Source organism: Sturnira hondurensis, unplaced genomic scaffold, assembly GCF_014824575.4.
Source record: "Sturnira hondurensis isolate 20B ecotype Veracruz unplaced genomic scaffold, ASM1482457v3 Scaffold0015021, whole genome shotgun sequence".
In the NCBI taxonomy this organism is placed as follows: Eukaryota; Metazoa; Chordata; class Mammalia; order Chiroptera; family Phyllostomidae; genus Sturnira; species Sturnira hondurensis.
In genome coordinates this window covers 464-144642 of record NW_028087652.1, presented here as the reverse complement: position 1 = coordinate 144642, position 144179 = coordinate 464, and the positions used below count along the sequence as shown (strand labels likewise).

Sequence of the window (144179 nt, the reverse complement as noted above, 5' to 3'; positions counted from 1 at the left end):
TAAACAGCTCTTGGTTGAAAGCAAAAATAAAACCTGAAAGTAGCATATCTAAAACAAATAACAATATGCCCTGGCTGGTGTGGCTCAGTGGATTGAGCGAGAGCCTGCGAACCACATGATCACGGTTCGATTCCCAGTCACGGCACATGCCCGGGTTGCAGGCCAGTTCCCAGCAGGGGACTCATGAGAGGCAACCATACATTGATTTCTCGCCTTCTCTCCTTCCCTTCCTCTCTGAAGATAAAATAAAATAAAATGTTAAAAAAATAAAATAAAACAAATAACAATAATGTAAATACATCAGAATCTATGGGATGCATTTAGAGCCATGATCAGAGGAAATGTCATAGCATTAAACACTGTTAGCAGTAAAAAGGAAAGATTGAAAACAGATTTATTAAATACCAAGTCAGCCATGGCTGGTGTGGCTGAGTTGAGAACCAAAGAGTTGCTGGTTCAATTACTGGTCAGGGAACATGCTTGAGTTGTAGGTCAGGTTCCCAGTTGAGGGCAACTGATCTATGTATCTCACACACATTGGTGTTTTCTTCTCTTTCTCCCTCCCTTCCTCTCTGAAAAATTAAATAAAATCTCCCTGGCTGGTGTGGCTCAGTGGATTGAATCCAGGCTGCAAACCAAAGGGTTGCCAGTTCAATTCCCAGTCAGGGCACATGCTTGGGTTGTGGGCCAGGTCCCCCATAAGGGGTGCATGAGAGGCAACCACACGTTGATGTTTCTCCTCCTCTCCTTCTCCTTCCCTTCCCCTCTCTCTAAAAATAAATAAATACAATCTTTCAAAAAATTAAATAAAACCTTTAAAAAAAATACCAAGTTCAAAAAACTGAAAAATTTCACAGCAATGTGAATACACCTATCCCTAAACTATACACTCAAAAATGGTTAACATGGCCTGGGCTGGTGTGGCTCAGTGAATTGAGTGCCTGCCTATGAACTAAAGGCTTGCCAGTATGAATCCCAGTCAAGGAATATGCCTAGATTGTGGGACAGGTCCCCAGTAAAAGGCATGGGAGAAACAAACACATTGATTTTTCTCTCCCTCTCTTTCTCCTTCTCCTTCTCTTCCCCTTTGTCTAAAAGTAAACACATAAAAACTTTTTTAAAAATAGTTAAGATGGTGAGTTTTGTGTTGTTTTTTAAATATATTTTATTGATTATGCCATTACAGTTGTCCCATTTCCCCACTCCATTCCCCTCCACCCTGCACACCCCCTCCACCCTATTCCCCCTTTTCCCCCCTTTAGTTCATGTCCATGTGTCACAAGTTCTTTAGATTCTACATTTCCCATACTATTCTTGCCCTCCCCATATCTATTTTCTACCTACCATCTATGCTACTTATTCTCTATACCTTCTCCCCCCTTCTCCTCCTCCCACTCCCCTGTTGCTAACCCTCCACGTGATCTCCATTTCTATGGTTCCGTTCCTGATCTAGCTATCCTCTTAATTTGCTTTTGTTTTAGGTGTGGTTGTTAATAACTGTGAGTTTGCTGTCCTTTCACTGTTCCTATTTTTTATCTTCTTTTTCTTAGATAAGTCCCTTTAACATTTCATATAATAAGGGGTTGGTGATGATGAACTCCTTGAACTTGACCTTATCTGAGAAGCATTTTATCTGCCCTTCTATTCTAGTATGAAAGCTTTGCTGGATAGAGCAATCTTGGATGTAGGTCTTTGGACTTCATGACTTGGAATATTTCTTTCCAGCCCCTTCTTGCCTGTAAGGTCTCTTTTGAGAAATCAGCTGACAGTCTGGTGGAAACTCCTTTGTAGGTGACTGTCCCTTTATCTCTTGCTGCTTCTAGAATTCTCTCCTTCATTTTAATTTTGGCTAATGTAATTATGATGTGCTGTAGTGTGTTCTTCCTTGGGTCCAACTTCTTTGGAACTCCCTGAGCTTCCTGGACTTCCTGGAAGTCTATTTCTTTTGCCAGCTTGGGGAAGTTCTCCTTTATTATTTGTTCAAATAAGTTTTTCACATGTTGCTCTTCCTCTTCCCCTTCTGGTACCCCTATAATTTGGATGTTGGAACGTTTAAAGATGTCCTGGAGGTTCCTAAGCCTCTCCTCAATTTTTTGAATTATTGCTTCTTCATTCTTCTCTGTTTGGTCATTTCTTTCTTCCCTCTGGTCCACTCCATTGATTTTAGTCCCAGATTTGTTTCCATCACTATTGGTTCCCTGTGCAATTTGCTTCATTTCACTTAGCATAGCCTTCATGTTTTCATCTAATTTGAAGCTAAAATCAACCAGTTCAGTGAGCATCCTGATCACCAGTGTTTTGAACTGTGCATCTGATAGGTTGGCTATCTCTTGGTGGCTTAGAAGTGTTGGCTCTGGGGCTTTGAACTGTTCTTCTTCTTGAGCTATAAGGTTTTGGTTTCTTTCTCACCTGTTACATGTGAGGGGCTAAAGCTTAGGTGTTCACCGGGGCTGGTCAGCCCAGTTGCTGGGTTGTGACTGGTGGCAGGGTAAGAGAGGGAACCATGCATTTTTTCTGCTCTGTCTCAGATTTCAGTCTCCTCTGCCGCATCTCACAAGGAAATTGGGCCCTTCTGGTGTTGGTTATGGATGGGTGGGCTTGTGTTTGTTCTAGGACCCTGTGGATCTCCCCAGTGAACTCTCCTGTGGGGCTAAGAGCCTCTCCCAGCACCTCAGCCCCCAAAAGTTTTTCCAATCAGTGCTTTTAGGCTTTATTTCCCATCGCTGGGGCCCTGGGTTGTGCAGTCTGTCTCACTGACCATTTTTAAACCTGCCTGGTTTCTCTGCTCACAAATGTGTGTCCACTGTCAGCCAGCGCCCTTGTGCGCCTTACTGGGTTTCTGTCCATGCCCACCCAGGTCGCCAATCACCACCTCCTCCTGCCGGGACCCCTCTCCACTGCCACGAACTGTGCCCCTCTTAAAGGTCTGGATGAATGGATAGTTGTTGTTGGACTTTGGTACAGTTTACTTTTCTGTCTGCTTGGTTGCATTTTTGTTTCTAAATCTTTGTTGTCCTTAAATTTGGTTGTGTGAGGAGGCACAGTATTTCCACCGATGCCTCCATCTTGGCCAGTCATGTTTTTTATTACAATTTTTTTAAAAAGATTCAAAAAGATCTGAGTTGAAGGACTCCACAAAAAAAGTTAAGACAATGATAAAAACTGCAGACCTCTATGCAAATAAATTTCAAAATCTACATAATAGGGATAACTCCCTAGGAAAGTAAGAATCAGCAAAAATAACTCCATTACAGATAGAAAAATTAAAGGGACTAATTTTCATGGAAGAAATAGAGTCAGTTATTAAGAAACTACCCACAAAACATTACCAACCCCAGGATATTTCACAGGGGATTCTACCACACTTCAAAGACCACATAGTCTCAATGTTTTATAAATGCCCCAGTGCACTGAATGGAAAAAATGTCCTAATTATATTTTTACTTAGTAAGTACTGTATAACATTGATAACTAAACCTGATATAGTACAAAAATAGAAACCATAGACCAATATCTCTGTTGGATATTCATACAAAAGTCTAAATAAAACATTACCAGCATCCAATCACATTAAAAAATAACATTATAACCAAGTAGGATTTATTCCAAGAACACAAGATTGTTTCACTATGAATAATATATATTGCTAATAATAATAGTAAAATTCTTAACCTATTAATATGGTATATGATATTACTATATATGATTATAATAATAAATCCTGAAAAGCTTTAAATAAAATACAATACTGGATTTTAAAAAACACTGAATAAAGTAGGAATCAATGTTTATAATATTATAACAAATTATATATACTTGAGTCCTAAAACCAGAATCTTAATTGGAAATCACTAGAAATGTTTCCACTAAGATGAACAACAGGCAACAGTGTCTTCTATCTACTTCCACTACCATTAAACTTAATACAATAGGGTTTAGTCAATGAAATTATGCAAGAGAAATATATCAGCATCACAAAAATTGGACAAGAAGTAAAACTATATTTACAAATGATATGAGAGTATACCTTTAAAATCTTAGAGCAGAGGTCAGCAAACTATGAAGCACAGATCAAATTTAGCCCACTACCTATTTTTGCATTTTAAAGTGGTTGTATTACCAGACAGGGACCAGCCAGAAGCAGGTCTGCCTCAGGCCAGCCTTGTACTGTGTGGGTTCTTGACTTCATGTAGGAAAGATTTCACAATATGAGTTCATATGATTTTGAGAGTGCATTTATTAAGGCTGGGGACAGTGAAACAAAGGAACAATTTCAAACAGGAGAGAGCTTAGGTGGGTGTCTTGCAGCTTTTCAAGGCCAGGGAGCTTCACACAGGTTTTGGGCAGACAGAAGAAAATTTGTGGAGTGGTGGGAATGCCTGGCATGCCTTTATTCAAGGGTGGGGCGATTCATGCGTGCCACAAGCTGCATGTCACACTGGCAGGGAGTCCCACTTCCCTTATATACTAAATGCACACAAAGCTGGCAGGGTGCCAAGATATTGTATAACAAAGTGTGACTCTGCACATGCAGGCCCATTTTCAAGGTTATGGGATTCTCCTATCAGGCCCACTCTCAAGATTTTAGGAATACTGCTTCCCTTGGTTGCCTGGACATCCAGGTGAGGAAGCCTGACTGACTCTATTTTCCCTACGATGGGGCTGCTTTTAGCTCACTGGTAAGTCAGAGAAAAGGGAGACTTAGAAACAGGATCTGAGAGAAGCCCTTGTTGAGCTGCCACTGCCCACTGCTCCCCTGGCTGCAAGTCTCCCGGGGATCCTTAGAGTTTAGGAGGAAGTAAAAAGTTCATGACCAGGAAGGGGAATAGGTGAGTTCTAGAGCCACCCATACTGAGTCTTTTTCCCGAGAGCTTTTAATCTTTTTTCTGTGGGTGAGAATCTTAGGGAAGGGTTTCAGCTGAATATTAATCAGCTTTCCAGGTGCTGATGGATCAACGTGAGCACATAGAGGGGTTTGGTCTGCTTGGCTTTTAATGGAGTTTTTTTGTTACTCATTCCCTTGACTCCATCTGTCCTTGGGTTTAGCTGGCACAAATGGCATTAACTGGGTCTCTGTTCTCTATTTTCCCAGACCAGGGTGATTTAAGCTATGCATTCTCTGGTTAAGGAAGAGAGGTATGAACCATATGCTTTCAAGTGTCTTTCATTAGGGGAAATAAGGTCTTAAGATTCACCAGCCGGCTGTAAGTTTCTCAAACTGCTTGGCCTTGTTTAATTTTCTTGTCTCAATTTCCTCATTCCACGTGCCCAGGAAATTTCCTAGATTCCTACTATCCTGTCATGATTGGAAAAAAGTAAAAGAAAATAATAATTTGTGAAACCTTCCTAGAGAGAAGATGGTGGCCAAATAGATGGAAGCTGAGTCCACTTACTCTTGCCCCCAACTCAGATACCTGGCTGACCTTATGAAAACTAAACCAAACATTCAACAGAATCCTACTTGATATGAAGTTTAGAAGCCAAGCAGTACAGAAGACACTTCATAATGTGTGATAAGGAGAGTTTATAGGTTGAAAGGGAAATACCCAAAGCATTGCACCTGCAGCCATGGAGAGCCTGGTTAGAGGTCACAGTTTTGTGGCTCCCTCCCCTTGCAGGGCAGAGAGCCCCCAGACCCAGGCTGGGAGTGACTTGGATACACAAAGTTGGGGATATCCAGGCTACACACACACACACACACACAGTGAGCAGCACACCCATAGCTACAGTGTCAAATGCCAACAAAGAGAGTGCTGGGGACGGGGGAATTCTATCTGCACCTGAATTGGGCAGATGAGGCAGGCTGTAGCCAGCCATGACTGTGAAAGATTTTTGGCTGTTTGGAGATGTGGTGTGTACAGAAAGCCAGACAATGACTCAGTGCTTCAGTGAGAGTGCCCAGAGAGACTTATTAAAAGGGGAGCTGAGGCCTGCTGAGCAGGTACTATGTGCACAGATGCCCTTCCAGCAAGGGGAAAGGATTGAGGGCACAGGTTGCTCCCACTGAATGCAACTGGGCTGAGAGATCAGAAATGTGCACAGCAAGGAGATTTCTCAACCCCAGCACAGTGTAGTTGGCAGGCTGGAGGCTGCACAGAGTGAAGAATTTGGGATGGTGTCTGCTGTGATTGTAGTGGGCTGGAAAATGGATGGGTAGGAGTTGAGCACCTAAGATTATTTATAGCCAGACAGAGCCTCCTCCCCAGATGAAATACAGCCCCTAGGAAGAGAAAGACATACCCAGCCAAACTACCTAGTGCAGGATCACAAAACAGGCAGGTCAAGCTTAAGAACCCCCTGGCAGGTTCATATCCACAAGAGAAAAAGAAATGCCTAAACGGCCCATTTTGAACATCTCTCAGGGAGACAAAATACACTGGTTCCTAAGGCCCTATTCCACTGAGGCAAACAAAGCAGGGAGATCAAAAATCAGTACAGTAAGGGGGAATCAGGGCCCTGCCCAGCCTCAGCTCACACACAGAGTTGCCATCAGCACCAAGCAAAAAAGAAGTGACCCTCTTACAGAGATGGGCCCCTCCCTTCAAACAGACAGTTAGTTAATCAGAAACTATACATTATTAGAAATAAGCTGGGATAGACCAAGATAGGTGGTGCAGGGCAGGGGAAGACACACACAATTTTCCCAGAAGACTGAACAGTGCTTCCCAGGGGTGATCAGGGGTCTCGCCCTCCTGATTACAACAGAAGCCCACTCTAGAGGCAGGTGAAGGTGATACAGGTGGTGCTGCCAGAATTTGGACGACCCATCCTTGAGCTGATAAAATGCCAGGGGAAGATCCAAAAAGAGAAGACAGAAGGCAACCAAACTCTGCTGAGGTGACTCTAACCTCATTTTTCTTCAGAATTTGCATTTTCTTTCTTTCGCATGGCCTTTTAATATTTCTTCTTTTGCTTCAATTGTAATATAACTAATTCACTAGTTTATGTATTTCATTTTTCAAGATTTTATTTATTTTTAGAGACGAGAAGGGAAGGAGAACAAGAGGGACAGAAACATCAATACGTGGTTATCTCTCATGCACACCCTACTGGGGACCTGGCCCACAACCCAGGCATGTGCCCTGAATGGGAATTAAACCTTTTGTTCACAGGCTGGCACTCAATCCACTGAGCCTCACCAGCCAGAACTATCTTTTATTCTTTATATTTTGATTTTTATATTATTTTTATGTTATTTTTACTTCAAATCTCACATTGCACCCTTCCCCTATCTTATTTTTTTGCCTTCTTCCTGTCCTTTCTTATTTTTTACTGTAACTTTATATTCCTCATGTGATGTTTTGTCCCCATTTCTTACTCTTACTATTTTTCTTCCATCTATCCTCCCCAAATAATTCTTCCTTCCTCTAGTCACCTCACTTTCTTTTTCCCCTTCATATGATATTTTTATTTTCATACAACCTTTACAAATTCTGGCTTATTTGGCATGGGTATTATGGTTATTGCTGTTCTTCTTCAACAGAATTTCTATTTTTTCACTTTTTTTCCCAAATCTCATATATTACTCTCCCCCTGTCTTACTCCATTTTGCCTTCCTTCTGCATTTTCTTATTTGAGTATGGAATTTTATTGTTTCCTAACTGGAAGAAAATGAAGAAACAAGGATTCAAAAAAATGGGGAGAGGCTTAGGAACCTGTGAGACAACTTTAAATGTTCCAACATTTGAATCATAGGGGTGCCAGAAGGAGAAGAGGAAGGGCAAGAAATTTAATACTTATTTGAAAAATAATGAAGGAGAACTTCCCCAATCTGGCAAACAAAATAGACATACAAGTCCAGGAAGCTTAGAGAATTCCAGACAAGTTGAGTACAAAGAGGACCACACCAAGACACATCATCATTAAGTTACCCAAGATTAAAGATAAGAAGAGAATCTTAAAAGGAGCAAGAGAAAAGAGAAGAGTTACCTACAAAGAAGTTCCTATGAGTCCATCAGCTGATTTCTCAAAAGAAACCTAGCAAGCAAGAAGGGGCTGGAGAGAAGTACTCAAAGTCATGAAAGGCAAGAACCTACATCCAAGATTAGTCTACCCCCCCCCCAAAGCTATCATTTAGAGTGGAAGGACAGATAAAGTGCTTCCCAGCTAAGGTTAAGTTAAAGGAGTTCATCGTCACCAAGCCACTATTCTATGAAATGTTAAAAGGACTTATCTAAGAAAAAAATCAAAACTATGAGGAGTAAAATGACAACAAACTCACAACTATGAAGAACTTTTTAAAAATGGGGAAAAAATGAACCTAAAAAAAACCACAAACAAAAACAAACTAAGCAAACAACTAGAACAGGAACAGAATCACAGAATTGGAGGTCATATGGAGGTTATCAGTGGGGAGGGGGATGTGGGAGAATGGGGGAAACAGTACAGGAATAAGAAGCATAGTTCATAGGCACAAAATAGACAGAAAAACAGAATAATATAGGAAATGCAAAAGCCAAAGAACTTATAAGTATATGAACTAAAAGGGGGGATGTTGGAGGGAATGGGAGTTCTGGGAAGAGGGGAACAAAGGTGAGAAAAAATGAGACAACTATAATAGCATAATCCATAAAATATACTTAAAAAGTAAAATTTAAAAAAGGAACTCATAACAACTCACCTCCAGAAAGATGAACAATTCAATTTAAAAATGGGCAAAGGATCTGGACAGGTATTTCTTCAAGTAGGACATACAGAGGGCCCACAGTCATATGAAGGGAAGCTCAGCATCACTAGCCATCAGAGAGATGCAAATTAAAACCACAGTGAGATACCACTTCACACCAGTCAGAATGGTCATCATAACCAAATCAAAAAACAACAATGGCTGGTGAGATTGTGGAGAAAGGGAACCCTAGTAAACTGTTGGTGGGAATGCATACTGATGCAGACACTGAGGAAAACAGAATTTCCTCAGAAAACTTAAAATGGAACTGCCTTTTGACCTGGCCATTCCTTTGCTGGAACTATACTATACACTAAGAATCCTGGTACAACCATTATGGAAAACAGTATGGAATTTTCTCAGAAAACTAAAATTGGACCTGCTTTTGACCCAGCAATTCCACTGCTGGGATTATATCCTAAGAACCCCAAAACACCAATCCCAAAGAACATATGCACCACAATGTTCATAGCAGCACAATTTATAATAGCCAAAAGTTGGAAGCAACCTAGGTGCCCGTCAGTAAATGAATGGATCAAAAAACTATAGTACATATACACAATGGAATTCTATGCAGCAGAAAGAAAGAAGGAGCTCCTACCTTTTGCAACAGCATGGATGGAACTGGAAAGCATTATGCTGAGTGAAATCAGCCAGGTGTTGAAGGACAAATACCATATGATCTCACCTTTAACTGGAAATGAAACAACAAAACAAACAAGCAAGCCAAATATAACCAAAGACACTGAAATAGAGAACAGGGGGACAGTGACCAGAGGGAAGAGGGGAGGGAATTTCAGGGGAAATAGGGAAGGGATTTGGAGGAACAAATATAAAGGACACATGGACAACAACTAAGAAGGGTGCAAATGGGAGGGAGGGGGGAGCACGGGGGGGTGGGATGGGATGGGAGTAATAGACAGAAACTGTACTTGAAAAATAATTAAATAAATTTTTAAAAAAAGAATCCTGAAACACCAATTCAAAAGAACCTATGCACTTTAATGTTCATAGCAGCACAATTTACAATAGCCAAGTGCTAGAAGCAACCTAAGTGCTCATCAGTAAATGAGTGGATAAAAAATGGTGGTACGTTTACACAATAGAATACTATGCAGAAAAAAAAAAGAAGGAGCTCCTACCCTTTGTGACAGTTTGGATGGATCTGAAGAGCACTATGCTAAGTGAAATAAGCCAGGCAGTGAAAGACAAATACCCTATGATCTCACCTGTAAGTGGAACCTAATCAATAAAACAAAGAAGCAAGCAAAAATATAACCAGAGACATTGAAATAAAGAACAAAGTGACAGTAACTAGAGGGGAGGTGGGAGGGGATATCGGGGGGCTTAGAGGGAAGGATTGTCAAGGAGCATGTATAAAGGACACATGGACAAAGCCAGAGCAGGGTAGGATTGAGGGTAGGATGAGATGGTAGAGATGGCTGTGGTTGGGGGTAGTGGTGAGGGGAGCTGGAGACAACTGTACTTGAACAACAATAAAAAAAGCTACAGCAATCTAGACCATGTGGTACTGGACTAGACATACAGAGCAATAAAATTAAAATTGCAAGCCTAAAAATAAACCTATAGTCTATGATCAGTTGATTTTCAACAAGGGTACCAAAATCATTCAATGAGAAAAGAATAATCTCCCCAACCAATGGTTCTTGGAGAACCAGAAATCCACATGCAAAAGAATAAAGTTGTAGCCCTACAGCATATACAAAAAATTAACTCAAGATTTATTCACAAAGATATATGAACTCATATATTTATTGCAGCATTATTCCCAGTGGCCAAGACATGGAAACAACCAAAGTATCTTTCAATAGATGATTGGATAAAGAAGACATGGTACATATAGACAATAGAATACACTTAGCTATAAGAAAAATGAAATACTGTCATTTGCTATAACATGAATGGATCTTGAGATTATCATGCTAAGTGAAGTAAGTCAGATGGAAAAAGTAAAGAATCATATCATTTCACTCATATGTGTCATATAAAACTGAAAGCAACAAATGAACTAACAAGAAAAACAAGCAAACAAAAACTCATAGACACAGACAATAGTATGGTTGTTACCAGAAGGAAGGGAGGTAGAGGGAGGTAGTAAAGGGCAAAAGGGGTCAAATATATGGTAACACAAGATTTAACTTTTGGTGGTGGGCACACAATGCAGGTATATGTACCATACACCTGCATATAAATATAAAGGTAATGTACCATAGAATTGTAGACTTGAAACTTATATAATTTTATTAACAACTGTCACCCCAATAAACTTAATTAAAATATATCATAGACCTAAATGTATAAACTAAACATAAAAAATCATAGGCAAAAGTATAGGCATAAACCTTCATGATCTTGGATTCGGCAAAGTATTTTAGACTTGACACCAGTAGCACAAGCAACAAAAGCAAAAATAGATACTTTCTACTTTTTCAAAATTTTAAACTTTGTACTTCAAAGGACACCCTCAAGAAAGTGATAAAAACACACAGAATGGGAGAAAATATTTACAAATCATATATCTAATAAGGGACATCTACCTAAAATATATAAAGAATTCTTACGACTCTATAATATAAAGACAAATAATACAGTTCAAATGGACAAAATCTGACTCTACATTTCTCCAAGGAAGATATATAAATGGCCAATAAGAATTTAAAAATGTTCACATTGTCCTTAGTCACAGGGATATTCAAATGAAAATGATAATGAGATACCAGTCCACATCCCCTAAGATTTCTAGAATCAAGAAGTCAGAAAATAGAGTGTTGGAGAAGACATGGAGAAATCAAAACCTTTATGCACTGGTGGTAGGAATGTAAATTGCGCAGTCACTGTGAAAAGCAGTCTGGCATTTCCTCAAAGGATTCAGCATAGAGTTATCATAGGACCCGGGAATTACATTCCTGGGTTTAAACCCAAAAGAATTCAAAGCTTATGTTCAAACAAAACCTTGTATGCAAATATTTATAACAGCATTATTCAGAATAACCAAAAATTAGAAACAACCCAAATGCCCACCATTCTAATGACTGGATAAATAAAATGTTGTCTATTCATAGAATAGCATATTACCCAGCTATGAAAAAGGAATAAAGTGACTGATTCATGCTACAACATGAACAAATCTCGAAAACAACACAATAAGTGAAAGAAGCCAGACACAAAAGTCCGTACATCATATGATTCCATTTTTATATCAGGTGTCCAAAATAGGGAAATGTACAGAGTCAGAAAGTAGATTAATGGTTGACTAGAAAGATAATGGGACACAGGGATGTTGGCTAAAAGGTAGGAGTTTCTTTTTAAGTTGATTAAAATATTTTAAGTTTGTGGTGATGGTTGCACAACACTAACTATACTAAAAATTATTGTACACTTTAAGTGAGCAAATTAGATGACATATGAATTATATATCAATAAAACCATTTTAAAAAACAAAAGTGAGTAAAGCAATGTTACCAATGATGAAAGATCACATAGAAAAAATAAAAAGGATTTGAAGAGGCAATTCCCAGAAGAGGAAATACAAATGGCCAATGCACAAGACATGGTGTTGACCTCAGTAGTCAGGGAAATGTAAAACACAGCAGAGACACCTTTTTATTTAACTACAAGAGACTGGCAAGAATTATGACAGAATATAGCATATGATGATTGAAATAATGTAAAAAGTAGTCTTTTCACAAATTGCTGACTAGAATTTAAATTAATCAATATTTTTGTAAGTTGCATATAATGCCTACATCCACTACATTTAAAATACTCATACTATTTGAGTTCCTAAGCCCTCTTGTAAGACTCCATCTTAAGGAAATAATGTATGACTATACTTAAGAGAATGTTTATTACAATATTGTCATGACAAAAGAAAGATTAGTCAGAAACGGAGAGATGTCTATGATTCTTTGTTAATTGCAAAAAGCGACTGCCAGGGTATCCGTCCCATTTGATCCCATTCTTGTAGAATCAAAGGTGACGAATGTATATATGTATACATGTATGTTTTATTATATGTACATGTATATATATATACATTTTTTTTCAGGAAATCCATGTGGAAGAATATATAACAAGTTGTGAAATATCTTGGGGAGGGTGGGGCACAGATAATTATGGGCTTTGCTTTTTGTGTACATTTTTGCATTGTTTCCCTAGTTTTAACAAGAGATATTACTTTTGCAATTTGACAGATACACATTTATAATTAAGAAGAAGGGGTGGGTGGAAAAATTAGAGAAGGGAATAATGGTTTTCAGTTGTTTCTGTATGCGCTCCTTTTACAGACAATGCGGCAGCTCCAGGAGACGCATCTACGCAGGGGATTACAGTAACCTGGTTGTCGGTGATGAGTCAGAGTGCGTGGTGCTGATGCTGCTGCCATTTCATCACCTCTGTGAGCACAGCATCCATCCCTCCGCTCTCCCTGCGCCTGGGCCTACCTCGCCTCGAGCTTCCTCAAGCGATGTGCTCGCAACACATCTAGATTCGGACCGAGCCGTACTCTGTGAGGCCTTGGCGGGACGACCCCTCTCGCCTCACAGGGCCAAGGATAAGACCTGCGGAGCCTGGGCCATGGAGGCCATCTGGCTGTACCAGTTTCGGCTCATTGTCATCGGGGATTCCACGGTGGGCAAGTCGTGTCTGATCCGCCGCTTCACTGAGGGCCGCTTTGCCCAGGTTTCAGACCCCACCGTGGGGGTGGATTTTTTCTCGCGTCTGGTGGAGATTGAGCCAGGAAAACGCATCAAGCTCCAGATCTGGGATACCGCAGGTCAAGAGAGGTTCAGGTGAGAGCGCAGTCCTGGCCTGGAGTGGTGGGAGGGTCTTCGGAGCTTATACAGCCCCTGGGGAAAGAGGACTTCCTGGTCCTGGTCATGGCCAGCTTGTAGAGGTACCGAAGGTCTGGGGGTTTCTGCTTAAGCCCACCTTCCTCTAGCTGGGAGTTCCGTGCAGGGAAAGAAGCGCCTTGGCAGGAAAGGCCAGTCAGTAACACAGATTGCTTGCACCGCAACTCCACCATCCTGCCCCATGGTGGCTAACAAGCTGGTAGGAATTGATCACTGTAATTCATCAATCTCAGTCCCTACGCTACATACTTTTTAAAATGTGACCAGGTCATCCCAACATATATAGACATATATGATGTAAAGATAGACATAAGTGAAGATATAGGTGTATTATGTTTATGTATATATATATATATATATATTTCATATATATGTGAAATAGATACTGATGATTGATTCCCTCTTGCAATCAGCACACATTCAGTGAACATCCACTCCATTCCACACAGGTGGGCTTGTTTCGGAAGAAATGTACACAAGGAGATTATCATGTAAACAAAACAGCTACAGGCCCTTCCCTCTTAAAAACTTCTGTGCTAGCAGAGTGGAGTGGGTGGGGAATAGATCATCAGCAATTACACAACAGAGAGTCTTCTTTATATTTGTATGCCCACTCCCTACTATAAATCTTAGCACATAATGTGTAATCAATGAACAGGTTTAATTTTCTTGCCAATCCTTAGTTTTTCCTTTGTAATATGTATCATTTGTAAATATATGTGTAATATATACAGAGGGAGGAAAGACTACCTGGAGAATATGAGGCCTGATGAGTATGACCGAAAAAAAGCCCAGGGAGAGGAAGCAGCCTATGTACAAAGACAGAAGTGACAGAGAGCAATGAACAAAGAAAACTTTGAGAGAGCTACTTGAACTAAACTCACATTGAGCATCAGGAACTAAATAGGCCTCAATAGCCCATGTTTATGATCATTTATTCATCTATTGAACATTAGCTGAGCATAGAAGATACTGGTTAGGCAGTTGAAGAGGAATAGGGAGAAAAGATAACTATAAACTTGTCTCCAAATCCCCACTTCCACAAACACTACTGGCAAATATCCTTGTACAGGTTCACTTTGAACTGGTGAATGCATTTCTCATAAGTGGTGAAGAAAGATTTCTTTTTTATATTTATTGCAATATCTGTGTGAATAGCCTTTTCATATCCACTGCTTATTATTATTGCGTGATATCGATTTGTTAGTTGTTTTAGATTAGTAATATTACCCTTTTTCTAGCATGCACGGTATAAAATATTTTCCCAGTTTGTCATTTTTCTGAACTTTGTTCAAGAAATTTTTTATCCTCCCCTGAGGACATGCTCATTGATATGTTTTTTAGAGAGAGGGGAAGGGAGGGAGGGAGAGAGGGACAGAAATATCCACGTGAGAAACATTGGTTGCCTTTCGAAAGCATCACAACCAGAGACAGAACTCACAACACAGGCATGTGCCCTGACCAGGAATCGAACCTGCGGACCTTGGGTTTTCAGAATGATGCCCAACCAACTGAGCTATACCAGCCAGAGCAAAAAAAGTTTTTGATGTACTGAAGGTTTTAATTTTTATACAGCTTTATGTTGTGCTTAAAAGGGGTTCTGTTACTTTCTAAATACTCACTTGGCTACTTTCTAATACAGATGTAATAATGTATGTTAGAGTTTTGAAAGGGATCTACAGCATTCTTATTGGTGTCTTGAACCAAGCTGTTCACAAATCCAAACTTTTGATCATGTATCCATGAATCTTCAAACATAAGGGAATTAGAACTATTTTCATTCCCTAGGACTGGCTGGTTTGGCTGGTTCTAGAGACTTGAACCAATTTGCTCTTCCCATCATCTAGTCTGGACTTTAACACTCTGGAAAATGTTTATTCTGTTATTATTAAGCCATTTGCCTTAAGCCTTAACTATTCAGTCTCTGTTTTTATCTTCTTCATCCAAGAAGACAGAAAACCTAAAAATACGCATAGATAAAAAAGCCCAATAGTCTAATGCAACTGGTTGTAGAAGCAAATAATTCTAAGCACTAAAATAATCGAAGCAAAGTACTATAATATGTATCGATAATGAGATTCCTCAAATCAAGAAATTAAAAAGCTGAAGTTTGGCCCTGGCTGGTGTGGCTCAGTAGATTGAGCACTGGCCTGCAAACCAAAAGGTCACCAGTTCCATTCCCTACCAGGGCACATGCCTGGGTTGTGGGCCAAGCCATGCAAAAGGAACCAATTTCTCTCGCACATTGATGTTTCCTTCTCTCTCTTTCTCCCTCCCTTCCCCCTCTCTAAAAATATAAAATCTTTAAAAAGATGAGGTTTCTTCTGTTTGAGAAGTACAGCAAATTTATATATTTCTTAAAATATTGTAATTAGAAATATTCTAATCATAATGCTTTGAATAAATCATGTCATTTTAAAGGGAAGCTTTGGTGATTTAGGTAGTCTTGCCCAGCTGATGGCTCCTTATTCGGCCTCTCTGAAATGTGTCAGGAAAAATGGCTGATAGGCACTTTGCTCAAGGCCTTTGCAGACCATCTCTCTTTTTTCTATTCCCAATGGCCTGAAAAATAAAAATAAAATTGCGTTTCTCCACAAAATTGTGTTTCTCCTCACAAAAGAATTGAGGACCCCTGTTAGGTTAAAATAATAATGGAATAATAGAAAGAGAAACATACATTATAATTGAGGAATGGAGTGTATTGCAATATACCTATATACTTATAAACATTTTCTGTCAACGGCCATAAATTAATTTTTTAAAGATTTTATTTATTTATTTATTTTTAGACAGAAGGGAAAGGGGGGAGAAAGAGAGGGAGAGAAACATCAGTGTGTAGTTGCCCCTCACATGCCCTGCACCGGGGAACTTTGCCCACAACCCAGGTATGTACCCCGATTGTGAATTGAACTGACAACCCTCTAGTGTGCAGGCCAGCGCACAATCCACTGAGCCATACCAGTCAGGACAAATTTATCTTTTTTTTTAAGATTTTATTTATTTATCTTTAGAGAGGAAGGGAAGGAGAAAAGGAGAGAAATATCGATGTATGGTTGCCTCTCATGAGTCCTCTGCTGGGAACTGGCCTACAACCCAGGCACATGCCCTGACTGGGAATCGAACTGCGATCGTGTGGTTCGCAGGCCCATGCTCAATCCACTGAGCTACACCAGCCAGGGCAGGACAAATTTATCTTTTTAAAAATTGTTTCAGTCCTGGCTGGTGTGGCTCAGTGGATTGAGCGCCAGCTGGCACACCAAGGTTTGTCAGTTCAATTTCAGGTGGGGCATGTGGCTAGGTTGCGGACCACTTGCCTGGGTTACGGGCCATGTCCCCAGTAGGGGTTGCATGAGAGACAACCACACATTGATGTTTCTCTCCCTTTCTCTCTCCTTTCCCCCTCTCTAAAAAATAAATACCCTTTTAAAAAATTGTGTTTCAACTGCTAGAATTTATAATGAGCCCTCCGAGTAACAGTACACTTTGGCATTCATTATTTCATTTTGCCTCAGGATAACCTATGACTTGGGTATCTTATTTTACAGAACTGGAAGTCTCCTTCAGTTATTCAGGTGTTGGGGTGAGAGAGTTAGCTGTGGTTCTACCTGAATTGAGGGGAAATACCTTTAAGTCCATGAGCATTCATTTCTAGAAGATGTCATTTAAAAATTTTGTGCAGTTGAAAATTCACCTCTCATTATTATGGGGTGACATTTGTATTCCATTGTTTAAAAAAAAAGAAAATCATTTTTACTAAAGAACTGTGTCAGTAACTATAAACAATAGAACACACTGAGTTCATTGAAGTACTTACAGGATTTTGGACATGACCTTTATTCTTTGCTTCTTTCGTTTTAGATCCATCACTCGAGCCTACTACAGGAACTCAGTAGGTGGTCTTCTCTTATTTGACATTACCAACCGCAGGTCCTTCCAGAATGTCCATGAGTGGTTAGAAGAGACCAAAGTACATGTTCAGCCCTACCAAATTGTATTTGTTCTGGTGGGTCACAAGTGTGACCTGGATACACAGAGGCAAGTGACTCGCCATGAGGCAGAGAAACTGGCTGCTGCGTACGGCATGAAGTACATTGAAACGTCAGCCCGAGATGCCATTAATGTGGAGAAAGCCTTCACAGACCTGACGAAAGACATATATGAGCTGGTTAAAAGGGGGGATATTACAATCCAGGAGGGCTGGGAAGGGGTGAAGAGTGGATTTGTACCAAATGTGGTTCACTCTTCAGAAGAGGTTGTCAAATCAGAGAGGAGATGTTTGTGCTAGTCAGGCCTTTTTATTTCCAAAACATGCTCTCCCATCTGAACTTAAAAGTGATTGAAATGAATAGAATCCTTGTGTCACTGAAGAGAACCCAACCTTAATTTTGGATACCAAGTGAACCTCCTTCCCAAGGGGCACTCTGACAGGTTGTGGGCAGATGGACGAGGGAGCCTGGGTGCTGTGACTGAGGGACTGCATTGCTGGCATGGGCCAAGCACTGTTTTGTGGCCCATGCTGGGCAGTGGCTGCTCCATGTGCCCTTTGTAAACCGCATGTCAAGAGCCTGAGGTTTGGGGAGCCGGGCCCTAGAAAAATATACCCACAAACAAGACAACTATTTCTTTGTATTTCAGCTCATTCATTGGTCGTGAAAATAAAGACATATGTAAGGGGGGAAAGAGTATATCATTAGAAACAATTAGCAAAACGAAAAAACTGAGATTATCTTAATTCGTGAGATTATCCTGACCAAGTGTGTGTGCTAGATTTGGTTAAAGTGTACCAATTAGCTTCTAAACAGCTCATCTGTAAAAGGAGGGGTGTGGACCAGCTATTTGCTAAGACCCTTTTTAAGGCCTGGTGTTCTAGTAAAAATTGTGTGACTATGAAAAGGGAGGCTATTTGCACGCTGCTATTATCACATTGGGGAAAATCTACACCCTTAATGATAGAATAACCAGCTGTGTGAAAGAAATTGTCCCAGGCAAAATACCTTGTAAGTAGAAGAGAGAAACACTAACTCAAATGCCACACCCTCTTTTCCCTCTGACTATGCCTGGGGTTTCACTGCGTTGGCAACTGCAATCTAGAAGTAAACAATGTGCCTGCTTCTTCAGGTCATGGCAACACAGCGATTGCCTCTGAAAACAGAGGCACTCACTCACCAATCCTGTACTGAGTACCTTCTCAACGGGAGGCGCTATAACTCTTACAAACACCTTACAGTCACTTGAATTACTTATTTAATCCGCATTAACAGAGCTGTGAGGTTTTCTTCTCCATTTTACAAAAGTAAACTAAGGCAGGAGATTCACTTGGCCAAGGTGAAGGTCTCTTGACTCCTAGTTCTTGTTTCACTGCATTGTATTGCTGTCAGATGAAGGAACTGTTATTAATTTGTTCACTTTGAAAGAGATATGACTGTAAATAAATGTTCTCTACATGTTAGGATGTTTCCTTATTGATCACAACTGAACTATAATGCTGAGGGAACCTAGGGATCAATCAAAGGTAAAGCCCATTCAGGTGTTATTGACAAGAAAAGGCTTTAAACAAGTGAATAATTGCACAACTGAAAACACCTTAGAACTGTGTATGCTAGAAGTGTTCTTATCGCTGAAACACAGTGGACATATTATTGAAAGGAACCAAATACAGCAATGGGAAGTGGGATGGGGATAAAATACTCACCTCACAATGACCTTGGCCACTGGTTTGCCACATACCTATACTAGGTTCCTGTCTGCCCTAGAAAGTAAGTTCTTAATTCTCAGGTGAACAGACAGATAACTGCATCAGAAAATTGGAACGGTTGGCTTGAGGTTCCACTACCTTCTTGAACAGAGGTGATGCTTTAAATTATTTTTTGAATTGTAGCCAGTTCAGCGAGGCAAAAGCCATACTTTTCACAGTACAAAAATTCTGATTAGAGTCAGATTTCTCATATTCATTGTGATAGGAAAGCCTAAGAATGGTAAATTGCTTTGAGATATAGTGTTAAACTTCAGTATGAATGTGATTGAATTTGAAAATGTTGAAATTTACTTCAGTCAGAATAAAGAAGCCAAATTGTGAATATATGGAAATAAACATTCTTCAACCAACCTGCAACATCAGCTACAAATGAACCAATCATGATCTCTACTTACGTTTAACATGATCAGGCAGAGTAATTAAGTTGACAGTTTTGTGATTGTAGATGACAAATAAAAATTGCTTTTTGGCCTTTTGGCTAAGATCAAGTGTAGATGAAAAATAAAAGATGGTAATTTGGGTTAATACAAAGTTTATCAACTACTATATGTAATTATGTTTAAAAGATTCTGAAAGCAAGATTATCCAGTGGATAGATGAGAGTTGACTGGATTCTATCAGTTCAAAAAAAAGATAAAAACAAAACTTCTCTACAGTTTTTTGAAATACACTATATGTATACTTTTCCCATTCCTTGCATTTTTAGGCAGGTTTTAAAATACTCAGCATAGATCCAGCAAAGGTGGCTGAGCTTAATTGCTTAAACAAGTTCTAGAAACTTTAAAAATCATTTTAGTAGAACTCAGTGCTGTTGTCACTGCAATAAGTGGGTTTTAGAAAATAAGTGTGAAAAAATCAGGTGTTAATACAATACTAAGGATAAAGCTTTAGAAGCTATTTTACTACATAAGTAAAGAAAAGATTAACTTGTAACAAAGACTACAACTGCATGTTGGAATAGATTGTCTCATATTCCAAAATAAAATGTACTGTATACTTTTCCTCACTTTGTTGTGCACTGTAATGAAATGTGAAAAAAAATGTTTTCTTTAGCTGTATGTGAATGAAAACATGCTTGTATTTAGTAAAATGGTTGATTATGTGACTGTGAGATTCCAAGTGTGTGTCATAGCTGTTTCCAGAATGTCACTACAGTGTAGCAACCACTACTCCAATATCAATTAGATATGACATATACTATGCACCACACTGTTTATTAGTATCTGAAAGCCAGAAAAAGAATATGATTTTGGAAAATTGAGTATCATGTTGAAAGTCACAAAGAAGTCACTACTGCCTGGGACTTTCATGCCACTTTTGTAAAAGCTGTTCTGTCAAGTCAAGGATTTTAATTCTAACACAATGTAGCTGATACAACTATTGTCTTCCCTGGAAAGTCTTCTTTTCTCCAGGCCAAATTGCCTCAGCTTTTTAAAGTCCTACTATGGTAAGCTTTTTGCCTCAGTATCATTTGCAGTGTGGGGCCCAGATTGGAACATAATAGTTCAGAACATTGCTTAGGGTTTATAGTACATATTTAGAGGAAGGCAAAAGAAGAAAAGATATTTGATTCTGAATTTGAGAATAAGTAGATTGAGTTCTGCACAGCTTTATCATGTTCATAGTCATGAGTGAATGAGGGAGGAACAAAGGAAAAACCAATGATGCAACAGCATTTAATATAGTTTATGACTCCATTCTCCTTAAAACATTCCCCAGGGCTTGATCATTTTTTCTTCAGTTACATTAATTCCCTTGGTGACTTCATTCAGTCACATGCCTGTATATACCATCATTAAGCCAATGAGTTCTAAATTTGTATCTCCAACTAGTCTCTTTGGACTCCAGACCTTTATAACCAACTGCTCTATCTAACATTTCTATCTGAATGCCTATCAGGTATTAGAAATTCAACATGTCCCAAACCAAGTTTCTAATCTTCCTCCCCAAACTTGTTCTTCCCATAGCCTTCCCCTTCTCAGAAAATGGCAATTTTGTCCTTCCATGCACTCTTGCCAAAAACCTTGGAGTCAACCTAGTCTCCTCTCTTTCACAGTTCACACTTTATCTATCTGGAAGTTAAGTTTATTCTACCTTAAAAGTACAACCAGCATCTTATAACTTTTCACCATTTTCACTGCTAACGCTAGTCCTGCCGCTATCATTTGTTGCCTGCGTCTTTGTGATAGTTGGTCTCCCTGCTTCCGCTCTAGTACCCCTCAATCCATTCTCCACACAATAGCCAGAGGAAGCCTGATAAAACATTAGCTATAAGTGTTCGATCTAGGCAGGCCTAGGAAAAATGAAAATCACCAGGCAAGAAAATGGCACCATAGGAAGCTGCCTGCAGACCCTACCCAGGAAAAACAGATGAAGATTTGGTCTGGGGTCAGCTATCTGGCATAACAGCCTGCACCCAGCAATCAGCTCCAACCAATCAAACTCTGATACCCTTTGCAGATTTTTGTATTTAAAAACCCTGACCTAAGAACAACTGAGTGAATCCCAACCTCCCTTAGTTTGCTCCACTTTCCACAAGTCCCAACCTCCCTCGGTTGGCTCCACTTTCCCTCTTTTTTTAAAGATTTTATTTATTTATTTATCTTTAGAGGGGAAGGAGAAAGGGAGAGAAACATCAATGTATGGTTGCCTTTCGTGCGTCCCCTGCTGGGAGTTGGCCTGCAGGGAACTGGCCTGCAACCCAGGCATGTGCCCTGACTGGGAATTGAACCGCGATCCTCTGGTTCGCAGGCCTGTGCCCAATCCACTGAGCTATGCCAGCCAGGGTGATCCACTTTCCCTCTTATTTCCCATTAATAAACCCTGCTCTCCTTAGCTCTCTACATCCATCCGGTTTCTTGAGCGACTCCGACCTAACAATAAGGAACCATCTACTCATAATTGTCCAGTAAAATTATCCATTTTACTTAGCTTAAAACCCAAAGTCCTCACAATAGCGTCTATAAGAACCCTTAGAAATGAATTCCATTCCCATCCCATAACATCTGTAACCTTGTTTCTTATTGCTATTCCCTTGATCATTCTACTCAAGCTACATGGGTTTCTATCTTGTTCTTCAAACACATCAAGCACATTCATATCTTATGGCCTTTGTACTTGCTCTTCACTCTATCTGGAATTTTCCCTCATCTCCATCAAGTTTTGGAGCCAACAGCTTCCAACATGTGCTAGCAGTTTCCTGATTCTGGAAAAGATGTGGCTCCAGAAGTCCTTCCTGACAGTCCAACATAAAATCTAACTGTTTAGTCTTCCCTGGGGAACAAAGTGTAGGGTAAACAAAAAAGGTAAAGGAAACATGTAGGAAGGAATGGAAAAACCTGGAAAGTATTTTCACAGGAAGTGAACAAAAGTATCACAATGCAGCTGTGAGTTCAGAAAGATAAGGATTAAAAGATATTCATAGGGTTTGAGGGAGCATGCACTCATGAGTGACCTTTGCCAGCATAGTATTGGTAGAATGAATTCTGCCTATTCCAAGCCTCTCAGGAGTCAGTGTAGTTTGTTCTGCTGGAGGCCCAATTCTTTTCTCACTCCCCATCCTCTCTTCTTCTAAACAATCTTACATACTCTCATAACTTCAGTTAACTGCCTTTGCATTTATGACTCCCAAATGAAGGGCTCCAGCCCAGTCTTCTGAGCATGATACCAACACAGCCAACTGTCCTACTAAACACATCCACAAATTCCTCGAACTCAACATGTCCAATATGAAATCAACATCTATCAAAATGTGCTCCTTCCCCAGCATTTCTTATCTCTGTAAGTGACAAGTTATCCTAAATTCCTCACTTCCTCTCACCTCCCATATCAAATCCATTATCAAGCACAGTCAGCTTTATCTTCAAAACATATACAAGTCTGCCATTTTTCATCTCCATTGCCATCACCTTTATCCAAGCTACTATCAACTCTCCTGAACTAGTTCAATATCTTCCTAACTGTTCTTCCACTTCTACTCTTATTTGCATGATACATTCTCAACATAACAGCCAGAACAATCTTTTCAAAACAGAAATAAGATTAGGCCATTCCCCTGCATAAAACCCACCAATGGTTTCTGGTTGCATTTAGAACAAATCCAAATAAATCTTACATTTCTTAACATGACTACAAGGCCTTGCATAATCTGACCTCTGCCCACTTCTCCAACTGTAAACTCCATAAAAGGAAGAATCTTATTCATCTTGTTCACCAGTATTTCTGCAACTTATAGCATAGCTATATCCTTGAATAATCAATAAATATTTCAATGGATGATTATTTTCTTGCCCTACTTTAATCCAATGACCTTGGCTATTAACAGTATTTCACTTCAGTAAAATACACACATGGCCCTATGCTGAAGCATTACCAAATTTTATACGGCCTCTAAAATTCCTTTCTGATTATAAGCTCTGTTTGTCCCCTCTATCCCAAGAACCCTGTTTCAAACTTCCCTAAGACCTTCAGGCAATCAACTACTACTACTACCTGTTGCCAGTCTATCAATGTATCCCTTGAATATGTTCCCTTCCTCTATCTTCTGGCTCTTGTGGTTTAACTGCATTCAAATCATCAGTTCCTAAGGAAAATGACTTTTTAAATTCCAGCCAAGATGGAGTCATTGGCAGATAGAATTCACTTCCTCACACAACCAAAACAAGGGTAACAACCAATTTAAAAACAAAAAACAACCAGAACTGCCAGAATATCAAACTGTATGGAAGGCCAACAACTAAGGAGTTAAAGAAACATTCATCCGAACTTATAGGAGGGGCAGAGACAGGAAGCCAGGGTGGTGAGGACATGCAAGGTGGAGGTTGGTGGACTGGGTGGTCCCACATTCTCATGCACATAAACTGGGAGGAACAACTGGGGAGCAAGAAACACCATGCAACCTAGGGTTCCAGCATGGGAAATGAAGGCCTCAAACCTCTGGATATAAAAACCTGTGTAGGTTGCAGAGGTGGGAGTAACTGCCAGTCTCACCGGAGAGTCCACTGGAGGGGCCCACAGGATCTGAGAATGTACACAAGCCCACCCACCTGGTAATCAGCACCAGAAGGGCCCAATTTACTTATGCGTAGTGGGGGAAGTGATCAAATGTGGGGCAAAAGCCAAGCAAGTGGCATTGTTCCCTCTCTGACTCCTCCCCCACAGACAGTGCCACAACACTGTCTGAAGTGGGTTGCCCCACCCTGGCAAACACCTAAGGATCCAGCCCTTACAATGTAACAGGTGCACCAAGACAAAGAAATATGATGCAAACGAAAGAACAGATCAAAACCCCAGGAAGAAAAAAAGTGACAGGGACATAGCCAATGTATCTGATGCAGAATTCAAAACACTGGTAATCAGGATACTCACAGAAGTGATTGAGTTCAGTCACAAAATAAAGGAAGAAGGGAAAGCTATGCAAAATGAAATAAAAAAATACACAGGGAACCAATCAGCAGTGAAGGGAAGAAAAACAGAGACTCAAATCAATGATTTGGAACAAAAGAAAGAAACATCCAATCAGAAAAGAATGAAGAAACATGAAGAATTCAAAAAAATGAGGAGAGGCTTAGGAACCTCCAGGACATCTTTAACATTCCAATATCCGAATTACAGGGGTACCAGAAGGGAAAGAGGAAGAGCAACAATTGGAAAAGTTATTTGAACAAATAATAAAGAAGAACTTCCCCAATCTGGCAAAGGAAATAGACTTCCAAGAAGTCCAGGAAGCTCAGAGAGTCCCAAAGAAGTTGGACCCAAGGGAGCACACATCAAGGCACATCATAATTGCATTACCCAAGATTAAACATAAGGAGAGAATCTTAAAAGCAGCAAGAGACAAGGAGACAGTTACCTACAAAGGAGTGCCTATAAGACTGGCAGCTGATCTCGCTAAAGAAACCTTACAGGCAAGAAAGGGCTGGAAAGAAGTATTCCAAGTCATGAAAGGCAAGAACCTACATTCAAGATGACTCTATCCAGCAAAGCTATCATTTAGAATGGAAGGGCAGATAAAGTGCTTCCCAGACAAAGTCAAGTTCAAGGAGTTCATCATCACCAAGCCCTTATTTTATGAAATGTTAAAGGGACTTATCTAAGAAAAAGAAGATCAAATATATGAATGGTAAAATGACAACAAACTCACAATTCTCTACAAATGAACGTTAAGAGAAAACAACTAAGCAAACAACTAGAACAGGAGCAGAATCACAGAAAAGGAGATCACATGGAGGGGTACTAGAGGGGGAAGGGGAGAATGGGGAAAAAACTGCAGGGAATAAGAAGCATAATTGGTAGGTAGAAAATAGACAGTGGGAGGTTGAGAACAGTATGGGAAATGGAGAAGCCAAAGAACTTATATGTACAATCCATGGACATGAACTAAGGTGGTGGGGGCAGGGGATGTTGAAGGAAATGGTGGTAGAGGTGGGGAAGGGATAAAGGGGAGGAAAAAATTGGGACAATTGTAATAGTATAGTAATAAAATATACTTTAAAAAAAGTAGCCCTGGCTCATGTGGCTCAGGGGATTGAGTACTGGCCTGCAAACTAAAAGAGTTGCCGGTTTGATTCCCTGTCAGGGCATATGCCTGGGTTGTGGGCCAGGCAGCTCATTGAGGGTGTAAAAGAGGCAACCAATCAAAGTATCTCTCAAATGTGGATGTTTTTCTCCCTCTCTTCCTCCCTCCCTTTCTGTCTCTCTGGAAATAAATAAATAAATAAATAACATTTTTTAAAAGTACTATAAAGTGAAATAAAAATAAATGACTGTTGAAGTTTGGTCTGTTTCCTTCTAGATTTTTGTTTTTCACTTTTCAAAGGGTTATTTAACATAGTAGTTAAGAGTATGAATTTTGAAGTAAGACAAACATCGTTTTAAACTCTGACTGTACCAGTCAATGTATGTGTGATTCAATCTCTTTGAGTCTCAGTTTATACATATACAGTATTAAAGTGGATAAAAGAATTTAACTCATAGGTTTGTTGGGAGGATGAAATGAGATAATCCATTTAAAGTGCTTAGCACAGGCCCTGGCATGTGCTAAACATCATATAGTAAACATACTCAGAAAATGTTTGGGTATTATGTTTGTACCTAAATGAGTCTTTTTTCATAAATGGGATCATATAACACTTACTGTGTTATTACTTTTTTCACTATGTTTTCTGTAAATATATAAGGTCAGGAACTGTCTATTTTTGCTCATTATTGTATCTGCAGTGAGTCAGTGCGTGGTACATGTTTGTTGAATAAGATCAGAAAGAGAATTAGTTAATGTACTGAAGAGGACAAAGGAGACACATAAGAAAACTGGGTCCTTGATGATGCCATCTAGCACTTAACTACCCTAGAGTCACTCTATAGTAAAACTTATTACATAAGACAACAAATCCTCTTTTACTTTATGCCATTTTTAACACTTGTAGCTAAAGCCTCCTAAGTGATACAATAAAATTTTACTATATAGACAGTAAAATTTTGATTAAGCTATTTAATCAATTCTCATTGGTGGACATTAGGTTTTGTACAATTTTTTTTCTGTTATAAAGCAATTCTGGCCCTGGCTGGTATGGCTCAGTGGATTGAGTGCCAGCCTGCAAACTGAAAGGTCACCAGTTCCACTCCTGGTCAGGGCACATGCCTGGGTTGCAGGCCAGGTCCCCAGTGGGGGGACATACAAGAGGCAACCACACATTGATGTTTCTCTCCCTCTCTTTCTCCCTCCCTCCCTTCCCATTTCTCTAAAAATAAAGAAATCTCAAAAAAAATTCTGTAATGCATATATAGCTTTGTGCATTTGACCGATTGTGACTTGGAGTCAAAATCATGAAAGTAGAACTTATGATTTAAAGAATATACACATTTAAAAATTTGATATAATTAATCAGATTGCTCTCTAGAAAGGTTTTACTGAATGCCCATGAACAGTGTATAATAATGTCTATATGGAGTATTACTGTCAATATTTTAACTCTGCAAAGCTGAGTGGTAAATAATTTATACAGAATCATGGATACAGAGAGGGTTTTGATGGTTGCCAGATGGGAGGGGGATGTGGGGGAATGGCTGAAGAGGTGAGGGCATTAAGAAGTACAAACAGATAGTTACAGGATAGCCATGGGGATGTAAAGTATAGTATAGTAAATGGAGCAGCCAAAGAGCTTACACACATAACCCATGGACATGAACAGTGGTGGGGGGATGGCCTGGGGGAGTGGAGTATGCTGGGTGGAGAGGCAAAGGGGGAAAATTGGGACAACTGTAATAGCACAATCAATAAAATATAATTAAAAACTAAAATATTCTTTTAAAGTTTGCATATCTTTGGTCATTGATTTTTTTTGGTGCTTGCAGTTCCAAATATTCTTTTTTAAAAAATTGTATTTATTTACTTTTAGAGAGAGAGGGGAAGGGAGGAAGAAAGGGAGAGAAACATCAATGTGTGGTTGCCTTTCCCATGGCCCCCACTGGGGGACTTGGCCTGCAACCCAGGCATGTGCCCTGACTGGGAATTGAACCAGCGACCCTTTGGTTTGCAGCCCACACTCAATCTACTGAGCTACACCAGCAAGGGCAAATATTCTTTATAAAAAGGTAATTTTTTCTTATTAATTAGTAAGATCTCCTTATAAATGGGTATTCTCTATTCATCACATATATTACAAAATCTTTTCATGTTTTTCTGACTTTTAAGTTTATTTACAATGTTTGGTAATATAGAAGTCTTTAATACTTAATAATAAATAATTTCTTATTAATTTATATGAATATTTATTTAATAATTAATATGTTGTCTACGAGAAACTGAAAATGGTTGTCTCAGAGTTGAGGAACTGGGTGGCTGGGGGACAATGTATGAAGAAGACTATTTCCATTGGATAACATTTTGTACCTTTTGATTTTTGCACGATGTACCTTATTATTTTACTTAGATGACCTATTGTCTTAAGGTTCTTTTGTGTGGCAATAGTGTTAGTTTGAGGTAGGCCCTCTCTATCCCAATACTAAAAACAAACTTTCCTATAATGAATTTAGGGTTCCCTTAGGAACTGACATGTGTAAGGTATGGAGGTAGGAGTAACAACCATTTTTCCCAAATAGCTAACTATTTACCCCACACTATCTGTAGAACAACACCCCACTCTTTCTATAATGGTTGGAAATTTTACCTTTTTCAAATATTAAGTTGTCATATATACATGAGTCTGGTTTGAGATTCACATTTTATGCTTCATTAATCTGTTTAAACCTGCCCTAATACCATGTTTGTTAGTTATAGTAATCCCACAGTACGTTTTATTTTTCCCTTCAAAATTTTCTTTGATATTCTCATGCAGTATATTAACACATAAGAATGAATGTGTCAATTTCTTTATCCATCCATCTGTTGAAAAAGCCAGATCCAGAAAGTAAACTAGATGCATGATTTCATATGATTTTATATGTGAACTCTATAAAACTTAAATACATAGAAGCAGAGAGTTAAAAGGTAGTTACTATGGGCAGGGAGGTGGGGGAAATGGGGAGATGTTGGTCATTTAGGCAGAATAAGTAGGTTCTGGAGACCTAATGTACAGAATAATTACTATAGTTATTAACAATGTGTTGAGCCCTGTAAAGTTGCTAAGACACTAGATTTCAGGTGATCTCACCACACACACAAAAGAATGGTAACTCTGAGGAGATCGATATGTTAATTAGCTTGACTGTAGCCATTCTTTACACATACAGGGTGGGGGAAAAGAAGGTTTACAGTTGTGAGTACATGAAACACAGAGTTTATTCTTGTACTGCAAACTATTATTTTCCATAAGAACTGTAAATCTATTTTTGCCCTACCCTGTACATGTGTGTGTGTACACAATCATGTTGTACAAATTAAATGTATACAATTTTTATTTAAAAAATAAAATAAGAATGAATGTATCATATTTCCCCTCAGGTAGAATTAGGATTTTGATTTGATTAATTTGCTGATGCTGATGGAATATGTCATTCCATTAATTTAATTTTTCATTTATGTCCATCAGTAAATTCTTATAGTTCACTTATAAGTTTTAGCTATTTTCTGTGTTTTCCTAGATATGTTATATTTATATACCATAAATATGATATTTATATTTTATCTGAATGTTTTCCTCATTACATGTTCTAATTGGCCATTGCTGACACATAGGAAATCTGTGAATTTGTGTAGTTACATCTTGTAACCAGACACCTTAATTAGCTCTATTATGTCAAAAAGTTTTTCAGTTGATCTCTTCTCTTTTCTAGGGAGACATAATGTACAAATAATGATAATTTTCTGTCTTGCTGTTTAATTTTCATACTTCATTTCTTTTTGTCTTTTTACACTAGCTAACCTGTAGTAAAAAATGATGAACAACAGTGATGGTGTTGCTTTTGTCTCATTATATGCTTCTAGTATTTTAACTGTGAATTAGTCTTATTAAGTCATAGAACTTTTCACTGCATTACTATTTTACTAAGTGTTTTTAGAAAGAGTAATGGTTTTTCAAATGTCCTTCTGGTACCCATTGAGATAATCAAATGGTTTCATTCCCTTAACCTATTGATGTCATTAATTTTATCAGTAAATCTGTGTTCAACCATAATTATTTATATTCTCAGAATAAACTCTACTTGTTATACTGTATTTTTAAAACACTGCTTGACTTAATTTACTCATTTTATGAGGATCTTTGCCTCTACATTTATGTTTGAGATTTGCTCATAACAGTTTTCCCAAAAATGTATTCCACGGAGATTAAGAGTAATTAGGGTGGGGAGTAGAGAGAATTGACAAATAAATTTGGAAAACTGCAGACTAAACCACGAAAAACATTCTGGAGGATTACACTATCGTATGTTGGGGCTCTCCAATAAGAGGCAATTTTATACAGCGTCTTAACTTATATGACAAAATAATTCTTGTTTTCTGGAGCATTTAAAATAACTACTGTTCAGTGAAAAACACATTGGAAAATGTTGATCTTTTATGCTTTCTGTCAGGTAGTGGCATCATGGTTATTCTGATCTCAAGAAATCATAAAACAATTGGGAATCTCTTTGTCTTCTTTTTCTATACCTTAGAATGGTTTAAATAATATGGGATAGAATTCACTCATAAAAATTTGGGGGTCCTTTTTTTTCTTTTTTTTCCAAAAGAGGATGATCTTTAACAACCTTTTCAATTTATTTCATGGTTATGGTTAGATTGAGTTTTAAACCATAAAATGAAGTGTTTTGCTCTTCCCTGAAACAGTATATTTCCCACCTATGATGTAGGTTTCCATCATCCTGAAATCCAAAGTGAAATGATCATGGAGCAGAGACACCCTGATATGCAGAGGACATGAGGTCAAAGGAATCAGGAGTGACTAGCACAGCATCATGTAGCCTATCTAAATATATACATCTTCATGAGTAAACTTTAGTAATTTATATTTTTCTTGAAAGTTACATTACAGAACAGACTGGGGGATGAGGCTGAATGATATAAAAAAAAACCCTTTTCTCCAGGGGTTCCTCCCCCATACTAAGTTCGCTTTGGCCACAGCCAGAGGAAAGATGTCTCTCAATACCAGACATCAGTGAGAAGGAAAGGAATTGTTATTTATTTAAAAGTTATACAGCCCACTTCGGGCCAAGATGGAGGCATAGGTAGACACACTGTGCCTCACCCAACCAAAACAAGGACAACAACAATTTAGAAACAAAACCAACCAATACTGACAGAACTGTATGGGAGTCCAACAACCAAGGAGTTAAAGCAGACAGAGGCATCCAGGCCGGTAGGATTGGTGGAGTCAGTGTGGCTGGGCAGAGAGGGGTCACGGCAAAGCAGTGGCTGGCAGACCCAGTGAAGTGGCACACAAGGCAGCTGGCAGACCAGGTGGTCCCACATTCACAGGCAGATAAACCAGGGGTAACTGGGGAGCAAGATAGACAGTGCAACCCAGGGTCTCAGAGCAGGGAAATAGACTCAAAACACCAATTGAAAACACCTATGGGGGTTGAGGTGCCATCAGGAGAAACTCCCAGCCTCAGGGGAGAGTTCGTTGGAGAGACCCACAGGATCCTAGAACATACAAAAGGCCACCCACCCAGGAAGCAGCACCAGAGGGCACAATTTGCTTGGGGGGAGCAGGGGGACTGACTGAGATCCAACAGAGAACAAAGCAAGCGCCATTGTTCCCTCTCAGACACCTGCCCCACATACAGTATCATAACCCAGCGATGTGAGTTGCTTCGCCTGGGTGAACACCTAAGGCTCCACCCCTCACTACGTAACAGGCACATAAAGACAAAAAAAGTGGCCCAAACGAAAGAACAGATCAAAGCTCCAGAAAAAATACAACTAAGGGATGAAGAGATAGCCCACCTACCAGATGCATAGTTCAAAATACTGGTGATCAGGATAATCACAGAATTGGATGAGTACGGTCGCAAATTAGATGAAAAAATAAAAGCTATGCTACGTAAAATAAAGGAAAATGTACAGGGAACCAACAGTGATGGGAAGGAAACCGGGACTCAAATCAAGGGAGTAGACCAGAAGGAAGAAAGAAACATCCAATCAGAAAAGAATGAAGAAGCAAGAAATCAAAAAAATGAGGAGGCTTAGGAACCTCCAGGACATCTTTAAGGTTCCAACATCCAAATTATAGGGGTACCGGAAGGGGAAGAGGAAGAGCAACAATTGGAAAACTTACCTCAACAATAATCAAAGAGAACTTCCCCAGTCTGGCAAAGGAAATAGACTTCCAGGAAATCCAGGAAGCTCAAAGAATTCCAAAGAAGTTGGACCCAAGGAGGAACACACCAAGGCACATCATAATTACATTAGCCAAGACTAAAATGAAGGAAAGAATCCTAGAAGCAGCAAGAGATAAGGGGATAGTCACCTACAAAGGACTTCCCATCAGACTGTCAGCTGATTTCTCAAAAGAGACCTTGCAGGCAAGAAGAGGCTTTGGAATACAAAGAAGTATTCCAAGTCATGAAAGGCAAGGACCTACATCCAAGATTGCTCAATCCAGCAAAGCTTTCATTTAGAATGGAAGGGCAGATAAAGTGCTTCCCAGACAAAGTCAAGTTCAAGAAGTTCATCACCACCAAGCCCTTATTTTATGAAATGTTAAAGGGACTTATCTAAGAAAAAGAAGATAAAAAAACATGTATAGTAAAATGGCAGCAAACTCACAATTACTAACAACCACGCCTAAAACAAAAACAGAAACAAACTAAGCAAACAACTAGAACAGGAACAGAACCACAGAAATGGAGATCACATGGAGGGTTAGCAACAGGGGAGTGAGAGGAGGAGAGAGGGGGAAAAGGTACAGAGAATAAGTAGCATAGACAGTAGGTAGAAAATAGACAGGGGGAGGATAAGAATAGTATGGGAAATACTATTTCTACTAAAAAGAAAATAGTATTTTCTATTTCTATTAGTATTTCTATTTCTAATAGTATTTTCTATTTCTACTAAAAAGAAAATACTATTTTCTTTTTAGTAGAAGCTAAAGAACTTATGACACATGGACATGAACTAAGGGGGGAATGTGGGTGGGAGAGGATATGTAGGGTGGAGGGGAATGAAGGGGGGAAATGGGACAACTGTAATAGAATCAATAAAATATATTTAAAAATAATAAAAGTTATACAGACTAAAGTCCTTTAGAATACACACAAATGCACACAGTCCTTCCTTCTCCCTCTGCCCAGTCTGGGGTACTGTATCTCAGGAAAGGAGTAGAAGTCCATAATTCAGGTTCCCAGCACCATCCATGGGGCAAAAGAGAGCATTTCCAAAGCTGCGTGGTCCTGACTCTCACCCCAGCCACGTGGTCCCTGAAAAAACACCAAATGGCTGTGGCGCCAGGGTTTAAATCCCAGCGCCATCTTTCTCTACAGCCTCATTTCCAGCTCCTCCCACAACTGGCCACAGCTGCCAGCATTCTGGGTAGGTGTGGCCCTGTGGTGTGGAGCTAATCATCTCCAAGCTCTTTTGGACCCCATTACAAATCCCTATTTGGGGTACCCCTCTGGGCTACACCCTGTTACAGTTATCCATTACATCTAGATTTTCAAATGCATTGGTATATAGCTATACTTAGCATAATTTTGAATCTCTATATTGGTGGACAGAAATCTCTCATTTGTGATGTTATTTTTTCCTTTTATTAAGAGTCGTCAGGGATCTGTTTTTATTAGTATTTTCGAAGAACTGGTTGTTGGTTTTATCGATTTTACTTTTTTTGCACCCTAATTTATTAATCTTTATGTCATCAGCTACAGAAATTTAACTCTGTCTTTTTTCATGTGCATGATGTTCCCCTGGTTTTTCATATGCCAAGTAATTAATTGTACTCTGAACATTATGAATATTATATGACCCTGGGTCTTGCTAAAAGTCTGCTGAGAATGTTAGTTTTAGCCGACAATTTATGGGGCTAAAACCCAATAGATGGGTTTATGTCACGTGTTCTAACTTGGCCTCTGTGGGTGGTTGTTTCAATCAATGCCAGTTTAGTTTTCAAACCTTTTGCATGAGATTTTTCCTTACTTCATACACCATCCAGTGGCCAGTCAGAAAATTAGTCAGTGGTCTAGAAAATAAGTCACTTGGTCTAGAAAATTAGTCAGTGGTCTAGAAAATTAGTCACTTCTGGAAATCTTTAGTATGTTAATTAGGAACACAGGAAACCCAGGACTTGGTAGTCAACATGTGGGGGAAGGGTCGATTTCCAGAGCGCCTCCCTCCCTGTGTCTTGCCCCAGTACTTGCCAGTTCTCTTGGGCTTCCCTCTTCTGTTCTCCAGTCAGAAATCCCAGCTCAGCTGAAACACTACTGAAAGAAGGGGCCACTAAAAAATCAGTAGGTGTTAACTGCTCTACAACAGGTATAAATCAGAACTCCTCCTGGCAAACCATAACATACAGTTAGAGCTAACTGCTCAGGGTTAAATAAAACAAGAAAGGACAAGAATATGCACTTGTGTATGTGTGTGGGGAGGGGATGAGTAGTAATCGCAAAAGTATATATGGTGGCCATATGAAGCTCATTTATGAAGTTACATTTGAGTGGCCACCTGAAAGAGTTGAGGAGTGAGAAGGTAGCTATCTGTAGACTCCTGGGAAGCACTTTCCAAACCAAAAAACAATTGACAAGTGGAAAAGTCCTGAGGTAGGAGTAAAACAAGTTCATTCTGCGAATAGCAGACAGGTGTGCTAGAGCAGAACGCACAAGGGGAAGAATGATAAAGGGTAAATAAAAAGATTGGGAACCATCTCATGTGAATGAATTTATTTGTTTTAAAGATTTTAGTTATTTTTAGAGAGGGGGAAAGGAGGAGAAGAAACACTAACGTGTGGTTACCTCATGCCCCCGCTGAGGGACCTGGGGACCTGGCCTGCAACCCAGGCATGTGTCCTCACTGGGAATTGAACCGGCAACCCTTTGGTTCACAGGCTGGTCCTCAATCCACTGAGCCACACCAGCCAGGGCTTATGTGAATGAATTTAAAGAAGGAATGGGGGATCCATATTGGGTAGGACTTTATGGATCACTTTAATGACCGTGGCTTGCTCTGAGTGAGATGGAAGGCACTAGAAAGTTTTGAGCAATAGAGATACCTGACCTGACTTACATTGTACCAGAATCCCTCTCCTCCGGCTTTCTTACAGAATGGACTGAAGAGGGGCAAGAGTGGAAGCACAGAGCACAGTCAGGAGCTGTTGCAGTGATCCAGGTGAGAGATGTTGATGACTGGGACTAGGGTGGTAGCTCAGTGCACAGCAACTATTATGAGTTGAATTGAATTCCCCAAGAAAATATGTTGATGTCTTAACCTTTAGTACCTGTGAATGTGACCTTATTTGGAAAGGGTATTTGCAAATGTAATTAGTTGAGGTCATACTAAAGTAGGTGTGTTGCCACCCTTCAAGGCCAGCCAGGTACATGGTATCTGTGCAGATGGAAAAATATTCACAGAGCTGTTGGCATGTCTGGCATGCCTTTATTCATGGGTGGGCAAGCCATGTATGTTGCAGGCTGCACGTCTATCTCCATGTCTCATGTCATGGCCCTTGCTCCCCAGCGCAGCACCCATTGTGGCACCTGTCCCCTTGCATGTCTCTCAGCATCATCACCCCCAGCAGGAAATCCTACCTGTTTAAGTACTAGAGGGAAACAAAGCCAGCAAGATGCCAGCATAATTCTGCACATGCAAGGCCACCTCATGTTATGGGAACAGTTTATCGGACCCAGTCTGAAGGCTATGAGAACACTAATTATCAGGCCACTCCGAGGCTATGGGAACACTGCCCCCCTTAGTCACCTGGGTGAGGAAACCAGACTGCCTCCACTTACCCCACAGTAGGGTAGACCTCTAATCCAAGTGACTGTGGTGTCCTTATAAAATGGGGCATTTGGACACAGGCATGCACACAGGGAGAATCCCATATGAAGTTTAGCATGATGCTGCCACAGGCCAAAGAATTAAGAGAAGCTGGAAGAGGCCCAGAACAGATCCTTCCCTAGCCCTTTCAGGGAGCAGTGTGGCAGTGCCAACAACTTGATTTCAGACTTCACCTCCAGAACTGTACCACAGCACATTTCTATTGTTTAAGCCACTCAGTTGATAGTACTTTGTTACAGCAACTGGCAAAATAATACACTAAAAATAGCAAGGCCTCAGGAGAAAAAAACAGTTTGGGGCATATCACTGATACAGTTGTGGGTACCTGGGAGATAACGTACACTGTCCAGGCCAGAACTCAAATGACTGAAGTACCCTAGGGATGTTAAAAATGCTCCCACACATGGCCCAAAAATGTTTATGATACTCCCCATGTTTCAGTTAGGGCAGGGCTGGAGGCTGAGATGAGGAGGATGAGGCAGGTAGTTGGGACACCCAGGGAGACAGGTGCAGAAAAAGGGCAACCTGCTAACAGAAAGTGCCATTAGCTGGGGGCAGCACTCAGGAAGAGTCCCATGAGTTTCTTTTCTGTCTTTTAAACTTTTTTAAAAAGGTGTTTTAATTTTTACTTATTTTCCCAGAGATGGAGAAAGAGAGGGAAACAAGTGAGAGGGACAGACATTGATGGGTTGCTCTTGCACCTGCCCCCCAACTGGGAATCAAACCAGTAACCTTTCGCTTTGTGGAACGATGTCCAACCGAGCCACACTGTAGGGCTTTTTTCTTTTTTTCCTTTTTTTTAGTTTACTTAAAATACAGCCCAATGTGCTCCTGCTGACAGCAAAGCAGTTGACCTGAGGGCATTATAGTTATGATTCTCCTCCTGCTATTTGGATTCCTCTTGCCTAGGAAAAAAAGCCTAACACCACTGGGTTATAAATACAGGCTTACAATGCACAGGTGTGGCATGGAGGATGTGCTGATTCCTTGATTACTATTTACTATGAATGAGTAATTTTCTCTAGAGTTACTAGTTATCTGAATTTCTCCCAGAACCAGTTTGGGTTCCATATACTTTCAGAAGTTCTTATTGTATCCAACTTTTACCTGTGGAGTGCCAAGGAAGGGGGTATGATAGGGAGCAGGGAGGAAGGGAAGGGGTTCCCTGCTTAGTTCCCAGCTTGCCTGCCCTGCCTCCACCCAGCCCCAGGGCCAAATTCCCTTGTTCCGCCAGCCTTTTGTTTTTCCATGGCCATCTTTATTGTACTGGAACTTGACTACTCCTTCCCTAGTATAAAATTTATTTTCTCCAGTATCTTCTTTCCTGGTCATCTGACTTGCACAGACTCTAGCCAGAAAGCCAAGGCCAGTCCTAGACCTTGGTCACCTCTGAGGTAGGCAAAGACCAAGTGGAGAAGGGCAACCACAGCCCACTTTTTAGCCAAACACTGGTGTGTTTCAGTGTGACACCAAATATTCAACAGATAATGAAAAGCACGGTCACTTTGCTCTGGTATTACAACCAACTGTTACAGTAGAGTTGAAATTAAGTATCTAGGGTCAATTAAAATTAAACTCTTAAACTGCCTCTGGACCACCTGAGAAGTTACTGCCCAATCCAGGCCAGACATGGGCTGAAGTAACTGAGGATGTGAATATTAAGAAATTGTTATGTGCTGATCTTTCCCCCCCTTTTTTAGAGAGGGGAAGGGAGGGAGAAAGAGAGGAAGAGGAACATCAATGTGCAAAAGATATAGTGATTGGTGGCCTCTTGCACGCCCTCCACCCCAGGTACGTGCCCTGATTGGGACTAGAACCAGAGACCTTTCAGTTTGAAGGCTGGCACCCAGTCTACTGAGCCACGCCAGCCAGGGCATGCTTTTTAATATTTGTATTTTTTTGCTCTCTAGAATCCACAGGTTTGATCTAGAGAAAATAAGCTGATTCAGTCTAAGATGGGTTTACTTGAGGAGCTAAAAAAATTGAAAAGAAATTTCCAATTTGGTCATAGACTACCTCCAAATAAAGTATTCCCAAAAGGCAAATAGAGTTGTCACACAATTAACTAAACATAAAAATATTTGAAAACCATGGTCAAGAGGCATGATCCTTTATAAACAAAACTGCTCAAATATACTGGGCACACCAGGTCCATGCTTTTTGTTCAATGTGCCTGTAACCAAATCTGACATCAGACAAGAGAGAGGGACCCAAATAAAAGTTCTTTAAGGCACAATTTTCACTTGAGTTTTCAGGTGCACATAGAACCCCAGGAACGGCTTTTTGATAAATAACAAGAAAAGCAGCTCTGTGCACATAACACATTAACCAATTTCTCCAGCCTCAAACTGGTTTCTTCTCACAACTGCTCATTTAAGCAGTACTCCTTGGGGCCAGAAAAGTATTAATATGTAGAAAATATGGTTCATTAGTAGGCCCATCTCTTTTATGATACTGGTTGTAATTATAAAATACCCAAATAAAAAGTGTAAAAAATGAGAAATTTTATCAATTTTGGCCACATGTCTAAAAAGTCACTGTGCAATTATGTCACAAATACTTTCACTAAGTTTATGGCATCTCCAAGCCATTGTATAATTATGACTTTGGAGACTACTTGGACTTCCCAGCTGATGCCTTACTTTCATATTACATGGACAAAAATGTTTCCATCCAGCCCTTTAAAATACATGAACTATTGCTATATTTTTTCTTGCAAACTATTGTAAAAACTGTAGCAAGTTTTCTTTTGCAGAACTACTGCTATATTTTTTTTTTGCATAAATGGGGGCTTTATATAAGCCCCCATTACCTAGGGGCTTATATAAAAGGAACTGGAAAACTAAGTAAACCATTATCCCAAACTGGGCCATGATTACACAAGATTCAACGAACTATAAGAGGTGTACCAAAACCCCTCTCCTTTCAAGATGACAAACTGACCTTGAATTAGCTTTCTAGCTCATTTCCCCTAGAAACGTGATGAATGTGGACCATCAGCAGTGTGACCAGGAGAGCTTGATGCTGGTAAAATGCCCTGAGTGGTACACCTTGTGTCCAAGCTGGTAGGGCAGTGAGTGCTCATACCTGCTAGGAGTCACAGCTCTGGCTTACCAGGTGCAATGTACCTGTTGTTCCTGGGACCTGTCCCTAGTCAGGATATGGGGATGCTATGCACAGGAGACTGTTATGAGGTGATTCCTTAGGGCTTCTATGCCAGGGGGTTCCTGCACCCATCTGTGTAGTCTGTGGAGACCGTTGGGAGAATTCCCACATAGGAACTATGCCTAAAGCTGCCCCGTCATGGTGTCTTGCCTTCTCATGTCCTCCAAGGTAAACTGGCGTCACACATGGCCTATCCAGATCTTAGGAGTTTAAATGTGTATGTAGTTGAACCCAGCGCCAACTGTGATGGGAGTTGCGCATGTACTCAGCAGTGTCTTCAGAGACGACACAATACCACATTAGTATGGAATAGGCATAGGCATGGCTATCAAAAGGGTATGGCATTAGAACCAACCAAGATAAACCTTTAAGCAATGGTTTAAGACCCTTAAAGGTATCACTCTGAAGTTGAGGGCAGAGAACGGCAAACCTATAGAATATTCATTCACTAAAGGATTGAAGTTAATATTTTTACCAAACGTAAGTTATCAATAAAGGAGTGATGCATCATGGTACAGAGGGAGGGAAATTCATTCAGGAGCTGGATCTGGGTCTCTTGCTGGTTATGTAGCCTTGTATGGTCCTTCCCTCTGTAGCCACTGGTGTCCACACAGTAGAGGAGGGTAGGGGTAGTAGGGATTATGAATTGTGCTTTCCATCAGCCCCTGCTGTTGCTTCTGACAAAACTACTCTGTTAACCCCCCAAAATAAAATGCTATCTATAATTGTTAACTTCCTAAGTACATTTTTGGTAATCTAGTCTCAGGGGGGGAAAGCCTAAATATTAACATCTTATGTAAAAATAAATTGAATTAGTTGTCACTAACAATAGAGAAAAAATTTTAAGACCACCCAATGTCTAACTGTGAATTACAGTTTACTATAGGCTCATCAGTTTGAATATTATGCAAGTAGTAAAATTACAGCACTATGCAATAAGCAAATTCCATCTTAAGTGAGTAAAGGATAAAAATTATACAGAAAAATATTTCAATTATGTTTTTATAAAAACTAATGCATAGAAAAAGAAATGAAAGAATATTACGAGGAACTACAAGTGAAACAAAACCTTTTCCTCATTTTCTAAATTTTCTCAAATGAACATCTGTTTTGTAATGGAAAAAAGTTAAATTTGTTGTATTTCCAACACATTTGTTACCCAGTATGGAGTTTTATAGTCAATCTTTTGCCCATTATCGCTGATAGGTCTATTATGCAAATATTAAAATTAAACTTGAAAACATCATGTCAAATTGGGTTAGTTGTATTACTCTGAAAATGTAAAATGTTATAAGACAATTTGGCTAAGGCAGAATTTAAATCTTTTTTTACTTAGGAGACCCTAATGCCATTCCTGAAACATACTAGGTGTTTATATGTTTGTTGAATAATTAACTGAATTTTGGCTTTTTTATTCATATTTCTAAAGAGTGGTGTCTCTTTATACTGCCTGGAATACCTAAAAATTCTTATCTCAAATTTCACAGACTTAAAGAAAATAAAGATCTTGCCATGCTGGTGTGGCTCAGTGGATTGAGCACCAAAGGGTCACTAGTTTGATTCCCACTCAGGGCACATGCCTGGGTTGTGGGCCAGGTACCCAGTAGGGGGCATGCGAGAGGTAACCACACACTGATGTTTCTCTCCCTCCCTTCCACTCTGTCAATAAATAAACAAATAAATCTTTAAAAAAAGAGCCCTGGCTGGTGTGGCTCAGTGGATTGAGCACGAGCCTGTGAAGCACGGGGTCGCAGGTTTGATTCCCAGTCAGGGCACATGCCTGGGTTGCAGGCCAGTTCCCCAGTAGGGGACACATGAGAGGCAACCACACGTTGATATTTCTCTCCCACTCTTAAAAAGAAAAGAAAAGAAAGATCTGAGCAAATCATTCTTGTACTAATATTACCAAAGAAATTTTGTACCTATATACTTACCATAGTAAAGTTTGAGGAAAAGCAGCACTCACGATATTTCAAAATGTTTACAAACCTCAAATTCTAAAACATGGGAATTTAAAATTATGAAAGAAAAACTAACTCAAGAACTTTGGTGTCTTTCAGATTTAACTTCTCAAATGTTTCCTTATCTGCATTCCTTCCAATGGGATTTTAGGTTTTTTCTTACAAACATAAGAAGTTCTTGGGACATGCAACTTATATGGACAAGTAAATAAACTTCACAAATATGTGAAAACAGCCATGTTAATTTTGGAAAAAGTAACATGGAAAAAGTGCCATGCCAGTTTTAACCTCACTTTTAATATCATGAAATACAAGCACAAAATACATACAAGTATGCTTTTTATTACACAGAGATGGAATACATCTATTTTAACCAGAATCTCTATCACCCACTACTAGCCACTGTACCAATAGCTTTCCATGGGGATTTTCTACAACTCCTAATAAGGTTTTATCATGGATAAAAAAACCTCGCAAGTCTTTTCAACCGTTGCAGATTTTCATTTACCTCAATATTCCTGTTCAGCTGCTTTGGAGAACTACCAGGACATACAAAATCACCTTACCCACTCAAGAGTTTTGAGTGGGTAATTTTGTTATTTCACATTGGCTGAAAACTTCTTGATGTTGGCATTGCAAAGACACTGTGCACTTATAGAAAAGAAAAAATGTCTCAATAGCCCTCTTAAGGTTTAGGAAGGCAAATGACCATTTCCTGAAAAGCACAGAATATTATAATAAATAGTTATTGGCTAAGCAGTATTTCATGAAAGTCCACTTACATAGGACAAATAATGGCAACAGAGGACCATAAAGCCCCACATGTACTAAAAGAAAGGCAGGTTGGCAAATATTCAAACTGACTTTTTCCTATCTCTAAATTGGTTTAACCATATCAAGGGAGAGTAACATCAGCTAATAAAGAAAAAGTAAACTGTGCTAAAGTGTACAGAATTCAGCCTCCACAGCATACATTAGTTTTTAGTCATTTCAACTAAGACTTTTCCCATAACAAAAAAATTATGAAAGTTGCATTTACTTTGTTGGAAATGCAAAACAAATAAAAATACTGCTAATTTCATAAAATATCTGAAACTAATTTTGTTTTTATAAATAAATAATATGGTGTTTATCTTTTCTTAAAGTTTTAATTATCATTCTTATTGTTAAAAAATCATTCAAAGTTATGTCAACCTGTAAGGATAAACTTTGGAGTATTTAAAAGAACATGTTTGGAAAACTGAACCACATTTTTTGTTGCCAGCATTACGCTTTGTTCTTGGTAGAATCATCTTTGTTTCTTCTTTTTACGTCCCAATTATAAACCCTGGCCATGTCTGCAAGAATTGTTAAAGAAAATGCAAATGAAGTTCTAAAGATAACAGGTGCAATTACTAAGTATGAACTCACACAAGGCATAAATTACTAAGTATGAATCAAAGGCATAAATCACATACACAAAATACTGGGGACAAGTAGTGTTATGAGCCATCTTGCTGTAATATTATTTGCTGAGAAATTATTGGAACTAAATTCCACCAAAATGAAGTCAAGGCACCAAATCAACAATCATTTAGCATATGTAATCAACTACGGTATTATATTTAACAAATATGTACTTGACACTGTCAACAGTTTTAAAGACAGTCCCACATCCACAAAACTTCAAAGACCGTTCAAATTATATCGTGATGTGTAATATTTAAATTAGTACAATTTAATTATCAATAATTTTATCTTTCACCTTCCCTTTGGCTTAACAGGACATTCACTCAATTTATTAAGCACCTACATATTTTCCTTTCCACAGGCAGCACCCTGCGTAGACCCTCACATATCAATTCTTTCATGGATCGTGACTTTGGCATTGTATCCAAAAAGTCATCATCATGCTCAAGGCCATCTAGGTTTTTTTTGTTACCTTCTAGAAAATACATAGGTTTTTCTTACCCTCTGGACAAAGTCTTTACATTACAGTCACACATCGCCCTCACTCAAGGCCTCAGACAGACTTGCCTTCCCTCGCCCAAGCATTCAACGCCTACACTGTGCCACATGCTGTGGAGAAGAGAAAGTACAGATCAGATTCTATACTTGAGGAGCTCTCAGTCTGATGAGGAAACCAAATAAAGAATGATGTGCAAAGTGCTGAGTAAGCACAGAGGAACTACAAAATGCCCTGAGAGTTAGAAAAAGTTCAGAAATGTTCTGATGCTTGTGCTGAAATATGAAGGCTAAAAAGTGACCCGGGTAAACAGGAAATCATTCCAGGTAGGAGGGACAAAGTCAGAAAATGCAAAGGGCATGGCACTTTGGGAGGCTTAGGAAGAATAACTGATGGAGATTTTCTGGAATCTAGGGTGCATTGGGGGAGGGCCAGGGCAGAAAGAAGTTAGTGGCATGAGGTAAGACTGACTAGTCTAAGAATCAAGGATATTCTTCTCATTAAAGCAATGCAAATAAGAATGTTAACATCTTTATGTTTTCCTCCTTTTGTTTCTTTTTAAAGAAAGGATACTGACTTCTGTGGTAGTAAATTGATCTCGAAGAAAGTCAAGGTCTTCCTCAAGAGAATCAAGATTCTTTGTGGCAGTCGATAAATTCTTTTCCAGCAATGCCTGAGCTTCATCAATATCATATTCAAGCATTACATTAGCCTAAAGAGAGAAAGTAATGACAATTACTAAACATTTGCATAGTGCTTTCAGGTCAGAGCAGGGTTTGAGCAAACTATAGTCCTTGGGCAAAATCCAGTTGGCTGCCTTTTGTCTTAAATTTTATTGGAACTCAGGTATTCTCCACTCACTTATGCTTCCACGCCACAGTGGCAGAGCTGAGTACTGTGACAGAGACCAAGTGGTCTACAAAACCAAAAATATTTTTTACTCTCTGGCCTTTTATAAAAGTCTATTGACTCTGGGGTTAGAGAATATATTTATATACATTATATCATTTACTCTTCATAACAACCCTGCTGAGTCCAGTTATCTTTAACTTTACAGTTAAAAAAAAACAGGTTAAGAGAGGTCAGGTTGCTTATTCTTGTATAGCTACTTAGTTAATGGGAGAATTAGGATGAAACAGGTATGTTTAGATACCAAATCCTATCTTTTTATTAAGTCCATCATGACACTAAATACTATTATATTTGAATCCATTTAAATAGTTCAGTTTAATATACTGTAATTTAAAAGTTTCCAAATACATCTACGTTTGATCCAATAAGAAAAATAGAAGCCCTGGCTGGTGTAGCTCAGTGGATTGAGCACGGGTCTGCGAACCAAAGGATCGTGGTTCGATTCCTAGTCAGGGCATATGCTGGGGTTGCAGGCCAGTTCCCAGCAGGGGACACACGAGAGGCAACCATACACTGATATTTCTCTCTCTCTCCTTCCCTTCCCCTCTAAAGATAAATTAAATCTTTAAAAAAAAAAGAAAAAGAAAAATAGCTAGCTTGCCCTGGCCAGTGTGGCTCAGTGGACTGAGTGCCGGCCTGCGAACCAAGGGGTCACTGGGTTGATTCCCAGCCAGTGCATATGCCTGGATTGCAAGCCAGGTCCTCAGTTGGGGGCATGGAAGAGGCAACCACTTTCTTTCTTTCTTTCTCCGTCCCCCCTCCTCTAAAAATAAATAAATAAATAAATAAATATTTTTTTAAAGAAAGAAACGTAGCTAGCTTTTACTGCCCTCTCCCTACTTCCAACAGATGCTAGGGGCAAAGGCAAGGTGACTCCATCTGGCATTCGGAAGAGCTGGTGTTACTACCAACACTTGGGGATCCATGTACTCTGGAGGCGGGGAACCATACCTTTCCCAGTCTGAACTCTTACCATCTGACTTACTACAGAGCATTTCCTGAACCACTTTCCTCATCTGACAAATGGAAATTAAAAATTACTCAAAGGATTGTTGTAAGGATCAAATGAGACAAAATGAAAGTGTTTGGCACAAAGTAGGTGCTGCAAAAATACTTATTAACCAAACAATACAATCTACGATGATTAGAAAACTGTAACAATTCACACAGGACAAAAAAAACTTCAGTGGAAAGTACATGTCCTTCCAATCCCAGACCCACAATCTCATTCCTCAGAGTCAACTGCTACAGTTTCTTATTACTTTTTTCCCCAGAAAATTTCTGCACTTTGGTTACTTTTAACAAGAAAAAATAAAATACATTTAAAAACATTTCATTCACGTCAAAAAAAAATCGATCTTTCTTCAGGAAGTACCCTGTGCCAAACATTTCTCCTTAGTTGAGTCACTCCTCAAATAATCAGCTTCTCCACTTGACTGTCTAATAGGCATCTCAAGACTGACGTGGCCACAACACAACTGCAGTCACTCTGCCAACCTTAGTCCTTTGCTGCAATATGAGTCACAGATGTTTTTCCTGTTAGTTGTCTTTTGGCTTTGCTTATGATTTCTCACTTTTGTGGCCTAAAAAATATATTACTATTTCAGGATTACAAAATAAGTCACCTATGACTTGACCTAAACTTTGATGGTGTCAGTATTTCATGTAAGTATGTGACAAAGGCAGAATTCATCCTGGTGTGAGATGTGCAGTGGGCTCCCAGCCATAATTCTTACCAGAGAGTTCCCTGTTGTCCCAGTCTAATTTATGGAATCATCTTACCCACACCTGCTGATGGAATGTGGGTGGAGGAAGAGAAACCAAGGTGAATGACCCCTAGGATTTGAGCCACTGGGTGACTAGCTGTTCCATTTACAAAACTAAAACTAAACAAGTATGAGAATTATGGTATAGAATTAAATGTACAAACTCTAAAATATTACAACTAACAAAAATCCAGAGAAGCTAAATGACAGAGAATTGAGTTCCCATGTACTAAGCTGTCCATCTTTCATAGCACTAAAATGTTTTTCAGGGGTGATTCAATAGAACAGCAGCAAGGGGAAGTCCTCCTGGTGGGGAAAGCTGGGAGAGGGCCACGTGATCTTCTACTTTGAATGGGAACTTGCCTGAGGTAACAAGACCTATGCACAGCTTGACAGTCAGAACTGGCTTGGTTAGGGAACTGAGAAAAGTAAGACAGAAAAAAATCAAAGCCAAGATCTATGAAACACACTAAAATTGAAATGTATAGTTTAAAAAGTGGACTCCAGCCCTAGCTGCTGTGGCTCCGTGGACTGAGCACTGACCTGCAAACACCAAAGAGTCACCGGTTTGATCCCCAGTCAGGGCACATGCCCGGGTTGTGATCCAGGTCCCCAGTAGGGGCACTCAAGAGGCAACCACACACTGATGTTTCTCTCCCACTCTTTCTCCCTCCCTTCCTTCCCCTCTGTCTAAAAATAAACAAATAAACAAATCTTTCAAACAGATCTTTAAAAATAAAGAAGTAGACTCCAACCTCCAAGTTTTTGGTAGTAATCTTTTCTCCCTTAAGTTTAGAAAGATCTTAGAAAGTCTAGAATTTATAAACTCCTACTGGGAAGAAACATTTATTTGAGGTTCAACAGTACCTTCTATTTTACTTCTATTGCTCTTCCTTCTGTTACATATAAGAGATAAAGCATTAGTTCAAGGGAATTAGGGTTTTGGTCAGTTTTATTTATTTGGAAGACTTGAGCATGTTTCTGTGGCAATCTTCACCACACTCCTAATTTCAGTCAGTTTCTAATATGGACTACTTGAATTCCACCCCTGCCTTCAACAGTCAAAGGGAGATGACCATTTACACAGCTGAAATAATACTTTTTTGCTGGGAAAATACGTTTACTTACCCCCAACCACAGACACACTTTATCAGTAGGAGGAACTGAAGCTTTGCAATACAGGTTATCTGCCAGTAAGAATCTGGTCTCCAAAGAATTGGTGGACTCCTTAAAAAAAAAAAAAGACAGTACTGTAAACAGATGAGTTTAACACCAAAGCTATAAAGGAGAGAGCTCACAGCTGAACCTAAGCCATTTAAATCAGTACCATCATGCAAACTACGTATAGTGGTAAAAGAAATGAATGCCTGGAGCCATATGGCTAGGCATGGAGGGACATAAATTCTGGATCAACTACCTACTACCTGAGTAAATTTGGCATATCACTTAATCTCTCTGTGTCTCAGGTTCCTCATCTGTAAAACACAAATAATAATAGTCTCTATACCTCTGAAGGCCAACACAAACACGACTGACATACCAGTGCCTGGTACAGAGTAAAAAGCACTACACAAGAGTTAGCTTTTATTATTACTTCATCAGTGCTTCATGCCCAACCAACCCAGCATTCTGAAGTCTTTTACAAAGTTCACCACATCAAATAATGTACTGAATCCCTGACCGGTGTGGCTCAGTTGCTTAGGCATTGTTCCACAAAGCGAAAGTTACTGGTTGGTTCAATCCCCAGCTAGCGCACATGCCTAGGTTGCGGGTTTGGTCCCTGGTTGGGACACATGCAACCAATCCATTTTTTCTCTCCCTCTTTCTCCATCCCTTCCCCTCTCCCTAAAAAAAATAATAAAAAAATAATGTACTAGAAATGTGCTTATTTTACCAGTCAAGTAATAAATCATATATATTCACACATACAATCTTTTAAATGCAATATCCTTATGAAATTATATCTTTACAGACTGTTTGTACTTAATGAGTATTAGATTAAGGCTCAGAAGATTCTCAAACCCAGTTCTGCCAGTAACTAGCTATGCAACATTGGTTGAATGTAACCTCTCTGTAACTGTATCCTCGACTGTCAAATGAGAATCTATAACATAATTTCCAAGATTCTTTCCAACTCTATAACTCTTGGATTCATTCCTTATTCTTAGGGAGAACAGTAACAACAACAAAACCCTTAGATACTGCTAATTCAAAATAAGACATCTTCTTTTTGTATCTAAAATAATTTCAAATTGCATTTAAATTTTGTAAATACTACATATAAATAAAATAATCCAAGAAGTATAGGCCCTAGAATTAAACCTGATTGGGGGGGCCACAAAACCACTTTTATTATGGAAGCACACTGACTATAACATCAGTACACATGTTCAAGGTTGACTGGATCTTCCAGCACAGATGAAATACCAGTGATCAGAGAGTCAAGGAAGACACATCTCTGCTGAAGTATCCTAGCTCATTCACATTCACAAACAAAAATACACTTACTTTTTTCTTCTGCATGTATTTCAGAATTTCTAAAGTCTGTTTAATTTCAGGAATCTGGCCTTTCAGCCTGTGAATAAGAAAAGAGGTTAATTTAGTATTGTGCAGCAAAAATAGACACTAGAACATAGACTTACAAGCCTTGCAGGTTCTTTTTTTAAATTATATTTTATTGTTTACACTATTACTTGTCCCAATTTCCCCTATTTGCCCCCCTCCACCCAACTCCCCCGGGCAATCCCTACAGTTGTCCGTACCCATGCTTCATGCATATATGTGCTTTGGCTCCTCCCTTCACCTTCTTTCAACCAGCCCCTGCTTCCCCTCTTGCAGCTGTCAGTCTGCTCCATGTTTCTGTGCCTGTCATTCTATTTTGCTCATTAGTTTATTCTGTTCATTAGATTCCACATATAAGTGAGATTATATGGTATTTGTCTTTCACTGACTGGTTCATTTCATTTCTATTGATATGTTCTTGAGGACTATTTACAAATATAAAACATTTAAGGCATTCATATTTAAGATAAAGTTAATAAAGGTGGTTTATTAAAACATCTAAGATATTTCAGATATTTAAGATATAAATATTTACTGAAATGTTTAGATAAGATAGCAAATATTTATGCAATGCCTACTGTATACAAAGCCCCCTTCTATACGTCAAACACCCCATCATTATTTAACATTCCTAGAGGAAACCATATTTCACAAATATGATTCAAAGGCTCCATATTTTATTAGAACTGAATTTTAAATAAATTAATTTTAAAAATAACATGCATTCATATATTATATTCTAAATTTAAAACCACTGGAAATCACCAACTCCCTATCCAGTGCTGAATGTAGCTGCTCCTGGTGACTGCACTTAGTACACACACATCACAATCAGCTAAATGCCAGCAAAGCACAGTGACAGCTTCTCAGTATTTGCATTTGTCACACTGTGAGAAATGCATACCACATTATGATAAAGTATAATTTAGTGCTTCTTTTAAACTTTGGGTAATTTTTCTTTAGCTTTTAAGTTGATAAATGCTACTTTATTTTCAAGTTAAGGAACAACTACTCTTAAAATTATAAAAGGATCATTTATTTGCACACAGAAATTTTAAAAAATGAGGATGGCATGATAGGACTGATTACACACAATAGGTAACTTATATTATACTTACTAACAAAACTATTATCCTGGAACAACCAGACATGCACACACACACAAAATGCATCTAGACACAGACATTATACACTGTTGTGGACCGCTCTGTCTGGTTTCAGGAATTGTAACCCTAACCCCCCACCCCCACCCGTGGCTAAGGCTGTGAGTGACCTCCGGAATACGCCACAGGAGACAAAGCTTCTCTCTGGTAGCAAACACTGCCAGTTTCCTCTCCCTGCCCCCAAAGTATGATGGGAAGTCCTTGACTGGTAAGTCTCCTCACAGCAGGGAACAACCTAAGCCAGACTCAACCACTTGGGAGGCCTTCATGGAAGGACTTGGGGGGTAGAGCTACAACAAACAGTGAACAATGGACTCATGCCTCCTGGCTATGTGAGATAGCCAGAGTCTCCTTGTACTCTGGGAGAAGCACTTCTTCGCTCTAATCCCCTTAAGCCTAAATACCTGATGGGGAGGGGTGCAGCTCCTTGCCTTGCTAGAGCATGTCCTGGGGAAAAATCTGGCATGACAAAGAATTCCTGAAAAACCTGTGAAATCTGCTCTGCTAAGAGTGCTTTCATTCATATAATAAGGGTTTGAGCAGGAAACCCGAAAACTCTCTTCCTGACAGACACTGACTCAGACTAAGCCCTCAGATTTCTTTGAAATATTATCTACTGTTTGATCCTAGCTGCCCTGTATTCCTGTGTATTACAACCCAATAAAAGCTCTTGGAGGAAGGGGCTCAACGCCTTTTCCCCCCAAGAAACTGGCCACTGCTCATGGCCCTTCCCTCTCTTGAGGGATCGGCCACCTCTCCTCCCCAAGTAGATCATGTCATGTCTTATTTACTTTCATCCGTGGCGGAGTGGGGGACTTGTGAGGAAAGTCGTCCCCACAATTCACTTCACAAAAATTATGTCAAAATGAATCACAGAGCTAAATGTCAAAATGCAAAACTATAAAGCTCCCAGAAGGTAACACAGGAGAAAACCTACATAAACTCGAGTGTGGTGATGATTTCCTAGATAAACACCAAAGACACAATTCATGAAAGAAATAATCGATATGCTAGACTTCATTAAAATTAAAAACTTATGCTCCGCAAAAAAACATTGTCAAGAGAATGGACAAGCCACAGACTAGAAGAAAGTCTTTGTAAAAGACATATCTGGTAAAAGACTATTACCCAAAATATACAAAGAACTCTTGAAGCTCAGCAATCAGAAAACAAGCAACTTGATTTAAAAATGGGACAAAGACCTTAACAGACATGTCTCAAAGAAAATACAGATAGAAAATAAGCATATGAAAAGATGTTCCACATCATATGCCATCAAGGAAATGCAGATTAAAACAAGGAGATACCACTACACACCTATTAGAACAGACAAAATCTGAAAGACTGACAACACCAAATGCTGCTGAGGATGCTGCTGGCAATGGAAACTCATCAATTGCTGGGTGGGAATGCAAATGGTATAGTCACTTTGGAAGACATTTTGGCAGTTTCTTACAAAACAAAAGGTACTCTCTCTATACAATCCAGCAATCACATTCCTTTGGTATTTCCCCAAAGGAATTGAATACTTATATCAACACAAAACCTGCACATAGATATTTATAGGTGCTTTATTCATAAAAAGTATTGAAAAAGGTACACCAAGTAATATTAGCCAAAAGAAAGCTGGGATGGCTTAAGTATCCAACAATTTAGATTTTAACACAATAAGTACTATTTTATATAGGGTTAAATTCACCAAGAAGACATAATTTTCAGATTGTATGCACCTAAATAAGATAGACTAAAAAATAAAAATTGTTTCAGTTTAAGGTGGCAACAGACCAGTACTTTCACCTCTAACTGCTCAAATAGAGAAAAATAACATATTTTTTTGGACCATAACACACACATCCCACCCCTACCTGGGAGGAATAATGATTGTTAATGCTGCTGTTGAGTTCTGTTTACATTTACATTGGTGAAATATTATGTTATTTATGTTACTAAATATTTTACCACATTTTTTTGCTTCGAAGTTTTTTTCTACCTATTTTCCTCCTCTAAAACCTAGGCGTGTCTTATGGTCTGAAAAATACAGTACACCTTCTGTGCTGGAAGGCAGCAGAGAACTGCTGAGGTGATAGACCTACAGGGCTAAGACTTCTTCAAGGGAAGAAACTGAAAGGTGAGCTGATTTCCTACAGCCACTTTTACTGAATAGTACATGAGGGGGCATTTCTTTTTATAGAAATATGCCAGTTTATTAATAAATAAAAAAGAAAGAACTGAATTAGAACATCATCATTTTGCAATTAATAATTAATAGATCTAAGCATTGAGTATCATAAAAAGGGACAACTATATACTATCTGTCTCTTAATGGAAAAGCACACAAACTTATGAAGAAGTGTTGCCAAAAAGCCTTAATATGACCAAGAAGGTATGTCCAACTATCAATGTATAGTAAGTAGAGAGGACAGAGAAACATGGTTGAAAATACCACAAATGCTTTGGAATTCAGCAACACACTTCTGAATAACCCATAGATTATAGATCTAAATACAAAAGATAAATCAATAAAGCTTTAAGAATAAAATATTAAGAGTATCTTCATGAACTTGGGATAGGCAAGTATTTCTGAAACAGAATATAAAAAGCACTAGCTAACATTAAGGAAAAAGATTGTTAAATAGGACTTTATAAAGGGTATTTAGATCACAGCTGGAATTTTAAAATAAAAATTAAATGGTACCAAGTCATATAGTATGTCCATGGCATACTCATTAAAAAAAAGAAATCAAGGGCTGCTACATACCACATGTAAAAATAAATTTCTGATGAATTAAGAAGCTAAATATGTAAAGCAAAATTTTATAATTCTTAGAAGAAAATATAGGGGTTTATCTTTTTGAAGATGAAATACAGGATAGGATTTCTTAAACAAGATACCAAAAGCACTAATTATTAAGGGAAATTTTGACTGAAAACATATAAATTAAGAACATCTAATCGAGGGATATGAAACTCATTTTCACTGGGGGCTGCATAAGCCTCGAGGTTGCCTTCAAAGGGCCAAAATAATTTTAGGACTGTATAAATGTAACTACTCCTTAACTGTAACGGAGCTGAAATTACATTCAGCCCTTTGAAGGCAACCACAAGACTGATGTGGCCCCCGGTGAAAAGAAGTTTGACACCCCTGGTCTAATCAAAATAAACCACAAGGAAAGAAAAGTGATAAATTTAAAAAGGAAGAAAACTTTCTCCCACATATAACCTAAAAGGATTAGTATTCAATGTGTTAAAAATTCTGACACACACAAAAGATAACCAATTCACTACTAAAATGAGTTAAACTTTTCTAAAGTTTTCCATATGCATTTTCTCCAATTCTGCCCTTTCTATTTAAGCACTAGACACTGTTCCCACCCAGAATACCAATGACTTCCACTTTGCTGAGTCCATGTCCATTCTCAGTCCTTATATTTTTGAGTCATCAGCAGCATTTGACACAGCGTATGATCATTCCCTCCTCCAAGATACGTTCTCTTAAGCTTGGTTTCCAGAACCCTATGGTCTCCTGGTTTACCTGACCTCACTACCAACTCTTCTCAGTCTGGTTTGGTGGTTATCACTCTTTTCCCAAACTTCTTACTGTTGCAGTGAGTGCCCAGATCTTTGATCTCTTCCCCTATATGCACTCTCTTGGTGATGGAGCTCAAGAAACTTTAAATGACTACCAAATTTTTAAATACAGCACAGATGGTTCCCAAAATTCAGACTCAAATACTTAACTGCCCACTTACCATCTCCACTTACATGTCCAAAAGGCATTTTAAATGTGTCTAGAACTGAACTCCTGATCCTCCCCCAAACCAGCGCCACCTAGTCTTCTTCATCTTAGATGGTAATTCTCCTTTTCAGTTGCTTAGTCCTGGGAGCCATCTTCCATGCCTCCCTTCCACCTCTTATCTCCAATCCACAGGATTATACTGGCTCCAACTTCAAAGCAGATTCAGAATATGACTCTTTCCTACCAATGCCACCACTGAATCCAGATTAGTGAAAGGACCTCCTAACTGATGTCTTTGGTTCAGCTCTTCTTAAGAATATTACCAATCCAAGTGAGTCATATAATAACAGAAGAAAATCAGGACTTCCAGTCAAGATGGAGGCATAGGCAGATATGCTTCACTTCCTCACACAACCAAAAGAAGAAAAACAACCAATTTAAAAACAACAAACAACAAGAACTGCCAGAAAATCAAACTGTATGGAAGTCCAACAACCAAGGAGTTAAAGAAGAAACATTCATCTAGACTTGCAGGAGGGGCGGAGATGGGAAGCCAGGGCAGAGAGGACACCCAGTAAAGTGGTGGCTGGCAGAGCAGGCAGTCCCACATTTACATGTGGATAAACCAGGAGGAATAACTAGAGAACGAGACAGACAAAACCCAGGGTTCCAATGTTGAAAACTAAAGCTTCAAAAACCTCTGGTTGTAAAAATCTGTGGGGGTTGTGGCAGTAGGAAAAACTGCCAGTCTCCCAGGAACTCGGTTAGAGAGACCTATGGGGTCCTAGAACATACACAAACTGACCCACCTGGGAATCAGCATCAGAAAGGTGCAATTTGGATAGCGGGGTAAGTGACTGAAAACAGGGCAACAGCTGAGCAAGTGGCACTGTTCCCTCTCTGACCCCTCCTCCACATACAGCACCACAACACAGGCAAATGAGTTGCCTCTTCCTGGCAATATCTAAGGCTCCACCCTTTACAACCTAACAGGTGCACCAAGACAAAGAAATATGGCCCAACTGAAAGAACAGATCAAAATTCCAAAAAAAGAGTTAAGTGATGAGGAGATAGCCAACCTATCAGAGTTCAAAACCAGGATGCTCACAAAAATGACTGAGTGCAAAATAAAGGAAGAAGTGATGGCTATACAAAGTGAAACAAAGAAAAATATAGAGGGAACCAACAGTGACAGGAAGGAAAGCGGGACTCAAATCAACAATTTGGAATAGAAGGAAGAAATAAACATTGAACTGGAACAGAATGAAGAAACAAGAATACAAAAAATGAGGAGAGGTTGAGGAATCTCTGGGACCACTTTAAATGTGCCAACATCTGAATCATAGTTGTGACAGAAGGAGAAGAGGAAGACCAAGAAATTGAAAACTATTTTGAAAAAATAGTGAAGAACTTCCCATTTCTGCTTAAGGAAATAGACAAGCAAGTCCAGGGAGGTCAGAGGGTCCCAAATAAGTAGAAACCAAGGAGGAACAGACCAAAACACATCGTAATTAAATTATCCAGGATTAAAGATGAGGAGGGAATCTTAAAAGCAGCAAGAGAAAAGGAGACGGTTACCTACAAAAGAATGCCCATAAGACTAGCCACTGATTTCTCAAAAGAAACCTTTCAGGAAAGAAGGGGATGGAAAAAAGTATTCAAAGTCATGAAAAGGCAAGGACCTACATCCAAGATGACTCTATCCAGCAAAGCTATCGTTTAGAATGGAAGGGCAGATAAAGTGCTTCCCAGATAAGGTCAAGTTAAAGGAGTTTATCATCCCCAAGCTCTTATTATATGAAATGTTAAAAGGACTTAGATCTAAGAAAAAGAAGATGACCAAAACTATGAACAGTAAAATAACAAACTCACAGCTATCAACAACTGAACCTAAAAAACAAAAACAAATTAAACAAACAAGCAGAATAGAAACAGAATCACAGAAATGGAGATCACATGGAGGGTTATCAATGGAGAAGGGGAGGGAGAGAATGGGGGGAAATGTACAGGGAATAAGAAACATAAAAGGTAGGCACAAAATAGAGGCAGATTAAGAATATAGGAAATGAAGAAGCCAAAGAACTTCTATGTATGACCCCTGGACATGAACTAAGGCAGGGGGGATGGTGGAGGGAGAGGGTGCAGGGCAGAAGGGGATCAAGAAGGAAAATGGTACAACTGTAATAGCACAGTCAAAAAATACTTAAAAATAGAAAATGAGATCATGTCATTCCTCTGTTCAAAACCCTTAGTAGCCACCACCTCTGACACTCCGCACTCTTTACTCCATATTCCTATCTCCATAGTGCTTATTGCTTTCTAAGCTACTATATAATTTACTTCTGGTTGCAGTGTCAGCTCCATGAAGGCACAAATTCTTACCTGTTTGGTTCACTGATGTATCCTAAGGACCTAGGATGATGCCTGACCCATATCAGCTGCCCAGTAAGTATTAATTGTATTGAATTGTATGTTTACTCCCTAGACCCCACCAGACTGTAACCCCTCCAAGGGCAGGGAATGTCTGTTTTGTTCACCAATATATATAAACCAAGTACACCTAATTAGACAGGCTGCACATATACACTGCAATTTTTATCACTCACATTCGGGCCTAGAGCATATGTAAACCTGGAGTGAATATCCTACTATACTACAGTACTAGAGTTAGCAGCATAACTTTTACTTTATAGGTGTTCAGTTCTGGGATTCAAGAAGGGCCAAAGTGATAAGAACAATGCCAAGAAAGTAAGAAGCAAACTAGTACCGGCTCGAACTTGGGCAACCACCTGAGGCCTGGTCACTCAAAGAGCCCAGTCTCAAGAGGTAGTCTGGAAAAATATAATTTTTTAAATCTTCGCCTGAGAAGAGATTAATTGATCTGAGTAAGAGAGATACGGAGAAAGTAAGAGAAATATCAATGTGAGAGAAACACCGATCAGCTGCCTCCCACATGCACCCAAGACCAGGGATAAAAACCGCAACTTTTTGGTGTATGTGACGATGCTCCGACCAAATGAGCCACTTGACCAGGGCTGAAAAAATGTAACTTTGATACGCAAACTCCCTCCTCTGTCCCAGGACTCAGTCCTGAGGTCCATTTTCTTTTCTATCTATAACCTCACTGTAGGTGATGTCAAAGCCAATGACCTTATTCTTCTTTTTGAAATAAACTTTTATTCCAAAAGCAGTACATGAATATTGTAGAAAATTAAGAATACAAACAGGCAAAATAAGAAAAACAACATATTCCCAACACCCAAAGATGACTACTGTTAACAGACCATTATTACAGATTTTTCCAGCTATTTCTGTGTACATTCTTTCCAAAATGAGAGCATATTGTTCATACTGTTTTTCATCCTGGGTTTTTCAGTTAATACTCTCCATTTGTCCATGTCAGTCACTTTACATCTTATCTAATACCCAGCCCTTACTCAAATTTCCCCAATTATCACTAAAATCAAATGAGAAAACATATCTAAAAACAAACTTGTACCTTTGCATAAATGATACCTTATGCCCAGAATACCCTTCTTCACTTTTCTGCCTCCAAACTCATAACCAGCCTTCAAAATTCTGCACAGCAACTTGATCCTCTAGGAAGCTTCTCCTGAACCTCCTCATCCCCCTCCAGATGACACCTTCCCCTGTGCTAACTCATTACTTTGGATCAGAACACTTCAACTGCTATACTTTGTATAGTCACTTTGTTTACATACATATCATGCCCTTAGACTGTGTCCCTATTGAAAACAGATACTGAACCTTCTTTCACCCAAAAAAGTATGTGGCACCTCCTAGGAATTCTATAAATATTTAACTGACAGTAGAATACTAGTACATATACATAGCAGATATCCATAAATATTTATTATAGTAAATTTACTTTATAAGCTACTATAAAATACAGAGGAATAAAGGAGTAAGAGCAAGGAAACCTCTGTCATACGCCTGTTAGTTATGAAATCTTGGGAAAATCGTAACATCTGTGGGTGTCTCATCTCATCAGCAATATTAGACAAATGAAGTAGATATAGAAAATATTATTATAATCCTAGATGCTTTGAAATAATAGGTCTTCAACAGTCATTCTATTATGTTTTCAAAGCTATCTTTAGACTGACAATACCAAGTGCTGATGAGGACATGGAACAACTGGAACCCAACTTAATTACTGGAAATGTAATATGGTATAACCACCTTGGAAGACATTTGGGGGTTTCTCATAAAATTAAACAGAGATTTACTACACAAATCAGTAACTCTACCCCTAGGTAATTTATCCAGGAGAAATAAAAAAACATATCCATAGAAAAACTTAAAACCATATGGGTAAACAACCCAAATGTCCACTGACAGGCAAACAGACGAAATTTGTGGTACATCCACATACAATGGAACATTACTCAGCACTAAAGAAAAACTAATTTTCTAATACACACATCACAGATGACTCTCAAAGCATTCCTCTAAGTATAAGAAACCTGACAAAAAACAATAGTTGCTAAATGCTTCCATTTATATATAATTTCAAGAACAGACAAAAGTAACTCATAGTAAAGATAATCTGAACAGTGATTGTCTCTGAGAGTGGGAAGGATTGGTCAGAAAGCAGTAGGAGGGAACTTCCTCAGGTAGTAGAAATGTTCTATATATTGATCTGGTTAATGGTTATAAATGTGACTATATTTGTCAACATTCATTAAAGTGAACACTCAATATTTGGATATTTTATTGTATGTACATTATGGCTCAATTTTTTAATTTTCATTTTAAAAATAATTTTACTAATGTATTTTATTTATCCAGTTCTTCCAAAGCATTATCATTTCAACATGTCAATTTTTTAAAAGTTTAAGCCACCCAACATTAATTTTTTTTAAAGTTGGAAATTTCTACACTTACCTCCTTTTCTTTTGAGCAAGGTTGAGCTCCATAAACTTATACTTCTGGTACTGCTCATCCAGCTTCTTTAGTACTGTATCTGCAGTCTCATTCCCTGGCTGTTTCATGAAGGAATCTACATCTTCCTTTAAATGAAAAATAATTCACTTCAAATTTTACAATTATACCTCTAATTTTTACTTCTTTAGTTCTATTTTTAAAACATAAAATAAAAAATTTGATTTTTACCCAAGGCATTTTTTAACTAAAAAAGTAATTTTAAAACGTTAGATCACTTCAGACAGTGCACATCCATTTGGTAACTAATTTATTCTTCCTCTACCTTCCTCTTTTTATTTATGTAGAGGAAAAGAATGGCCTTGCCTACTTTATGCATCTCCTGTGGGACCCTAGTAGTAAAAATGAAAGTTACCAACAAACATATTGCCTAGTCATGTGCCCTAGCAACAGAACAACTGAACAGACTGTATGCCAAAATTACTGATTTTGTTAACTTAATTTTTAACTCAGCAACTACTACCATAGAAATCATGCTAAATATGGTCATTAGGTTCCCAAGGCAAACCACAATACCTCCTTAGGTATCAAGTGGTTGAAATAAAAGCAAATGTAAAAAAGGGAAACAGAACAATCCTTTGTACAAGAACAATTAAGCAAAACAAAAATCAGTGAAACCAAATGGCATTTTTAATTTCTTTTCTGTTTTAGTTTTTGTGCTGGTGGTAGCCAAATGGCATTTTTTAAAATGTACACTACCTACTGGTCCTTCATTCATAAGTAAGTTAAATACAATCATCTTACGATTTCTGGTATCTCCGTCCGCATCATTATTCTTTTTTAAAAATTTTATTTATTTATCTTTAGAAGAGAAGGGAAGGAGAGAAGGAGAGAAATATCACTGTATGGTTGCTTCTGGTGCATCCCCTGCTGGGAACTGGCCCCTACTGGGAACTGGCCTGCAACCTAGGGATGTGCCCTGACGGGGAATTGAACCGTGATCTTTTGGTTCACAGGCCCGTGCTCAATTCACTGAGCTACACCAACCAGGGCTTTCCACATCATTATTCTTAGTCATGTTTACTAACCACAAGGGAATATTTTATCTAAAACAAAGCAAGAAGAAAAAGGAAGAGAAACACATCAAGGGAGTGAACTATGAAGCCATCAAACTAGAGACATGGTAAAAGAAATTGAAAAGGTGAAGCTGAGACAATGGCTGAGCTGTGCATGTAAAATACAGACAGCATCTTCCTAGAAGGGTCACTGCAGAAAAGAGAAGTAAGTCAAAGTTTCAAGCACATGGTCCATGTTATTAGGAGTTAGAGTCTACCTAGCATGGAGAATTAACTACAGCAGCGTAGGACTGTGGTTAAAAGATGGGGCTGCCTGGTTTGTATCCTTTCTTTATCAAATACTAAATGTGTTGACCTCAAGAAAGTTATTTAACCTCTCTTTTTGCCTCAATTTCCTTACCTGTAAAATAAAAAAAAATATCCCTTCCTAACAGGGTATTAAATGAGTTAGCATGTGAAAGGAAAGAAAGGGACTTTAGCCAAGACGGAGACGTAGGTGGAAACACTGTGCCTCCTCGCACAACCAAGTTTAAAGACAACAAAGTTTTAGTAACAAAAATGCTACCAAAACAGAAAAAATTAAACTGTACAGAAGTCCGACAACAACAAACCATTCAGCCAGACCAGTAAGAGGGGTGGAGTCACCAGCTGGTGGAGTGGGGTCCCGCAGGAAAAAGTGGCCAGACCGACCCAGTGTGCAGACGCCAGTTGGCAGATCCCAGGCATGGGATGGCAATGGGCAGACCCAGTGGGGGCGCAAGGCAGCTGGCTGATCATGGTCACACATTCACACGCAGATAAACCAAGTGAACAAGGGAGCAGTGAGACAGACCACACAGGCTAGGGCCCCAGCAATGGGAATTAAAGCCTAAAAGCACCAATTGGAAAAACTTTGGGGGTCGAGGTGCCAGGAGAAGCTCCCAGACTCACAGAGAGTTTGTTGGAGAGACCCACAGGGTCCTGGAGGGTGCACAGGCCCACACACCTGGGAGCCAGCACCAGGGGGGCCCGGTTTGCTTGTGGGAAGCAGCAGAGGGGACCAAAATCTGAAAGAGAGTGGAACAAATGCCACTGCCCCCTCTGACCCCACTCCCACAAACAGCATAACAACCCAGCGACTGGGTTGCCCCACCCTGGTGAACACCTAAGGTTCCACCACTCATACATAATAGGCACAAACAGACCAAAACATTATGGCTCAAGCAGAACAGCCCAAAGCCCCAGAGCCAACCTATCAGATACACAGTTCAAAACATTGGTGGATCAGGATGCTCATAGAACTGGTTGATTTTAGTCACAAATTAGAGGAACAAATGAAAGCTAATCTAATTGAAATGAAGGGAAATACACAGGAAACCAATAGTGATGGAAAGGACATTGGGACTCAAATCAAGGGAGTGGACCAGAAGGAAGAAAAAAATGACCAAACAAAAGAATGAAGAAACAAGAATTCAAAAAAATGAGGAGAGGCTTAGGAACCTCCAGGACATCTTGAAACGTTCCAACATCTGGATTACAGGGGTGCCAGAAGGCAAAAAGAAACAGCAACGAGTGGAAAACTTATTTGACCAAATAATAAAGGAGAACTTCCCCAGTCTGGCAAAGGAAATAGACCTCCAAGAAGTCCAGGAAGCTCAGAGTCCCAAAGAAGGTGGACCCAAGAAGGAACACACCAAGGCACATCATAATTACATTAGCCAAGATTAAAACGAAGGAGAGAAACCCAGAAGCAGCAAGGGATAAGGGGACAGTCACCTACAAAGGAGTTCCCATCAGACTGTCAGCGGATTTCTCAAAAGAGACCTTACAGGCAAGAAGGGGCTGGAAAGAAGTATTCCAAGTCATGAAATCCAAAGACCTACAGCCACAATTGCTCTATCCAGCAAAGCTTTCATTTAGAATGGAAGGGAAGATAAAGTGCTTCTCAGATAAGGTCAAATTCAAGGAGTTCATCATCACCAAGCCCTTATTATATGAAATGTTAAAGGGACTTATCTAAGAAAAAGAAGATAAAAAATATGAACCGTGAAAAGACAGCAAACTCACAATTACTAGCAACCACACCTAAAACAAAAGTCCACTAAGCATACAGCTAGATCAGGATCAGGACCATAAAAATGGAGATCACATGGAGGGTTAGCAACAGGGGAGTGGGAGGAGGAGAAGGGGGGAGAAGGTACACAGAATAAGTAGCATAGATGGTAGGTAGAAAATAGACAGGGGGGAGGGCAAGAATAGTATGGGAAATACAGGATCTAAAGAACTTGTGATACATGGACATAAACTAAAGTGGGGATGGTGGGAGAGGGAGTGTGCAGGGTGGAGGGGAATGAAGGGGGGAATGGGACAACTCTAATGGCATAATCAATAAAATATATTTTTAAAAAATGAGTTAGCATGTGTAAAATGCTTAGAAGAGTACATGAAAGCTCATAACCATTCAACAAACATTAGCTATGTCTATAATACAATAGGCTAAGAGAACAGATGAAGTGCCAAGAATTCCACCTTGGAATAGTGTGGTCAGGAAAAACTACAGGGATGTCATATCTGAACAGGATAATGAGAGATGACGAGGACAGCAACCGGACAACAGGGAAAAGTACAGTCAAGTAGTAAAAGAAAACAAATTACTGCATCACTGGAAATGGGAAAAGGAAGAGATCTGACTTCTATCCAGTATGGTACGTTGCCTCCTATCATCACGGAAACTAATATACAGTTAGCCCTCTGCATCCACAGGTTCTGCATCATCAACATCCCTGGATTCAACCAAAGTTTGAAAATATTAGAAAAAAATGTTATGTTGTTGCTGATGTGTACTATGTAATTAGCCCTACAATGGTTGCATCTGTCCTGGGAACATGTACAGACCTTTTTTCTTGTCATTATTCCCTAAACAATATGACTACTATTTACATAGCATTTACATTGTATTAGGTATTACATGTAATCATGTAATCACATGTTAGAGGTGATTTAAAGTATTTGGGAGAACATGGATGTGTGTAGGTTAAATACAAATACTACACCATTTTATAAAAGGAACTTGAGCATCTGTGGATTTTATATGAGAGCAGGTAGACACTGGAACCAAATCCCCATGGATACCGAGGGACAACTGTATATTAAGCATCAACTTGCAATACTGAAAGTACATTTCCTGTTTCTCATAGCAACTCTAAGTATCATTATCCTTAGTTCAGTTAAAGAAACTGAGTCTCAAAGCAACATAATAATATGCTCAAGACTAAGCAGCAATTGGGAAGTAGAGGCAGGATTCAAACCATGGTCTAGTTAGAAGCCAATATTCTTCCTACAATACCATGCCATTCCCATTAGTTTGGGAACATTAAAATAATCACCAAAAATTATCGTCTTGGTAGAAATTTTAAGTCTTAAAAAAAACATAAAATTTTAGGGGGCTGACAGCTCTAGAGGGGGTTGGGGGTGGAGTATGAAGCAAAAAAGAAAAAGGACTCATGAACATGGATAACAGTGTGGAGATTGCGGGGGACTGGGGTAAATGGAAGAGGGTATACGGGGGGATAAATAGTAATGAAAAATACAATAAAAAATAAACTATTAAAAACATTTTAGGGAAAAATGTATTTGAAGATCAGACTTTACATAGCCCTCCAATAAACTTCATCCTCCTGAATTAGATTTTTTTTAAAGATTTTATCTTCAGAGGGGAAGAGAAGGAGAGAGGGAGAGAAATATCAACGCATGGTTGCCTCTGCTGGGGACATACAATGTATCGCGTGTCCCCTGCCAGGAACTGGCCTGCAACCCAAGCATGTGCCCTGACTGGGAATCGAACCACGATCCTCTGATTCGCAGGCCTGCACTCAATCCACTGAGCTACACCAGCCAGGGTGAATTAGATTTTTTAAATTAAATTTATTGGGGTGACATTAGTTAATAGTATCATATAGGTTTCAAGTGTACATTTCTGAGATATATGATCTGTATTTTGCATTGTGTATCCACCACCTAAAGTCAAATCAGCTTCCATCACCATGTATTTGAGCCCCCTTGTCTTTTACTACACCCACCCCCTTCCCTCTGGTAACCACTCTTATGTTGTCTGTGTCTATGAGTTTCAGTTTTATATCTTACATAAGGGAAATCATATAGTTCTTAGCTTTTTCTGACTTATTTCACTTAGCATAATGTTTTCAAAGCTTCTGCACAGCAAACGAAACTGCCAACAAAACAAAAAGGCAACCAACCAAATGGGAGATGATATTTGTAAGTAATAGCTCCAACAAGGGGTTAATACCTAAAATATATGAAGAACTCATACAAGTCAACATGAAACAAACAATCCAATTAAAAATTGAATTAGATTTTTAAACCCAACTCCAGCTGAGCACCATAATGTAGAATTTAAAGCATTATGGAAATGCAGTTTGACGTCTAGTTATACATTTATACTATGCATTAGGCACTGTGCTAGGACCAGGAGAAAATGTCAATGAACAAGATAAATACCTCCTTTTCCTCCCAGTGGCAGAGCATGTATAAGTAGAATCACGAATAACTCATTTACACACCCAGTGTGGCTTGGGGCAAGTTACTCAAGGGTTCTGTGCCTCAGTTTCACGACCTACAAATTAGAGATAACAGTACCTACCTTTCCTAGACTTACAAAGCATTAGGTATCTTGTTATCATTAGCTGGGAGATAAATGCAACAAAATAAGTGATACAGCTCAAGGAAAAGACACAAAATAATTGAAGAAAATAAATACAAAACTGAATCAGCAAATACAAATATGCAACATACAGTGTATATAAAAGGGGTTTAAATAAAAGAAATGGGGCTTTTGCAGCATGTAAGATATGATTAACAAAAAGGTAGAGACAAGGCAATATAAGTTATAAACCAAAAGGTCGAGAAAATTCCATTAAGAATTTATAGTAGCTTAACCAGAACTGAGTAGGAAAAGACAGATAACACTAGCCTGGAAGGCCAGTCACATTTTCTCTCATTATTCAAATACCATTTCTAGAATAGCCTGACGGAAGAATGCATCTACTTTTTTCTTTGTTTGGACTTGGGTTGGTCTCGCTGTTTTGAGGAGCTTCCAAATTACTTTTTAGAATGATGTACCCAAAACCAAAAACGATTATATTGTGGTTTTATTTAGACACCTTCTATAGACAGCCCATTGCCTACTGGATAAAGCCTCAATTCCTCAGCAGAACAAACAAGGACTTCACATTCTCATCCTATCCTACTTTCCAATCACTCTCTTTTCCCATTCCTCCTCTAAGGCAACAGAGCACTCACTCCATTCCTTTAACAGACTAGGCTTCGTTTCCTATTTTCACACTTGAGCACCAGCAGTTGTGCCCACTCATTACATCCTAAGTCACCATTTATCTGACGGTCTCTCCGGCATCTAGGCTGTCTCAAGCTTCTCACGGCTTCCCCTTTTCCATGTCTAAGGGGATGAAACCTGGCGTTCGAGGGTAGGAGTCGGTTGCCCCTCGCTCCCGAGTCCTCCCGCCCCAGGCCTTCTTCTCGGGCCTTCTGGGACTGACTTTACCCCGGGCGAGTCCCAGCACCGCTAAAACTGCCCAGGCTTGGAGGGAGAAAGGGGAAGGGGCGTTCTCTCCCAGGTTTTTAGCTCAACTCTTTCCCCAATAGTCGAGACCAGGGTGAACGTATGGGCCAAGAAGGAAGGATTGCGGCATAGTGTCAAGACGCCTAGGACCAGCATGTATCTTACCACAAACACGGCCTCAGGAATCCCTAAGTGGAGCCGCCGCCCGTTCCCTACAGCCACTTTTCCTAAGCCACAACCATCTTTAGCGGCGGCCATTTTGAGGAGTAAAGCGCGCGACTAACCGCCTCTTCGGTCGCCAGGTGCCGGGGGGCCCGTGATTGGCTCTCTAACATCTACAGGCCCGCCCCTCGCTTGTGAGTACTCACATTTGTAGGCTAGGAGGAAGTAACCGCCCCTTCGCCCTCGAGGCCCAACCGGTGGGTGCCGATTGGCTGCGCGCAGGTGAGTGACGTGTATGGTAGGGCCGTGAAGGAGTAGCTGGCTCTGTGGGAAGTACCAATTTCGACTCCTGGGAAAAGGGATCTCTGGAATTTTGTAGGTGGGCAGGGCTAGAGGACCCTGGAAATCCGGGACCGAATGGGACCTTGCTGCCACCCCAGAACAGGCATCCTCCTCCCGGATGGCCTTCACAGCGACCGGATACACGAGAAACTGGAACACAGACGCCACCCCAGGGCTCTGGTCCCGGCATACCAGCGGGTTTGCTGGCCTTTTAAGGGGACTTCATCCCCTTAAAAGGGTAGGTGGCACTCCATCCACTCACACCATGCCTACCAGGAACCTGGCCCTTTATGAATAAAGGGCAAATGTCACTTCCCTTAGAGAACACATATGTAATAATAAGTGATTAAAATGTGTTTAAGAACTGGGACAACTGTAACTGAACAATAAATTTTTAAAAACTAACTACATGCCAGTCGCTGAGACATGTTATTTAATCACCACAGCCCAGTGTAAGAGGGACTGCTATCACCTCTAGTTTACAAACAGCTAAGGGCCTTTAAATGAATCATTTGTAAGATACTAGGATAAATGTTATAATTAATAGTCACATATTGAGTAGGAAGGGAACACAGGTGGAAAACACCACCTAAGTTACACTTTAAAGTTACACTTTAAAATACCAACAAGGCTGTTGTAAAGACTAATGAGGAAGGAGACTTGACTTGGGGTGGTGAATTCACAATATAATAAAGATGATAGACAATATAGAATTGTACACCTGAAACCTATATAATTTTATTAACCAACATCACCACAATAAATTTAATTTAAAAAATATTAAAAGAAGTTATGCATGTGAAATACCTAATAACTGCCTGCCACACAGTAGGGCTATTACCAAACTCAAGGGGTTTGTTTGCTGCTTGAGATGCTCTATTCAAGAAGGAGAGGTGGTTGTCACAAGATAGTTTTATTGTAGCAAGTAAAGGAGACAGGGAATTCATATCCAAAGCTCTGTTTTGCCAAAGGGAGCCTTAGATATTGATTATATATACTATTTGGTCAATTGCAGGTTGATTTTATCTTTGCATTTATGACTGTGTTCCTGTCGGGCTCATTCTGTTTAAAGCTGGCCTACAAAATACTGCACTACATTTTAACATTTAGCAAGAATAGCATTAGTAAGAATAGCCCAAACCTTGAGACCCTTGTCCCGTCTAACAGAGCGACCAAACTATTTTACTTTCATTATTTTGTTCTACACAACGTCCCAACATCCTTCCAGTCTGATATTTATAAGCACACATATAAAGTGACTTTTTCATGGTAGAATGCCAGAGGAATCAGAAAGGACCAGAGAAAAGCCTCTTGAGGCCAAAGAAATGAAGTTAGGTGCAATAAGACCCTGGACTGAGGAACCAAGAACCCAAAATCACCCAAACACTGAGCTAATGAAGAGGTCAGACCTGGGAAACCAGAACTCCATGCCTTGAATTGCAGGCAGGCAGGCAGGCAGGCTGCAGCAGAAACTCTCCAGTTCCTAACAGTATATGGCAATCTTAGTGCTAGAAATAGCAATAATCTAGTTGGAGCCTCTCATGTTACAGACAGTGAAACTGAAGCCTAGAAAGAGAACAGAATGTGCCTAAAATCCCACAGCAAGTCCTGGGATAGAGCAGAAAGAGCCCCCCAAATTCATCTCTAAATCCAGTATTCTTTTTGGCATGAAGACAGACAGACCTATGGAATAAAGCAGAACATCCAGAAATAGACAAGTACACAGGGAAATTCAGTAAATTACAAATGTGTACAAATGGGAAGAAGGGTGAGGTGGGAGGACTTGGAAATGGAGAGGAGTTGGTGACTGAAAAAACAGCTTAGGAAGGAGATATAAGCAAGAGGAAATGTGTGGATTGCTGAAAGAATGGAGAGAGTGGAGTGGTTGGAGGACTGGAGTGGGGCTGAGTGGAAGCCTGAGGAAGGCAGACTGGGCAGGGTGACTGGGGATAAAGGAGAGGCTAATGGGCTGGGGAGAGACCAGGGGCTGGAGTTTGGAAGAGAAGGAAGTAAGGAGTAGTGTGGGATAGACTAAATCAGAGACAAAGGATAACAAGGTCCTACTGTGGCCAGACCATTACACTGAGTTCAAAAAGGAGTCTGTGTCAGTTCTGGGTCCTCTAAACACACTTAGGAAACAAATCAAGGAAATGTCAGAGTTTGAAGCTGGGAAATGAGCAGCGGCTGGAGGGGTAAGAAGGTAGCCTAGTCAGAAAGACTAGAGGGATGGGCAGGAGTGAGGAAAGTGGGTGGGGCAGTAGGAGTGAGAGAGGGGCATGACTAGAGGTCTGGAAAGAAGAGTGTGCAGTAGGAGTGAGAAAAGCAGGCAGGACTTTAGGAATGGACAGAGGGACAGACGGAGTAACTAAATGGATGGAGGGGAGAGGCTGAATGACCGACTAAAAGGATTTATTAGGGACAAAGGGGGAGGGTTGCAACCCAGTGTGTGTGAGCACAGCAAACCACATGCACACTGTGGCCTGCATGCCAAGATAGAGGGTGTGGACCCTGAGAAAAAAAGATACCTACTAAGAAGGTCTCCTGGTGGCTAACTGAGCTCAAATTTAAAAAACAAAACAAAAAATAAACAAACCAAAACCAGAGAATTTAGTAGTGCTTTCTATACAAGGGCTTCTCATGCAAACTGCACTTCATGGAGAAGCCGGTGTTAATGGGAGAGACCTGGTTCTTCTTACTGACACACATAAAGTACAGATCAGCAAATCTATTAGCATGTAATCAAAGTTTATTAGTGACCTGTTCCCATGGAAGGAAACGAGCCTAGCTAGGATGGGAGGGTGAAAGGCATAGGTTCAGGGCAAAGCAGGGTGGCCAAAGTAAGGGCAGCTGAAGGCCAGGGCGGCAAGCTCCCGGGTGGCCTGAGGCCAGGTGGCCAGAGAGTCAAGAGAATGAGTCCTTTGTTCTGAGGACTTATATAGTTGGCAGGATGGTGGTAAAAAAAGGTTACGTATTTATTGGCAGGTAAACATGGAAGCAGCTTTCTCAGGGGGACGAGACTACCCAAACTTAGGTATGTGTGGGGGTCTGTTACTCCGAATCCTTATCTTGCTCCAGACTCCATTTGTTCATCTTCTTGTAAAACAGACACATGACAGGAGGCAGTTAATTAAAGTTGGGGCAGTACCCAAAGCTATTTATGGGCTTCTTCTTTGGGCATTGCAGACCCTCTCCCACATTTCAGGCCTTGGGATGAAAGCACAGTTTCAAGGCTTTCCCAGATAGTGGAAACACTACATTAAATTCCAAGGACTTCCCTCCTTTCTTGCAAACATAGTGTTCTTTGTGATGTTGGAACACCTGGCAATATTGGACCAGGCTCATGAGTTAGTGGGTGACACACGTCTTCCTCCTCCTCCTTGCCTTGGTTTGCTATTCATTCCACCTACGTGATAAAAGGTGTTTCCTGGCAACCAGGATGCTAGACCCTGGCCAGTAACAGTGATGCTGTCTCACATTTCCTCCTATGCTATATCCTGCCTCACCTGCACCTGCCTCTCCTGCACTGAGTTGCCTCTCTCCACTGAGTTTCTGCCATCTGAGCTGGCCCTTATAAAGGAGTTTCTGAACTCTTAATTTAAGCAATAGGACCGAGTCTTTCCCAATCAGAGCTGTGCCTCTCTATACCACCACATCAGCATCTTCGCTGTCAAGAGTGGTTCCCTTCTGACCAATCAAGACAGTGCTTTTTGAAGGACTCAAAATGAGAATCTGGAGTCCTCATTTGCATGAGGAAGGACCAATCAGGGACCAGAGGCAAGGACTTCTGTCTATACAATGCACCTCCCCTCTGGCTTAGGGAGTGCACTTTCCCTTTCATCTGAAGAAAACTGCACTTCTTCTGCTGGAGCTGAAACACCCAACACATCTTGCTGGTGAAGAGTGGAACATAAAAAGAGCAGAGTAAAGCAAACCAGTGCACAGCAGACAGGACTGGACAAGAGCAGGTGGAGCAGACCAGAGCAGAGCTGTCTAGCTGGAAATGGGCCTAACCCAAGGGCCACCTAACAGCTGTGCTGTTAAACAGCTGAACCGCTTCCATACTGAGCTGTAACACTATTGAGCCCAGCCACGCTGCATCACAATTGAGATTTTTGCATTAAATAAAGTTTCTTTCTTCACTGCACCACAAATTTTGGATTCTTATTGGTGTTATATTGGTGGCAATGATCATTAGTTCACAAGGAATATTGATAGAAGGGAAAAGGGAGTCAAGGGAAGGGGAAGTTAGAACCATAGAATTTTATTATAAACATCGAGTTCTTTCTGTATGGTTGTCACAATTACTAAAGTTTGAGAACTCTTCCCATAAGCCCTAGTTCTTCCTATACACCCCTCCCCCTAGACTGATTATGTTAGTTGTAAGGTACTATCTCATTGAGGTTTTATTTTATATTTTTATTTATGTATTCATGGCTTGATTCTTGTATGTGCCCTGACCAGGGATCAAAACTCACAGACTTGATACATTGGAAAAACACTCTTACCAACTGAGCTTCTGGGCCAGGGCTTCACTGTGGTTTTAATTTGTATCTTTCTGATGATTAGTGATATTGAGCATTTTTTTACATGTCTATGGGACATCTGTATGACCTCCGTGGAGAAGTGTCTATTTATGTCGTTTGCCCATTTTTTAATTGGATTGCCTTCCTGGTGTTGAATCAAACCCTTATCAGATGTGTCACTGGCAAATATGTTCTCCCATACAGTGGACTTGCTTTTATTTGATGATATTTTCTTTAGCTGTGCAGAAGCTTTTCCATTTGATGTAGTCCCATTTGTTTATTTTTTTGTTTCCCTTGCCCTAGGAGATATATTGGCAAACGTACTGCTGCATGAGATAGCTGAAATTTTATTGCCTATGTTTTCTTTTCCAAATTTTCATTTTAAATATTTTATTTACTTATTCTTAGAGAGAGGGGAAGGGAGGAAGAAAGAGAGGGAGAGAAATACCAATGTGAGAGAATCATTGATCAGTTGCCTCTCAAACATGCCTCGACCAGGGACTGAACCACAACCCAAGCATGTGCCCTGACTGGGAATTGAACCTGCAACCTTTCGTGGGATGACGTTCAACCGAGCCACAGTGGTCAGGGCTGCCTGTATTTTCTGCTATGATTTTTATGGTTTCACAACTTACATTTAAGTCTTTTATCCATTTTGAGTTTATTCTTGTGTGTGGTGTAAGTTGGTGGTCTGGTTTCATATTTTGCATGTACTAGTCCAATATTCCTAACACCACTTATTAAAGAGACTGTTTTTACTGCATTGTGTGCTCTTGCCTCCTTTGTCAAATATTAATTGCCCATAAACACACAGTCTAATTCTGGGCTCTCTGTTTTATTTCACTGAACTATATGCCTGCTGTTATGCCAGTACCACAACCAGGCTGGTTGATTACAGTGGCCTTCTAGTATAGATTGATGTTAGAATTGTGATCTCTCTAACTTTGTTCTTCTTTCTCAAGAATGCTGAGGATATATGAGGCCTTCTTTGGTTCTGTATACATTTTTGAAATATTTGTTTTACATCTGTGAAATATGCCATTGGTATTTTAAGAATTGTGTTGAATCTATAGATTGCTTTGAGTAGTATGGACATCATAATGATGTTAATTCTTCTAATCCATGAACATGGTACATGCTTCCATATACTTGTGTCTTCCTCGATTTTTTTCTTCAGTGTCCTATACTTTTCTGAGTAAAGGTCTTTTACCTCCTTGGTTAAATGTATTCCTAGGTACCTTATTTTTTTGTTGCTACAGTAAATGGGATTGTTTTCTTAGTTTCTCTCTGATAGTTCATTGTTGGTGTACAAAATGCCATTGATTTCTGAGTATTGATTTTGTATCCCGCAACTTTGCCAAATTCATTTATTAGGCCTAGTAGACTTTTGGTGGAGTCTATATAGGGTTTTGTAAGTGACCATTAGTAGATGAGTGAATAAGAAACCTGTAGTACATCTACAAAACAAAATACTGGCAGCTATAAAAAAAAGATGGAACTCTCCTTTTGCCATAGCATGAATGTACCTGGAGACTATTGTGCTAGTGACATAAGCCAGTCAGTGAAAGACAAAAACCACATGATATCACTTATATTTGTAATCTAATAAACAAAACAAACTAATGAGCAAAATAAAATCAGAGGCATAGAAACCTAGAATAGACTGACAGCTGTCAGAGGGGAGGGTGGAAGGGGCTTGGATGAAAGAAGGTGAAGGGATTAGCCAAAGATCATTCATGCATGACCCATGGATACCAACAACAGTGTGGGGATTGCCTGAGGGAGTGGAAAGGCTAGGTGGAAGAGAGGCAAAGGGGATAAAATTGGGCCAACTGTAATAACATCAACAATGAAATATGATTAGAAGTAAAGTTCCAGTCTTCCCTGGCTGGTGTGGCTCAGTGAATTGAGCACTGACCTGAGAACCAAAGGGTCCTTGGTTAGATTCCCAGTCAGGGCAAATGTCACTGTTGCAGGCCAAGTCCCCACCAGGGGGCATGTGATAAGCAACCACACATTGATGTTTCCCTCTCTCTCTTTCTCCTTCCCTTTTCCTCTGTCTAAAAATAAATTTAAAAAATCTTAAAAAAGAATAAAACATAAAGTTCCAGTCAGCCATTACCGGCAGTTATATAATGAAATATACTAGTAACCATTAAAAACTCTAAATCAATGGAGAGAAATTAAAAATGCCAGAATAAATAAATGGTTATGCCATGTTCATGATTTGGAAGTACTGATATTTTAAAGATATCTATGTCTATCTTCTCCAAATTTAATTATAGATTCAATGTAGTACCAATCAGGTTTCTAGAGGCCTGTTTTTCCATAGAAATTGATCATCTGATTGTAATATTTTCATGGAATTCAAAGACAACCTGAATACCTAAAATAATCTTGAAAAATATGAATATACATGGAAGGCTAATACCACCTGATTTGAAGACCTACAGAAAACTATGGTAATCAAGACAGTGTTTTATTAGATTAAGGAGAGAGGTTTGGATCAATGGAACAAAACAAAATAAAAAATAGACCAATAAATATATTGTCAATTGGTGTGTGCCTGTGTGTGTGTGTGTGTGTGTGTGTGTGTGTGTGTGTCTAGGAGGGAAACAAATCTTTTTTTTATTTTAACTTGCAAATTAATGCCATATGTGGGAATTCTGATTTAATGAGATCAAAGTCATACATATAATAATGATATGACTCCTCACAAAAAAAGACCCTGTAACCATATATACTGACTAGTTTATTGGTTTTGCAGCTGCTTTTAAAAAATCCTCTCATTATTTATGTTCATTTTATTTGTTATCTCCACATGGAATTTTTATTATTCAGCCATCCCAAACATCCCTAAATTCACTGATGTCTTCTTAAAATTTTGTTTTTAATTATAGTTGATAAACAATGTTAGTTTCATGTGTACCAGAGTGATTCAACATTTATATATCTTACAAAGTGATCACCATAATAAGTCTAGTAGTCATCTGTCACTATATACAGTTATTACTGACAATATTTCTTATGTTATATATTACATCCCCATGTTTGTCCATTGATTTTTGAGAAATGTAACCAATGGTAACCAAGGTAACCAATGGAGAAATAAATTTGTTTTTCACAAATGTTTCGGGAACAACTAGATAACTATATGAAAAAGTAAATCACTACTCTTACTTGTCATGAAACATAAAGATGCTGCATAGTATTCATGTACATGTACCATAATTTTTGATCCACTCGTTTACTGATGGGAACCTGGGTTGCATCCAGCACTTGGCTGTTGTAAATTGTGCTGCTATGAACACTGGGGTGCATAGGTTCTTTTGGATTGGTGTTTCAGGGTATATTGGTGTTTAGGGTATAATGTGAAATAAGCCAGACCATGAAAGACAAATACCATATGATCTCACCTTTAAGTGGAACCTAATCAACAAAACAAACAAACACGCAAAATATAACCAAAGACACTGAAATTAAGAACAAACTGACAGTGACCAGAGAGGAGGTAGGAGGGAATAAAGGGGTAAAAGTGGGAGGGACTTTCAGGAACACGTATAAAGGACACATGGACAACACCAAAGGCGGGCAGGATTGAGCATGGGAGGTTGGGGTGGCTGGGGTGGGCAGGAGTAGTGCGGGGAAAATGCGGACAACTGTACTTGAACAACAATAAAAAAAGCATCAAAATGTATTTTTTAATCTTTTTTTAACATCAATGTGTAGTTGCCTTTCACATGCCCCCTACTGGGGACCCAGTCTGCAATCTAGGCATGTGCCCTGACTGGGAATCCAACTGGTGAGCCTTTGGTTCACAGGCTGGCACTCAATCCACTGAGCCACACCACCCAGGGCTAAAAATGTATTTTATATGGATCATAGATCCAAAAATAAAAGTTAAGACTTCAGAGTTTCTAGAAGAGAAATAGAGAATATCTTTATGATGTTGGGATAAACAAGTATTTCTGAAGACATAAAAAGAATTAATCATAAAAAAACTTGATGAATTGAACTTCGAAATTAGAAAATATGTGCTCATTGAATGATACCGTTAACAAAATGAAAAGGCAAGTCACAGACTAGGCGAAATTATTTCCATAATATATCTAATAGAATTAATATTCAGAATATATAAAATATATGAATCAATCATCAAAAACAAAGAAAATCATTAAGATGGACAAAATAGTTCAACACTTCAAAAAAGATATTGAAATGGCCAATAAGTATGTGAAAGGTTGTTTAGTTATCATGGAAATGTAAATTAAAGCACATGTTATATTACTAGAAAGGCACTAGAATGCCCAAAACTTACAATATTAACAGCAGTAAATTAATATTTATTATTATTTTTTTAATTCTGACTGGAACTTCAAGTGCCTAGAATTCTCATACATTGCTGGTGGGGTATAGTATAGTTTTAAAATTTTTTTGGCAGTTTTGTTTTAATTTTTTAAATCTCCAACCAAGGATATATTTATTGATTTTAGAGAGAGAGAGACAGAGAAAGTCAGAGAGAGAAATATCAATCAATTGCTTCCCACACATGCCCCAACTGGGGATCAAACCTGCAACCTAGGTATGTGCCCTGACCAGGGATGGAACTGCAACATTTTGGTGTACGGGATGATGCTCCAACCAATTAAGCCACCTGGTCAGGTCTTGGAAGTTTTCATTTTACACTTACTATATGACCCAGACATTCTACCATTTGTCCAAGATATACATCCACAATTGTCCACAAGAAGACTCATAAAAGAATGTTTATAGAGCTCATATGTGTATATCAACTTAAATTTTATTTCTAAAGTAATGTGTATGAAGAAATGTATTTTCACATAAACAAAAATAGTTTATCACCAACACAACAAAACCAAATAAACTTCTAAAAGATGTACTTCAGAGAGAGGAAAATGATTCCAATGCAAAAAGGGATGGTAAACAAATATTTTCTAAACACACAGTTAAATCTAAACAAAAAGTTTCTATAAATACCAATACTTTTAATTTCACAAGTCCAAAATATTTCACCACAATAGCATACAAGTTGGTTAGAAATGCCCTTGTAATTTACAAGTGTTCTAAGGTCCTGGGGTTCCTTAAGAGGAAAGATTAAGATATTAACTTTAGTTTTTGACAATTTTGAAGGATAGCTAATAAAACAAAAGAAATACAGTGTATCACCTCCAAAACATTAAACTGAAGAATCTCAAGAGTATTCAATGTTTATATTACTTGGAAGATGTGGATGAGGCTGTAGAGAGGTCATCACTTCTTTTACGTCTAAATTCAAATATTGTTTCTTCAACACTTCCATATAGATTGTCCCTGCATGAAAGATATAAATATAAATCTTTCATCATTTCTTCATATTTTTCTCCACAGTTACAAAATAAATCATAAATATTACACACAAAACTCTGGCCAATCTCTCATTAGGGGGTCAGACCTCCTAAAACAAACAATACAGGGGGCCCAATACATTAGCTGCACATCATCCTGAAAAGCAAAATGTGGCCAGTTCAATTCCCAGTCAGGGCTCATGCCTGGGTTGCAGGCCCAGTCCCTAGCTGGGGGAGTGTGAGGGGCAACCAATCAATGTTTCTTTCACACAGTGATGTCCCTCTTCCTCATCCTCCCTTCCTTCCCCCTTCTCTAAAAATAAATTTTAAAAATGTTTTTAAAAAAGCTTCTAGAAAACAGCACTCTGAATCAATAAACATTTGGATCATGATAATCTCCCACATGCTTCAGCTATACTCATCCATGTTTCCACTGCCTTCTTCCACTTATATGCTCAATCTATTTTCTCTGTAATGCCAAACTCCTATCATATATACATCCACTAGTTGAGATTCTCCTTATCATTTGATACTCATTGCATACCAAAACCTTCCATCCCTGAGTTAATCATTCCCTCCTTTGACTTCCCATGGTGTTTTGTGCTTTTCTATCTGTTTATATGTCTGTCTGGAATATCCTTTCCTTACTCTATTAACTTGCTATTTATTTTAAATCTTAGTATTCAACTTAGGTATCACTCCTTTGGGAAGTTGTCCTTGAAACCTCCAGGCTGAGTTACTCGCCTCACGAGCAGTGATCAGCTAGGTTTGTTGAATGACTAAAAGAACTGCTGAGTAGCTACCAGGACCCAGTTGACATTTAATGACACAAGTTTGCAGAGGACCAGGTCTGCACAGATCTGTGTCTTTCTATGATGATGAAAATGTTAGAACTAGTTTTTCTGCTATGAGAAACCAACAGTGCAAAAAAGATGTACATATTGTAAAAGCTCAGTTCTAACACTGGTCCTGCCTCCAGTGACTGCACATCTCTACCAAGGCCCTAAGGAACAACTCAAACATACCTTATTTCTGGTTGATAAAGTGGAAATATTCTGGGCCCTAAGCCTGGTTGGTTATAAATCACGGATTGAGGTTTCACTGAGAAAGGAGATCCCACTGAAACTGGAACCTATGAATTTGAATGGAAATGAAAACAAAAAGTCAAAAAGTGAAAAAGTTTTTTTGTTGCTTATGCTATTACAATTGTCCCAATTTTGTCCCTTTTGTCCCCCTCCACCCAGCTCACCTCCCTCTCCAAAGTCAATCCCTTCTCCATTGTCCATGTCTATGGATCACTCATATCTGTTCTTTTACTAGTGCCTTACCCTTCCTTCCACCATTCTCCCCTCTCCCACCCTCTTCCTACAGCTATCAGTCTGTTCCATGTTTCCATGACTCTGGTTCTATTTTTCTCATTAGTTTATTTTGTTTATTAGATTCCAGTTATAAGTGAGGCCCTATGGTATTTGTCTTTTACCAACTAGCTTATTTCACTAAGCATAATACTCTCCAGTTCCATCCACGTTGTTACAAAGGGTAATAGTTCCTTCTATCTTTCTGCTGCATAGTATTCCATTGTGTAAATGTACCACAGTTGTTTGATCCACTCATTTACTGATGGGCACCTAGGCTGTTTCCAGCACTTGGCTATTTTAAATAGCGCTGCTATAAACTAGGTCTGCGGAAGTTCTGAATTGGTGTTTCAGGGCTCTTAGAGTATGATCCCAGCAGTGGAATCGCTGGATAAAAAGGCAGTTTCGTTTTTAGTTTTTTGCGGAAATTCCATACTCTTTTCCACAGTGGCTACACCAAGTCTGCACTCCTACGAACAGTGCACTGGGGTTCCCTTTTCCCCACATCCTCTCCAACACTTGTGTGACTTATTAATAATGACCTTACATCTGTTAGAATGGCTATCATTTCAAAAACTAAAAAGTGAAAACTTAATTAGTATTTAATTTCTCTCCTAATACAATAGTACCAAGACGACAAAGCGCTCCTTTAGAGTAACCATTACATTTGATGAATGTCAACTGAAAGGAATTTTAAGTGACAAATACAAAAAAAAAGAGAGAAAAACAGATCTCTGAAGTACTTGCTACTGATAATGAGTGAAGTGAGAAGACCGAAAGAAGAGTTCTTGAAAAGCAGAAACTCTATGAAAAACAGAACTTCTACATATAAAAGCCAATAATTCTCATTGGAAATGGGAAGGGAAGGCTATAGGTGGACATGGAACATGTTAAATATATAATGGTGTATATGTATCTTTGATAAAATATTTTAGTGAAAGTATGTGAGTTCATAAAAACATTTAAAGTTAAATGTGGAAGATGTATAGGAATTGTCCTGGTGAAAGCAGTGAGGGCAAGGCAGGCACAGCAGGTAAAGAGGGTGCATGAAGCTTGATTGAGGTATTAATTGACAAGTAAAATTGTATATGTTTAAGATGTGCAATGTCAATGTGGAGATTCCTCAAGAAATTTAAATGGAACTGCTTATAACCCAGCAATTCCACCACTGGGTATACAGGTGTGGGCAAAAGTAGGTTTACCGTTGTGAGTGAGTGAAATAACAAATACTACAAATAAATGATACGATAATAAATAAATAATACAATAACAAACTCTGTGTTTCATGTACTCACAACGGTAAACCTACTTTTGCCAGCCTCTGTATACCCATAAAACCCTAAAACACTAGTTTGAAATAATATATGCATCCCTATGTTGACCACAGCATTATTTACAATCACCAAGCTATGGAAACAACCCAAGTGTCCATCAACTGATGAGTGGATAAAAAAAAGCTGTGGTACATATATGCTGGACTTAAAAAACAATGAAACCTTACTATTTGTGACAACATAGATGGACCTAGACCATCTTATACTAAGTGAAATAAGTCAGTCAGGAAAAGACAAATACCATATGATTTCACTTATACATGGAATCTAAAGAACAAAGTAAGTGAACAAACAAAATGTAAATGACTAGTAGATATAGAGAACAAGCTGATGGCTGCCAAAAGGCGGGGATTTAGGGACTAGGAGAAAAAGTTAAAGGGATTAAGAAGTGCACATTGGTAGTTACAAAAATAGCCACAGGGATGCAAAGTATATCATAGGGAATATAGTCAACAATATTGTAATAACTATGTATGGTGCCAGACAGGTCCTGGATATATTGGGGGGGACCATTTTGTAAAGTATATGATTACCTAACCATTATGCTGTACACCTGAAACTAATATAACATAATACTGAATGTAAACTGCAACTAAAAAATAAAATTCTAAAAAATGTACAATATGATGATTTGATATACATGTATATATATTTTAAAATGTATTCAAAAGATAAAAGGACATTTAATGCATGACAAATATAAGGCCCTGGCTGGCGTGGCTCAGTGGATTGAGTGCGAGCCTGCGAACCATAGGATCGCGGTTCGATTCCCAGTCAGGGCACATGCCTGGGTTGCAGGCCAGTTCCCAGCAGGGGACTCTTGAGAGGCAACCATACATTGATATTTCACTTCCCCTCTAAAGATAAATAAATTTTAAAAATCTTAAAAAATATATAAGGAATTTGCACAGACCCATTAATATAAGGCTCTGCCCATTTCCCACCCTTTTTAAAACTCTTAAAATAGATCCTCATTGTCTGTAGACAGTGTGTAAACTCCTTGGTATGAATAACCAAGCCTCTCTGTCTTTATCCATCATTGAGGCAATGGATACAGACATGGTCATCTCGTATCTTATATCAATGGATATAAGACAATAGTCGCCCTGGCTGGCGTAGCTCAGTGGATTGAGTGCGAGCCTGCGAACCATAGGATCGCGGTTCGATTCCCAGTCAGGGCACATGCCTGGGTTGCAGGCTGGTTCCTTGCAGGCTAACTACCAGCAGGGGATGCACAAAAGGCAACCATACATTAATGTTTCTCTCCCTCTCTCCTTCCCCTCTAAAGATAAATAAATAAATAAATTCTTAAAAAAAAAAGACAATGGTTATCACAAGTTGAGGCAATATGAAAAGTACTCATGGACAACTGTGTAAATTAGAAACTGTTCAAAATGGCTCATGTCTAAAGGCTAATGATTAATGTGTTGACCTGCTGAGATGTTTCAGGTGATAAGCTGCAGGAGTATGTTCTTGGTCTTCTAGGTTATCTTTATCCAAATTATCAATGATAATGTAGAGGACATGTTCATTGAGCATGTGAATAACATATATTGGATGGTATAATGACTACATTAAATAGAATCAGAAACCTTAATGTTCTTGACAGTCTAGAGATAAGGTGCCAACTAAGTAAGATTAAGTTGAACAAAAATAATTATTATGACTAGCACTTAGATCCTAAAAAGTACTATGGAGGTGTTTTGTACCCCTGTGGGGAAGAAGGGACAAAGACTAATATAATTTTAGTTAATAGTAAGCTGAAGCTTTTTAATTTATTGGGGTAACATTGGTTAATAAAATCATATAGGTTTCACTTGTACATTTCTATAATACATGATCTGTATATTGCATTGTGTGCCCACCACCCAAAATCAAGTCATCTTCTATCACCATATATTTGGCCTCCTTTATTACCCTTTACTACCCTCCCACCCCTTCCCTCTGGTAACCACCATACTGTTGTCTGTGTCTATCAGTTTCATTTTTATATCCCAAATATGAGTGAATTCATAAGGTTCTTGGCTTTTTCTGTCTGACTTATTTTGCTTAGCATATTCTCAAGGTCCATCCAAGTTGTCACAAATGGCAGTATTTCATCTATTCTGGTGGCTGAGTAATATTCCATTGTATATACATGCCACATCTTTATGCAGTCCTCTATCAAGGACAATTTGATTGTCTCCACATCTTGGCCACCATGAATAATGCTACAATGAACATCGGGGTACATATATGTTTGCAAATAAGTGTTTTTGCATTTTTTGAGCAGATACTCAGAAGAGGGGTTGCCTGGTCAAATGGTAACTCAATTCTTAATTTTCTGAGGAACCTCTATACTGTTTTTCACAATGGCTGTACCAATTTGCAGCCCCAACAGCACTGAATAAGGGTTCCTTTTTCTCCACAACCTCTGCAACATTCGTTTTTACTTGTCTTGTTGATAACAACCATTCTAACAGGTGTGAGATGATATCTCATTGTAGTTTCGATTTGCATTTCCCTAACAGCTAGTGAAGTGGAGCATCTTCTGATATATCTGTTGGCGATTTGTATGTCTTCTTGGGACAGGCATCTGTTCAGGTCCTCTAATCATTTTTTAATTGGATTGTTTAGTGTTGAGCTGTATGAGTTCTTTATATATTTTGGATATTAACCCCTCATTAGAACTTTTGAATGCAAATATCATCTCCCATTTAGTTGGTGGCTTTTTGTTTTGTTGGCAGTTTGCTTTGCTGTACACAAACCTTTTAGTTTGACATAGTCCCATTCATTGTTTCAGATCTTATACTTAGCTCTTCATGCATTTTGAATTAATTTTTGTGTTAGGGACAAACTGTAATATACTTTCATTCTTCTACATGTGGCTTTCCAATTTTCCCAGTACCATTTACTGAAGAGGCTTTCTTTTCTCCATTGTGTGATTTTGGCTCCTTTGTCAAAAATTATTTGCCCATGTATATGTGCATTTATTTATTTATAATTAAAAATATGTTTATTGACTTTAGAGACAGACAGACAGACATCAGTGTGTGAGAGAGGAACATCAACTGGTTGCCTACCATACAGGTCCCAACAAGGGATTGAAGCCACAACCTAGGTATGTGACCTGGTCAGGAATCAAACCCCCAAGCTTTTGGTGTATGGGATGATGCTCCAACCAGCTAAGCCATACCAGCCAGGGCTAAACATGTGCTTTTATTTCTGGGTTTTCAATTCTGTTTCATTGGTCTGTGTGTTTGTTTATCTGCCAATACTATGCTGTTTTGGTTATTGTAGCTCTGCAGTATAATTCGAAATCAGGCAATGTGATACCTCCAGCTTCATTCTTTTTTTTTTCTCTCATATTTGCTTTGATTATTCAGGATCTTTTGTGGTTCCATAAAAATCTAATGATTTTTCTTCTTTTTTTTTTGTAAAATGACATTGGGATTTGATGGGGATTGCATTAAGTCTGTATATTGCTTTGAGTAAAATGGCCATTTTAACCCTGCTGATTCTTCCAATCCATAAACACAGAATACCTTTCCATTTCATTTTGTCTTTTTCAATCTCTGTTAATAATGCTTTGTAGTTTTCAGTATATAGGTCCTTCACATCCTTTGTCAAGTTTATTCCTAGGTATTTTATTCTTCTGGTTGCAATTGCAAAAGAAATTTTTTTTCATTTCTTTTCATGAAATCATTGTTAACATATAGGTATGCAGTGGATTTTTGTAATTAATTTTGTATCCTGCAACTTTTCTGTAGTTTTTTTATTGTTTGAAATAGTTTTATTCATGAAGTATCCAGGGCTTTCCACATATAGAATCATGTCATCTGCAAAAAGGGACACTTTTACATCTTCATTCTCAATCTGGATGCCTCTTATTTCTTTCTCTTGCCTGAGATTGCTCTGACTAGGGTTTCCAGAACTATGTTGAATAAAAGTGGCAAGAGCGGGCATCTTTGTCTTGTTCCTGATTTTACAAGAAAAGCTTTCAGTTCTTCACTATTAAGTATATTAGCTGAGGGGTTGTCAAATGTGGTCTTTATTATGCTGAGGTACCCATTTTATTGAGTGTTTTAATCATAAATGGGTGCTGTATCTCATCAAATGCTTTCTCTGCATCTATTGATAAGATCATATTATTTTTATCCTTTGTTTTGTTAATGGTATATTACATTGATCAATTTGCATATGTTGAACCATCTTTATGGCCCTGGAATGAACCTCACTGGATCATAAAGAGTTATTTTTCAAGTGTATTGTTTGGTAGAGTTTACTTAGTGAAGAAATCTGGTCCTGGACTTTTATTTTTGGAGAGGTTTTTTATGGTTGTTTCAATTTCTTTGTTTTACCGTTGTTCATGTACAGTTGTCTCCATTTTCCCCACCACCACTCCACCTCACCCTCAATACTACCTTTCTTTGGCTTTGTCCATGTGTCCTTTATACATGTTCCTGACAACACTTCCCCCTTTCCCCTCCATTATCCCCTTCTCACTTCCCTTCTGCTTACTGTCAGTTTGTTCTTAATTTCCGTAACTCTGGTTATATTTTGCCAGCTTGTTTATTTTGTTGATTAGGTTCCACTTATAGGTGAGATCATATGGCTTTTGCTTTTCACCGCCTGGCTTATTTCACTTAGCACAATGCTCTCCTCACTGTTGATCAGTCTATTTAGATTTTGCAGTTCTTCATGATTCAGTCTAGGAAGTTTATATAAGTCTATGAACTTATCCCTCTCTTCTAGGTTATTGAATTTGGTGGCACAGAGTCTTTCATAGTATTCTAGTATAATCCTTTGTATACCGTGATGTCTGTGGTAACTTCTCTTTCATTTCTGATTTGTTTATATGAAATCTTTTTTCTTTCTTCCTTAGTGAATCTAACAAGGGATTGGTCAATTTTATTAATTTTTTTAAAGAACCAGCTCTTTGTTGTATGAATTTTTATATGGTCTTTTTTTTTCTTTACCTCATTTAATTCTGCTCTAATTTTTATTATTTCCTTTCTTCTGCTGACTTGGGTTGCTTTTGTTCTTCTTTTCCTACTTCTTCAAGATGTGATGTTAGGTTGTTTACTTAGTATTTCTCTTGTTTCTTGAGATAGGGCTGTAATGATATGAACTTCCCTCTTATCATAGCTTCTGCTGCATCCCAGAAGTTTTGATATGTTGTCATATTGTCATTTTTATGTGTCTATATATCTTTTGATCTCACCATTTGTTACTTCTTTGACCCAGGACTTTTTAGTAGTATGTTTTTTAATATTCACATACTTTTGGGTTTCTTTCCTTCCTTTTTGCAATTGATTTCTAATTTAAAAGTAAGCTTAAGTTTTAAGGTTAAGTTTTCCTGTACTTCCTCCTGTATTTCCTGCCAGAAATTTAGAAGCAGCTCCCAGCTATCTTCAGTGTACAGGGCTGCCACATCTGCAGGACAAAACAATGAGCTAGGGTAAGGTACCAGGACTTTTTCCCTTACAAACTGGTGCAGCTTAGAAATCATTAAAATAGCGCTTGCCTAGGGATGGAGATCTTGGTACACTTCCATGATGATATCAGATATTGAATCCCGCAATGGCCCCATGCAGTGGCTAAACTAAGCATCTATTCCCTTCTGGGAACCTGGGTGTGTATACCTCCTTCAGTCTACCTGGGTCTGTAGTTATTTATGCCTGAAGAGTGGGATACCCCTTCTGTAGTCCTGTCAATTCTGGGGCTTAATTTCTATCTGGCTCCTGACAGCTCCACTCCCTAGGAAATTGGCTCTATTTCATTCACTTATTTGGAAACAATCCATGATATAATCTGACTTTTTATATGGCCCTTCAGTTTTTACTTTGCCATCCACACATTTTACCTCAAGCTCTTTTACACTAACAATAGATGCGCTTTGATTACTGATCACTGACCTGGAATCTACCACTATCCTTTTGGGATTTGGATCCATCATGTCTGCCCATATTTTCTTGTGGAATATCGCAGCTCCTATATTCTGAATATCTCTGCTACCTTATATTCTTATTCAGTCTACACTTTCCAGTCTTACATCCACATTTACTTTTAGCATACATGCATAGCTAGCCTTATATAATACTCTAATCCTCTGCTGGGTGTTAACTTACAAATATAATGATCACAGAGGTTATACAGAGTCTAAGAAGAAGACTGAAAGGGGATGTGAGGTAGGAGGAAAACTAGAGAGTATGGTGTTTCTAAAAAAAGGGGGAAAGTGTTTCAAGAAGCATTCATGTTCCCTCACTAACCATTCCTTTTCTACCTCTGCTGCAGTTCTTCTTCATCATCATGCCTAGTAATGACAGCTCATCTCAGGGCTCACACCATGGACCTGTGAACCAGTCTAAATTTACCCTCGGTGGTCTCATCTACTCTCTAATGATACTCTTCAAAGCTTTTGTGCTAATCATTCCCACTCCCTGAAATAATCTTCCATGTAGCCTCTTCTCTCTCCTCTTTGAATTTCTGCTCAAGACTGAGTCATATTCTCAATAAAGTTCACTGAATAGTCTATTTAAAATAGAAACCTACCCCAATACTTATAATGTTTCTTCACTGCTTTAATTTTCTTTGCACACTATTTTATTTACCGTTTGTGCCACCACCACCACCATTAGAATGTGTGTCCAACAAGTACATGGATTTCTGTTTCTTTTAATTATTGCTATACTCCCAGCTGCTAAGATAGTACCTGAAACACAGTTGATGCTTAATGAATATCTGCTAGCTGAGTGATAGGAGAGAAGAGCTAAGTAAGAAAAGGGCAGAGGCCCTGGCTGGTGTAGCTCAGTGGATTGAGCACGGGCCTGTGAATCAGAAGATCGCGGTTCGATTCCCAGTCAGGGCACATGCCTGGGTTGCAGGCCAGTTCCCGGCAGGGGACACATGATACATTGTGTGTCCTCGGCAGAGGCAACCATACATTGATATTTCTCTCCCTCTCTCCTTCCCTTCCCCTCTAAAGATAAATAAATAAAATATTTTTTAAAAAAAGAAAAGGACAGAGAACTACTAGATTTTGTCACATGAAGTAAGTTGAAAAGTGAACCAGGGAAAAAAACCTAAATGTCCATTAATAGAGTCATTGGTTATTTCTGTCTTTTTTCAAGAAGTATTTACTGAGCAGCCTCTATGTCCTAAGTACTGTTCTAGGTATTCTGTATGCAGTGATGAATAAGACAAAGTCCCTGTACTCAAGGAGCTGATATTCAAGTCAGGGGAGACAGACAATAAACAAACAAATATATATATCAGGTGTTCCTGAGTCCTATNTGTAATCAATGAGATGATTTTATAGTCTGTGGAGACAGACAATAAACAAACATATATATATATATATATATATATATATATATATATATATATATGAACAGGTGTTCCTAAGTCCTATGGAGAGAACCAATGCTGGGTGGAAGTACATGGTAATAGTTGGATGCTATTTCTAAAGGGTGGAAAAGAAAGAACTCTTTTGGTCAGATTCTTGAGGAAGTATGGTAGTAAGTAAAATGGGTACCTAAAAAAAGAATGCTGCGAGCACAGTACAGAGAACCATTCCAAGTGGCATGGGGAATGTAGCCCAGCCCCTGATTTAGAAAACTGATGGGGAGCAAGGTCAGCACATAGGACCCACACCCACAGATAGGTTCTCCCATGGGGAATCAGGCCTGCATTGTACCTAGGTTGCTATGAGACTTGCTTTTGCTAAAACTCCCTCACCCTGGATTGAGGCAGAAACTGTTTACTGCATATCTCTAAAGTAAATTCCTAAAGTCTGTGCTAAACCTACCAAGTATGGAGTGTAATCAGCTCAACCACTCTGCCCCTTGATCTGCAACATCCTTCTCTTTAAAGTAATTATCAATGCTCTTTCCTGTTATCTGTAAAAAGTAATCACTTATAGCAAACCTATGCATAGTAAATGAGGACCATGCTAGATGTAATGTACCCAGAAAAGCAATAAAAGCTTGTCCAGGCAGGGGTTGGGGCCTGCTCTCTCATTTAGAGAGCGGCCATGCCATCCCTTTTCTCCACAGGACCTCTGTAGTCTGTGTGAATTTGTTAATCGCAGCCACAACAAATGGACCCCGCGGGCCAGAGTCTGCATCGGTACAGGGCATCTCTGCCTGAGATGAGGGTGCCTGGTATGCTCAGAAAACATCAAAGAAGCCCTATGCATAGAATGAACTATGAAAGGCAAGCAATGCCAGGAGATGAAGGCCAAGAGGTAGCATGGAGAACCTTGGCATTTACTGAGAGAAACAGGGACAGGGGACAAGTTGCAGCAGAGTGGCTTGATCTAACTTACACTGTTAGTCAACCACTCTGGCTACAGTATGGAAAAGACTGTACAGACAAGGGCAGAAGCAGGGAGACTAGATAGGAGGCAACTGTAGCGATCCAGGTGAAAGATGATGGTGACTTAGAAAACTTGAGGATGCATTCTGAAAATAAAGCTCATAGCATTTGCTCATCAATTGGATATGGAGCAAAAGAAAGAGAGGTGTCAAGGAAGACTCCAAGGTTTTGGGCTGAATAACTGGACCAACAGAACTGCCATCAGCTATGATTGGGAAGGCTATAGGTAAAACAGCGTTGGAGAGATCAAGAGTTTAGTTTTGGACATGTGAAGTTTGCGATGCCTATTACATACCCAAATGAAGATGTCAATTAGTGAGGTATATAAATCTAGATAACAGGGACAAGTTCTAAACTGGTGATACAATTTTGGGAGTCATCAGTACATAAATGTACCTTTAAAGCCATGACTTAGATGAAATCACCAAGGGAGTAAGTATCCACAGAGAGGGTGCTCAACAATTGATCCTGGGGTACTCCAGTATTTAGTATTGGCAAAGAAATTGAAAAGAAACAACCAGCTGAGACCATGATACCCTGGAAGCTAAGTGAAAAAAGCATTTCAAGGAGGAAGGAGTGGTTAGTTGTATAAAGCCCCACTGGTAAGACACAATGTGGGCTGAGGAGTGACCACCTGATATGGTAATAACAGAGGTCACTTGTGACTGAGATAAGAACAAGGATAGGCAGAAGCCATACTGGAATAGGTTCAAGAGAGAATAAGACAAAAAGAAGTACTGATACCATACAGAGAACTTTTTTGAGAAATTTTTCAACAATGGGATAAAATATACTACTAACTGGTACTATATTCGTATGTGGAATAGCAATGATCCATTATAATTAATATATATCAATCTAGATAGATCTAAAAAACATTAGTACAGAACCATGCCAATTATAGTCAGCTTTTAAAAATCATGTAGAATAGTACTATTCATTTTTCCACAGTAAAAGCACATAAAATTTATCATAGTCATTGTCTCTGAAAAAGTGGAGGATGACTGGGACTAGGAGTCTGCCAAGGAAACTTTGATTTTATTTGTAAAATTTCATTTTCAAATGAACTAAAAAAATTATGCTAAAAAGTTAACATTTAGGCTTCCAGCCAAGATGGAGGTGTTAGGTAGATGTGCTTTGCTTCCTCATACAACCAAAAGGATAACAGCCAATTTAAAAATTAAAAACAATCAGGACTGCCAGAAAATTAAACTATATGGAAGTCCAACAACCAAGAGTTAAAGAAGAAACAGTCATCCAAATTGGTAGGAGGGGAGGAGATGGGAAGCCAGAGTGGTAAGGACGCATAAGGCAGCAGCTAGCAAACAGGGGCAGGTGAGACAGTGGCAGACGATGTGATCCAACATTTGCATGCAGGTAAGCTGAGAGGAACAATGGGGGAGCAAGACAGATCACACAACCCAAGGGTCCAGCACAGGGGAACTAAAGCCTCAAAATCTCTGGCTATAACAACCTGTGGGAGTCATGGCAGTGGGAGAAACTCCCAGACTCACAGGAGAGTCCATTGGAGGAACCCAAGTGATCCTAGAACATACACAAGCCCACGCACTTCAGAATCAGAACCTGAAGAGCACAATCCATTTGTGGGAAGCAAGGAAAGTGACTGAAAGTGGGGCAAGAGCCAAGCAAGTGGCATTGTTCCCTCTCAGACCCCTCCCCCACATACAGCGTCACATGTAGAGAAGTGAGTTGCTCTACCCTGGTGAATAGCTAAGGCTCCACTACTTACAATTTAACAGGTTCACCGAGACAAAGAAATATGGTCCAACTGAAAAAACAGATCAAAAATCCAGAAAAAGAGTCAAGTGATGAGGAGATAGCCAACCTATCAGAGTTCAAAACCAGGATGCTCACAGAAATGACTAAATGCAAAATAAAGGAAGAAGTGATGGCTATACAAAATGAAGTAAAGAATATTATACAGGGAACTAATTAACAGTGAGGGGAAGGAAACTAGAGGTCAAATCAATCATTTGGAACAAAAGGAAGAAATAAACATTCGATCAGAAGAGAATGAAGAAACTAGAATTCAAAAAAATGAGGACAGGCTGAGGAATCTCTAGGACAACTTTAAACGTTCCAACATCCAAATTACAGGGATGCCAGAAGAAGAGGAAGAACAAGACGTTGAAAACTTACTTGAAAAAATACTGAAGGAAAAGTTCCCCAGTCTTACGAAGGAAATAAATATGAAAGTCCAGGAAGTTCAGAGAATCCCAAACAAGTTGGATGCAAGGAGAAACACACCAAGACACATCATAATTAAATTCTCCAAGGTTAAAGATGAGAAGAGATTCTTAAAAGCAGCAAGAGAAAAGGAGAGAGTTACCTACAAAGGAGTTCCCATAAGACTTTCAGCTGACTTCTCAAAAGAAACCTTACAGGCAAAAGGGGCTGGAAAGAAATATTCAAAGTCATGAAAGGCAAGGACCTATTCCAGGATTACTCTATCCAGCAAAGCTATCATTTAGAATGTGAGGGCAGATAAAGTGCTTCCCAGCTAAGGTCAAGTTGAAGGAGTTCATCATCACCAAGCCCTTATTTATGAAATGTTAATGGGACTTATACAAGGAAAAGAAGAAGTTAAAAAATACAGACAGTAAAATGACAACAAACTCACAACTATCAACAACTTAACCTAAAAACAAAAACAAACTAAGCAAACAAATAGAAGAGGAACAGAATCGCAGAAATGGAGATCACATGGAGGGTTATCAGCAGGGAGGAAGAGAGAGGAGAATGGGGGAAAGTGGTACAGGGAATAAGAAGCATAAATGTTAGGTACAAAATAGACAGGGGGAGGTTAAGAGCAGTATAGGTAGTAGAGAAGTGAAAGAACTTATATGTATGACCCATGGGCATGAACTAAGGGGGGGAGAATGCTGGAAGGAGGGGTGTGCAAGGCAGAGTGGAATGAAGGGGAAAAGAAAATGGGACAACTGTAATAGCATAACCAATAAAGTATACTTTAAAAAGTTAATATTTAGTAATTCAGGATGTTGAAGCATGGAAGTTTATTATCCTTTCTACTTTCCTGTATTTTTTACATTTTCCAAAATTGACACCAACAACAAAAACATGAGTTGAGTGAGCTGGTGGTTAGATTTATGGACTGAATGACTTCAAAGTTTTCATACCTGTACTATGTTACATGAAATGTATGCAATGAACCAAAGCTATGAAAAAGAGAACTGGTGGTTGCAAACAATTTTTGAGTATGTAAAGGAAAATTTTAAATTATGAAAACATTTCCAAACATCAAGCACAGAAATAAGAGACTAAAATGAGTTAGAAAAAAGTTGGATAAAAACCCTGAAATCAGAAAAGTTTCAGATATTCCACCTGTATTAATAACTTCTCCCATTGGAAAGCCTTGCATAGTAAGAAAAATTCAGCCTTATTAAGTTCCACTTAGTTTTGTACCTGCTTGATCCAGAATGGAAGTGATCCCTAACAGCAAGATGGCAAATAAAACAAAACAAAATCAAACAACAGCCAAACTTTGGAAAAGGGAGGAAAACTAGCAGCAAACAGTAGCTTGTAACTCTTGGTGTATAGCAAGAATGTAAAGTAAGTTATATTTGAATCTCTATTATGTGCATATTATTCCTGTTTTGGATTATCTAGTAATTCTAGTAACAGCTTTCCTTAACCCACTTCTGCACATCCCTTCTCTTCCCCATTGTTCAGGTTCCCATCTCTTCCATTTAGCCATCTCACAGAGCCTTTGTGAGAAGAGGGCTATTTGTTTTTCCAGTGCAAGGAAAGGATATAGATAAATGCCCTTCCATTTTAAATTATCAATATCTCGTTTTCTGTTAGTGCAAGCCATGGGAAGTTTCACCTCAGTCTCCCACTTTTGATATATTAAAAGTTTTTTTCTTACCATTCCGTACATAGGCACATGGTGTGAAGTCACTGGACAGGCCACTGGAAGTGGTACCTGGAAGCAAAGTGTCAGTTACTATATAGTATGTTTTCTACTTATATTTACCATATATTTAATATTGATAACATTCTGCCATATATTTAATACTGGTAACAAACAGAGTAAGTAGTTTATAGCCAGGTCAGTGATTTTTCTCCAAGCATAAGAAATTTAGGAGTTTTAAGGACTTCTAATTACTGGTATGTTGTGTTGGAAATCATAGCACAGTTCAAAGGAGTAAATCCCACTCTTCCCCAAAGAGTGGGATTTGCTTGGACAACACTACACACCCAAGAGAAATGTGGACTTTCAGATAAGAAAGAAAGGGCTATGATTCTTCTTTTTATACTGCGTAAAGAAAATAATAACGCTAGTAAACAAAATGAAAAAAATTCAATCATAATCTCACTACCTCCAACAAATAAAACTTTCTTTTTAAAAAAGATTTTATTTAGTTCATTCTTTTTAGAGAGAGAAGGGAGGGAGAGAAACATCAATGTGTGGTTGCCTCTCACATGCCCCTTAGCGGGGTCTGGCCTGCAACCCAGGCATGTGCTGACTGGGAATTGAACCAGCAACCTCTAGGTTCGCAGGTCAGTGCTCAATCCACTGAGCCACACCAGCCAGGGAAACTTTCTTAATTTTTCAATGTTCCCTTCCAGTCTTTGGTTATGACATTATTTGGATATATGAGATAATGCAGAAAATAAAGATAATTTAGCTTTCGCCACAACAGATGAAAAGCAAAGTAATATACAGTATTGGTGCTCTTGGCATAATGTCAAATTATGCCTGGCTTTGAACCATGACTTAACTTCCTTGCCTATAACAGTCACAAATTTACTCCTTGTCTTATTCTCTTTGTGTACTGCCAGGTGATATGAGAGACAGTAGTGACCTTTGACCTTAGATATACCCCAATGTGCTAGTAACAGACCAGAAGAGACTTGAACAAAGAGGTAAAATACATCTTTGGTATCAGTCTTTCTGATATTTTCCAAAGTATTCTTATACCCTGGTTCCTCCCTCTGCTATAAAAAGTTTTCTTCATGCTTAATATATAATTATTTGAGCCAAACTATTATCTGTCTCGAAAATCATTTCTATTCTTGCAGCATATGCCCTATTACTGGGCACTTGCTACCCAAATCTAATCCATGGACCAGAGGCATCAACATCAGCTGGTAGTTTGCCAGAAATGCGGACTCTCAATCCCCATCCTAGACATTAGTGCATTTTAACAAGACCCCCAGGTAAGTCATATGCACATTAAAACTCGAGAATAAGAAAGTGTAGCAAGGATCTAGAAAAGTCTGTCAAGGAAGAAGTATTCCCAGCATTTTCACAATTCCACCAGAGCATCTTCATTATTGTTAGGGAGAATGCTTATTCTCCTTGCCTTCCTATTTTCGTATCCCTCTCTGAGGGCTGAGGAACTTTAATTTAATGGTCTATGTTTCATATACTAGTGAGTGGGAATAGTGTGCACAAAACTCTATCATCATCATCATCATTGCTGGCACCATCACCATCATCATACCACTGGCTAATATTTATTGAGCACTTACTGTGACCTAGACACTCTTCTAAGCAGTTTACATGTATTGCTTCATTTAATGCTCACAATGACCGAATGGTCCACATCCTTTAAGTCCTTGGGGACAAATGTGTTTTGGAATTCACAATGTTTTATGTTTTAGAAAGATAATTAAAAATTACATATAGAACATATTAGTAACACCTCAGGGGAGCTGAAATAGCACCCTCTAATCAAACACACTAATATTTCTGCAGCAAAACACAAACCCAAAATTCATGTATGAATACTTACACTTAGCGAAATAATGACGATAGCCTCATTATAGTTCAGCTAAAGTTTTTCAGCCAAAAGTTTGTTGCAAACTTCAAGAAAATCTAATTTTCCAGAGAGTTTTGAATTTTAGAATTGAACACAACTTATTGGAGACCCATATTTCAACCTTCAACCTATTAGCAACTGTTATCAATTACACCTGTGTGTGTGTGTGTGTGTGTGTGTTTATATAAAATCTATCTTTCAATGTACTGCCACTACTTTAGCATTCTAGATCAGGCCACTCTAAATATCTTGCTTCAACAACTTGAAAACATTTCTGACTTTCCTAATCTGTATCTTCTTTCCTTATTATCCATCTTTCACACTCCTCCTGGACTAATCTTTCAAAAATATAAAAGTGACTGCTTATCAGATAAAGCCCAAACTACTACATAAGTTTCTACAAGATCTGATCTCTATTAAACACTCTAGCTTTATCTCTTGTTGCACCCATTATAAATTATGTTATAGCCATGTCAAACTACCTGTAACTCTCTGAATAGCCCATGAAGTTTCCTGACTTTGCTTGCTCTGCTCCCTCTGCTTAGAATGCCCCATTTGCCAATCAGTATTTTCAAGTCACCTCATCTCCTTTTGCCTCACGTTTAGCTCCTTTATGAAATTAACCAACACACCCTCTACAGTATTTCACCTTAGCACTTATAATATTCAATGCCTCCATTTGATGGCATGTCTTTCTGCAATACAGCTGCTGTATCTTTATCTCTCAGCACAGTCCTTGGTGCCTAAGAAGTGCTCAATAAATGTGGAGCAAAAAAAAGTAGGAGTGAATATTCTGTGATGGGGAGGTAACTATAGACCTTATAGAAGCCCTAAATTTGAATTTTCACATTTTAATTTATGAAACAGCTTAATATGTCTACAACAAATGTTAGCACAATACATTAAATTGATTAAAAAGAAAACATTTCATCCTGGCTGGTGTAGTTCAGTGGATTGAGTGCAGGGCTGCAAACCAAACAACCGTGGTTCAATTCCCAGTCAGGGCACATGCCTGGGTTGCAGGCCATTCCCCGGCAGGGGATGCATTAGAGGCAACCATGCATTGATGTTTCTCTCCCTCTCTCCTTCCCTTCCCCTCTAAAGATAAATAAACAAAAATAAAAAGAAAACATTTCTTGCTCTGCCTTCTTCCTTTCTACAAATTTCTATATGCCAAAAAAAAGTTAAAATAAAAAACTAAGGTGATGATACATCACAAATTTTACCTTGTAGATAAAAGGCTCAATAGAAATGGGACTCAATGACCAGTTCACTCCATCAGTAATTTCCATCTCTGAAGACAGATGAGACTTCACATCAAATCTAAAATGGGAATTATAAATCAGTCTATTTGTAGGAGAATGACAAATCTACCATTTAAACATCTAGTCAGGATACAGCCTTTGATACAATGTTTATACTTATGAACAAGTAAGAGATAATAGCAAGGAATCACAAAACAAAGCCCAAAAGAGGCTACTGGCTATTTTGTACATGAAATTCAGGTATCTTTACAAACTAAATGTCTCAGCTTAGGTTTGACAGATAATTCCATATTTAAATTCCTCACTAAAAAAGTCTGAGACTCTACAGAAAGAATTCACTAGTAGCACTTTCCTATAAACAGACTGGCTTGAGTGAATACATTTTATTCTAAACTATTTTAGTAGTTTTAGAGAAAAAAAAACTAGTATTCTCCATGGTAGTGGGTCAAAAGGACATAAGTATATCTATATAACCTTGATTACATAACCTCTTTCCTTGTTTGTAAAATGGGGATAAACAACGCTTTACTTATCTGTTCTGCAGAATGAGTTATTAGAGTTACAAGAAAAATAATGTCATGTAGGAAATATTTTGTATAAATATGAGAATAAATAGAAAAACATGGAAACAATCTCTATCGGGCATCTATTCTTACTAGGCTCTATTAGGTGTTGTCACAATCTTAAATATCATTTAATTTTCATAACTACCATTTGAAGCAAGTATTACAAATTCTCATTTTATGGATGACAAAACTGAGCCTCAGAGAAAACAAGTATTTTGCTTAAGGTCCTACAGTTAATTAATGGTACGACTAGGGGCCTATACTGGAACTAGTGGTTAAGTTTATTATCCTTATCTTCTACATCTTTTTCATCCCATCTACCAAGTCATGTAATACTCTATTCTGCATACACTTTAATGATAATTCTGAGACATGGTACTTGTCTCTAAAAACTCATATTTATTCCATATTCACCATTTGACTAATCCACATTTAATTTTTATCTGCTATAGATTGTAAAAAGTCAAAATACTGCGAAAAGATCTAAAACTAAAACATCAGTCCCCAGTTCCCCTTTCCAAAACTAGCCACTCTTAAATAAGAAAAAGAAGATGAAAAATATGAACAGTGAATGGACAGCAAACTCAGAGTTATTAACAACGGCACCTAAAACAAAAGCAAACCAAGATGACAGCTAGATCGGGAGTAGAACCATAGAAATGGAGATCACATGGAGGGTTAGCAACAGGGGAGTGGGAGGAGGAGAAGGGGGAGCAGGTACGGAAAATAGCATAGACAGTAGGTAGAAAATAGATAGGGGGAGGGCAAGAATAGTAGGGGAAATATAGAATCTAAAGAACTCAAGACACGTGGTCATAAACTAAAGCGGGGAATGGTGGGGGAGGGGGTGTGCAGGGTGGAGGGGAATGAAGGGGGAAATAGAACAACTGTAATGGTATAATCAATAAAATATATTTTTTTTAAAAACTAGCCAGCCCAGGCTGGTGTGGCTCGGTGGATTGACCACAGGCCTGCGAACCAGACGATTGCGGTTCAATTCCCAGTCAGGGCACATGCCTGGGTTGCAGGCTAGGTCCCAGCGGGGGACGCACAAGAGGCAACCACGCATTAATATTTCTCTCCCTCCCTCCTTCCCTTCCCTCTAAAGATGAAAAACTAAAATCTTTTTTAAAAAAAACTAGCCACTCTTTTCCTTATGGTATTTAATTCCATTATACTTAAGATGTTTATACTACTATGTCTTAATTTATAAATGTTAGATGTTATTGATTTCCTCTGGAAGATGCAACACTCTGATACAATACTTCCCACCTCCTCTCATCTTTGAAATATTATATATATAGCTAATATAGAGGTTAAGAGCTCTGACTATAGAGCAAAACTGCCTGGGTTCACATCCCACTTCACCCACTTAACAACTATACAAAGTTGGACAAGCATTAGAATCGCTGTATCTCAGTTGCCCCATATGTAAAATGTGCATTGTACATTCACTGCATTCATTCAACAAAAATCCATTAAATATCTAGTAAATACCCATTACTATTCTTGGTGTTTGGAATATATAAAACAGATGAAAATATCTGCCTTCATGGAGCTTACATCTAGTGGAAATAACAGCTATCCCAAGTAGAAATATTAAATGATTTATGTGTAAAAGAATGAGAATGAACAGTATCTGGCTCAGAGTAAACAATAAATGTTAGCAGTAAATAATCTGTCATTTTCATTTTTTCCTGAACATAACTCTCCTGGGGCTCTATATCCTTCTGCTCCAACCTAAAGTGGCTGCTGTACAAATGTCACCCTGGGACTTCAATTGTTGTTATATCAGGACTTCCACCTCTCACTTAAGTACGATTTTTTGTTTCCTTGAATCCCATGCGTTCCTCTTTCTTAGTTCATTTCTATTCTGCTGGAGCACACCCTACAGTCACTTGCTTGAGCAAAGGTGCACAGTAGGAATTTTTTTTAGGTTTTGGGTGTCTGAACATGTTTATCTCTTGTATTTGGTTGAGAGCTCACGTGAGTACAAAATTTGAGACTGGAAATAAATTTCGCAAAGAAGAATATTTAACAGGTTGAAGTACTATCTTCTACCTTCCAGGATTATTGTTTAAAGGCTCAATGCTATATTTATTCCTGATCAATTGTTTGTACTTTCTTTTCCTCAATTCTTGACACACACCTTCTCTACTCAGCCTCCATAACATTTGGATATTTTGAAAGTTCAATTCTGGACCTACCATTAACCTTTTTATTCCCTATCAAGATGAGTTCATCTAGTCTTATGGCTTTAACTACCACATTAAAACTCACAAAGTTTTATCTCTAGCCCTAATATTCAGACTCACATGTCTACCTGTCTTCTGAATGTCTAATACATATCTCAAACATAACATGTCAAAACACAACTTGATTCAACTTAACTACTTAAATTATTTCCCTTCCAATCTTCCTCATCATAATACATGGCACCATCATCCAATCTCATGCCATAATGCCATTAATGCCATAATCCCATCCACCATCATGCCATAATACTTGGCACCATTACTCAGTCTCTTTTCCCTCACCTCTAATACCAAGTACTATCAATTCTACCTCCAAAACACATCCAAGATGCATGCACTTTTCATTATACCACTTCCATGACTACCATCCCAGACAGGATATTTCACACCTGTTCCAAGAGAAAAGCAGCAGCAGTCCGTACAGGGAGTGGAATTTTAAAATATATTCCTGGATTTTATATGTGAATATTTTATTTAAAATTCTGACATCTATAATAAATGAGATTGGTTAGCAGATTCCTATCTTTGTTGGGCTTTGATATTAAAGTTACATCATTTCACACACTGAATTGTACATCTTTCCTTTCTTCCTAAAGCCTTGAACTGAAATGCCCTATTCTTTAAGGGCTGAAGTTCAACCACAAACCCATGATGCTTCAGCAAATCTTGAATTACTTTTTCAAAAACTTGTATGGTGACTTTTCTAAGTATGCTTTTGCTTCTTTTGAGATGAATTTATTATTTATATTTTGCTCAGAAATAATCAATTTCCTCTAGATTTTCAAATATGTTATAGCCAAACAGTTGCAAAAAGTATTCCCTTATAATTATTTTAATCTCTCCTACATCTGTTATGTCACCTTTCTTATTCCTTATGTTATATACTTTTACAGTCTCTTTTCTCTTTAATTAGACAAGCTCATTTTATTGAACTTCAAAGGAAATAAGTTTTGATTTATTTCTTTTTTGAAATTTGATTAAGCTTTTATCTTTATGAGTTTGGGGTGTTTTTATACATTTTTAATTTTTATTGTACTTTTTTCCCATTACCATTTAGTCCCCTTACACACCCCTCCCCCCAGCAATCACCACACTCTTGTCCATGTCCATGAGTCCTTTTTCCTTTTTGCTCAATCCCTCCACCTCTTAATCTCCCCTCCCATATAGCTGTAATCATGCTCTCCATCGATGAGTTTGCCCCATTTTTCTTTAGTTCAGTTTGTTCATTGTATTCCACATATGAGTGAAATCATATGGTATTTGTTTCTGTCTGAAAGGCTTATTAATTCACTTAGCATGATATTCTCCAGGTCCAACCGTACTGTTGAAAAGGGCATAATTTTCTTTTTTACAGTCAAGTAGTATTCCATTGTATAAATGTCCCATAGTTGTTTTATCCATTCATCTATTAATGGACACTTGGGCTGCTTCCACATCTTGGCAATTGTAAATAACTCTTCAATGAACATAAGGATGCCTATGTTCTTTCAAATTAGTGTTTTGTGTTCCTTTGGATATACTCCTAGAAGTGGGACAGCTGGGTAGAAAATCTGATCCATTTTTAATTTTTTGATATGTCTCTATACTGCTTTCCATGATGGCTGCATCAATCTGTATTCCCACCAACACTGCAAAAGGGTTCCCTTTTCCCGCATCCTTGCTAGCATTTATTGTTTGTTGATTTACTGATGATGGCCATTCTGACAGGTGTGAGACAGTATGTCATTGTGGTTTTACTTTGCACTTCTGTGATAATTAGTAATGTTGAACATTTTTTCATATGCCTATTAGCCATCTGTACGTCGTCTATGGATAAGTATCTATTCATATTCTTTGTCCATTTTTTAAAAGATTTTATTTATTTATCTTTAGAGGGGAAAGGAAGGAGAGAGGGAGAGAAATATCAATGTATGGTTGCCTCTTGTGCATCCCCTGCTGGGAACTGGCCTGCAACCCAAACATGTGCCCTGACTGGGAATCCAACCGCAGTTGTTTGGTTCACAGGCCCATGCTCAATCCACGGAACTATACCAGCCAGGGCTTTTGTCCATTTTTTTAATTGGGTCACTTGATTTTTGGTGTTGAGTTTTGTAAGTTCTTTACAGATTTTAGGTATAAACCCCTTATCAGATGTATCAGTGAATATTTTCTCCTATTCCATGGGTTGTTGGACCTGGACTCTCTATTCTGTTCCATTGATCTATGTGTCTGTTTTTATGGCAGTACCATGCTATTTTACTTACTATGGCCTTATAGTATAGTTTGAAATTAGGTGGCATGATTCCTCCAGTTTCATTCTTTTCTCAAGATCGCTGTTGCTATGTGGGACCTTTTGTGGCTTTACACAAATTTTTGAAATATTTCTTGGCTGGTATAGCTCTGTGGATTGAGTGTGGACCTGTGAAGCAAAGGGTCACAGGTTTAATTTCAAATCAGGGCACATGCCTGGGTTGCAGGCCAGGTCCCCAGTTGGGGGATTGCAAGAGGCAACCACACACTGATGCTTGTTGCCCTCTCTTTTTCCTTCCCTTCCCCTCTCTGTAACCCACACTTCTCAGAGGAAATCCTTTGGCTGCTGAAATATCCCTCTGGAACTTCAGCTGCTGCCTGTTAGAGGCCAGCCAGCCCACTCATGCTTCCTATGCACTCTCTATGAGTCTCATTTTGGTGAAGTGGTTCCTTCTGTCTGTTCATGGTTATAAGGCTTCTCTCCAGCTAGTGTTCAGTTGGTTATTCAGGATGATTTCTCTACAATTTAGTTGTAACTTCGAATTGTTCCTCAGAAGAGGTTAGTGTAGCTTCCACTTACTCCTCTGCCATCTTGGGTCTCCTATCTTTATAAATTTCATCATCCTAATACATTTTTGTTATATCTATTTTCTTACTGTACAAAAACTAAATTATTTTTATTTCTTTTTTAAACAATGATAAAGTTTTCCTCCAAGTTTATCTTTCACACTGATCCATTAGCTTTGGTATGAAGTTCACTTTTTCATTACTTCAAAATAATTTGTAACTTTCCTTTTGGTTTCCTCTTTGGCAAAAGGATTATATTTAAGAATTTATAAGTACTTAAGATTTTTCATGGTAAGTATTTATTATTTCTAGTTTAATTGGATTATCAAAAATATAGCCTATAAATTGTTAAGTTTTTTGTTAAGCTTTTCTTTATGATTGCTTGGAAGAAAATAAACATTCTATGTGTATGTACAAGCAAGTTTATTATTTATTATGTATTATTCAAGTTCCTCTATGTCCTTACTTGTGTTTTATCTGTTAGATCTAACAATGAATGAGGTGGTTTGCAATCACTGATCACAACTGTATTTTTCTACACACAGTTCTAATAACTTTGGCTTACATATTTAGCTTTGTATATACAATATTAAGACCTTTGTATCCCCATAAATAGTACCTTTTATCATTATATGATATCCCTCCTTATTCTGTTTAGTGCTTTTAACTTTACATTCCACATTATTAATATTATTAATATGATCACTCCTACCTATCTCTGGTTTCCATTTGTCTGTTTGGGGGCCTGAAAATGTAGAGATTCACTTACTAGAGTAATACTGATTATTGTATGATGCTGATCTGGTAGTTCTGTTGTCTTTGTTTAACAAAATAAAGTATAAGTATTACTCATTTAATGCGGTCTATATCATAAAGTAAGAATAAACCCAAGAACACAAAGAACTATGAAGAAAGTCAATATTTAAGACATACTTAGAAAAAGATCCTTTAAATGAACCATAAAGAGATTGTCAGAGGGGAGGAGGAAAAGCATGCAATACAGTATACTTTAACCAAGAAATTTACCTAAAAAAATTGGGTTACTATATAAAAAATAAATTCCCTACTTTAGTTAAGTAAAACATACACATAGTATAGAGTTTTATAACAAATTATTCCTATATCTAATTTTAAAATAATTATTTTTTCTGGTTGTTACTCTTGTAAGCCTCTTCCTCTAACATATATTTATTGGCTGCCTTTTTAAAAATATTTTATTTATTTATCTTTAGAGAGGAAGGGAAGGAGAGAAGGAGAGAAACATCAGTCAATGTATGGTTGCCTCTCGTGAATTCCCTGCTGGGAACTGGCCTGCAACCCAGGCATATGCCCTGACTGGGAATCAAACCGCGATCGTGTGGTTCGCAGGCCCGTGCTCAATCCACTGAGCTACACCAGCCAGGGCTATTGGCTGCCTTTTTTAAATAATAAAAACTTACTTGTTGATTAAACTCCACATTGAACAAAATAAACTGATAAATAAAATGGATCCAGAGGCATGGACACATGGAACAGACTGACAGCTGTCAGAGGGAAGAGGGTTGGGGAACTAAATAAAGGAAGGTAAATAGATTAGCCAAAGAACATATATGCATAACCCACAGACACAGACAACAACGTGGTGAAGGCCAGGGAGGATCAGGGGCTATGTGGAGGTGGGAAAAGGTGGAGTGGAAAATGGGGGACATCTGTAATAGTGTAAACAATAAAAAACACTTACTTGTTGACTAGGCTCTCTCCAAACTTAAAATCTGTTTTATAAAACAAAAAACTTGCATTATTTTTATGTAAATACTTTTTTCTTAAAATGAATTTAAAAGAAAAAAAAGAAGGAACTCACAGACACAGGAAACAATGTGGTGATTGTGGAGGTCAGGGATGGGTGGAGATGGAAGAGATAAATGAAGGGATAAATGGTAATGGAAAAAATACAAAAAAAGAATTAAAAAATTAAACATCAAAATAAATAAATAAGGACAGTAGCTTCCTGGAAAAGTAAAAATCTATCTACATGTAAAAATATTAATTTTAAAAAGTATGCATACTTTCTAGGAGGCTGGTAAATGAGTCATCAAGATTGTTTCCTGTTGTTGTTCCATGAGGTTGTCTGGCTTTAACAGGTTTGTAGCCTTATGAAGATCATGTTAGTTGTAATATATCATGTAGACAAAATAATCTGAAAATAAAAGACCAAATTAGATGGAAATCTAAGCCAAATTTATATCAATACAGTAATTACATATATATATCTTCCCATTACAAACTAACAGGACCTAATGAGTATAAATAAAGTCATGTTAAATTATTCATTAAATAAATTTTAATTGAACACCTGTTATGTGTCAGGTCCTGTTCTAGGTGCTAAAGATACAGCAGTGAATAAAAAAGATAAAAATCCCTGCCTCAATGTAGTTTACATTCTATTGGAGAAAGAAATTAAGCAAGACAAATAACATACAATATGTTACACTGTGATAAATGCTAAAGAAAAGAACATCAGGAAAAGTGGTATGATATGCTGCTGGAGGGTAGGGATACTTAAATTTTAGATAGGAAAGGCTCACGGAGAAAGGGACTTTTATGTAAAGAACTGAAGGATCGGAGAGAGTGAACCACAAGATTCAACAGAAGGAACAGCATGAAAAAAGGCCCTAAGGAAAAAGTGCGCTTGGCCTGTTTAAAGAACAAAAACCTTCTGCACGGCTAAAGAAAACATCAGCAAAATGAAAAGAGAACCAACTGTATGGGAAAATATATTTGCAAATGATACTTTGGACAAGGGTTTGCTCTCCATTATATATAAAGAACTCACATGACTCCATTCCAGGAAGACAAATGATCCAATGAAAAAATGGGCAAAGGACCTGAACAGATACTTCTCCAAGGAGGACATACAGATGAAAGAATGCTCAGCATCGCCAGCCATCAGAGGCATGCAAATTAAAATGACAATGAGAGACCACTTCACAACAGTCAGAATAGCCAGCATAAACAAATCAACAAACAATAAGTGCTGGCAAGGATTTGGAGAAAAGGGAACCCTAGTGCACTGTTGGTGGGAATGCAGACTGGTGCAGCCACTGTGGAAAACAGTATGGAATTTCCAAACTGGTGGTTGTCAGAGGAGAGGGATTTGGGGGGACTGAGCAAAAGAGAGGAAGGGATTATAAAGCATAATTTGGTAGCTACGAAATAGTCACAGGGATATAAGTAAAGCATAGGAAATGTAGTCAATAATATTGTGATAACTATGTATGGTGCCAGTTGGGGTACTAGAAATATTGAAGGGAGCACAATGTAAAGTATTTGAGTGTCTAACCACTAAGCTGTACACCTGAAACTAATACATAATTTTTTTAAAGGGAGGGAAATGGACTGTAGGGGCAAAGACAGAAGGATGTAAGTGGTCAGAAAGCTCTTGTTTACATTAAGAGACAATAGTAACCCGGACTAGGGTGATAGCACTGGAGGTAGTGAAAAATGGTCAAGTTTTAGATAGGTTTTGAAGGTAAAATCAACAGATTCCCTGATGGATTAAATATGGGGTGTGACAGAAAGAAAGAAGTCAAGAACTCCAAAGCTTTTGGCCTGAGCAACTAGAAGAAATGAATTGCTATTTCCCATTAAATTAGATGGGAAAACCCATAGTTAAAGCAATTTGGGGTTAGAGTACCAGGAGCTCAGTTTGGAACATACTGAGTTTTGAGCCGCTATCACATACTGAAGTGAAACCACAATTGAAGAGACACAATTCGGGAGTTCAGGAGGAATAGTTGTAGCTGGAGATGCTAATTTGGGGGTTCTTATCATGTAAATGATATTTAAAGCCATCAGCCTGGGTGAGATCATCTAAAAAATGAATACATACAGATAAAGAAGAGAAATAAGGACAAATCAGCGAACAAATTCTTTTAAGAAAGGAGCCAAGAGTTTGATAAGAAGAAAACCAAAAGGCAAGCCTAAGAAAATATATCAAAGTAGAGGGAGTGATGAACTATGTCCAATGCTATTGAGGCATCCCAGAAAGATGAAGACTGAGAAATTATCAATGGATTCTGCAACATGGAGGTCACTGGTGGCTTTGACAATAGCAATTTTAGTAGTTTGATGGATACAAAAACCTCACTTGCATTACCTAATTACTTAAAGTACTTAAATTAATTCAAAAGCAAATAGGGGAAATATTAACACACCTTTCTTAGCAATTCTAAGAACAAGCAGACAAAATAGTCAATTAAGATATAGAGAATTTAAACAATACAGTTAACAACTTCAACCTAACTGACACTACCCAACAATGACAGGATACAGTTTTCGAGTGCACATGAAACTTTTACCAAAAAAAATTATTATAGGCTAGGCCATGTATCAACAAACTCCAAAGGACTGAAATTTCCAAGAAGGTTCTCTGACAAAGTGCAAGTAAGCTAGAATTCAATAACAAAACAGATAATTAGGAGACCCCTATATACAAGTGATTTTAAAATGCACTTCTAAATAACACATGAGTCAGGCCCTGTTCTAAGCACTCTACATGTTCTGACTCATTTATCCTGACAATGACCTTATAAGGATAAGGAAACTGAGGCACAGAGAAGTTAAGCGATCTGTTCAAAGTCACCAAGTCAATGAATGGTAGAGTGAAATTTGAACCCAAGCACTCTGATTCTATGACCAATATTTTTAAATCACAGTGATTGATTTAAGAGAAAAACTGGTTTCAGCTGGGCACAGAATGTTCAACAGAATTGGTACAAAGAATAATGGTTAGACAACCTGGGCCAAGTGCTCAGAGAAACATGTGTGGAGATCACCAGAAGTCAGTTTGGGTCTGTCGGTAATCAGGCCCACAGGCTTTTATAATAATGGTAATAGTAGTTCCCTTACTCCCCCACACTCTATTTGGGATACAAATTCACAGTAGAGTCAGTACGCAGCTTGTCAAACACTACGTTTAATAGTCTTGTAATATCTATCGTAAGCACTAATGATTCCCACACCATCGGGACTCAAAAAAGCAGTCATTCTTTAAGCAAAAGTACAGTTTTTGCTACACATATGGCTTTATTCAAAGGACTTAAGTTCATCATAGTTTTGGTTAAACTCACCAAATTTTGGTTAAATTCACCATGGAAATTGCAGGTGTATCCATTGAGAATATATGCACAAAAGAAAAACAAAAACAGTTAGAATAGGCACAGTTTAAGTTTTTGAGTTAAAATAAGAATAACCTTTAATTCAGATACATATAGCTCATTAATACATGAATGTGTCTAGAAGATCAAGTAATGTTGAAAAACTATCCACCCATTAAAAACAGAATATGACTGATTATGAGCGGTCATGTGCCAATAAATATATAACAACCAGCTCTCCAGGAAAAAAACAGAAGGCCTTTTTTGTAGAGTTTGTCCATTCCTGTGATGTAAATACTTCCATCACGGCCAATTTCAAGTTACTAACGTGACATCAAGCAGCTTGTAAAATGCCTGAAAATTTAGCAATGGGATCTTGTAAGTTGGTGTGAGCTGTATCTAGCATACTACTTAAGTATGAAGCAAACTAACCTCAAGAAATTACAACAAACTTACATGTTAAGCATTAGAAGGTATCACACTGTATATGTGTATGTTTCTTTTTTTTTACTTAATTTATTTTAATTGTTGTTCAAGTACAGTTTTCTGTCTTTTACTCCCATCCCAGCTCACCCTATATGTATGTTTCTTTGTAAAATTTATCTTTAAATTACTAATTGCTTGCATGTACAAAATCCAAAATTACAAACTGGTAAACATTGAAGATTCTCCCACCTATCTCTTTCTATGAGCTGCCAAGTTCTTTATGGAGGAAGGTTATTTTATTCATTTTTTGTATATAGAAATGATATAAACATATACATACATTCTTTCTTTTTCTGTTTTCAAAAACAAAGATGTGGCTTACTATACTTTGTTTCACATCTCTCTCATCTTCCATTTAACAATACATCTTGGCTATCATTCTATTTCAGTACATAAAAACAAGCCCCTTATTTATAGTCATTTTACAATTAGCATGTTGCAATGAATATCCTTGTTAATACATCATCTCACAACTGTGAAAAAAAAATATATATATATAATAAATCTTAGATGTGAAATTGCTAGGTGAAAGACTGCTTTCAGGAACAGGCACCAGAAATAGTAGGTGGCTATGCAGTGGAAGAATTAAAGATTCAAATCCTGTCCTGAATTATTACTGACGTTCATATTATATACTGAATATAGAATATTCATATTATATGACATAATCACATATTACTTGAAAACAAATATGTGACATAATCACTTATTACCTGAAAACAAAGCTTGGCTTGATGAAGCTTTCACAAATGAACTATCTGAGGTGGAGGAAGTCAATGAATGCTGGAGACTTAAGAGATCACAAGAAACATGAAGCACATTCACAAATAAATAGAATCACATAACTGAACCTACATTTCTTTAATTCATCCATCTACCCACCTTTCAATCAATCCATCCATCCAACTATATACTAATTATACATCTACATGTGATGAAGAGATAAATAAGAGTCAACAGACTTGTTGTCTATTAGAAGGTGATAATATAAATCAAGTATAAGCAACAGAACTAAAAGTGGAATGCATGAATAATACATGACCTTTATAAAAATTTTAGGCACCTAAAAAGTACAAAAAAGAAAATTGAAATCAACCATAATTTTTCACTCAGAAATAACTAATGGGGACATTTCCAAGTGATATACTCCTTGAATCTTATTATGCATACTGTTTTGTAGTTAAACAGTTTGCCATGCCATTAAGTAATTATCTACAACAGTTATGCCCATTAGCACAGCCCCTAAGGGAGGAAATCAAGTTCTTCAAAAGAAGAGGATATTCCAGTCCCAACCTCTGACTTTGAGAATCACTCAGTGTAATAAAAGATGCTCCTTTGTGACTTTGTGAATCAATCACCCTTGTGAAGAGTATGGAATCCCACAAAAGACTGAAAATCTCTATTCTGTATTATCATTTAAAATCACTGCATAGTGTTCCATCATATTCAAAGCCCATAATTTATTTAGTCACATGTCATTAAGGAGGAAACTTATTTAGAGGGAAACAAAATTAACCTATACTCAGATATTTATTAACTTACTTGGAAGGAGGAAAATCGTCATTTTTCTCTTCCAAAGAAGCTAAATGCTGTTTTAGTGCTTCAAGTAAACTGTGGGGTGCCTAAAAATAAAGTTATTGTGAAAGAGTTATTTTCTGATACTTTTTAGCAAATTCATAGTCTCCAATATCATTAAAAAGTTTGGAACAAAAATTAAGAAACCTATATAGAAAATTCACTAAAGTTAAACAACTGCTACAAGTAAATTCATTTTTAAAAGTGACATCATGGTACCAAATCAGATTTTCAAACTATGCATTTATGTGCATTCTTTAAAAACAGCAAAGGCAGAGAGATCCAAGATAGCAGAGCAGTGAGTGGGAGCCACACTAACTTCCTCCCAGGATCAATCTCAAAGTACAACTAAATTGTGGAGAAATCACCCAGAACAAACAACTGAACAATAGTGAGAGAATAGCCTTCTAACCACATACACAGAAGAATCAGCTTCAGCACAATGTGAAAGGTAGGGAGTATGGTGCAGACACGAGAGGGCTGGCTGGGTGCCCAAAGATGGTAATGCCAGAGGGATCATTAAGCAGCTACTTGGATCCCCCTGAGGAATGTGGGGTCTAAATCCCCAGCCTAGAGCACCAGAGCCCCAAAAGTACACAGTTAACATCCAGCTGCAAAAAGCAGCAAGGTTGCTCTCTGCCAGAGATGGGTGGCTGGAGATGCAAAGAGCCATTTAAAGGGCCAACACATAAATTTTCATTTGCAGCCACTCATCTAGGTCTCTGGCAAAGACAGGGGCAGAGTGGGCTAGAGATGCCTGAGGAGAAACTGGGATGGAAGATTTGGGGAGAAAACTGAGAAAGTAGCCGCCAGGCCCCCCCCCATGCTGAGTCATCCCCCATACTACAGCAGCCATTGTGCTCAGGCAGAGCACTCCCCTCCCAGTGGCAGCTGCCTAAGGGGAAGCAATAGCTCTAACCCCAGGAGGGACTCTGCCCTGGCTCTGTGGTGCTTAAGCCTGACTGCTGAGTACAGAGTAAACAGATTAACAACTAAAGCAGTGAGCCACAGACAGATCCCTGGTAGTCTCAAATAGGCTTCCTAAGGTCAGAAGGGGACACCATCTGATATCACTAGTGGCGGATCCAGAAAGAAAAAACAGTGGTAAATACTACATGCTACCAAGACAAAATCCACTGTGGTCTTCTCCATGATTTTCGATATTTTCTTTCCTGCATAGCGTTTTAACGTTTATTTCTTGTCCTTCGAATTTGTGCATGTTAAGTAACTAGATTTTATACTATAGTTTATTTCAATTCACATGTATTACCCCTTCCTTCTCTTATCCTGTTTTACCTTCTTCTTTCCTCTTATTATTCTCATTTTAAATTTTGTGTCCTCTCTTGATACAACTTGTTTCTATTCCTCACTTTTACTATTTCTCCCGTCCAGCCTCTCAAAACCAATTTTCTTGTCAGTGGGCATCTCACATTTTTCTCACTCTTAAAGTACCCACGTTCTCTCTCCATATTTTGCAATCTTTCCTCGCTGGTTGTGGATAGGTTAGTTGTTGTTGCATTTTTAAATTTTATCTCTAGATCTTCACTAATTTTGTATTTTAAATCTGTTTTACTGTCACCCTCTCCTACTCTTTTTTGTCTCAAATTTTACTTTTGCACTGTCCTAACCTGTTTTTTCTTTATCTTTCACCCTGTCCTGTTTTTCATTTTATCTTCATCTCAAATTTTTATTTTTCTCTGTCTTAGCCTGGTTTTCATTCCTCACCCTTAGTATTGTCTCTCCCTCTATCATCTCATAATCACTTCCCTTTCCTCTAGACATCTCTTAAGCTTTTCTTTCTTTCTTTTTGCCCTCTTATTTCCATCCCACCTATATTAATTTTAGTTCATTTGTGTTTTTGTTGTTCAAGTACAGGTGTCTCTATTTTCACCCCACCACAGCCACCTACCCCACCCATCCCCACCTCCCACACTCAAACCTACCCCCTCTGGCTTTGTCCATGCATTCTTTACACATGTTCCTTGATGGTTCTTACCCTATTAGTCCCCATTATCCCTCTCCCCGTTCCTCTCTAGTTACTGTCAGTTTGTTTTTTATTTCAATATCTCTGGTTATATTTTGCTTGCTTGTTTGTTTTTTTGAGTTCCACATATAGGTGAGATCACATGGTATTTGTCTTTCACCACCTGGTTTCTTTCACTCAGCATAATGCTCTCCAGTCTGTGTTGTGGTAGATCTTTCTCTCCAATTTTGTCCCTATTTTTTTACTATTTGTTTACTTTTTTCTTTTTCCTTCTCTCATTCCATTTTATTTCCCGTTTAAACCTAATACTATATGCTTTTCTTCTCTTACTCCATTCCGTCTTCTTCATTCCCTTTTTTATTTATGATGTAAATTTTACGTTCTCTCTTTGCATTGCTCCAATTCTCTACTCTAATTAGTACTCCTCTCTCTACACTCCCAAAATTATTTTGCATTAAGTAGGTCATCTCATATTTACACTCCTTTCTTATAGTAGTCTCAATCTCTTTACACCCTCATTAATACTGATTCATTTGCTGTCGACAGTGGGATTTGGGGGGGGAGTTATTTTTACAGGTGTGGGTTTGTTCCCTGGGTTTTGTGGTTTTGTTCTGGCAGCATGTGCACAACAGAACACAAGATGTAGTGGGTGAAGTGAAAGTCACTTCAGGGAAGTGAAGTGACTAGAGGGAAGTGACTAGCTAGAGGGAAGGACCCACTAAAGAATGACTCAACAACAATCAAAACCCAAGTACACCCAGAGACCCAACAAAAACAGCATAAAGGCCATCCCAAGAGCATCAAGTTCAGGTGACCAAGGAGACTGCACCACTGAATCACACAGGTCTCCTACCCCAGAAGTTCACACCACAAAGTCAGGGAGTCAAAACAGATCAATTTAAGAAGCAGAAGCAAACAAGAAAAGTCTCTAAAATAGGAAGACAAATAAACAACCCCCAATCGAATAGAAAGGAGGAATCCCCACAAAGAGTGTTAAATGAAATGGAGGCAAGTAAACTATCAGATACTGAGTTCAAAACAATGGTTATAAGGAAGCTCAAAGATTTAAATGAGAATTACAAACACCACAGGGAAACTATGAGGAACTTATTGCAAACTATATCAGCATGAAAAAGGACAGAGAAACTATCAATAAGAGCCAGGAAGAAATGAGGAATGCAATTTCTGAATTGAAGAACACAGCAGAAGGAATCAAAATCAGGCTAGATGAGGCAGAGGATCAAATCAGCAAGCCAGAGGACAAGGTAGAAAAAAATTTCCAAAAAGAGCAAGAAAAAGAAAAAAAGACCCCAAAAGAACGAAGAATGAAGAGGGGTTAAGGGAAATGCAGGACAACATGAAACATTATAATATCCACATAATTAGAATACCAGAAGGAGAAGAAGAGGGCCAAGGGATAGAAAACCTGTTTCAAAAAGTAATAACAGAAAACTTGTCTAATTTGAAGAAAACAAGTCACACAAGTCCAGGAAGCACAGACAGTCCAAATCAAGATAAACCTAAAGAAGCCCACTTCAAGAAATACCACAATTAAAGTGACAAAATTCAAAGACAAAGAGAAAATCATAGAGGTAGCATGGGAGAAACAGGAAGTAACATACAAGGGAGCTCCAATAAGGCTAGCAGCTGACTTCTCAACAGAAACACTACAAGGCAGATGGGAATGGCAAGAAATATTCCAAGTAATGAAAGCAAAGGTCTGTAACCAAGACTACTCTACCCAGCAAGGCTCTCATTTAAAATAGAAGGTGAAATAAGGAGTTTCCAAGACAAAAGAAGGCTGAAAGAATACACCTCTGCCAAACTAGCATTGCAAGACATGCTAAAGAGACTGCTTTAAGGAGATGAAGAAAAAGAGTGAGAGAGAGAGAGAAGAACACAGGTACAAAGGAAAAAAATGGCCATGAATAAATACCTATCAATAATAAACTTAAAAGTAAATGAAATAAATGCACCCAACATAGGAACACCCAAATATACAAGAAAAATCTTGGAGGACTACAAGAAAGATATAGAGAGCAACATGTATAGTAGGGGATTTGAACACCTCACTGTCAACAATGGATAGATCTTCCAAAAAAAATCAACAAGAATATTGTGGCACTGAACACATCCCAGACCAAGTGGACTTAACTTATATATATAGAACCTTTCACTCCAAAGAAGCAAAATACACATTCTTTTCAAATACACATGGAACATTTTCAGAGAGAGACCACATGATAGGACACAAAACAAGCCTCAACAAATTCAAGGAAATCGAATGCATATTAAGCATTCTTTCAGACCACAAGGGCTTGAAACTAAAAACCAGCCTTAAGGAAAAAATTCAAAAAGAGTCAAATTCATAGACACTGAATAGCATGTTATTAAACATTGAATTGGTTAATAATGAGATAAAGAAAGAACTTTTTAAAATTCTGGTAACAAATAAAAATGAACACAACATCCTAAAATCTATGGAACACAGCAATGGCCATTCTGAGAGGGAAATTCATATCAATACAGGCTTACCTTAAAAATATAAAAACATTTCACCTAACCTAACCGTGCATATACAATAACTAGAAGAACAACAACAAACAAAGCCAAGAGCAAGTGCAAGGAAGGAAATAATCAAGATCAGAGCAGAAATACATCACATAGAGACTAAAAGAACAATACAAAGGATTAATAAATCCAGGAGTTGGTTCTTTGGAAAGAAAAACAAAACTGACAAGTCTTTAACCAGACTCACCAAGAAAGAAGATAGGGGACCCCAATAAATAAAATCAGAAATGAAAGAGGAGAAATTACAACAGATACCACAGAAATACAAAAGATTAGAAGAAATTATTATAAGCAACTATACACCAAGAAATCTGAAAACCTGGGCAAAACGAACAAATTTCTAGAAACATATAATCTTCCAAACTGAACTAAGAAGAAGCAGAAAGCCTGAACAGACTGATAACAGCTGGTAAAATCGAAGCAGTAATCAAAAAACTCCCAGCACACAAAAGCCCTGGAACGGATGGTTTCACAGAATTTTATAAAACATTTAAGTAAGAGTTCATCCCTACCCTTCTCAAACTACTCCAAAATATCCAAGAAGAGGGAAGACTCCCAAACTCTTTTCATGAGGCCAGCATCATCCTAATCCCCCAAGCAAAGACACAACAAAGAAAGAAAACTACAGGCCAATATCGCTGATGAACACAGATGCAAAAATCCTAAACAAAACAGAATAGAGAGCCCAGAAATAAATACATGTCACTATAGTCAATTAATAATATTCGACAAAGGGGGCAGGAGCATAAAACAGAGTAAAAATAGCCTCTTCAACAAATGGTGTTGGGAGACCTGGACAGCTACATGCAAAACAGTGAAACTCGACCACCAACTTACGCCATAAACAAAAATACACTCAAAATGGATAAAAGCCTTAAATATAAGCTATGACACTATAAGTCTTAGAGGAGAACATAGGCAGTAAACAGCCATATTTTCACTGTTATGTCCCCTAAACAAGGGATATAAAGGAAAGAATAAACAAATGGAACTTCATCAAAATAAAAAGCTTCTTGCACCCCAATGTTCATAGCAACACAATTTACAATAGCCAAGGGTTGGAAGCAACCTAGGTGCCCATCAGTAAATGAATGGATCAAAAAACTATGGTACATATACACAATGGAATTTTATGCTGCAGAAAGAAAGAAGGAGCTCCTACCTTTTGCAACAACATGGATGGAACTGGAAAGCATTATGCTGAGTGAAATAAGCCAGGTGTTGAAGGACAAATACCATATGATCTCACCTCTAACAGGAAGCTAAACAACAAAACAAACAAGCAAGCAAAATATAACCAAAGACACTGAAATAGAGAACAGGCTGACAGTGACCAGAGGGGAGAGGGGAGGGAATTTCAGGGGAAATAAGGGAGGGATTTAGAGGAACCTATATAAAGGATACATGGACAACAACTGAGAAGGGTGGAAATGGGAGGGAGGGGGGAGGATGGGGGGTGGGATGGGATGGGAGTAATAGACAGAAAACTGTACTTGAAAAATAATTAAATAAAAAAAATGAAAAAAAATAAAAAATAAAAAAATAAAAAAATAAAAATAAATAAAAAGCTTCTGCATGGGTAAAGAAATCATCAGCAAAATGAAAAGGGAACCAACTGTATGGGAAAGTGTATTTTCAAACGATACCTCAGACAAGGGTTTGATCTCAAAAATATATAAAGATCTCATAGAGTTCCACACCAGGAAGACAAACGATCCAATGAAAAAATGAGCAAAAAAACTGAACAGACACTTCCTCAAGGAGGACACATGGAGGATCCAGAGTCATATGAAAGGATGTGCAGCATCACTAGGCATGAGAGAGGTGGAAATTGAAACCACAATGAGATACCACCTCACACTGATGAGAATAGCCATCATTAGCAAATCAACAAACAAGTGCAGGTCAGGTTGTGGAGAAAGGGGAATCTAATGCACTGTTGGTGGGAATGCGGACTGGTGAAGCCACTGTGGAAAACAGTATGCAATTTACTCAAAAAACTAAAAATGGGACTTTTGACCCAGCAATTCCACTGCTGGGATTATACCCTAAAAATCCTGAAACACCAATTCAAAAGAACCTATGCACCCCAGTGTTCATAGCAGCACAATTTACAATAGCCAAGAGTTGGAAGCAACCTAAGTGCCCATCAGTAAACAAGAGGATAAAAAAACTGGTGCATTCATACAATGGAATACTATGCACCAGAAAGAAAGAAGGAAATTCTACCCTTTACAACAGCATGAATGGAACTGGAGAGCATTGTGCTAAGTGCAATAAGTGAGGTGGTGAAAGAAAAATACAAGATGGTCTCAGCTATAAGGGAGACCTTAGATGTCGATGCATCTAATCAACAAAACAGGTGAACAAAATAGAAGTAAAGCATTGAAATAAAGAAAAAATGACAATGACCAGAGAGGAGGGGGGAGGGGGATAATGGGGCAAAGAAATAGAAGGGTCAAGTCAAGGAACATGTATAAAGGACCCATGGACAAGGGCAATGCAGGGAGGGAGTACTGAATGTAGGAAGTGGAGGTGGGTAAGGTGGGGGAGTAATGAAGGGAAATGGGGACAAGTGTAATTGCACAAAAATAAAAAAATTTAAAAACAACAGCAAGGCTCTTAAAATGATCAAAGAAATGCCAAAATACCCATTCTCTTTGGAGAATACACTGGGCTTAAAATAATTTATTATTTGTGGTTCCTTCAAGAATCACAAGATCATAAAATAAATTTAAGTAAAACATTAAGAAGAGGGAGAAAGATAGAGGAAGAAACTGAGAGCTAGAAGAAAAAAAGAGAATCTCACTCATGTTAGCAATCTAATCATGGTTTCTGGTTTTAAGAGAGTTCCATGACTACCCTACATAAAACAGTGCCTACCAACAGTGTCTTTACCCTCATCATGCTTTTTCTTCACTTATTTTTATTGAAATGATAGGTTTGTTTCTTTGTGTGTGTGTGTGTGGTTTCTTGTACTGTCTCCTGGCAGTCGAATACAAACCCTGCACAAAGACAGGGTTTTTTCCCCTGTTTTGTTCACTGATGAATCTTAAGTGCTTGACACATAGTAAATAATATTTGTTGACTGAATGTCGATGCATCTTTTCATTCTCTACTCCCATTACAGATGGAAAACGTGGGCTCCTGGCATAAGGTCAGTTACCCATCAGGGTTCTAGAAATCCCACCATCTCTCTCCTGATCCAATCACTTACTCTTCAAGAAAAAAATATGGACAAACAGTATACAAGCCACTAGGGATACAGCCATATGCAAAAACAACCTGTCCCCAGGCTTCATGACCTCAGAAGCTCTAGTCTACAGGTCTAGGGGTGGAGACATACCAGACAATCACATGAAGAAATGTAAAAGCAAAGTTGTGAAAAATACTATGAAAGAGAGGTACTTGATACTCAGCAGGGGAGTCTGACCAAGTCAGGGAGGTTGGAGAAGCAAGCCTTCCTGAAGTAAGTAGCAGCTAAGCTGAGAAAGGAAGGACATCTAAGGGATAAAGAGGAGAGTAGGAGAGGAACGAGCATTGTACGCCAGAGAACAACACATGCAAAGACCCCAGGAAGGGCATATGGCACAGACCAAGAGTAAAGATGAACCATGTTGCTAGAGCAGAGAGGGCAACGGGGAATGTGAGGGAGATGAAGCTGGAGAGTACATAGGGTTTAGGCAATGCAGGACCTTAAGTTACAGGCAATGTTGGGAGTTTGGACACTATCTTAAGAATACTGGGTGCCCCCTGCAGGGCTTTTAGGTGAAGAGTGAAAGGATCAGATCTGTGTTTTGCAAGCTATCAGATAAGCATTATGGTTGCATTGTGTAAAACAAACAGCAGGGGGCAGAACATACGGAGGCAGACTGGAAAATGAGAGATGATAGAAGTTAGGGTTGTGGTGTTGTGGCAGAGAGACAGAGACGGCCAATGAAATGCCGGCTGGAGGAAGGTTTAATGAAGGAGTTGTTTACAGAGCTGTGGGCAGGGCTAAGGGAAGATTCTGAGGGGAAAACAGGAGCACTATTAATGGTGACAGTGGCAGCACAGGTATTAAGAAGGGCAACCAACACACGGGCCTGAAAACAGTCAGAGGAGCCTGGATACTACTCAGTGCAGAGGAGTTGCCAGAACAAGGCAGCCAAGCAGAGATGTACTCAGAGGGAGTGAAAACATAGGGACCAGGACAAGACCTTCCCAGGGATGCATGATAACAACACACACCCCCTGAGCACAGAGGAGTTAGAGAAACTGTCCCTTGACAGAGCTCACAGGCCCCTCTGCAGTGGAGAGAGCAGAAAGCCTGAGGCCCAGGGTGAACCTCAAAGGTTCAAACAGACAAAATGGGCAGGAAGGGGTAGAGGGCCCTCAAAATGATCAGGGGACTGACTGCCGGTGTCACCAGGGCAAACACACATTTGGCACATGGGCCAAGTATTTCTGGTTCACTCCCTCAGTCATTCAATAAGTATATAACAAAATAACTAACACAAAAGAAATAAGGTAAAATAAATATCTGTATTTGAACAATAGTGATTAGAAACATTCTTTTCCATCTGACGTGCTTTCAGACAATTCACAGACAGTATACATTGTGCAAATGCTGCCACCCAATGTCAGCAGATGTGAGTAGCAGAACACTGCTCAGAATTACTGAACACGTAAAATGCACCAAGCTGCTTTACAAGGAAAGGGTAGCTGTGAGGCCATAAGCCCTCTCCAGTGAAGCACACAGGTACCCTCCACCCACCCAAACCATCAAGCTCCGTGGGAAGGGTGGGAAAATGTAGCCAGGGGCACATCGGGGTGAAACAGGAATAGGTCTCCGAATTTGTGCCCCTGGAGTTTTGATGAGGGGTGTGGCCCAGAGATGTACCTTTGAACTATTCTAGTGAAAAGTAAAAACACACCAGACTGCAGACAGAGCAGACCCTTCCTTCTACGTGAGTCACACGCAACACAAACCTCACAGAAAGGGTGAAAGGAGAGGGATGGACACAGCTGCTCCCAGGAGGAGGCTCTGTGAGCCCCAGACAATGGCAGTGAAACCAAGGCAGAAAGGATTAGCTGAGGAAACCAGGGAGAGTGCCTCATAAGAAAACAAAAGTGAGCCCTAAAATGGTGAGCCTACACCTAACAGCAACTACTCACATAAAGTAAAGACTGTTGGAAGCACATGGAGAAACTGGCGAGTGTACAGTCACAGAGGAAGACCTTAACATCATTAGAGGGATGTAGCAGCAGATTGGCTGAAAATGCTCTTTGAATCTGTGCATTGTTTGGAGTAGACCTCTCTCAGAGACCAACTGAGTGGGGCAAAGGTGAAGATGACTTAGTTCCCATCTCTCTAGGCTCCCTCCCCTCCCACAGAGCCTTGCATTGCAGTCCATTCCAGGGTTTCCAGAGCACTCAAGAAAGCACGTAGCAGGAGGAGCTCTGCCAACCCAAGGACACAACAAATGACTTTCAGTACTGGCTGAGGGCCAGAAGCCACAGTACTAAGTAAAAAGCTCTTCTGGGGGGAGGTGGGCAGGGCAGAGGAGAGCAAGGGGGGTGAGGGGATTTGGACAACTGTGATCGAACAACTTTTTAAAAAGCTCTTCTGGCCCTGCCTGGTGTAGCTCAGTGGATTGAGCCCAGGCCTGCGAACCAGAGGATTGTGGTTTGATTCCCAGTCAGGGCACATGTCTGGGTTGCAGCCCCGCTCCCAGCAGGGGACGCACAAGAGGCAACCATACACTGATATTTCTCTCCCTCTCTCCTTCCCTTCCCCTCTAAAGATAAATAATAAATAAATCAACAATGTTTTTTTAAAAAAAGCTCTTCTGGCCTTGACTGGAGTGTATCTGTTACTTGAGCATTATCCTGCAAGGTGTTACATTGCAGGTTCAATTTATGGTCAGGGCACATGCCTGGGTTGCCAGCCCACTTCCTGGCTGGGGGCCTGCAAGGGGCAAGCAATCAACATTCTCTAACACATTAGTGTTTGTTTCTCTATCCCTCCCCCTCTCTCTGAAAATAAACAAAACATTTTAAAGCTTTTAGTTAAAAGGCAATGAATTACAAAGGAAGGAATGGGGATCTGCATGGAAGTTTACCAACAAAGACCCTCACCTATTTCCTGCAGCCTTTCTGACACCCATCTACTTTGTTTCTGATTCAGGTGTCCTAGAGACCAGACCTAGGCAAGGAGAGAGGGTGGCCCAATGGGAAACATGGACTTCCCTCTCAGAGCTCCTCTGGTTAAATATCCCCCTAGAGATTCAGCTACAGGCACTGAGCACTGAAGGAGGTTAAGCCCAGGTCAGTTAATGCTTGCCTGTGCCCCCATAATGGCTGAGCTGTGGTTCTCAGCAAAGAAACCCTTCCCACCTGCCTTAAGGGACTGAGTTCATTGTGGAGAAAAATACAAAAACTGCATTTTGGGAGCTATCTAATCATGCTTTTGTAGTCTTTGTTCTGTCTTTTTTAGGAACTCAAGGACTCAGATTGTGTCTCATTCATTATAGCAGCTTCCTCCTGGTAGGCACCAAGCATGTGTTTGTGAATGAATGTTGACTGAAATTCACTGGTTATGGCGCCTTTGAGCAATGTAATTCGATCTTCTCCCCTACTAACTCAGATATTCTCACCGTCTCTCTGCCTGGTTAGCTGACTTCTCATTCAGGAAGCCATGCATTGACTTACCCAACAGTGGTTCCCATTGTGAACCCCTCTGTGGGGTTCAATGTCTATGCACAAGTCCCTCATCTGTACTTGAGGAATGCTTGTGCTGATACCTGAGAGGTGTATATGTTTATGAAAAGATATCAGGCAGAAACTCCCTCCTTCTCTGCAACTGCACCTAATATTTATTTGTATTTGCAACCACCCTCTACTCCTTGCCTCCTCCATCCTCTTATTTGAGGCCACCGCTTCCACTTGTGTTCTGGATCCAATATCCTCTCATTCCCTAGGGAACCTCAATCTAGTACCTCTGTCTCCACAGGCTTCTTTCCATACACATGACTACCACCTAAGCCAGGCTCTGTCTGAATAGTGTACATTCCTCCAGTCACCACTGGGGCAGGTGTGCCACACCAGAGTCAGGGACCTGAATGGATAAAGAATAAGGGCCCTAATTTATGAAATAGGGAGAGCTGCGGGGATGGCCTGAAAGTCCTGAGCCTCCAGATTCCCTAGAAACTGAGCCTGAAGAAGTGTCCTCCCCCCTTCACTTTGTTGGAGATGATGCCTCACAAGTTATACACTCCATCAGGATCTGCCCCTATTCCCCTCCTGGTCTCTAGGACTCTAACTACAGTTAAGTCACAGCAGAGCCCAGGTAGGGACATGCCTCTGAAACAGCCTCCAGCTGCCCTCCAGGATTACTAGCAAATAAACAAGATCGCCCCCTAGGATGATGGAAGAACTTAGTTGCAATCTTAAAGATAAAAAGGATGCAGGGATGACGATCCCCATGATCTCCATGTAATTCATCAATATGGCCCCCCAAAGTAGTCGGGCCCTGGAGAATGACAAACTACAGCACACTCAATCAAGTAGTAATTCAATTGCAGCCATGGTGCCAGCCACTACAGTTTCTTTTGTGGAGATGAGTTAACACAGTCTCAGGTATATGTTATAGGTGGCTAAAAGTTTGGTAAATGTTCTACTTACCATTGCTATCAAAAGTGTGGATGAGAAAAATTTGGTAGGCACAGAGAACAAACAACAGTATACATTTTACAGTTTTGACCCGATCCTCTGTCATAATATGGTCAGAAGACGTCTACACCATTTAGTTAACTCTCAGAAAGTCACATGAATCCACTTGTATCCACGGCATCATGCTGACGGAATCAGATGAGCAAGAAGTGGCCAGAACAGTAGAGATCTTAGAAAGCTACACGTGCTCCAGAGGGTAGTTCATAAAAGATTCAGGAGCCTTCTACATCAGTAAAATGTGTAAGGTTTCAGTGGCCAGGAGTATATCAGGAAATCCTGCCCAAAGCATAAAGTAGTGCATCGAGCACCTTCCACCATTTAAGAAGAAACACAACACTCAGTAGGCCTCTTAGGGTTCTGGAGACATGTTCCCACACCAGGGAAGACTGCTTTGGTCCACAGCCCCAGGTGATCTAAAATCCTGCCACACTAGTTTGGGGCCCAGAGCAATAAAAGTCTCTGTACAGGTTCTGGCTTGTCCAGCCCTATGGTACAGCTGGAATGGAGCACAGGTAGGTCCAGAGGCCACAAGCAGGCTGCATGAGCAGGATGCCACACCCTCGTTTCATCCCCACTTGCTGCATTTCCACCTCTACCTCACATCTACACCCATTGCCATTTGAGGGATTCCTCATGACCAGCTTCTAGGGAAGGAAAAAACCTGAGTTCATTTGATTTCTACAACACTGCTATGAGACAGACAATACTATTACACCAATTTTGCAGTTGCAGAAATGAGGCATAGAGAACGGAATGAGATGTTTGAGATTACACACCTGAAAGGTGGACAAGACAGCCTCAAACTTAAGTTTATTATTCCAAATATTTGGCTGTTTCCACTAATGAGTTTCGTGCACTTAAAGAGCATCGTCTAGTTGTTATACTATGAGTCACCATTTAGCACTCAGAAGAAACAGCCTCTTCATAAGACCAACAGTTCACAGACCTATTCAGAAGACATAAGTCTATGTGTATATACCAGCATTTTTCAACCAGTATACCATAAGAATTTTTAAAACATGCAATACCTGTTTAGTCAGGGGCACTGACCTCTTTTTGCTTAGACTATCAAATAAAAAATGACAACAGCCAATACAACAACAGCCTTCCAGCATAAATGGATCAAAATTATACCTATTTTTTGTCAGATAGGCAAAGATACATTTTTTTGGTGTGCCGCAGAATTTTACTAATTACTTTATGTGTGCCATGAGATGAAAAACATGAAATCACTGGTATACCCATATATTATTCATATGAAAATGAAAATACACTCCCTTTCCCTCTCTCTAATAATAAATAAATAAAATCTTTAAATATTTTTAAATAAAATATATTTAAAAAATTCAAAATTCAAAATAGATAATATACATATAAGTATATGGCAAATGATGGATTCTCAGATTATAATTAATATAATAAACACACAAACATAAAGATAGAAAGCTCATTTAAATACACAGAAGAGATACACTGACCTGAGTAATACATGGAATGTTGTTTCGGTCAATTCCAACTTCCTGAGTTCACAACAGGGTGGGTGGAAGCAGACATTACAGCAGAACATGGCAACAAAGAAAGTAACTGTGAGACCAATGTATTCACAACAGAAAAAAAGCCCCAAAAGCGTGAATGCATTGCTAGGCTGGTACAGATCTACTTGGGTTGGCCAAAAAGTTCATTTGTTTTTTTTTCTGAAATATGACTCTAGTAGCACTTAGTTGTCTTTGACTTCATTTGAAACAATTTGGCTAAGAGTGTATTGTAACAGCTGTCATACCAGTTTGCATTTAAAAACAATTTACTAGATTGCTGAGTTTTTGCCCTGACTGGTGTGGCTCAGTGGGTTGAATGACAGCCTGCAAACCAAAGGGTCGCTGGTTTAACTCCCTGTCTAAGGCATATGCCTGGGTGGCAGGCCAGATCCCTGGCAAGGGGGCATGTGAGAGGCAACCACACATTGATGTTTCTCTCCCTTTCTCCCTCCCTCTCTTTTTTAAAAGTTGGTTAATTTTTGTGCAACTATTTTAATATTTAAGATGAAAAATAAGAAACATTTCAGTATATTATGCTTTATTGTTTTAAGAAAGGTAAAAACTGAAACACAAAAAAAGATTTGTGCAGTGTATGTGAGAAGGTGCTGTGACTGGTTAAAGGAGAATAATAAAGGAGAACTTCCCCCATCTGGCAAAGGAAATAGACTTCCAGGAAGTCCAGGAAGCTCAGAGAGTCCCAAAGAAGGTGGACCCAAGGAGGAACACACCAAGGCACATCATAATTACATTAGCCAAGATTAAAGATAAGGAGAGAATCTTAAAAGCAGCAAGAGAAAAGGAGACAGTTACCTACAAAAGAGTGCACATAAGACTGTTAGCTGATTTCTCAAAAGAGACCTTACAGGCAAGAAGGGAAGAAGTATTCCATGTCATGAAAGGCGAGGACCTACATCCACGATTGCTCTATCCAGCAAAACTTTCATTTAGAATGGAAGGGCAGATAAAGTGCTTCTCAGATAAGGTCAAGTGAAAGGAGTTCATCATCACCAAGCCCTTATTATATGAAATGTTAAAGGGACTTATCTAAGAAAAAGAATATAAAAAACATGTACAGTAAAAAGACAGCAAATTCACAATCATTAACAACCACACCTGAAATAAAAACAGAAACAAACTAATCAAACAACTAGAACAGGAACAGAACCACAGAAATAGAGATCACATGGAGGGTTAGCAACAGGGCAATCAGAGGAGGAGAGAGGGGGAAGAGGTACAGAAAATAAGTAGCATAAGTGGTAGGTAGAAAATAGACAGAGGAAGGGTAAGAGTAGTGTGGGAAATGTAGAAGCTAAAGAACTTGTAAGTATGACACATGGACATGAACTAAATCAGGGGAAGGTGGATGGGGGCAGGGTGGAGGGAAGTGAAGGGGGGAAAATGGGACAACTGTAATAGCATAATCAATAAAAATATATTTTTAAAAAAGTGTTTTGTGAAGGTTCATGCTGGAGATTTCTCACTGGAAGATGCTTCATGGTCAGATAGAACAGTTGAAGTTGACAGCGATCAAATTGAGACATTGATTGAGAACAATCAATGCTATACCATGTGGGAGATAGCCAACATACTCAAAATAGCCAAAGCAATAAAGTTATTGGTGAAAATGAAAAAAATGTCTCTTATTTTACAGAAAAAACTAAATGGACTTTTTGGCCAACCCAACAGAGCAAGAAAAACATCGGGCTAAATAAAGTAGCCAGTACACTTAAGCACAACCTTATACCTGTCCTAAGGATAAAACTATAAAACAAAAGACTTGTCAGATATTGAGTCTTTGCTGTCTGGATGTCATACAAATGTGTTCTAATTTTTAGAGTCAGAGTTAGCTATTATTCATATTGTTCTCTTATGGGTAATATATCTCCCCCCCCCCTGTTTTCAGAAGTTCTACTATTGGTTGCCTAGACAAGGTTTCTTTGTATTTATCCTGCTCAGGTTCTTCTAGGTATTAGGGTAGATGTGGGGCTCACGTTATGTGTTTCTTTCTCTCATGGACCACAGATCTGCTCTACTTGAAAAGACATCATATATATTTTGTCCCAGTGTTAGAGTTGTTGCTGCTGATAGGCTGAGCTTGTGATTGGTTATCATCATGGCTGCAAACAGAAATCCTTGTCAGATTGTTTTGTGTATCAGTGCACTGAAAAGTACATTTGAGCCCTGGCTGGTGTAGCTTGGTGGATTGAGCGCAGGTCTGTGAACCAGAGGACCGTAGTTCAATTCCCAGTCAGGGCACATGCCTGGGTTGCAGGCCAGTTCCCATCAGGGGACTCACAAGAGGCAACCACACATTGATATTTCTCTCCCTCTCTCCTTCCCTTCCCCTCTAAAGATAAATAAATAAATAATCGTTTTAAAATATTAAAATAGAAAAGTATATTTGAGGTACTTAATTTTAGTTTTTAGCTTTACTGTTCACAAAATAGTTTAAACTGCTACCAATTTCTGTGTGTTTGCATGATGGTAGTGGTAGGGGGGATAGTTATATTGGATATTAAGTTACTACACAAAACAGAAAAGCCTGGGATAGAAATAGAGTTGTATACCTCTGCAACTTTCAGAAACTGTGCCAGTTTGGTTGTTCTGTCAAGGAATTTGATGTAAATATCCAAACTTGCCTCACATTGGCTCTTCCTCATGTCAAAAAACTTGCCTAAAAATAGAAGAAATATTATCATGTAGAAGCCAATAACTTAGCAATTTTCAAGTTTCACTCCATTCTGATGATTCTATTTTAAGCTGCTTCTGGATGTTATTTTAACTTCTTCCAAATAATTATAGTTTTAATCCAGTTATTTTGTTTTAAAAAACAACAGTACTACTCAATTTACATGTAACAGATTTTTGTGGAGTAACTACTGCATGCCAAACACTGGTGCTGGAAATACATCTAAAATTTAATAGCATACAGAGATTGTTTGGGTAGTTTAGTATCAATTTCTGTACTTCTAGTCTGTAATCTTTTTGAAAACTCTGAAGCTCTCTGAGGGAGGGGGCTGTGTTTCCTACTCTTTTATAATTCTACAAAGGTACAGGTACTTACACTTCAGTATACAAAACACATCTCAAGTTCTCATCAATGAAATCTGGAGAACCGTAACTATGAAATGAATCACTTGTGAGGGCAAAACAATGACAGATAATTCCTGAAAAGCCTATGAAATATATGCTTCTATATAATCAATAACAATTACTTGTTACAGGCAATATTTTCTTTAAAAAGTCTGAACTATATTTTGACCTTGGTGGAGTGGGCCTTAATGACTAATGCATAAGTATGGCAACCTATATTGATTCCCTGGTAAATTTCCCAGAAATATGTGAGCACTTATGACCTTACAAATATCTCCTATTTTTAACCTGAAACAAATCTGAATCTTGTTGTAGACCGCTCTGCCTGGTTCTAGGAATTGTATCTCTACCCCCTGTGGCTAAGGGCTAGGGACGACCTCTGGAATGTGAACAGCAGGAGACAAAGCTTGTCTCTGGTAGCAAACGCTGCCTCAGTTTCCTCTCCCTGCCCCCAAAGCTTGGTTGGAAGTCAATGATGGGTAGGACCCCTCACAGTGGTGGGGCAACCTAAGCCAGACTCGATCACTTGGGAGGCCTTCATACAAGGATTCGGGGAGCTGCAAAAAAAGAGCAATGGACTCTCACCCCCTGGTTTTGACAAAGCCCGGGTCCCCATGTCCTCTGGGAGAAGCGCTTACTGGCTCTAATCCCCTTAAGCCTGAAAACTTGTGTTGGGAGGCGGTGCAGCTCCTTGCCTTGCTAGAGCGGTATCGGGGAGAAATCTGGCATCACAAAGACTTCCTGATAAGCCTGTGAAATCTGCTCGGCTAAAAGTGCTTTCATTCATATGTTAAGAGTTCGAGCAGGAAACCCTAAAACTCTGTTCCCGACAGACTCGGACTCATACTAAGCCCTCAGATTTATTTGAAATGTTATCTACTGTTTGATCCTCGCCACCCAGTATTCCTGTATATTAGAACCCAATAAAAGGCCCTGGAGGAGGGGGCTTGAGGCCTTTTTCTCCTTGGAGAAACTGCTCAGCCTTTTTCCTCTGGGAAAATGGCCACTTCTCCTCCCTAAGCAGATCACATCATGTCTCAGTCATATTTACTCTCATCTGTGGCAACTGGGGAGACTTGCGAGGAAAGTTGCCCCCACAGAATCTAAATATAGATATAAAAGATTTTTACAAATAAATTGTTTTACCAGATTTTTAAGACATGTAATGTTTATTCTTTAGCCTACCTAGAAGATTAATGATTCCCTCATTGTAGGCTGCAAAGAGGCAAAGAGAATCCTTAAAGAGGAGCATGAAAGCAGCATGTATTATACCATTAGTTAGTTCGTCAGGATTTGCCTGGAAGTAAAACAGTAGTCAGTTACCAGTACAGTTTCACAAAATTTCTTCCCCCACCTACAGTTAAACAATGCCATTTACCAAAGTTTTAAAAAAGGATTTATAAAGGTCTTACCTTAAAATTAATAAGAGCATCAAACTGAATTTGAATTATTTGAAGTGTGTTGAGCAGCTCTTTAGTATTCATAGTTCTCATCATACCATCCATCCTGTAAAAGATCAAAGAAATTTATAACATCAATAATTAAGAGTTTGAGAAGCACTGTGAAATCAGCCTATTGAAATATAGCTGTGAATTTTTTTAAAGAAATCATGTATGTTTTTTACAAACTACATATTATTGTACATATGTATTTCAGTATTTCTTTATTACACATGAATAATATTTACTGACCCTCTCTTGGCTTTGGTGATGTCAGATGTGATCAGTCTATATGCAAGTGACTTTTCATTCAAGTACCTGCTATACTGTCTGATGAAAGTGGACATAGTAGGGCCTAAAAATAAAATATTTTAATTATTTTAAATAAACCAATATTAACCATTTGTAATATATGTCAATAAATGCAAAGACTTTTCACTCCACATTTACCGATATACCTCAACAATATCTTTGAAGCCCAAAAGCTAGAATGGCTTTCATTAATCATCTAGCCCTGCATTCCTCAAACTTTCTGTTAAATATTATTTTTTTATTTCCTAAAAGCCTTGATATCACCTCATGATGTGGTGTTGACGGTGACATTCCTGAACAGAGAAAATAATTAAACTTTATCAATTTCTTTGACATTTCTACAAAAACTATTGTAAATTCTTAGCATTTCCCTAAAACTCCCCATCTCATTGTAGTCATCCCTCCCTCACCCTCCCTCCATACAGCAAATGACCTTGACTCCTACTTCATAAGGAAAATGTAGAAAAAAAGGCCATGATGGAAATTCAACTTCTCAACATACCTTGATTTATTTATTGACTTTACTTATTCATTCAACAATTGTTGAGTACCTACTGAACCAGGCACTGTTCTAGATGCTGGAAGTTCAACAGTAAACAAAATAGATAAAAATCCCTGCCCTGAAGGGATTGCTTACAATTCCAATGTAGAACTGATTGACAAGCAAAAGAAAAGAAACACACAGAGATGGTTAGTCAATGAGAAGTGGAAAGAATAAAACTAAGGCAGAGAAGGGACATAGGGTTATGCCACAATTTTTGGCAGACTGAACAAGGAAGGCCTTCCTGAGTAAATATTGACACCTGGAGAGTTCAGTTTCCTCTATCTTTAGCACACGGCATATTCATTATTCGCAGTAAGCATGTAAGTGTGCTGTATTAATGAACTTAGAAATTATCTACCATCCTAAAATGTACAACACACAACACCCCTTATAATTTAAACCATTTTTAAAAACCAGGCATGGTTTTCAGAACTTTCCCCTCCTTGCCACATAGGAATATTTCCATCAAAGAATCATCTTACCTTCTGTGACACTGTTATCCAGGAAGTTTTGTAAAGTAAACAAAGAATCTCTAGATGCAAGATGTTGGATAAAACGCTGTCAAACAAATGTGCCAAATCCAAAAATTAGTTTATTCCCACAAATGAGTTCATTAATGATTTTGCCACTGTGAAAGAATTCTTAATATAATTCTATCATACAGGTACTTCACAAGCATTGATTAAGGTGAGCATGGTCATATCCTGGGCTACATAGCATAAGGACCTGAAGCGTTGTCCTCTGTTTATATACTTCCCAAGTAAATAAGGGGTTAAACATTAAAGCTCATGTGTATACACACCCTTTTCTCTCAAGACTTTCTATCTAGCCATTCCTCCTTTTTGATTTTGAGAATATTTAATTACAGAATTATTCTAATTCGTACTGCAGTACTTGATAATTTAATTTACAGAAAAAAATGTTTAAATGTATACACCTGTGTACTCCACTCCCTATCCAGAAATCACAACTGCTATCTTTTTGACAAATCTGTTTCAATCCTATCTTAAGAGGATTAAAGCATTAGAGATAAAGTTAAAAATGCCCTTAGCCCCATCCCTAAGTTCCATTTCTTTCTTCTACCTGGAATAGACTTGTATCATAATTGTAATATACTATCTTTAGTCTATTTTCTTTATAGCTTCATATATATTTGTTCTATGGAAAAATATTAAATGCATCTTAAAATTTTATATAAATGGTACTATATCATTTTACAATTTGTTGCCTCTATTAGCATTGTTTTTTGTTGTTGTTTTTTTTTTAGTTCTAGCCTTGTTGGTATACATCCCATTTAATGCAATGTAGTATTTCATTGTACAAACACACCTCATTTTAGTTATCTGTTCCCTATTTATTGAAATTTTAGGTGATTTTTACTTTCTAAACATTATAAGTATGCTATGAGTAGTGGATTTGCTGGGTTACTAGGGTGGGCATTTCCAGTTTTACTAAACATGTCTCAGTGCTCTCCTTTGGCAGTGATAAACTACAGCAACTAATATTTGCATGTCATCCAACAGTTAATCAGTTACCATTTCCTCAAGATCTTTGCAACTCTTGACACTGCCATGCATTTTAAACTTTGCTCATTTGAGCATGTTCTCTGACAGCTATCAGTCATTCTGGTTTCCCTTTCCATGAATTGTCTGTTCATTTTTTTGTTCATTAGTCTATTCTACTGCTGTTTTCTTTCTTTTTTTTAACACTAACCTGAGGATATGTCTTTTTTTTAATGAGTTTTTACAGAGAGAAGAAGGGAAAAGGAGAGAGACAGGTTAAGATCGATTGGTTGCCTCCCATATGCACCCTAACCGAGGATCAAACCTGCAACCTTTTGGTGTATGTAACAACGCTCCAACCATTGGAGCTACCAAGCCAGGGTTGCCCTTTTCTTATTGATAATATATTCTAAATATTAATCTTTTGTCTGTAATATATAAAATCTTATTCCAACTTTATAATATCTTCCCTACTAAAATGTCATAAGCATATTCTCCTACATTTTCTTCCATTTTAAAATTTAGGTTTTGCATTTATAGATATTTCACTCATGTGAAATTTATTTTTGTATATGAGGTAAGATAAAGAGCTCATTCTATTTTTTCCATAGGGATGTTACTTGTACCAAAAGGCTTTATTTTAAATTCCAAAAAAAAAAGATGTCTCAATAAAATGTACTTAATAAAAACTTTTTCTTTAAAAAGGCAAAAAAAATTCCATACTTCCCCAACGTTTTTAGTGCCACCAAGCCCCCACATAAGTACAGTTCTACTTCTGAGCTTTCTACTGTGTTGCATTTATACCAAAAATACCATGCTATGTAGTTACTACTGCTTTACAAGTTTCAAAATCCAATACATTTCCAAATCCTAATTTTTTAAGATTTTATTTATTTAGTTTTAGACAGAGTAGGGGATGGAGAAAGAGAGGGAGAGAAACATCAATAGGTGGTTGCTTCTCTCATGTACCCTACTGGGGACCTGGCCTGCAACCCAAGCATGTGCCCTGACTGGGAATTAAACCTGTGACCCTTTGGGTAGTAGGTCCATGCTCAATCCACTGAGCTATACCAGCCAGGGCTCAAATTCTAATTTTTAATGCAAAGTTTACTGAGATAAAATGTTAATTTGAAGTAGACAACAGTAAGTAATTTAATGTTGTGGAACATTTTAGCTGTTCGATAAAATATAAAAAGTGTATGTGGGAAGAGGTAGACAGGTGATGATGTAATACACTCAGGTATCCAGTTTCTTGTGGTAAAATAAAGCAGCTATGTAGCAATAGATTTTGGCGGACTTTCCCTTTTGGTCTAAATTATCTAAAGAATTGAGTGAAATATCCAACCTATTGTCCACTTTATTATCCATTGGCTAAAATAGTATACCTTAGATACTGCTTACAAAGATATATCCATACGCAAAATGAAGAACTCAGGTTTTAATATCCACTGCTCTTCACTTCTCTCATTTGTCACAATTTAAAGTAACATGTGGTAAGCCTTTGTCAAACCAAGAACACTTTTGTAGTTGTAAATGATTACCATTTCTAAATACCCACCATGCTCACCTCATTTCCATGCACCATAAGGTGATGCACAGTAACCAGAGCTTTGAACACCACCACCCAGCTGCTGCTCCTTGTTTTCTCAGAAAGAACATCAGCCAGGGGGTCAATACTCTTATTTGTTTCATTTATGTACTGTATTAGATCTAAATTTCAGAAAATGACAAGTATTAAAATGTAGACTGAGACATAATTTTCAAAATCATAATTGGTAACTTTAATTTTTTTAAAGATTTTATTTATTTATCTTTAGAGAGGAAGGGAAGGAGAGAAGGAGAGAAATATCAATGTATGGTTGCCTCTCGCACGTCCCCTGCTGGGAACTGGCCTGCAACCCAGGCATGTGCCCTGACTGGGAATCGAACCGTGATCGTGTGGTTCACAGGCCTGCGCTCAATCCACTGAGCTACACCAGCCAGGGCTGGTAACTTTAATTTTAAAGACAGATGCAATCAAATCACATAGTAATGACAAAAGGAATAATCTAAACATTTTCTTCATTACAAGTATTACAATTTATAATGACATGTTACATGGTATTTAATGCCTATGTACCCTATAGTTCTGTATACTTGATGAGGATAGGGACTGTGCTCATTTTGGTCACCATTGTTCCCCCAAGATGCAGCACAGTAGTTGGTACGTAACAGGTTACAGTAAATACTTGTTAAACGAATAGGACTCAAGAAGGTAACATAGCCAAGGGCATACAAGTAGTTAAGTGGCAGTGGCTGGGATTTGAAATTGCTGTAATACGTGCACATTATCATGATGATAAGAAGATAAAATTTCAGAAGGCAAATATGTATAAAGTCAATGGAGTTTTAAAGTAAAATGCTTTACTTTTAAATCTTCACATCAAGATTTGATGAAAAGACTGAGTCAGCCATGCAGGTTTCAACAGCAGTAGGATTTAGGGATATTGCCATTAGCACATACTATTTAAGTAAGTCCTTGTTTACATTGACATCAAACAATAGGGAGTGGTGAGATCCTGGAGGCTATTCTGTCTTTGAGCAAAAGGTAATTTTAAGAATCAAAATAGCCCTGGCCTTTGTAGCTTAGTGGATTGAGTGTGAGCTGCTATTCGATTCCCAGTCAGGGCATATACCTGGGTTGCAGGACCAGTCCCCAGTGGGGGCCATATGAGAGGCAACCACACACTGATGTTTTTCTCCCTCTCTTTCTCCCTCCTTTCCCCTCTCTCTAAAAATAAAAAGAAAAGAAATAAAATATTTTTTAAAAGAACCAAGATACTTTTCCCTGGAAACCTACACAGAAAAATAAATGTTGCAAGGGGCACTTTAAAGCAGGGGTATCCAATCATCAGCCTATGGACCACATGTAGCTCAGGCTGGCTGTGAATGTTGCCCAACACAAAATTTTAAATTTATTTAAAACATTATGAGATTTTTTTGGGGGGGGTCATTATGTGCCACAATGTATTTAATGTGTGGCCCAAGATAACTCCCCAGAGACGCCAAGAGGTTGCATATTCACAAACCTTAGGTTAAGGACTACCTATGGGAAGATCTGCATGATAGACTTTCCTTCATTTTAGAAGACTCTCTAATGTCATGACTTATAAAGGAGCCTGGGGGGTACTTTGTAACAAACATTTCTCAGAAACCTGGGGTGTTATTTGATCACCTCTGGTGTACTAAGTTATTTGAAAATTATAGTTTGGAGTTTAAAAGCCCAGCGGTTCCCTCCTAGGGGCAATCAAAATTTACTAGAAGTGAGAACCCAATCTCACCAGTCTAGCAGCTATGCCGAGTATAGAGAAGGCTGAGGAGGGGGAGCGGAGTGAAGTCCCACCATTAGAGGTACTTAGAGCAGGCTAGCCATCTGTGAGCCACCGGCACTAGACCTCCTACTTACCAGCTAGGTGTTTTGGTTCAGGTTCCATGAACTCCTCTGTGGTGGCCCCGAGGGCAGCCTTGGACACAGATGACCCCATGAGAGCTTCGCCGTGGTAGACTGCTAGCCACGAGGGTGATGGCTACAGAATCTGGCCCCGCCCCTTCCGGACCTAGTGACTAAGTACGGGAACAGTACCCCTAGTGAATGATGGGGTGACTGATGGGGACTGAAGAAAGGACTGGCCCTGTAAGTAGTTTTCACCAAATGACTTTTTTTTTTTTTTTGTGGAGGTTGATGCAGATCTGCAATAGCATGAGGTGGTATTTTAAGTCCGAGGTGCTGCGGTACTGCAAGAAAGTTCGGAAAATGGCCGCGGGTCCCAGAAAAAGTTCTGAAGACAGGATCCGGCTTAGGGCGGGGCATATCCAGAGTGCGGAAGGTGGACTCTGTGCATACTAGACACTTACGAGAAACAATAATTGAATGAGTAGTATGAGGGAGGGGGACATTTTGGCGGCTCCAGATGAAAGTTCTGAATATCTTCAGATCTTGTGAAGTTAAGCAATTGTAAAATGGTAATTCGGGAATCCTTACTGGGACATTTTTAGGGAAGCTTCCATCATACATTATGTGCGCAGTATCTTTCCGGAGGTGATGTGCAGAGATACAGAAGTTCATACACTTAATAGTATTCCCTTATTATCCTTTTAATGTCTGGAATCTGTAGTGACGTTAACATCTGTTCCTGATATTGATAATATAAGGGTCCTATCTCTTTTTTTTTCTTGATAGATCTGGCTAGAGACTTATCAATTTGATTTTTCTCAAAGAACCTTTAGATTTCATTGATTTTTTCTATAGTCTGTTTATATTCTATTGATCTTTGCTCTTTATTATTCCTTGCCTTCTACTTGCATTCACTTTCTTTTGCTCTTTATTTCCAGGATTCTTTTATTTATCTTTTTATTATTGTTCAAGTACAGCTGTCTCCATTTTCACCCCACCCACCCTGGAACCTACCCCTTTGGCTTTGTCCACGTGTCCCTCATACATGTTCTTTGATGGCCCTTCCTCTATTTTCCCCCATTATCCTGCTCCTCCCTCCCCTCTGGTTACTGTCAGTTTGTTCTTTATTTCAATGTCTCTGGTTGTATTTTGCTTGCTTGTTTGTCTTTTTAATTAGGTACCACTTATAGGTGAGATCGTATGGTATTTGTCTTTTACTCCCCGGCTTATTTCACTTAGCATAATGCCCTCCAATTCCATCCATGCTGTCAGGAAAAGAGTAGGAGCTCCTTCTTTCTTTCTGCTGTGTAGTATTCCATCCTGTAAATGTACCATAGTTTTGGGATCCACTCGTTCCCCTCATTCCCATATGGTTGGTTCCTTTTTCATTTTGCTGATGTTTTCTTTAGCCATGCAGCAGCGTTTTATTTTGGTGAAGACTTATTTGTTTATAATATCCTTTATATCCCTTGCTCTAGGGGACATATCAGTGGAAATATTGCTGCATGGAATATCTGAGATTTCCTGCGTATAATGTCCTCTAGGACTTTTACGGTGTCACAACTTACATTGAAGTCTTTTTTCCACCTTGAGTTTATTTTTGTGTATGGTGTAAGTTGGTGGTCGAGTTTCCTTTTTTGCAGGTAGTTGTACAGATCTCCCAACACCATTTGTTGAAGAGGCTATTTTTACTCCATTTTATGCTCCTGTCCCCTTTGTTAAAGATTAATTGACCATAGAGACATGGGTTTATTTCTGGGCTCTCTATTCTGTTCCATTGATTTATGAGTCTGTTCTTACGCCAGTGCCAGACTGTTCTGATTACAATGGCCTTGTAATATAGTCTGATATCAGGTATTATTTTCCCCCCTTTAAATTTTGTATAGTTGTTCAATTACAATTGTCCACATTCTTCCCCATTACCTTCCCCTGCCCTACACCCCCCCCCACATTTAATCCTCCCATCCCCGTCATCTTTATCCTTGGAGATTTTATACATGTTCCAATATTAGGTATTGTGATCCCTCCTACTTTGTTCTTCTTTCTCAAAATTGCTGAGGCTATTTGGGATCATTTATTGTTCCAGACAAATTTTTGAAATATTGGTTCTATACTTGTGTAATATGTCATTGGTATTTCAATAGGGATTGCATTGAATATATAGATTGCTTTGGGTAGTTTGGACATTTTAATGATGTTAATTCTTCCAATCTATGAACATGGTATATGCTTCCATTTATTTTTTAATTCATTAACTTTTTCTTCAGTGTTCAGTAGTTCTCTGAGTATTGGCCTTTTACCTTCTTGATTAGGTTTATTCCTAGGTACTTTATTTTTCTTTTTATTATAATAAATGTGATTATTTCCTAATTTTTGTTGCTGATATTTTGTTCTTGGTTTACAAAAATACCTTCCATTTCCAAATATTGCCTTTGTATTCTGCTGTTTGGCCAGATTCCCTTATTAGGTCGAGTAGTTTTTTGGTTGAGTCTATAGGGTTTTCTGTGTACACTATCATGCCATCTGCAAACACTGACAGTTTTACTCCCTCCTCTCTAATTTGGATGCCTTTTATTTCTTTTTTCTTATCCGATTGCTGTGGTTAGGATTTGCATTAGTATGTTGAATAGAAGAAGTGAAAGCAGACACCCTTGTCTTATTCTTGATCTTAGTGAGAAAGCTTTTAGTTTTTTGCCCATTGAGTCTGATGTTGGCTGTAGGTTTCTCATATATGGCCTTTATTATGTTGATTCATGGTCCCTCTACACCCACATTGCTGAGTATTTTTTAATCACAAATTGGTACTATACTTTATCAAATGCTTTTTCAGCATTTATTGAGATGATGTGATTTTTATCTTTCCTTTAGTTTATGTGATGTATTACATTTACTGATTTGCTAATATTGTACCATCTTACAATCAAGTGGGATGAATCCCACTTGATTATACTGTATGATCTTTTAATTGTATTGCTGGATGCAGTTTGCCAATATTTTGTTGAGGCTTTTAGTGTCTATGTTCATCAGCGATATTGGCCTATAGTTTTTTCTTTGTTGTGTCCTTATCTGGTTTTGGGGTTAGAATGAAAAGAGTTTGGGAGTCTTCCCTCTTCTTGGATATTTTGGAATCATTTGAGAAGTACAGGGGTTAGCTCTTCCTTAAATGTCTTGTAAAATTCTCCTGTGAAACCAACTGGTCCAGGGCTTCTGTGTGCTGGGAGTTTTTTGATTACTGCTTCAATTTCACTAGCTGTTATGAGTTTGTTCAGACTTTCTGCTTCTTCTTCATTGAGTTTTGGAAGATTATATGTTTCTAGAAAAAACTCCTATGTTGGGTGCATAAATATTTACAAGGGGCCCTGGCTGGTGTAGCTCAGTGGATTGAGCGCAGGCCTGTGAACCACATGATTGCAGTTCAATTCCCAGTCAGGGCACATGCCTGGGTTGCAGGCCAGTTCCCAGCAGGGGACTCACAAGAGGCAACCATACATTGATATTTCTCTCCTTCTCTCCTTCCCTTCCTCTCTAAAGGTAAATAAATAAAATAAAAAAAACCCACAAAACATTTACAAGGGCTGCATCCTCTTGTTAGATTGATCCCTTTATCCTTATGTAGTGTCCTTCTTTGTCTCATTATAGCCTTTGCTTTAATGTCTATTTTGTCTTGTATAAGTGTTGCTGCTCAGGCTGTTATTTCATTTCCATTTGCATTAAATATCTTCCATTCCTTTACTTTTAGCCTGTGTGTGTCTTTCCTCCTGAGACAGGTCTCTCGTACACAGCATATATATGGGTCTTGTTTTCTTATCCATTTGCTACACTTTGGCTCTTGATTGGAGCATTTAAGCCATTTACATTTGAAGTTATTATTGATAGATACATATTTGTTGCCATTTTATTCTTTATAACAGTCATTCTCTTTGTCTTTGTTTCTTCTTCTTAAAGAAGACTGTTTAGCCCTGGCTGGTGTAGCTCAGTGGATTGAGTGCAGGCCTGTGAACCAGAAGATTGTGGTTTGATCCTCAGTCAGGGCACATGGCTGGGTTGCAGGCCAGTTCTCAGCAGGGGACTCATGAGAGGCAACTATACATTGATATTTCTCTCCCTCTCTCCTACCCTTCCCCTCTAAAAATAAATAAATAAAATCTTTAAAAAAAAAGAAGACTGTTTAACATTTATTGTAATACTGGTTTGGTGATAGTGTACTCGTTTAACTTTTTCTTGTCTGGTAAGCTCTTTATTTTTCCTTCAATTTTATTTTAGTTTATTTTTTCTGGTTGAAGCTGGGATGATAACTTTGTATGTAAGTTTTTCTTTTTTTCTTTTTCTGATATTACATGATTTTTTATTTTTGTTACAGTTGACATACAATATTTGTGTTAGTGTCAGGTATACAACCCAGTGATTACACATTATGTAATTTATTAAGTTATCGCTCTGGTAAATCTAGTACCCACCTAATACCATACATAATTATTACAATATTATTGACTATTCCCTAGGCTATATTTCACATCCCTGTGACTACTTTGTAATTACCCATTTGTACTTTTTTTTATTGTTTAAGTACAGTTGTTTCCATTTTACCATCACCACTTTACCCCACCCCACAGACCCCCACTTGCCACACTCAATTCTACCCCCCCTTTGGCTTTGTCCATGGGTCTTTTACAGATGTTCCTTGATGACCCTTACCCTTCTTTCCTCCATTGTGCCCCTCCCTTCTGGTTACTGTCAGTTTGTTCTTTATTTCCATGTCTCTGATGATATTTTGCTCACTTGTTTCGTTGATTAGGTTCCAGCTAGAGGTGAGATCACATGGTGTTTGTCTTTCACCGCCTGGTGTACTTCACTTAGCATAATGCTCTCCAGTTCCATCCATGCTGTTGCAAAGGGTAGGAGCTCCTTCTTTCCCCTGTGTAGTATTCCATTGTGTAAATGTACCATAGTTTTTTTATCCACTCACTGACTGATGGATACTTAGGCAGTTTCCAGCACTTGGCTATTGTAAATAATGCTGCTATGAACATTGGGCTACATAGGCTCCTTCAATTTTAATGGTAGCCCAGATGGGTAATGTAGTCTTGGTTGTTGGTCCTTACTTTTCATTACTTTGAAGATTTTGTATCACTCCCTTCTAGACTGAAATATTTCTGTTAACAGCTGAGTCTTATGGGAGCCCACATGTAGGTAACTGTCTTTCTCTTCCTGCTTTTAAGATTCTTTATCTTTAACCTTTGGCATTTTAATTATGATGTGTCTTGTTGTGGGCCTGTTTGGGGTTCATCTTGTTAAGGACTTTGTACTTTCTGGTTTTGTGTGCCTTTTTCCTTCACCAGATTAGGGAAGTTTTCAATCATTTCTTCAAATAGGTTCTCAATTTCTTAATCTTTCCTTTCTTCTTCTGGCACCCCTATAATGCAGATGTTGTGACACATCATGTTGTCCTAAATGCCCTTTCAACTATCCTCTTCTTTAAAAGAAATATTTTTTGTTTTTTTCTGCTCTGATTGTATGTTTTCTATGTTCTCTTCCAAATTGAGTCATTGCTGTGCTTCATCAAACCTATCAATTCCTTCTAGTGTATTCTTCATTACAGATATTGCGTTGTTCATTTCTATTTTTTATGGTTTCTATGTCCTTTTTCATACTTACTTTCTCCTTATATTCTTGCCGAGATCATCCATGCTTCCCCTCAGTTACTTGAACATTCTTGTAACCATTCTTTTGAACTCTGTATGTGGTAGATTGCTTTTCTACATTTCATTTAGGTCCTTCCCTGGGCATTTCTCCTGTTCTTTTATTTGGAGCATGTTTCTTTGTCTCCCCATTTTTTTCTGCCTCTCGATGTTTGTTCTGTGTATGAGTTAGATATGCTATGTCTCCCAATCTCATTATGATGGCCTTATATGGTTAGTATAATGTTGGGCTCAATAGTGCAGCATTCCTGATCACCCAAGCAAGGTGCTCCAGGAATAGTCTTCATATGGGTTATATGAACTCTTCTACTATAGTTAAAAGTCTTGATTGCTATTGGTCTATCTGTGCTCAGGGTCAATCATCAGGGTGGCTGACTGTGAGGACTGACCCCCAACCACATTGTAAGGGCTGCTGTGCAGATGCTACCACACAAAGCAGAATTTGCTCTAGCAAATTCTAGCATTTGCTGTGATCTGCCTTTGGATGTGCTGTTTTTGGAGTTAATTGGGTCCTGCTCTGATGTTTTCTGATGCCTGCCACCTGGTGTACTGGTTCTGGGGCCTCTTGGGATTGACTCTGGTGCAACCAATATCCAACACTGCCTGTGACTGCCCCTGGGCTACCTATTTGGAGCTAAAAAGCTATCCACAGATTGTGGCTGCCTCTGCTGGTCCTGAGTGTATATGGGAAGGGCCAAGCTGAGGACCAAGGCTGGCTTCCACCATCACTGAGCATGGGGGCAAGTCAGCAAAGGCACCCCAAGATACACCTTCAACTGAGTCCACCTGCCAGCTCCCTGTTAGGCTCAGTCACTGAAAGGGCTTCTGATGGTACCCAAGTTGCCTGAGGTAGGTTCTCATGTGTCACCAGGTAGGGGGCAAATGATGTTCACCAGATTGATACAGATTTAAACTTGATGCCAGTGCTAGGTCTGAGGTCACTCAGCAAATGTCCTAGGATACACCAAGGCCAGCTGCCACCCCCAGGTGCCCACGGACCTTTTTGGTGTGGAAGGGTCTCAGGGATTCAGCAGGAGAAGGCCAGAAGAATTCAGATACAAACACACCAAGATTTGGCCATATAAAGGCAGGGCTCTGCAGAGGCACAGTGGCACCAGTCAAGCATCTGAGGGAAAGATAGCACCTGCCCTAGAGCCACGCCAGTCTCTCCTGGGTTGTGCCTGGGCCTCTTCAAGAGCCTGAGCTCAGCAGGTCTGGGCCCCCAGCAATTAGGAGGATGTTGCTAGTGGATCTCCACTGGAGGGGTGGTGCAGGTCAGGCTTGCATGAAGCAGGGGAATTTCCCCTGCTCTAGAGCCATAAAACTTAAAGTCCCTCCTGGATTCTGCCCAGATCTCCTTGAAGGCCTTAGCTTGGCAGAAGGGGACAGGGGTCAGGAGAGTGAAGCTAGTAGATCTCCTATGGGGGGTGGTGCACATTAGGCTTTTGGAAAGGAAGGGAATGGCCCCTGCCCCAGTGCCACAACAGTCTTTGACACTTCCTGAGTCCTCTTGGACTTGGTGTACTCCTCTACACCATGGGCTCAGGCAACTGGCTCCTCTGAAGGGAATGTGCTCTGCAGGGTGTTGCAAGAGGGAGTCAGAAGTATGGGGCTGGTGCATTCCCTCAGGCTGATGCCATATGGAGGGGAGTTTGTGATCTAAGAAAGATATCATCTTTGGTGTGGGAGAGGGACTCAGCACAGTGACCCTATCAGCTGTCCCCTCAGCTCTCTCCCTAGAGCCACACAACCGAGTCTCTCCTCCCACAACTCTAATCTACTCTCCTCTCCTCTGCCAGAGCCTAGGGTGAATGGCTGTAAATGAGATTTTGTGCACTGGCCCTTTAAGAGTGCACCTGAGTTTCTAACAGAATCCCATCTCTTCCTGGCAGACTGAATCCCCGCTGATTTTCACAGCCACATATTATGTGGGCTCCTTTTCCTGGCTCTGGTGCTCTGGGCTGAAGAGCCCCGTATGGGGTTAAGACCCCCATGCTCCTCACTGGGGACCTTTGCAGCTGAGATATCCCTCCCGAATCACAGCCACTGCCCATGTCTCTGCCCTTCCTACCAGTCTCCATATGGCTTCTGTAAATCTTTGGTTGTAAGACTTCTGTTCAGCTAGTCTTCAGTTGGTTATTCAGGTTGATTGTTTGATATTTTAGTTTTAATTCCAGTTTGGTCCTGGAAGGAGGTTAAGTGCAACTTCCTCCTACTCTGCTGACATCTTGGATTGAGTCTATTTTTTTCTTTGAAAAAAGGTTTGTATCAATGCTTCTAATTTCACTCCAACACCATGAGGTTCATTTTACCCTCCCTGTTGTCACATTTGTAAATTGTTTCTCTGACACTGAAAAACCTATTTTACCCTTTTTTCATCAATATTTATTTATTTGCACAATTAATTCACTTATTGTTTAGTTTAACTGATTCCTGGCTGATGTGCCACCAAGACAGCTGAGTGGACATATATAGTAGGAAGGTGGAAATGTAGGTCTAGAGTTCAAATAAAGGTCTAGATGGAGAAATAGATTTGTCTGTCAACTGCATAAAGGTAAACAATGATAGCAAAGCCTTTGAATGAATTTGAGAAGAAACAGCCAGAGAAGAGAAATACCAGAAAAGATTAGAATAGCAGAAGCCAAGAGAGAGAGATTTCAAGCCACAGTGGCCAATTGTGTCAAGACTGAGAGATTCATTAAGGACAGGAAAGGCATCTATTGACTTTCACTATGTGGAGGACAACGGTGACTTTGGCAGGAGTGGTTTAAATGGAGTGGAATGGGCAAAGGTCAGAATGCAATGAACTGAGTAACTAGGGTATGTGAAAACAAAGAAAACAAGTGATTATTGTTCCCATCAGTCTTGGCTATGATTTAAAACAGAATCTGCTAACCAGAAAGGAATACAGGGTTGTGAGCAGAATTCAAATATATTATATAAGCCAGATTGGTGCAAGTGGTAAGTATATGACAAATCTTGTTTACATCACTGTTCCTTGTAATGCTTAACACTTAAAGACTAAACACTTAGCTAAGAGGAACCTTGGTGGTCATCTACTCTAACATTATAAATAAAGAGAAAATGAAGCCCAGAAAGGAAAGGGGACATGTGCTCAAGGTTGGCCTGTAAAAATATTCAAATCATTTTATTGCCCTTAGATTTTTTTATCACTCTTATTTCATAAAATAAGTACTATAATTTCTAGTACCTGATTTAATACTTGTAACTTTAAAAATATTTTATTTATTTATTTAGAGAGAGGGGAGAAGGTAGAAATAGGGGGAGAGAAACATCAATGTAGAGTTGCCTCTCATGCACCCCCTACTGGGGGCCTGGCCTGCAACCCAGGCATGTGCCCTGACTGGGAATTGAACTGGCTACCCTTTGGTTTGCAGGCTGGCACTCAATCCAATGAGCCACACCAGCCAGGGCTATAAATTTTTATTTTGCAAAAATTATAGTTTTACAGGAAGTTGCAAATAGTACAGTAAGTCCCACGTACCCTTCACCCAAAATCTTCCATTAATAAGAGCTTACATAAATATAGTACTACTTCAAAACTAACATATTGAAAATGGTACAATACTACTTATTAGATTACAGAACTTATTTCAATTTTACATGTATTAATTTGTAGGTGTGTGTACATCTATGTAGTTTTAGTACAGGTATAAATTCACTAAATCAACACCAAAAGCAAAACACAAAAAACTGTTCCATCAGTACAAAGAAATTTCTTGTGTTATCCCTTAACACATATGTTCCACATACATTAGTCACATTATGTTCCATACCTCTCCAGTCCCTATGCCTGACAACTATTATTCTGTTCTTTGTTTCTGTAATTTTGTCATTTCAAAGAAGTTTTATAAATCAATTATACAGTATGTGACCTTTTGAGACTGCTTTTTAAAATATTCATCAGGATACCTTTGAGGTCCATCCAAGTTGTATGCGCCAATAGTCTATTCCTTTTGATTAAAGAGTGGCAGTATTCCATGGTATGGGTGATTGGTGTCAATGGTTTAACTATTCAACTGCAGGACATGTGGGTTGCTTCCAGTTTGGGGCTATTACAAATGAAGATGGTAAGAACATTTGTGTACAAGTTTTCTTTCCAGCACAGGTTTTCATTTCTCTGTGATAAATGGGTAGGAGTTATATGGCTGGGTCATATGGTATATATATGTTTAATTTTATTAAAATTTTACTTTACTTTCCTATCAGCCATACATGAAAGATTCAGTTTGCATGCTTAATAGCATCTGGTATTTTCAAAATTTTTTCTTTAGCTGTTCTGATAAATATGTATTAATACATCACTGTGATTTTAATTTGTATTCTCTGATGACTAATGAAGTTCAAGATCTTTTCCTGTGCTTACTTGCTATCCATATTATCCTCTTTAGTGAAATGTCATTTGCTCATTTTCTAATTGGATTGTTGGTTTTTACTGTTATATATTCTAGATTGATCAGGTATATGGTTTCAAATAATTACCTGAACAATTTCCTCTTAAATTTTTTGCAGAGCAAAAGTTTTCATTTTGATAAAGTCAAACTTTTCCTTTTCAGACTGTGCTTTGGAGGTGAAGGCTAAGAACTTGTTGCCTAGCCCAAGATCATGAAAATTTTGCTATGATTTTAATTCTAAAATTTTTATAGTTTTACATGTTATAAATTTTGAGTTAATTTTTTATAAACTGCATTTTATGTCAAAGTTAATTTTTTGCCTTCAGGTGTCCAATTTTTCCAGTGTCATTTGTTGAAGTGACTATCCTTCCTCCACTGAGGAAGGATTTCTGCACCTTGTCAAAAATCAGTTGGTCACATACTGTATCATCTTGCTTACTACTGCTTTATAGTGAGTCTTGAAGTCAGGTAATGTGAGTTCTTCCAACTTTTTCTTCAAAACTGATTTAGGTTATTCAATTTTATACCTGGATACTTTCATTTTTCCTATATGGAAAGAAAAAATAGAGAACTGTGGCTGTGAAAAATTAGGGAAAATACAGCATTTATATTGCATATGCCCTAGGGTAGTGGTTTGCCTTAGAATCAGCTGGGGAGTTCATGAAAATGCCTAGGTTCCACCCAGAGATGCAGTTTGACCCCCAAGTAATTCTGGTGCAAGTGGTTCTGGACTATATTTTAAAACATGAAAAATAATAATCTAAGGAGAAACAAGAAACAAAAACAAAATCTAACATTTTGTCACTGATGTTAGGATTGGGGCTCTTGATGTTAGGATTGTGTAACTTTGTGGTTACACATAGTAAGAATAATACAACAACTTTATAAAAGTATTTTTTTTGTTATATTCCAAATCCTGAATACCCCTGAAAAAACACATTTATACTATAATGGAAGTTCCTATGAAAATAGGATCTTCTTGATACAATTTTACTTTTAGAATCAAATATGCTACAACTCACCTATTTGGTTAGAAAGGCACTCACATGAATCAACTTTGATACATATATCAGAACATATATTTCAGAGCTCAAGAAGGAAGACATAATCCTTGTGTACTTATTTATTTATGTAACATAAACATCATAACTACAAAACTGAAACATTAAATACTCTTCTTCCTTCAGTTTATTCTAGGGAGTGAGTGCCTCTAAAAATGAATATAAATATTTCCAAGTTAAACAAGGGGAAAATAAAAATTTGAAATATACTCGTCCTAGAAATTGTATTATAGGCTATCCTTGCCAATGCTCATTCCATAGCCTTTGAAAATAACCTTTAATATTCTCCTTAAATAAGCTTGCAATGTTTTTTCTAAGCCAATTACAGGTACAGGGTTCATTAAGCCCCAATGAAACTTTTAGGAAGATGTCTTGTGTTTATTCCATACATAAAACTCATCCATTGGGATATAAAAAGAGATGCTCTATTGTCTGCCTACACAAGGTGGGTGAATTTTCGGACCATTGAAAAAAATTTTTTACCCTATTTTGTCTTCCACTTTATTCTAGAGAAGCAAGTTCTTGCATAAGCTTTTCCTTTTCTTGTTCCAACTCCTGCAGATGCTGCTGATTTTGCTCCAGTCTGTCCTCCAACCACTGTAGGAGAGGCCCGCTGACTGCTGACATCTGACTGCACAGGTTCTTGGTAAACACTTCAATAGAAAAAACACATGAGATAATCCTTCACCGACAACAGCCCCTCAACTGTGAGCACAGAAAGAAGGAGTTGGAGGAGGAAGTAGAAAAAGTGCAGTAAGTAGGAATGGTAGACAATTGTGTACAGCTGGCCAGAGGAAAGAAAGAACAGCTGAGCAAAGTTACCTATTCTGAGGCATTTCTGAACGTCCCTGCACCTGTAGACCAGAGGGAAGCCTAGCTAAGCAGAGAGCAGAAAATGACCAGCTCTTTACTCCTTTCGGCAAAAAGGCTAAGAGCTATCTATAGAAGGGTTTCTTTTCCAAACCCTCAGCCCTTCCCACAGTGTAAATGACAATAACTTCCTAGATAGCTAGAACTCTGCCTTCTGTAACTTAGTTTTCCACAAGTCCAGTAGGAAAACTGCTTTGCAAATGTTATGCACATGGAAGAAATAAATACATTACTTTAACTCACTTGAAATCTCCTCCTTCAAAAATGAGGAAAAACCAGAGATAAAGAGTAAGAGAGTTTTATCATCTTTCATGACTTACTATGAATGTTTAGCTTCATGGTGAGACAAGGATTTGATGTCACCAATTTTCTTAAATAAATTCCACCTAACAGAAGTGTCTTTTTTCTCTCTTATAGTACATGACTTACTGAAAAGGACCACTGTAATATAGTGGGATATATCTCCCAAGATATGTGTATATGTTTATGTGTGTACATGTATGTATGCATACTTTAGAATAAAAACTGATTTTGGATGTTACTTTTTCCTTACACAACAATATGCTATAGACACCTTTCTGTTTCAGTAAAGATCTAGCTTTCCTTCTTAAGAGTTCTACAATATTCATTGGAATGGATGTACCAATTTAATAAATCCTCTACTGACAAACGTTCCAATGGCATCTGGTTTTTCGCTATTATAAAGACTGCAGTTAATACCCTTTCAATTTATTTTTGTACCCTCGTCCTACAAAGTTTTGATGGATACATTTCTGAAAGTGGAGTTGCTATATACAAGTCCTTGCATATTTAAAAACTGATTATCCAGCATTTTCTAGATTATACTAAATTATACCTGCAGGAACAGTACATGGGTATGTTCACTTTTCTCAGTTTAATCTTTGCTAAAAGAAAAATGTGAAAAACTAATAATTTTGTCTTAACCCATACTTCCTTTCAAAATTATTATGAGCAATTTGATTTTTCTGTAGGGGTCTATAAAAGTCTTTAAGTTTTATTTCTTTTCTTTCTGAGTTCAGGGTTTCAGATTATATTTAGGCCATTACCTCCTTAGAGTTTGAAAAATACCCTCTTATATTTTCCTCCCGTATTTTTTCCCTTTTAAAAAAATATTTTATTTATTTTATTTTTAGACAGAGGGGAAAGGAGGGACAAAGAGAGGGAGAGAAATATCAATGTGAGGTTGCCTCTTGTTCACCCCCTACTGGGGACCTGGCTCACACGCAACCCAGGCATGTGCCCTGACTGGAAATTGAACCCACATCCCTTTGGTTCACAGGCCAGTGCTCAATCCACTGAGCCGCACCAGCCAGGGCTGTATTTTTTTTCCTTTTAAAATGAGCTTTAAAATGGTGTAATTTACAGACAATAAAATGAACCTATTTTAGGGCTTCTGGCCAAGATGAAGGTGTAGGTGGACACACTGTGCCTCCTCATACAACCGAAATTAAGGACAAAAAATATATAAACAAAAAAACAACCAACAGACAGAAAACTGAACTATATGGAAGTCTAACAACCATTCATCCAGACTGGTAAGAGGGACGGAGTCGGCAGTGGTGGAGAGGGGTCACGGCAGGAGAAAGTGTCAGTTGGCACACCCAGGGTGCCCAGGTGGCATCTAGCAGACCCCGGACATGGGGAGGCAGCAAGCAGACCAGTGAGGCACACAAGGCGGCTGGCAGACCGCCATCACACGTTCGCGTACAAATAAACCAGGCAAAAACAGGCAGCGACACAGACCTAGCAACCCATGGCCCCAGCACAGGGAAATAAAGCTTAAAAGAACTGATTTAAAAAACACTTGTGTGGGTTGAGGTGCCAGGAGAGACTCCCAGCCTCACAGGAGAGTTCGTTGGAGAGACCCACAGGGTCCTAGCATGTACACAAGCCCACCCACCCAGGAACCAGCACCAGAGGGCCCAATTTGCTTGTGGGAAGCAGCAGAGGGGACAGAAATCTGAGAGAGAGAGCAGAGCAAGCACCATGGTTCCCTCTCTGACCCCACCCCCACATACAAGGTCACAACCCAGCAACTGGGTTGACCCCCCTGGTGAACACCTAAGACTCCACCCCTCATACACAACAGGCGCAACCTGACCAAAAAATGATGGCTCACACAGAGGAACAAATCAAAGCCCCAGAGCCAATACTTTTAAGAGACCAAAAGATAGCCAACCTATCAGATGCACACAGAATTGGT

At 38.8% G+C, this 144179-nt stretch overlaps 3 protein-coding genes and 1 long non-coding RNA gene across 4 annotated transcripts; 1 reads left to right on the top strand and 3 right to left on the bottom strand.

The window, feature by feature from the left end:
- Positions 1–13037: 13037 nt before the first annotated feature.
- Positions 13038–20402, top strand: RAB39B (RAB39B, member RAS oncogene family). The gene is made up of 2 exons (XM_037064226.1): positions 13038–13476; positions 17395–20402. The coding sequence occupies exons 1-2, from the start codon at positions 13058–13060 to the stop codon at positions 17819–17821; spliced, it is 846 nt and encodes a 281-aa protein (XP_036920121.1). The 5' UTR covers positions 13038–13057; the 3' UTR covers positions 17822–20402.
- A 20715-nt stretch (positions 20403–41117) lies between these two features.
- VBP1 (VHL binding protein 1) lies at positions 41118–64776 on the bottom strand. The gene is made up of 6 exons (XM_037064225.1): positions 64646–64776; positions 57833–57957; positions 47972–48038; positions 46592–46690; positions 43359–43497; positions 41118–42177 (listed from the first exon to the last, which is right to left on the bottom strand). Exons 1-6 carry the CDS (start codon positions 64736–64738, stop codon positions 42107–42109), a joined length of 594 nt encoding a protein of 197 aa, XP_036920120.1. The 5' UTR covers positions 64739–64776; the 3' UTR covers positions 41118–42106.
- A 9599-nt stretch (positions 64777–74375) lies between these two features.
- On the bottom strand, positions 74376–130001 carry LOC118999603 (phosphatidylinositol-binding clathrin assembly protein-like). Its single transcript, XM_037064228.1, has 16 exons — positions 129923–130001; positions 128045–128187; positions 125458–125533; positions 124372–124474; positions 124093–124186; positions 123866–123977; positions 122155–122261; positions 119531–119572; positions 105752–105831; positions 104923–104999; positions 100634–100717; positions 100309–100339; positions 92933–93029; positions 89807–89863; positions 75878–75984; positions 74376–74838 (listed from the first exon to the last, which is right to left on the bottom strand). Exons 1-16 carry the CDS (start codon positions 129999–130001, stop codon positions 74742–74744), a joined length of 1386 nt encoding a protein of 461 aa, XP_036920123.1. The 3' UTR covers positions 74376–74741.
- Positions 130002–139038: 9037 nt separating this feature from the next.
- LOC118999600 (uncharacterized) lies at positions 139039–143045 on the bottom strand. The gene is made up of 2 exons (XR_005069148.1): positions 141569–143045; positions 139039–140570 (listed from the first exon to the last, which is right to left on the bottom strand). It is a non-coding gene; the product is annotated as an uncharacterized LOC118999600 (long non-coding RNA).
- Positions 143046–144179: the final 1134 nt, after the last annotated feature.

What these genes read in the sequence shown, in the direction of transcription:
- VBP1 (XM_037064225.1), bottom strand. Translation starts at nt 64,738, where the DNA reads ATGGCCGCCGCTAAAGATGGTTGTGGCTTAGGAAAAGTGGCTGTAGGG. An exon ending in CTTGCTCAAAAGAAAAGGAG is followed by an intron (nt 48,039 to 57,832) that starts GTAAGTGTAGAA and finishes TCTTATTCACAG; the next exon opens with GCTGAAAGGCCAGATTCCTG. An exon ending in ATTTACTACCACAGAAGTCA is followed by an intron (nt 42,178 to 43,358) that starts GTATCCTTTCTT and finishes CAATTCTTGCAG; the next exon opens with ACATGGCCAGGGTTTATAAT.
- LOC118999603 (XM_037064228.1), bottom strand. Translation starts at nt 130,001, where the DNA reads ATGGGGTCATCTGTGTCCAAGGCTGCCCTCGGGGCCACCACAGAGGAG. An exon ending in TGAACCAAAACACCTAGCTG is followed by an intron (nt 128,188 to 129,922) that starts GTAAGTAGGAGG and finishes TCTGAAATTTAG; the next exon opens with ATCTAATACAGTACATAAAT. An exon ending in ATGCTCTTATTAATTTTAAG is followed by an intron (nt 123,978 to 124,092) that starts GTAAGACCTTTA and finishes TTTTACTTCCAG; the next exon opens with GCAAATCCTGACGAACTAAC.
- RAB39B (XM_037064226.1), top strand. Translation starts at nt 13,058, where the DNA reads ATGCTGCTGCCATTTCATCACCTCTGTGAGCACAGCATCCATCCCTCC. An exon ending in GCAGGTCAAGAGAGGTTCAG is followed by an intron (nt 13,477 to 17,394) that starts GTGAGAGCGCAG and finishes CTTTCGTTTTAG; the next exon opens with ATCCATCACTCGAGCCTACT.